Source organism: Neofelis nebulosa, chromosome 8 (assembly GCF_028018385.1).
Source record: "Neofelis nebulosa isolate mNeoNeb1 chromosome 8, mNeoNeb1.pri, whole genome shotgun sequence".
Lineage (NCBI taxonomy): Eukaryota > Metazoa > Chordata > Mammalia > Carnivora > Felidae > Neofelis > Neofelis nebulosa.
Genome location: NC_080789.1, coordinates 91,998,171 through 92,138,170, shown reverse-complemented (window position 1 = coordinate 92,138,170; position 140,000 = coordinate 91,998,171). Strand labels below are relative to the sequence as shown.

The following is a 140,000-nucleotide window of genomic DNA, read 5'->3' as shown; positions in this document are numbered from 1 at the left end:
AAAAGTTGTTTACTGATGATATAATTAGATGTATAGAGGATTCTGCTTATTGGAAACCCTTTGGAATATAGTGACTTGAGTCCATTAACTAACTCATATAGTGAGAAAGCCCTGAAACATGCACGCGCGTGCTCACACACACACACACACACACACACACACATTAAAGAAGCTTCTTTCACTTTTTATTTCCTCATCCAATTCAAATTTTGAATCTGTGAGAAGTATGATCAGAGAATGTAGATGAAGAGGTTAGTTTATATATAAAGATCTTAGCTAACCTTCAGTAAGTGCTTTTTGTTGATTTAGCAAAAGCATTGCTCCTTTGACTTTCTGTTTGGTCTCTTGGGACTAAGCGCTATGGGGATTACTTGAACTCTCAAGTTCAGAGCTCAAGTGGATGTTGCAAGTACATGCAGAATCACATGAAACAATGGGTTCTTGGAGTCTACTGAGGAAGAGCCCAGAGCTCAGAATTAGTTCTTTCCCAACTAGCCTTCTAAATACCAGGCACCTAAATCAACCTCCAAAGAGACCTCCTACAATGGCCAGTAAGACAATGCTGTGACTTATAGTATGGAGGTAATGGTTCACTGTTCAATAGTAAATCATTATAGAAAGATACTAAACAGCACAAAAGCTCTAGGACAGTTTTCTCTGAAGAGATCTGAATGCCATGGTTTATATAATACCATATTCTAAATAATACCTTTCATCTTTTCGACTGAAAATAATGCTTCTTACAAAGATTGTTTTATACGAAAAAATTATTCACACAGTCCATATTGGTGAAAATAAAAAAAATAAACACATTTTATAATTTGGAATTTATCATCTTATTATCCCCTTTTTGTACTTGTTGTTTCACTAATGCACAGAACTGGATCAATGCCAGGCTCAAGGTTGGCACCTAATAAGTAGTGATTGATAGGTGGATTGATTGATTCTGCCAACCAAGAAAAACAATGGCTGATATGGCTTTATGTATGATGTCCTTCAAATAAGACAACCTATGTGTATAATATCAGGTATACCACCAATTAAAAAAAAATATCAAGGTGACTGAAGAGTAAGATTATTTCTGGTTCAAAATAAGTCATAATTTTATAAATAACATGTCATTCCAAAAATTCAAGACAAGTAGAGTGATTTGGTGTGCCCTATTCATTAAGTAACAATCAAGATAAATTCAACATTGGCCCAATAGATAAATTGTTATTTGTTATAAAGTTTTCTTAAAAGAAAATTGAGGTTGAAGTGAAAATTATGTATATAAATAGAGCTTTTTTATTATGACACATATACTTAGTACAAACAGCAAGCATGACCCATACAAATCTTTATCAGAGAACTGTTTTGTTCAGTGTATTCATGAATCATCAGGAATTGGAAGTTAAAATTAAACTTAATAATTTAACAAATAGTATAAAATAAGAAAGTATAACAAGCACAAAGAATGATAGAGAGAAAATGAAAGCAGTATTTCTATGATGAAAAAATACATGCATAAATTGATTGGATCTGCTTGGTCTATTCCAGCTGGTGCCAGCACATTTCATATTATGATGATGTGCTGTAATAATAACTTTGAAATATTTGGAATGTTCATCTAGGGCTCTTTACTCTCCTTCTTTTATATAATTCTTATTTTGACTTGGTCTGCTTCAGTCCCCTGGACTTGATTTTGGTAGATGTATAAACAAAATATTCATTTTGTAGGGGTGAAGATTCACTAAGATTTTAATCTAGTGAAGGATCATGGCAAGATCTGCATTTTAGAATGATTCACCCTGTATTTTGGAGGTGTATTGTAGGGTAACCTAGAAGCATATGGACCAATTAAAAAGTTACCGTAATGCTAGAAATGATAAGGACTTGAACTAAGGCCAATAGAGAAGGAGGGAGAAAATGGAATAAATTCAGAGTTTGTGTGTACAAGTATTTACAAAACTGGGTTACCAACAAGAAATAGGAAGTGGCAAAAGAAAAAAAGGAGGATTCTAAGATGAATCTAGGCAGTTTTGTGTGTCTGTGTATGCGTATGTAACTGTTCTACACACTGAGGTACCTATTCCAAGTTCCTAGAATAGTGCCCGGCACATAGAAATCACTTGATAAATATTTACTGAGAAAACGAATAAATGAATAGATGACTTAGGTAACTAGATGGAGGGTGATGCCACAGGAGATATAAAGGCAGAAACAGCATTGAGGTATAAGGAAAAATGAATGTATATTTTTAGAAATCTTAAGTTTTAGAAAATTTAGAAATAATCAATTTGGAATACTGGGCATCTGGATAAATAGCTTTAACCACATGATGGAGAAAGGCAATTATTAGCATATAGCATTCGTTAATCTGGTGACCATAGTTCAGAGTATCTTGGAAACATATAATGACTAAGAACAGTAAAAGGATAAAGGCAAATCTCCAAAAATGCTAACAGTTAAGGGATGTCTATGGGGGAAGGGAACTGCAAATGACAGTTAAGTGTTCCAAGAAGTAAGAATACCAGTAATGCATGATGTTGCAAAAATCCAAGCTAAAGGGGCTTCAAGAAGGAAAAATTGAACAACATTGTCAAATCCTCGAGATAGGATCAGCAAAATGAATACTATGCATTTGACAGCTATCAGGCTCATTTGCTCATCATTTTTCATCAAAATGAGCTGGCATTTTGGACAGTGTACTAGGTGTTCAGTTAGACAGTTTGCTAGAAACTGGTGTTACAATACTATATAAGACAGACATGGTTTCCACCCCAAAGATTTTACAGTCTAGTGAGAAAGAGATAAAACAAGTGGTAAAATACATTAATGACACTGTTTTATTTATGAAACTTAGTATGCAATAACACATTTTATTAAGACAAAGGTATGACATAGCAGAGCTATGGAAGGGTGGAGAGGTCGTGTATATCAAATAGAGTAATAAAATTTTCTCTAGAAAGGTAGCCTTCAAACTGGGAGCTGAAGCATGAGAAAGAGTCAGCCATATGAAGAGAAGATGGAAGGGTATTCTGGGTTGAGGGAGAAATCAATGCAAAGTCCTTATGACAGGAATGTGCTTGGTGAGTTCTGGAAAATGTCAGATCAGTGTGGCTGGGAACATTGTAGGCAAGGACACAAATGGTGGGACATGAGGTCCAGGACAGGTGGGTGCTCTGCCCTGTAGGAATTTATATGTCAGATTAAAAAAAAATGTGTGTTTATTCTAAGTGCAAGAGGATCCAGGGGTAAAGCATCATTTTTATAATATTTTATTTAAAAATTTTTTTTAACATTTTACTTATTTTTGAGACAGGGAGAGACAGAGCATGAACAGGGGAGGGTCAGAGAGAGGGAGACACAGAATCTGAAACAGGCTCCAGGCTCTGAGCTGTCAGCACAGAGCCTGACGCGGGGCTCGAACTCACGGACCGCGAGATCATGACCTGAGCTGAAGTCGGCCGCCCAACCGACTGAGCCACCCAGGCGCCCCTATGATATTTTAAATGTGATCACTAAGCTGTTAAGAGAAAGTTAAAAAGAGACAAGGTTGGCATGAGGAGATTGGTTAGAAAATGGTGACCATCATCTAGATGAGCTGATGGTGGCTTGAATTAAGGTGATTCTAATGAGGAAAGAGAAATGAATAGACGTAAGCTCTGTTTTGGAGTAGAGCTCATAAGATGGATAAATGTGGACCAAAGGCCAGATTCAGTTACAACTTGCCAGGTTTTTGAAAGCATATTTCTAAATGGCCAATTTATAATATCTTAGAGAAGAAGTAAGCAGAGGCAGAGTGTATGGGCAAGGGTGTTGGTTTGGGCAAGGGTTCAGGATGGAGATCAGGGCAACACAATGCAGGCCATTGGAAGCTAGTGGTTAAGAGGTGAACGTGCTGCTTCTAAGAAGCAGGCTAAACTGAACAAGGGTTACCTTCACAAATGGCTGAAGAGATGACTACCTCCCAGCCACATCTGCCTAGCATATTGCAGCACAAATTAAATACTCTAGAGGGTCTTCCTAGACCTTATATGTGAACACTGAGATCTGTTCCATAATAATATATTCCCCCTAGTTAGCAACACTGCAAATCTATGCTTTGAAAAATTTGCTTGACTTTCTTGGCTGCTCATCAGTGTTTTATTTGACCAGGTCTCTTACTTTCTTCAAAAAGACTATTCTAAAAATTCCCCCTTTTTCCTAATCTCTCTACCCAACTTTCTTTTCTTTTTTTTTTTTTTTTAAATTTTTTTTTCAACGTTTTTTATTTATTTTTGGGACAGAGAGAGACAGAGCATGAATGGGGGAGGGGCAGAGAGAGAGGGAGACACAGAATCGGAAACAGGCTCCAGGCTCCGAGCCATCAGCCCAGAGCCTGACGCGGGGCTCGAACTCACGGACTGTGAGATCGTGACCTGGCTGAAGTCGAACGCTTAACCGACTGCGCCACCCAGGCGCCCCAACCCAACTTTCTTTTCTTTCACTGTTGGTGATCCACATCTGAGGGCTTCAGGAATGATGCTAATCAATTTCTCACCTCACTAACTATAAAATCATCTGTGCTACATCCATTCTATCATCCTTCCCTATAGTCTCAGAGACGGACATCTTCCCCATCCTGTTTAAGACCAGCAACTTGATCTTTGCCCTTAATTCTATCACCTTATCTCCTGTTTTGGATCTTGTTCTAGCTGTCATCTCCTCTCTCTTCTATCTATAAAGGCCATATCCCACCTCGCCCTATTCTTCAAATGATAATCACCTCAAGTCTTTCTCATCAACTATAATAACCTCCCCCCTTAATTCAATTTAACATATTTGTTCCTTCAATATTCATCCCAAATTTCTGAGAGACACATATACTCACATGTTCATATATATTCACCCACAGTCTGGTGCCCATATCTATTTCTTGCATCTGGTGTTCTTACAATCAGTAAGGGTTCCTAATTGCCAAATGTAACAAGTGGGTTTGTAGTCTTCATTTCAACAAGTTTTTTTTTTGCTTCAAATTCTTGACTCTGCAGATCACCACCTTTCTATTTGAAACTATCCTTGTATTCTAGGATACCATTATCAGATTTTTCAGTCTCCTCCTTAGGGACTTCATTTTTAATATGTCCTTTAAATGTTGATGTCCCCAACCTTGGACCATGGCCTTTTTTATTGTACACACTGTTTTTAGATTACTTTATATAATCTCAGAGTTCTGATTATCACCTACATATGCTTGACATCCTATTTATATATAATCTCCTTTCAGCTCCTTTAGGTACTTATTATCTTAGTATATCCTAATAACACATCTGAACTTAATATTTCCAATAAACTTGCTTTGTCCTTTTTATAGATCCTATCTTAACTGATAGCCTGTCCAGTGGCCAACATTTCTTATAGAAAGTAACTCATGATTTCTCCCTCACTCTTAACACTCAGCAATTGCAGGAATTTGAACTACATATGTGTTGGCTTTATTGTCTCTTTACTACCACCATGGCCACAGCTTTACGCCAGGCCTTCATTATCTCTGAACTATAGTAAAGAGTCTCCTAACCATAACTCTTACCTTTGGCCTCTCCCACTTTTCTCCTTTTCCCAGACCATTCATTCCACTGCCAGCCCCCAATACCACTAGAGCATACCTACTCCATGCCCTACACAGCAGGGCATCCAAGGCTCTTTGTGATTTGACTTGGGCTTTCAATTGTACCTTCATTCTTTGCTACTCTCTGCTTTGCTATTTATGCTGCTACAACCTAAATTGCTTATGTTCCTCACAGAAGCCGGCTACAGGTGTTGCTCATGGTTTCTGTGCTTATAAAAGCCACTTCCTATTCTTCATATAGGTCAGGGTGCAGATTTAATCTCCAAGACAATTTTCAGACCCTTCCTATCATATCCCAGGTTTGTTGGTGCTGTTTCAATGTAATTCCTATAATACTCTCTGCAGAACTATATTTCTTTATTCACCATATTCAAATATGCAACACATACACATACACACACCTTTCGCCCATTGGAGTATAAGGATCTTGAGGGTAGGAGTCAGACATTTTCTCCAGAAATGTGCATAGTGCCTAAGACACAAGAGAGGCTCAAAAATAATAAATGAGTAAACACATGAATAAATTAATATATATTTGTGGTTGCTATGGGCAAATAGTCTGTCAAAACTACCAACAAAACTAAAATGTTGTGTGAATACTCTGATCTCTGACCTTTCACAATGAGAGGTTCATTCTTTAAACTTACGCTTTTATTTCACTTTAGGAGACTTGTGGGTGCAGCAAGCACTTGGGGTCAAAAGAAAGAGTAGCTAGGGAAAAAAGAAGCCCATGTGGAAGGCTATGTTCCTAGAGATGTATATCAGCCTAAAAGCAACAGTGAAGGGAGGAAATATTTGTTAAATCCCAGTATATGGGCAAATGGGTTTGGTAGTGTATTTTTCACTGGGTGCATCAAGAGGACTGCAGGACCACATTCACTCCCTTCTAGACCACTGCCTTCCTGACTATTTTATCCAGGCAACATGGTTAAGGATATTATTTGTTTCCTTTTGATCATTAGCCATTGCACATTAAATTTTAAGCAGCCCAAAAGGAATGCGATGCCCTACTTCTTTTGTCACTTTTTGTAGGACTTTCTATAGAATTGTGGATTCAATGATAGGTCAATAAAAAGATGTCTCACAGATGGGTGCAGACTGACTGAGTAACTGACAGCAGGATCAGCTTGTGCAAGTTTGAAGGACAGGGATGAGAAGGTATGAAACTAAGAAAAATAAAAACAGAGCTGAGGACCTGCATGTGAGAAATATATGCATACATATCTAGGATGAAAAAGAGATCCTGAATATAAAAACATTTAGTCTTAAGTGTCTACACAAATCAATAAAAAATGTAGACTCTGGGCTAACTAATGTCTTCACAGAGGCTCCAGTGCCCCTCCTTTCTTGGGTCCCAAACCCCACCATCAATGGCACTAATGTCATGTATTCTGTCTATTAAATTTAGAAAAGAATTGTTCTGTCTACCTGCATGAAAAATTCATTGCTCCCTGTACTGTAAGCGGCTTTGTGTTTAATATAGGTATATCTTACTTGTCAAATTGCTTTTTGGGTTAAGAAATTTTTTTTAATTCCCTGCTTTTATTTATTATCTTATTACATTTTTAACTGTTGATGTTTATTTTTTATTTGACATTCAATGAATTTTCTCTGGGCCTGCCTTTTTAGTACTGGCTGATGTTTTATAACATATTGATTCCCAATATTTTAAACTGACCCACTGTTGATATGAGGATCACACAGGGAAGTAAGATGTTTACATCTCGCTATGAATAGCAGATAAATGAAATAATAAAGGTTGTCAAAAGCTGAGGAATAAAGTAAGCCAGTTCTTGTTTGCTCTCAAGGATATATTGCTATGGAGCTTAGAACCAGCTAACTTCGTAATGCACAAAGAGTGAAGTGGTTCTGGGCAGCAGGATAGTATTTTAGACATTTGATATACTGAAGAAAAATTTTACAAAAAAATACTATTCAAAACAGAGTGCTTAATATTGGTCCATCATAAAATCGTTTCTTGGAAATAAAAACCTTACTATATTGGACTCAGGAGACTTACTGCTTCAGTTTATATCCTCCCTCTGCTTTCTAGTTCTGTGACCTGACCTTGAACAAGTCACTTAGTCTGTCAGTATCTTGGATTTCTCACATATAAAATGCAAATAACACATAATAAATAAATACATAAATAAAATGTAATAACACATCCATGATTGTTACGAGGAACAGTAGAGTTAATGCAAGTAAGCATTTAGAACAATGGCTGGTGCATAATAAGTGTGTAATAAATGTTAGCTATTGTTATACTATTATAATTAGTCACAAGGGAATTACCTTCAGAATTCTCTAGTAGAGGCATAGTCCTTTAAACTTATTTCTGTATTTTTCTTTTGAAATAAGTACCACCTTTAACCCATAGGATATCATTAATTATCTACTTCTACTGATTCAACATGACATATCTATTTCATCAAAGTAGCCTCAATTTTCCAAAGGAGTTCCCTCCTTTGGCCTCTTCAATAATTTAGGTCATATTCTCTTGTGATATTTACCATGATGTACCATAATTTATCTGCTCAAATATCTATTTCTCCAAGTAAAATGTTGATTTCTTTTTTTCTTTCAATTTTTTAAAATATTTATTTATTTTTGAAGAAGAGAGAGACAGAGCATGAGCAGGGGAGGGGCAGAGAGAGAGGGAGACATAGAATCCGAAGCAGGCTCCAGGCTCTGAGCTGTCAGCACAGAGCCTGATGTGGGGCTCGAACCCACGAACCGTGAGATCATGACCTGAGCCGAAGTCGGATGCTCAACTGACTGAGCCATCCAGGTGCCCCAAAATATTGATTTCTTTTTTTTTTTTTTAATTTTTTTTTCAACGTTTTTTATTTATTTTTGGGACAGAGAGAGACAGAGCATGAACGGGGAGGGGCAGAGAGAGAGGGAGACACAGAATCAGAAACAGGCTCCAGGCTCCGAGCCATCAGCCCAGAGCTTGACGCGGGGCTCGAACTCACAGACTGCGAGATCGTGACCTGGCTGAAGTCGAACGCTTAACCGACTGCGCCACCCAGGCGCCCCTCAAAATATTGATTTCTTAAAGGCAAGAGAGAAATACATTATTTTTATTTTTACCTCTAGGATTGAGATGATGGCTTGGCAAATAAATAGTGATGTTCATAATATATTAGCTGAACAAGGTATGATTCTCCCTACTGAAATGAGTTCTAGTATCATGTTTACTTGGACTTCCATTTTTCCTGACCCCTTGGTCTTAGGCATGGGTTTCAAGTGCTCTGTGCTAACAGGTGTTAGGTTTTTAAATTTTGGTTTAACACAATAACAAAGTTTGAGATTAAAAGGATGATTGCATAGGTTTATTCCGTAATTCTCTTAACATACATACTAACTCTGACCCCGATCCCGGCCTGGACTGATTAATCTTATCAAAGATCTTGTATTGTGCTCTTTACAGTAAATCTATTTTTATACCCTTCAAAATAGTACCAAAATAGTTTAAAAATTACTTAAAAATAATTACTTTCACTCAGTAAAAATCCAGGCAGTCTAGTATATGATTACACAATCTTAGGATCTCAGAGTTTGAAAGAATAGTAAAGGTCACATATTCTAACCCCATCTCTACCCTCTTTCTAGGATAATCTCACCACGTAGTTTCTGGTCTCTCCTTGGACATCTCCAGTGACAGAGAAGTCACTCTTCCAAAGCAGCCCATTCTATCTCTGCATGATTTTGACAGTCACTAAGTTCTCTCTTATACTGAGCTGATGTCTTTCTCCATGTAACTTGTTCTCAGTGGCCCAACCTCCATCTCTTGAGGCATACAAAACAAATCTCATCTCTCTTCCACAAAATACTTTAAATACTTGAAGATGAAAACAATCATGTCCTCAAAACTAAGAAAGAATTAAATATAGCCTTTACGTCTCTAAATCTGTATGTGAAGGAGTACTTTTTGTTTCCAAAGATTCCTCTCTTTTTAATATTATGTGACATACACTGACCTAGAATAAATGTCAATGAGAAACTTGTCTGAAATGCAGGCCATTCCTAAGGTATCAAAAATGGTAAGTGAGAGGATGAGGTAAAGCAAGTGAACTTTCTAGAGGGATAGTAATGGGCAATTTCAGCCAGAGACTACTCTATGTTATGATGGACTGGAAAAACTATGACATTGAACATAATCTCATACAAGAATTAGCTGATGTTAACCCTAAGAAATTACAATTTAGATACATTATGTATCAGTTTCTTATGGCAGTAGCTTAAAGCCCAAATATTCTATTTCTATTTTGAAGGTGTTGGTGGCATCATGCTCATATATGGGAGGAAGAAAACATCCATTATAACTTTACCTAAATTCTTTCTTGGAGGTGTCAAAAAAACCAAAACCAAACCAAAACAAAACAAACCAAAACATGTTAAAACTTATTTCATTTCAAAGTGAAATGTCTCAACCTGAAGATACAAAATCTAACAACGACCAAGTTTTAATGAGCTCTCATCTTCGAAAAGAGGCAAGCAATGTTTATTATGTTTAGTTGAATTTAATATGCTATAAAGAAATAATAAGAGTAATTTTGGGGTAATATAGGAAATCCATATGTATACAAATAAAAAGATATCAATACTGATTGTGCCTTGCTTAAGTATATATAGAAGTATATAATACGTACATGTTGATGTATACTTGGCTTTATTCAGTGTTTGTCAAGTGATTTTTTTTTTTTTTTGCATTGTGATTAATTTCATTGTCTACTAGATTTTAGGTTCCTGAACTTAGTCAGAAACCGGGAAGGGAACTAGGAATCCAAACTGTTGAGCAGTCTCTATTGTAGTCTAAGCTACTCAAATTCTATGGTCAGATAAAAACCGTGAAAGAAGAATAAAAATAATGATAGCATTTTTTGCTTTTCAAATGAAACTCCTTACAATAGTGCTGCAGTTTTTGAAACATTTATTTGTTCTGTATTAATATACATTTCCAAGCCCTTAAACTTCTGAGAAAATGAATTAAAAGGGATATGCTCTCTTGATTGGTATGTGAGAAACCCCATGGAATGTGTAATACAAAAAGCTACATAGGCAAAATGTTTTATAAGCATGTTTAAAAGGGGAATCTATCAAGCCATTTCTATATGCTCCTGATTGCTGGCTTGTGTGCTGTGAAGAACAAAACTTCAACTCAAAATGCAAATCATACAGGAATCGTAAAAAGGCACAACCCAACCCTGCTATCACAGTAATTAAGATTTTCAAAGTAAAATTATTTTCTTCTTTTTTTCCTTCTCTCTCTCTCTTAAAAAAAGAAAAAGGCAATTTAATAGGCCTAACAATTTTGGGATGCTTTTAGTAAAGGATGTTGCAGGTAAAATTTATGCCACATTTAAAAAAAAATCCTTTTTGGTACATATTAAGTCCCTCCCTTAATTAAGCCTTCTGGGGTTTCAATGTGTTGATCTCATTTTAGACCAAGCTCAGCACAATTAGACACACTGAGGAGATGGGAGATAAGCAGTGTATACAAAAACATTTCAGACACAAATGTTTCATCCTGCAAGGCCCCAATTTTCTCTTTCCATTTAAAAAAAAAAATCTGGGCTCAAATAAAGAAAAGAAAAATTGATTATTTTCAGCTTGTCATACATCTCATTTGGAGTGGGTCAGACCTCCCCATTCACAATTACCACTAGTTAATCTTATCAAAGAAAAATTCAATTACATTTATCAAGGTTATTCCATAGACTCAAGCTATTGCTTTAAAAAAAAAAGGATTTCAGTGTTAAGGATGTTAGCATTGTATATTCCCTCAACTTTAAAATAAAAATAAAAAATAAATAATTAAATCCTGCTTTTACATCCGTATTATTAATACAGACTTGTAATAAAGTAATATTTGACAGCTTTGTAAAAAGGATTATTAATACATAGATTATGGAAGTTTGGGAGGGAGGCTCATAACTGTTAATAGACTTCAATTCTCAGCCTACACTGACATTTTAAAAAATCTAGTTTCAAATTTGATAACAGATTACCAGCTAGGCTGGAAGCCAACCACCTGATTAAGGCAATTTAAATGCTTGCAAAGTGGTGAGATTAAAATCAAATAAGTGCCGATTTTTTTTCCTGCTTCACTTATCTTTCCCTGGATTCGTTCCTTAACTACCAGGTGGTGGAGGACTCTGGGTAATTTTCCTCTGCGCCAATTACCCCAGGATGGTTTTTAGGGTGAAGCAGAATAATTACTGCACTATCAATCCAAAATGGGCTGCTTAATGTGTTTAAGAGAGATTTTGAGCCTTAGCAGGGAGGCTGCCTGAAGCGTGCTCCGCTCGCGGTGCCAAAGCCCACTCGGCCTACTCGGATAGTTAACCGTTCAGTGAGAAGGCAGCACACACCCAAGGTGAAAGAAAACAAGGAAAACTCCTGGGAAGCTGTGGGAAAGTTAATGAGCTGCTTCCAACGTGTGGCAGGCTGCAGTCGCAGGTGGCTGACAAAGCTAGGCAGGTTAAGAAAATAATATTTATCATCCAGCTGCCAGGACTGTCTTTATCAAAACTCTTTCTAAAATCCATACAAGAAGAAGAAAAACGGGCTTGAAAAAAAATTTGAAGAGAAACAAAAACAAAAAGCCCAAAGCAGCTGTGATTCAAATGCTCTTTGGGTTGCTGATGGGTTAGAAACAAAGCGCGAGAGAGCAATTGAAACTGACAGCAATTTTTAAACATTTTCCTGCAAATAAAATGGAAAACAACAAACAACTAAATCTGATTATTTATTTAAAAATTAAAATTAAGCTGCAACTTTGAAATGACACTACTAAATTCTATTTTGTAGCAACCTCAAATTAAGTAACATCTTCCATCTGTTGAGCACTTTCTGAATTTCCTTAATTATCATTATTTGAATGTAAATTTTGAGTTTTAGCCAGTTTGTCCAAAGAGGCACAATGCTAATTTAAAAGAAAAATAAAGAAATCGTTATCTGTATGGGGGCTGCTGCTGTTTCTTCCATTTAGTTATTTCTTTAAATGATCTGCGCGTTCTCTGTTTTCAGTGTGGTGAGGGTTTTTCGTTTTTTAATTATTTAATCAAAGACTGATTTATGATTTAGCTTAACAGATGGTTCGTGATAATGTGAGTCAAAGCATTTTCAGAGAAATTCCACATTTGAAATTGGTGTGTGTGTGTGTGTGTGTGTGTGTGTATAAATGTTTCTGTTTTTCTGGATCTACATTCCTATCTGTGTCTGTATCTGGAAGTCAGAGCTTCTGTATGCCGACCCCAATAGGGCAGTATTGCATATGAAACTGATTTATCAATGCAACCATTCCTGGTTCCTTACCTTGGTAATCAGTTTCATCTGCAGGGGGAGAAAAAGATAAATGAGGATTGAGGGAAAAGCATGCTGTCCTGTGTTCTAAGTACACATGTTAAACTACGTGTTGGAAAGAATATCATGAACTTCATATTGGTAGGAAATGAACTCCTATCCGTTCTGACAGATGCTCTGGTTTACATGGAAAAGTATTTTGTAAGGCTCACACACAATCCATTTAAGATTATCACATTAAACCATATTTACTTCAGAGGTCTGTAATAATTACATATGCACTTGAAAATCCCCAGGACTTCGGCTGCTGTGTCACAGATTTATACTCAAACATTTTCATTTGATGTGCAAAGTGAGAAGTACTCTTTAGTGGCAAGACAATTATCTGATTCTACTAATAAATGACTGCACTAGTAGTCATTTTTAATTGAACAATTATAGGATATTGCACTGTCAGTTGATTATAGAAGTCATTTCATAAATGTCAAAAATCTCTTTAAATGAATTATGAAGCTCCAAAATAACTCCGGCAATCAGCCAGCAATAACACAATAATCTGTTTACCCTGTTGTCAGCTGAACTCTTACCATTTTGTTGAGGGGGAGATGCTGAGAGGAAAAGCAGAGCATGGTATATAGGGAACCCTTTCTTAAGGATTAAGCTTAACCGGAACTCAAGCAACCACCTAGGCTTTGATTAATATAGATTATGAGTGTTCTTAAGAGCTTGTCTATGTATAAAATGTATTACAAAATTAAGTCATTCTGCAAATGCAGACATTACAAATGTATATGTGTTCCATTGAAATGTATATGTGTGGTCCATTCATGTGTGTTCCTTTGGAAAATATTCAAGATAAGTTGATCCCTGGGCACTTTGTTAGAAATGCTGGGGCTGGCCCAATGCTTACCAGAACCCTGCCCCTCACATTCTTTAACCTTGGTTCCTTCACCCCATGAGTCCTTTCTGCCAATTATACTTGAGTTGAGTCTTCTGAATGCCGCTCTAATATCCATCATCTTTTATTTTAGAGGTGTATCCAGAAGAAGTGTTATTCTTAATATCACGTAACAGAATGCTGCCCTGCTATTTTCAGTTTCTTGTACTTTGTTATTGGCATGGAATGTGTGTGGACGCCTCTCTGAATATAACAATGTCACATTTTCAGCTGGCAAGGATGAAGCCAGAGGAAACTAATTTTCACTTAAAAAAAAAGTGTACTGACAATACAAGTTTCTAATATTTAATGTGCAATGTTATTACTAAATACTTCTATAATACATGGTATGTATTTACTTAAAAAGTATACTCTAACTTTATAAAAATTAGTTATTTAATATATAACTTTGACTTGCCATCCTTTCACATTTATTGCTTTCTACTTAATAGCACTCTGTAATATATTTGCTGTGCCTTTATTTTTCTATGGAATGTCAACAATGTGACTTACAAGCAAAAATGTCAGTGTTTTCAGATAAAGATATCTTTATAAAGTTGTTTGTGGAATACAGTTTTCAAAAAGAAGAAATAAAACCTTGATTTGTTATTCCATAAGTTTGGGATTATTTATCTCAAGCTCTTTTTAACTGAATCCATTTGCAAATTTTACCTTAGAGCCATCTGAATAATCATAATTTTACTGCCCCTCACTTAAAACATGTGGAGGACACAGAATAATGTCTCCTTTGTTCTTTTCAGGTTGGACATTCATCAGTGAATGAAAACACAGCAGACAAATTTCTTGGTTCCTAAAATATTCTCTTGGGTAGTCTTCCCTACTTTCCTTAGCAGTTCTCAAGATTATGCAATATACATTTCCAAATTCCTAATAAAGATCAAAATTATTTTCCCAAAAAGTAAATTATAAGACACTGGGAAAACTCTAAGAACAAAGGAAGGAAAATTACTCACAAGCTTAGGTAAGTGATCTATGGAATGTGTGTATGGATACGATTGGATGACCCTTATTTCTAAAAAGACTAGACCAACTACTTATGGTCCTATAGTTCTCTTACCATGTTTATCACTGGCAGTGTAAGCAGAGAAAACTCAAAGGAGCAAAGAAAAGCCTCTGTAAATCACACATGGTGTCTTGAGAGAACTAAAAGAAAAAGAAAAAGACAAAAACGTGTGGGTGTGTAGCACTTAGGACAGATTCAAAAATAGCTGAATGGCTTTGCTGGTGGCATGGGTCATAACTTTAGATGACATGTTACTCACCTAACCTGTCCCTACATTTTCATCCAATTTTGTATAAACTACTGCCTTAGAAAAATTTTTTTACGTTGGTTGCTTAAATAGTTCTCGCAAGATTTACACAAAATTAGATAAAACCATTACAGCTAAACTTGTATTTACTGACAGTAAAAGATGGATACTCTGTTAACTGTTGCTATACCACATTGTTTTCTCTATTTTTAAAGAATTGAAATATACTAATACAGGATTCTACTGAATTTGACAGCATTATTGTTAGATACACTATTATTTTATGTATCACTAAGGAAAAAAATGCTGTTAATCATGCCAATTGTAACACACATCTTGATATAAATCTTAGAATCTGAAAAAAAGTGTACATTTTAGCTTTTCTAAAAGAAGGTAGCATTATCATAACATACTGTTAATAATTTAAAAGGAATTTCAGTGCTTTAGAATGCGGTAAAACCACCATTATCACCAAAAAATATTATTGGAAAATAGAGTAAAAAACACACTATGTTTTATATTTTGTTTATAAGTTAATACTTTACCAGTAAAAAACTGGATGTTAGTGTAAGTTATGTTTCTAGTCTTAAATTACAAATCTGATTTCCTTTTATTGTTGTTGGACAACTGAACACATACACACACATATATACATACATATACATACTTATATACATACATATATACAGGTCAAACATGTATATACACAAATCTATACGCTTTGTCACATGTTTTTATAAATATTAATGCAATAAATCAGGAGTCAGATTTTAATAAATCTCTACTGATAAATTTTAGAAGTAGGAACAGAAAGTAATTTGCATACAAAGCAATGAGGAGGCAAAATGGGAAAAAAAATGTAATACTCATCTGATATCTCCTTTACAAGATTACTTTTCTTTAGTATTTCCCTCCTTTCACCCCCAATGTAGTAACCTCAAATAAATGTCAAACGTATGCTTATTTTTATCAATATTATATTTTTAGTCATGCCAATGGAAGAAAGCCTTTTAAGGCCTTGAGGGTAGTTAAAAAACCTTTTTGTTGTTGTTGTTGTTGTTGTTTGTTGTTGTTTTTAATGCAGTCACATAAAGTGTTGCCTTACAATTTGAGCATTAAAATATCTGTTGGGGTTTCAGGAAACACAGGCTGATGCAATCAAATAGTCACTATATAAAACTTTCCCTAATCTTTAAGGGTTGAAGAAAATGCATATATAGAAAAGTTATTAAGAAAAAATAGCTAGGATAGATGGGATTTTAAAGCATTTGTAAGAAGCTAAAATGCAATGAATTGTGTATTATAGGCAATATTTGGAGATCCGTCTGTATTATTTAAAGCTACCAAAGAACATTTCCTTTGTAAAAGTCCATCTTTTAAAATTTTTGTCATAAAACTGAAAGAATAATCTAGAACACTGAACTGGTTAGTTTTCAATTTTTGAATGTGTAATTGAAACTCAAGTGTATCAATCATAAGCTATCATTCCAAGGCTTTTTTAAAGGGAGCAATAATTAAAACAAAAACAAAACACAACAACACATGATATGTTCAGAGAACCAGTCCAACTGGGAAATAAGTAGTTGTTGCCCTTCTTTGCTTTCCATTTTCACTTTTCCCTGACTTCCTATTTTTCTGCCCCTTTTCCCTTTCCCTTGACCACACCTAGCCTCTCTGGTGTGCTTCCATACTCATTCATATTGTCTACTAGTGCCTCATGTTTCTGACTTTTTTCTTTATATGTCATGCTCTGTGTCCTTGATCCTGTGTTTTTAAAGGTTTCTCTAAATAACTAAAGTCTATCAGTAAAATAATTCAAGATAACATATTGGTGTGAATCAACATTTGATATTTACACTTACAACAGCTTAGCATTTTGACACAGGATCTGTTAGGAGTATATGCTTTATCTCAAAAAATAAATACTTAAGTTATCTTTTCAGAAACAGGGACAATCTAGTGGTTGTATAAGTTTGTCTTCAAATTTGTTGTCTAATATTTCTCAGGTTGACAGATGACCATGGGGGAAGGGAAGGGGAAAAAAATAATTTCATACAGAGAGGGAGGCAAACCATAAGAGACAAACTGAGACCAATACAGAGAACAAACTGAGGGTTGATGGGGAAGGGGAGAGGGAAAAATGGGTGATGGACATTGAGGAGGGCACTGGTTGGGATGAGCACAGGTATTGCATGTAAGCAAAGAACCACAGGAATCATCTACCTCCAAAACCAAGAGCACACCGTATACACTCTGTTAGCCAACTTGACAATAAATTATATTTTAAAAATTTTTTAATAAAAATAAAAAAACTTAATAAAATATTAAAAAATGTTTCTCAGACTGTAGGTGTGTTTCCTTATTCTTCACTCTAGTATTTTTAATTGTTTCCTGGACATTTTTATAGGTCATCTTGATTGTCTTGTAGGCATTTCAGGTTTAACATAGAACAAAACAAGCTCATTCTCTTGCCCACTGAAATCTTTTCTTCCTTTTGTGGAAGGTGAATTTCTCAGATGATAGGTTAATAGCACCATTCCCTGCTCTGTCAGCTTTGCTAGACCTGACTGATTTGCCCTCTACCCATCTAACTCTTCTTCAGCTCCTACCCATTTTCAGCTCAGTTGACCACAAGTCCTATAGATTCATCTCAGAATTATTTCTTGAATCTGACTCCTTCTATCCGCTCCTACTGACACTGACTTAATTTAAACAAGTAATCCCTCTTAATAGATTACTGCAATGGACTCCTAAATTTTGTCAGTAACAAGGATTTTTCCTTACTGGGTTACATGCTTACCATCTAATCTGTCATTACAAATTGTTTTTATAAATGCCAATCATGTTTCTCTTTTGTTTGAAAATTAGACTTTTTATTATTTTTATATTGAAGTTTAATTACCTACACAGGGAATTAAAAAAACAACAACAACAACTTTGATATCCAGGCTTATGTCCTTTTCAGTCTACATTTTTACACATATCCCATTTAACCCTTGTTCCAACCTTACAGAATGCTTGCCATTTCCCGAAAATATGTTGCTCTTCCTTTAATTTTAGGCTTCTTAGGCTACTTTCTTGCCTAAAATGTATCACACTCACTGACAAATGCTTTCTCATCTTTTAAAATTTATTTCAGATGTCACTTCTTCTGCAAAGGTTTTCTTTACTCTCCAAGGCAGTTGACATCCTAATTTAGGCATTAATGTTATTGTATTTGCTGTGGGATTATGTCCCACCCACCACAGCAAAGTTCCATTCCCCAGTACAGACCCTGGGATTTCCCACATATGAGAAGATAAGTATGTATTAATAATAAGATAAGTAGGGGCGCCTGGGTGGCTCAGTTGGTTGAGCGTCCGACTTCAGCTCAGGTCACGATCTCACGGTCCGTGAGTTCGAGCCCCGCGTCAGGCTCTGGGCTGATGGCTCAGAGCCTGGAGCCTGCTTCCGACTCTGTGTCTCCCTCTCTCTCTGCCCCTACCCCATTCATGCTCTGTCTTTCTCTGTCTCAAAAATAAATAAAATAAACATTAAAAATAATAATAATAATAATAAGATAAGTATTAATCAGAGCTCAGTGATCAGTGTAATGTGAGGTGAAGGAAAGTGCAGTCTAGAATGTCTTCTAGATTTCTCAATAAGAGAAAAAGTAAAGAGGAAGAGATATAAACATCTGGATTAGGTAGTTTCCGTACATCAAAGTGTATATTTCCTTCACATAATTAGATAGACTAAAAATTTCATTTTAAGGGCTAGATCACATACTGGCTGTTTGCTTGTTTGTTTAAGTTTGTAAAGGGACAAACAGTATTTTCAGTTTTGAGGGCCATATGTTCTTGATTGCAACTGTTCAAATCTGCCTTTGTGGCAGGACAGCAGCTATAGGAAATGGCTTTTGTAAAATACTTAAAAAACAGTGGCAAGCCAAATGCAGCCTACAGGATATAGTTTGCTGCCCCCTAGTTTATAACTGAGGTCCTCAGTGTGTAAGGGAAGTGCCATCCAAGTGGATGAGATTACTCAATGAAAGGATGTAGAGGGAGAAGACCAGTGTGTCTCTGTATCAGGAAGCATAGAATCCATGGAGAAACCAGAAATTAAATGGTCAGAAGATGCCAGAAATGTTGGAAAACAAGAACAAGAACTGTTAAGGAAATAAGGTAATGGAGTTTTCAAGATTAACTGTGTTAAGTGTGGTAGAAAACTTTAATAAATATGACCAAAAAGAAAAACAGATCATTGACTTGATTTTGCAATGAAGCAATCATGTGACCTCAGAATAAGAAGTCTCAATAGTGGGGGGGGGGGGGCAGATGTCGCTGTGCAGTAGGAGGTGTAAATGAAAATATAAAAGGAAATCCAATGACTATTCATTACTCTCTCAAGAAGCTGTGTTTTTGGTTTTTTTTGTTTTTTGTTTTTTGTTTTTTTTTGTTAAATGTTTAGTCATCTTTGAGAGAGAGAGACAGAGCACGAGCAGGGGAGGGTCAGACAGGGAGACACAGAATCCTAAGCAGGCTCCAGGTTCTGAGCTGTCAGCACAGAGCCCGACACAGGGCTCAAACCCATAAGCCGTGAGATCATGACCTGAGCTAAAGTCAGACGCTTAACCAACTGAGCCACCCGGGTGCCCCAAGAAGCTTGGTTTAAGTAAAAGACTGGTTCAGAGTACAGTATTTTTGTTTGTCGTAGTTTTACATTGTCCTTTGACCACCTGTATAGATTTTGGCAAGGGATGAGGTATTTATTAATAATTATACATTGTTGCTGCTGGCAAAGTCTTTAAAATCTATAATTAACATCTGTGTTACTTCACATGCTAGCAAATTGAATGTTTTAGAATTGTAAGGGCCTAGATTAAGAATTCTTTATTAAAGCTTGTTCACTGCTCATCTTACTTCTCCTTCCTGGTTGCCCTGAGTCTGTCAGCCTTTCTTCAAGCACACCTGATAGCTTAAAAAAAAAACTCTTATCCTTTGTATTCTTCCAAAATTGATGTGACTCCATCCTTCCATGACATCCTCTGCATGATCTGCTTCTGTTCTCCCTGTATTTTCTTGAGTTATGTTAATGAGGATTCATATAGGTGTTTAGTCTGAGATGCCAGTCTCTTAAACTTTGGTACTTGATAAAAGGACTACACTTATCTATGAGAGTTAGGCCATATGCTCAGAATCAATACAAATGTGACTTTCTATGGAGCAATATTCTCAACAATGTACTAGAACCTTGCAAAGAAAGGTTCAAAATGTTGAAATAATCTGGAAGAAAAGGATTATATATTTAACAGTCAAAATATAGTTACAAAATAAGTATTCCTACTGTCCTATCATTCTTCTCTGTCTAAATATTAAGTGAAGTTCAGAGTTGTATGTTGAAGATAGCAGTATGGTACCAACATGTATTCTGTGCCCATCTCATGGAAAGATAATATATTTATTATCTTTGAATTATTCATTATCTATGAATGGAAGAGATGCAATGAACATTTATTGAGTACTTTATGACAGGCCCTATTCTAAGCTCTTAATAGGTGTTAACTTATATAATCCTCATAATAGACCTAAGAGGTAAGAGCTATTATTATCTCCATTATACAGATGAGAACACTGAGGTCCAGAGAGGTATGTAAGTGGTCCCAGGCTACATGGCTAGAGGGCAGTGTTCCGAGTATTTCAATCCAAAAAGATGGCTCTAGAACCTTACTGCCTGACAACTACAATAATGAGTGTTAACATGTGAATAATGGGGATCAATATTCACTGGAATAGTAATAATTCATTTGAAAGAAAGAATCCAAAGTGACTTTTAAATTCTTTTTATAATGATATAATGTTCCCTATCGGAATAAAGGTCCAAACTTTATTTTATTTTATTTTTTCTTTTCGATTTCCCCCCTGAGTCTCTAAGACACTATCCCTAAAAGCCTAGTCAGTATCTCTTCCTATGTTGTTAAAGTAGCAAGAGGCTTTCAAAATTTCTCAATAACACTTGAATCAGAGTTCTTGTTAGAAAGTACACATTGTAACCCTAGTGGGGATTTTCCGCCTTCTCAAATTATAGGGCAAACAGATTACATTTGAAAATTACAGAGAAAGTGTGACAAAGTGACCTCCCCACAGTCCCTGCTCCTCTAGTGTTTTCCCCATCCTACTTCAATCCTCCCTTTCACATACATTTTGTTGTTGTTTTTAATTGCATCATCTATAGTCCAGAGAGCTGGGAGGAAGTCTAAAGGCACCATGAACCAGCAGGGCTCAAGAAAAAGGGATCGAGTATCAAGATGATTCTGGTGAGATCACCATTGAAGGTGGACAAGAGGTAGAGGCTGTTACCACAGGGCCTGAAAAGTGCATCCGCTAGTCTTCATCTTTCTGCCTTGTTTCCAAAAGCAAATAACACACTAATGACACTTAATATCTCTCTCAAGCCTTTTCTCTTTCTCATCCACAAGTACACATACATATGTCTACTATAAAATGTTCTGTTGAGATTTCCTCCAGGTTGCAATCTTAGTGCTACAATTGATTAATTCACTCAGAAAAAAAATTGTAAGACCTTTGTTGAAGAGTACATCTAAGCTAAGTTATATAATGGCATTCTTGTGTAAATACCCTAAGTCATTTGGAATGCTGCCTTCCTAGGACATGTTTTCTCCCTTGTCATTCAAGAAAATATCTGTTACATTAAACTAACCCCTATATATTTTTTTTATTTTAGAAAGAAATTCAATTAACAGAAAAATCAAAATGACATATAATTAGCATTAAGCAAGTAGGTAGTCAGTGATACTGAGAATTCTTGGGGTCATATCAGTCTTTAAATGTCCATTCACTTCATTTATGTCATTGATAATAGGAAAGATAATCCCCATTACCTTAACAGTGATCTTAGCCATGTTTGTTATTTCGTAGTTTAGACATGCATCACCCGACTTTGTTACTCCACTGAATAAATGACACTAATGTGGGTCTAAGGTGAGGTGTGAGGTATGTAGGTGAATTGCCCAGCTGAGTGTGCAATCTGCTATATGTGTCCAGTCACCTCTATGGCCTCTGCCTACATTTTAAACATGAAGTACATGTTTAATATGAAGAAAGAATATGAAGATCTGCTCATAGACAGATCCCAGTGATGCTGTCTCTATTTTTTCTTCATTAGTATGTAAATACTTTACTTTTGTAAGAGTCTTCATATACTACAGAAAAAAAAAAACAAAACTATATTCTGGGCATCACAGCCCTTCCCCGCAAAGAGACCTAATAAATCATGTTGCATTTGTTATACATTACTTCAAACAGAGTAATACGGGTGTGTAGACTTTATATTCCAATATAAGCTTGAATTCTGGCTGACGATTGCAGGAAACCAGTGGACAAAAACAGAATGACCTGTTTAAAGAGGTGGGAAAGAAGAATCAAAACATTGTTTGGTGAATTAAAGATCAGTAAGAAAGATAAAAGACACCAGAATGTGGTGGTCAGTCAGGTGGCTGTTATAATGAGAATAATGGAAATCAATACGAAATTTATTGTGAATAAAGAGACCAAATCACATTCTCAGTATTAATGGGTGTAAAACCAAAGCAAATGAAAACACTGAGATATTTCTTCTTTGTAATGATGTTAAAACTGAAATGCCAGAGTGAATACTTGGATTTTATAGTGTATAAAATTTAAAACACCAATGAAACTAAATGCTTATATAAGATCTAACTTAAAATGTGTGATATATTACAAAGCCTCAAGGAACAATACAAAGCTATGAGAATATGTGGTAAAGATATACTATCACTGCACTGGAAAGTTTTAGCGAATACTGAACATGCTGCTCCTTTTGCATCAGTCCCTCCCACTGAGTGACGCCTTCAGAGTGATCATGCTGATGTTGGTTAGGTCCAGCTTCAGCCATGTCCAAACCTTGTTGAACATCATTAGTGGAGTGTCCAGGTCCATTGTCTCTGGCTTTGATCTGTGGTAGTTTATATTTCACAACTATCAATCTAGGTAGAGGATGACTCTATTCTCCATCTAATCCCTGGTGTGGTTCCTCCCTTCATCCCTCCGTGCGTCAGGGAATTTTCTCCCCAAATCAGCACTCAGGCTTTAATTGAATGTGAGAAGAGAAGCAAAATGAGGATGAGGAGGATGGTAGTAGGAGGAACTAAAGAGTAACAATGGACTGGGAGTGTATGTGGGGAGGTGTTTTGAAAATGGAGTGGCTGATGTTCAGCAAAGGGGAAGGGTGTAGGGAGGTGAAGCTGAAACAAGAAGGATGAACAAAGCTGTTGCCTGGTGGCTGAACGTCTAGAGTAGCATTGCACATGCATAAACATATTGGTATTTTGATATTTAAAAGTGGCAAGTTGTATCTGAGTATTGAAAGCTAGAAATGCAATCATTAGCCACAAAATATTGGGGCAGAAACCCAAAAATGTCAGATTATCCGAAATTTTAGATTTTAAAGATGGGTGATAATGTAATATTTGATGATCTTCAGCCTAGAGAAGATTTAATGCTTTGGGCCAGCATGCATTTGAGAATTTTTCTTTCAATCAAGGGTTAACTTCAAATAACAGTGAATCTTCCCATGTAATAATGATTTTCAAAACAATTTCTCTGTAACAAAAATTGTTTTGAGAGAGAGAGAGAGAGAGAGAGAGAGAGAGAGGGAGAGAGAGATTGTACAGGAACAGGAGCACATGGTTAATTGGCATTCATATTCCTGAGCAAACTTGTAAATAGTACCATTCTCACAGGAATTAAATCAGTTGCACTGTGGGTAACTTTAGAATTCAAAGGTGCCACAGTTCCTCACTCTGTGTTGATGGAACTGAACGGCATTAACCTTTTCACTTGCACTAACAAAGACAAGTGAAGACAAGATGTGCTATGACTCCTGCACATCTATGTTTTGTTTTTTGCCCAGGGCCCTCTACAATTATCCTACACTTCAGAACTAATTTCTCCACGCGTTTACCTACATTGTTTTTGCACTACTCCTGAAACACCGCAATCTCATTAACTCTTTTCTCTCTCTCTCTCTTTTTTTTTTTTCCAAAAGGAGGATTTATAAGGACATACAAGAAATAATTATTCAGTGATTCATTCATTGTTGAGCAAAACTTTGTAGCTTTTGCAAATATGTTGGCCCTTATCCAAAGTAAATGCTGTTTTTGTTTTGTTTTGTTTTGTTCCCCTTCAGTCTTAGAAATAAGATAACACTCTAGTGCTTCCATCAGTAACTCTGACTATTGTTCTCCTATACTGAATTAAAAATCAGACTTCTTATTTTTAGGTGGGGGCAAGAGGGAAAGAGAAAACCAAATTAAATTTTAGAAGTTAAGTTTTCACTATAGGAATCTCCTTGCTTATTTATTTCTTCACTTCTTTTTTAAAGTACAAAATATACATATGTATACATATATACACAAAAATACATATATCTATGCATATATGTATTTTGTTTTGTTTTACAAGTATAAAGCTGGCGAACAACTGTCACCAAGAATCAGCTGTTTTAGATATAGAAATATGTGCCTGTCTTTTTGCAGTTCATGAATAATTTGATCATGGCAAATGGATAGAAAGTTGTACTTTAAGGCAACTAGAATATAGGATTCTCTTGATTACAATGAGAAAGGAGTACTCACAAAACTTAACTGCAAATAGTTAACTGTGTAAGTTTAGACGGAGAAATCTTGTTTGGCTATAGTTGTAATTTCCTTAACCATAAGTCGACTTGATAGCAGCCAACAATATGCTTCTATAAAAAATAACATGGATCAGATAAGAATTAACAAAATTACTGCCGAAACTTAAGTGGGAAAAGTTGAACAATCATGTTTACTTGTCCAACTGTAGTACACACCTGAAAAGACAGTTGATATAATGAGGGAATCTAATAACTCCTTTATATGTTGTAAATTTGTAAGAATGAGGTTTTCTTACCTAGAAGAAAAGATCTAGTAGGGGACATGTAAAGTGTCTTCAAATATTTGAAGAATTGTTATGTAGAAGAAAGAGCAAACAGAGTGAGGACCAATGAGTCATATGTGGGTTTAATAAATGGAAGAACTTATTAAGAATAGATAGGATTGACATAGAATGTGGTACCATGAAATAGAGCCTTAAAACCAAATCTGGAAGACCATTTGTCAGAGATGCTATTGAAATAATTTTCTGCATGGAAGTTATAAAGGATGGCCTCTAGGTTCACCTCCATCTCTAAATCTTAAGAGTTTGCTTTCTGTTGACTACAGAGCACTTTCCCAGCCACGTTTTGCAGAACATTAGGTCTGGTGGATGTTAACAGGTGCTTTGTGAAAAAAATGACTGTGATCAAATTAATTTGAGGAAAATTGTTTACCATACCCTCTTCTTGGAGAACAAAAATGAACATTTGCATAGCAAAAGTCCTAAGCAGTCTTGTACTAAAAATCCCTTTTAACTCAAAATAACCCACAGTCTCTGAACTTAACTGAATATAGAACAATTTTATGGTACACTTATTTGCAACCTGAAGGAATAGCATTCCTTGGACTATTAGTTTTGGAAACAGCAATTAATAAACAATAAGAGCAATCCTTTCAGTTGACACAAAATACATTTTGAACACATTTACAAATATTCAATATATAAAGGAGAAAATTTACATGTAAAGGTAAGACTCTTCCCTAAAAGATAAAAAGTTATTAGAAAGTTCCCCAAGCACCTGCCTTTTAAATATAAACCAATCATCTACTTCAAATATTTTGTATATGTTTTAAAATGTCCTTATTCCTTATAATTTAATATGCAATTAATGAACCTAATTTTGGAGAGTTTCTAATTGAAGCTAATTGTTCTGTCTGATTTCTATCTGTGTAAATCAATTTTATTAAATTTGTAAGAATTATTCTTTATACTTACATCATTACTTTCAGTTATCCCTTATAAATTCATATTTATGAAAGAATAAAGATAAACTGTATAAATTTTTCAAATAATCACATAAGCACTGTTGTAAAGATGAAAATGGTGACACTATTGACACTAGACTGTTGTCTGGGAGACAGTGCCCCCATGTGATGGCTCAAAATTCCCACTCATTAAAAATATTAAACATCCAAATTTGGTTTATAAAATGTGGTTGAAAGCTATCAAAGCATAATAAGTAAGTCTAAAATGTATCTTTTCACTACTATACCAATAGAACCATATTTTATTAATTACTTTAACTATAAACATATACATTCAAAGCTGATCATATCAGTGTTAGATAATGTAGATTAAGGAATTCATTGCTTCACTTATATTTTCATTCTTTTCATCTGTGGTCTGTCCTCTGGATCCATTCTCAGAGTTTACAAATGTGCTTAGGTCATTTAATCTTAAAAATAAGTAAATAAAACTAAGTCCTTCAATAATTCTCCCATATTCCCATAATTATACAGATGCTCTTTTTCATGATTTTTAAACTCCAAAGGTAATTTTTAAAACTTACCATTCTTTTCAAAATTAAATTGTTTTTTCTATTATGCCCCATCACACTTTCTACACGGTATTATAATTCCAGTAGTTGTGTTGAATCTTGCCTGCTATGTTATGAGAATGTAAACTTCACCGAAATAAGGATCAGGTTTTGTATCTTGTATCTTCCATTTCTAGCACTTAGTAATGTTTTTGAATGAATGAATATATGATTGAAGAAAAAGCCATGTTCTCCACTGAATCCCCAATGCCTAGCTCAGTCCCTGATGCACTGTTGGGCATTCATGTTTTTTTATTAAGTTACTCAAAGTCAGGGTTCATCTATGATTCATTTTATATACCATCCTATGATCCCTAATATTATGCTATGTACTTCATATACATTCATAACATTTGTTGAAAGAATGGAAAAAATAATATTGTAATTTGTATCGGGTGCTTCTACTCTTTGTTATATACTCATTAGGAACCCTGGACCTTGGTTCTCTTCACATCCTATTACAAAAAATTCCTTTTCTAAGAGTCATAATAATCTTGTAGTTCTCAAAACGATTGATATGCAACATATAAAAATGTTGAGTAAACCATTCTTCTTGCTTCTAGGAAACATACCTATCTGGTTCTTCCAACTTTCTAATTACACTGTCTTCTTTGTAGCTAATCTTCCTTATTCTTTTAGGTTTATTTGACATGCTTTCTATGTATCTTTGGAAATTTTATCAAAATCTAGATTTTAATGATGTCTCCTTCATACATCTTTTCATAGTACATTGTTTTTAACAATATAAATTTTCTACTTTGTGTTACTCTTGTGTGTGCATGTATGTGTTTGCACACCTGTGTTATATCTGCCCTAAGATATATAGTATACTCCTTTATCTATTTATACTTTTTTTAGAAGTTGTGGGTTTTTAAAAATATCTACTTATTTATGATTTAATTAAGTATAGTGACACATAATGTTAGTTTTGAGCACACAAAATAGTGATATTTATATCTTACACTCCTTTAGGGAGGTAATAATTTGTCAAAATAAGCCTCAGTCTCTGGCATTGCACTGTATATAACAGGAATTCCATAACTATTTTATTTATTTATTTTTAAAATGTTTATTTATTTATTTATTTATTTATTTGAGAAAGAGAGAGAGAGAGAGAAGCAAAGACAGAGAGAGAGACAGCAAGAGCAAGCGAGCAAGAGAGAGAGTCCCAAGAAGGCTCCATGCTCAACACAGAGCCTGATGCAGGGCTTGATCTCACTACCCCGAGACCATGACCTGAGCTGAAATCAAGAGTCGGACACTTAACTGACTGAACCACCCAGGTGCCCCATCCATAACTGTTTTTAAAATAAATGGATCCCCCCCTTGAGTTGCTTTGATCATGAACGACTTCCTAAAGAAAAGGAGCTTGAAGCAGTATTCTTACTAAATGGAGGAACATAAAATAGTGGGAAAAAATGAGACAGGAATTCTTGATAGAAAGAGTTGCATGATCAGACATGTATTTCCATGAACACAAGAATAATCGGTAGAGGTATTAGACAGTTTGCTTAAACTGTATAGAGACATAAAGCAGGGAGTCTGAGAAATAGAGTTAGTGGTACAGGCCTGAGTTGCTTCAAGGTTCAAAGGATAGGTCAACATAGCTGGATTTGATAAGGATAGTATGAATCCCTTATAGATGGTGGCACAGGGGCATGACCTGATGAAATAGGAATTGAGGAAGATTATGTTTTAATTTGAACATCTTTTAATCTTATATTATGATGACTATCACTTATGACCTAAAGGATAAAACTTCTTGCCTTATTTTATACATAAATTACTACCAGGTACTACATTACTACTATGCAGTGGTAAATATATACAACAAATATATATAATGAATATAGATGAATGATAGATAGTTATGAAATAAATACCCCAAATATTTTACTTTTGTGGTTACTTTTTCCACTACTGAAATACAATCCCTAGCCAGAAGAATGAGAACAGCTGGTTTGTAGAACAGAGCATCTTGATAACACAAAAAGTGATGAAAATTCTATGGAAATCAAATCCTTGTGGGAGATATAGCCCCAAATAAGGACAGTATAGGTAAATGGATTTCCTAATGCTGGATCCTTTTCCCAGAAGTACCTGGCATGCCTTTGAAAGAGTCAAAGTTCATATTTTAAGGATACTGAGTAACTGTGAGGGCAGCAAGCACTTGTCACTCAGCTTCTTTCAAGATTTGAATTGAATCTAAAAGACTCTGAACATTTCTTAATACTTGTCATCTCCCTCCCTCACAGGATCGTAGGCAGGATTAATGAGATGATGTTTTAACAGAGATTGAACTCCTTGGCAGAAAAGAGGCTAAATATAGAAGAGTGTTTTGTTATGATAAACTATGTAAGACTGATCATGAAAAGGTTTTGCAATTTAACCCGTTTTGAAGAAAAATGATCCAGTGGAAATTGATTCTTTTTGGTGAAGTTATATATTGGTGTGAATACCTCAAAAAATCTTGCATTTAATTTCCCTATATTCTGAAATAAAATTTAGTCATACATGGAAATAATTTTAAATCAAGCTATATAGTATCACGTGTTAGAGATTTACACACTGCAGCCTATGGTCCAAGTCTGACCAGTCCTGAAAAATTTGGTCAGTCACTTGTTTTTGTAAATAAAGTTTTATTGAAACATAGGCATACCTATCTTTTTACGTATTATCTTTGGCTGCTTTTACAGTATATTGTGAACAGTTCGTTAGTTGTTGCAGAGACAATGTGGCCTACAAAACCTAAAATAGTTCCTATCTGGTCCTTTACAGAAAAAGTTCCACAGACCCCTGGTTTACAGCAGGGTGTTCTCACATGTGTATTAAGGATTTACATGTTCTTTCAGTAACAACATGACTTTCTGCAAGTTCCTTAGCATTTGTAAAATTCAGTTTCCAGTTTATTCATCTGTAATAGCACCTTCTTGATAAGATTTTGGTAAGGATTACATAATAGGAATCTTGTAAAAACACTTAGCACAGTATCTGACATATAATAAGACTGAAATAAAATAGGTATGATTGCCATTGTTCTATAACACCAATTTAGTAAGTAGATAGAGCTCTAACATTCCTAGACATGTTTTTGAAATACTTTTTCATATGTATTCAGGTAATAGTTTCTTTGAGTTCATTTAGTGGTCCCAATGTTCCTATTAGTCTCCAGCATTCATGTATAAGCCTTGAGAATTTCCTCCCAATGAAGCAAAAAGGATGGCAGACCAGGTTTTCTGTGACCTGTTAGGAATAATGACACTCTCCTGTACATAAGGACGGAGGAGAGTTAAGAAAGGGCTAAAACTGGCAATCAATCAATCAATCATTTGAGTTTAGTGATAGTATCCAGAGATTTTATAGATAAACCATATATCACGGAATCAAGAACTCCCTTCTTATTATGGCAACTTTGAATATGAGAAAACTTTTGATGAAAGTAGCTAATATGAAAAGGTAAGTCAATTCTGAGACATCCTGTAAGCACCTACAAGTGTATATGGACTGCTGTGTTATATATGGAATGCATAAGAGACTGGAGTCTTAATGGTTGAGCATTGGGTATAGCACATGCAGTGAACTACAAAGATGCCAGAGATACAGATTTTGAGTCTACCTACAAGAATTTTGTTAAAAAAAAAGAGTTGGAAGAGTTTCTGAGCTTTAATTAGGCATTAGGAAATGGGATGAATTTTGAAACAACTGTATAAGTCATACTCAAAGGAACATGTGACAGATGCTTAGTGAGTGTCCCTCAAGCATTATGATTTAAAGGAATAATGAACTGAGCTGATGTGGGGCTTTGAGTTGTTAGAATTTTTGTTTTATTTATGAAAGAAATAGTGGCTGTTGCTTAACAAATAAATACTGGTCCTGTTTAATATATTGAATCCATACTGTTTAAAAGGCGGGGGATAGCATCAATGTGCTGGCTTATTTTACACATATTCATATGTAGAGTTCACAGAGTTCAATAGAAGCTCTCACTGTTACATTTCATTTCTCACTACCTGAGCAAAATGTCTGCTTTTATTTTTTCATCTCTATATTCCTAGTGCCTAGCAAATAGGTTATACTCAACAGACATCCATTGGGGCACCTGGGTGGCTTAGTCAGTTCAGCATCCAACTTTGATCTCAGGTCATGATCTTGTGGTTTGTGAGTTGGAGCCCTGCATCGGGCTCTGTGTGGACAGCTCAGAGCCTGGAGCTTGCTTTGGATTCTGTGTCTCCCTCTCTCTGCCCCTCCCCTGCTCACACTCTGTCTGTCTGTCTCTCTCTCAAAAATAAAAATAAACATTAAAAAACTATATGTCCATTGAATGAATGGCTGAATGAATGCATAAAGTGATAGGATATCTCTGAGAACAATCAAGTCTCAGAGATAATATGTAGGGATCTCTTGCCAAGGAAGAAGCCACAATCAAGTGAGCCATTCAAAAGGACCAGAAAAGAAGAAACTCTTTTAGGAGAAGACTTCACAAACCACCTCTAGGTCCATATGACACACAACACCAGTTCTTGTTAGGGGAAGTTAGAAGAAAGTAGTCTGAATTGGGAAGATAAATGACATAATAAGAGAATACATACTACCCAACTGACCATGCATTGTATAGAAGCATTGAGATAGGCCCTCTGTATACATTGAAGGGATGAAGTCAGGAGGATGAAATCTGGTGCTTCCTGGCCAATTAAAGCCCCATAATACACATTTGGCATAGAGCAATGAATTATTTTTATTCCCAGTAGAATTATTTACCAGTAGAAAGAAATCCTATTACGCCCTTAGGTAGAAGTTTTGTTAGACTTATAGTAGATAAAGTTGAGCATGTTCTCGACAGATTTTGTGCAGCTAAAACTGAACAGGGGCAGGAACATGGCACAACTGGAAGCTAAGACTAATATTTTATCTTACATGTTTATCTCAAAGAAAACTTAAAACAGCGTTAACATATTAATAAAAACACAAAAAGGTAGTCATATTGAAACATGAAAAAACTTACAAGTTTGCTTCCATTTCTCTGAAAGAAATAATTGTCCACAATAAATGTGCTAAATACTAATGCTATTTGTAATTATTCAGAAAAAAATATTTATTGAGAACCTCTTTTCTGCTGGCTATGGTTTACTACCAGTGTATAAAAATGAATAAGATCCAGTGATGAGGGGCAATATTCTGAACTAGGTTATTGAATAAACCTTCCTGCTGAGGACATCTACACTGTCTGGATAAAACCTGTTAAAAATAATCTTAAATATTTAATATCAGAAAGCTAACAAATCACTTAGAAAATATCAAACTAATATCTGAAGAGAAAGGAATGAAGGAAGAGAGCTAGCATTTGAAGCCCTTCTTACCAAAGAGGTAGTTAGTTGCCAAATCTAGAATGAATAATTGAAAGACTGAGAAGCTGAGTAGAAATTTTTGAAAGATGCATGAAACTGGGACACCAGCAGTAAGAGTAAGGCTAAACACAATATATATAAGCATTTGCAGAAAGTGAAGTATACTTCAAAGTGACTCAGTTTTGGAAATTGGAATGAAGTGATCTTGGACTGCCAGTCTCTCTAATTGCTCAAGTGGAGAGAATACAGAACCCTTCTGAAAGGAGAAAACAACTGAGGCCTCCAAATGTTATTTGAAATAAATAAATAAATAAATAAATACATACATACATACATATATGATATATAATATTATAATATAAACAGAAGTAAATGAAATATGTATATATATATATATATATATATATATATATATATATACACACACACACACACACACACACATATACACACACATACCAAGCAAATGAAGAAACAAAATTACATGAATGGAATTCCAGTCCCTAGTTCCCCACGTAAACAGTAAACTGTTTGGAAGTTGTCACCCAGTTCTAACACCAAGCCAAAAACTGAATAGACTGAAAAAGCAAACACTTTTGAATCCATTAGAGATGGGAGGATACAGGGCAAACTGCTGCTCCCAAGATTGGAAACACAAGCAAGCACAGGGAGTCATAGCTTAATGCAGCAGAGACTCAGGAGCAGAAACCACCGAGGAAACCAGCACTGTGGTAGGAAAACATGAACTGCAATTAACAAATTACTGGAGGCCCAGTGTGGACAACTCTAACAGTAAAAAAAAATCCAGGGGTACCAAGTCATTGGAGGCTCCCAGAATATTGTGAGATACACCTCTAGAGCTCTATCAGATTCCCACAAATATCAGATAAATCCACCCAGACTATGGACATGGAGAGAGGAAAGGAATCATTCTGAAATATATTAGAGCACTCTGTTCTTCTTCTTTAAAAAAATTTTTTTTTCAACATTTATTTAATTTTGAGAGAGTGAGAGAGACAGAGTATGAGCAGGGGAAGGGGCAGAGAGAGAGGGAGACACAGAATCCAAAGCAGGCTCCAGTCTCTGAGTTATCAGCACAGAGCCCAACATGGGGCTCAATCTCATGAACTGTGAGATCATGACCTGAGCTGAAGTGTGACGTTTAACCTACTGAGCCACCCAGGTGTCCCAAGAGCACTCTGTTCTTCTTAACAAGACCTATATTCAGGGAAACTAGTTTACTACAGCTTAACCTGCTGGGGTATTATCAGTGCCTAACTGAGCTAGAAAGGGGAAATACCTTTCTAGCCATGATGACTTTAGCCATCTTGCTTCACCTCAGAGGAGAGAGGAGTGGGGGAAAAACACATAAGAAACACGAAGTTTACAGTCCAGAGGCAGAGTAAGAGGCTTACTAAAATACTGGGACATAATCATAGAAAACTTCCCTTCTCCTGGTAACTCATAACCACGTTATTAAAGGCCTCTTTATAGCAGCTCCTTTTTATCACTACATCATATTCAGCTATCAAGAAAAAAAATTATAAGGCATACCAAAAAGCAAAAAACACAATTTGAAGAGATGGAACAAGTGTCAGAACCAAACATACAGGAATTATCAGACTGCAAGATGAAAACAATTAGGATTAATATGCTGAGGCTTTAATGGATAAAGAAGATTGCATTCAAGAATAGATAGCAAATGTAAGCAGACATATGGAAATAGTAAGAAATAATAAAAAAGAAAGCTAAAGGTCAAAAACACTGTAAGAGAAATGAAAAATGGTTTTGATGGGCTTATTGATAGGTGGAACATGGCTGAGGGAAGAATATCTGAGCTAAAGGATATAGGAATAGAATCCTCAAAAAACGAAAGGCAAAGATAACAGACACTGAAGAAACCAGAACAAAATATCCAAAAAGAGTGAGCCAACAACAAAAAGGTATATACAGGAAGTATACCTTCCAGTAATACCAGGAAGAGAAAAGAAACAGAAGAAATATTTGATGCAATATAACTGATAATTTCCACAAATTAATTTCAGACATCAAATTGAAAATTCAGGAATCTCAAAGAACGCCAACGAGGATAAATGCCAAAATAACTAAGACATATCATCTTCAAACTACAGAAAAAAAAACAAAATGAAAAAATTCCTAAAAGAAGCCATGGGGGAAAATACCTTACCTGTAGAGGAACTAAGGTAAGAATTATATCAGAGTTCTCAGTAACTATGCAAGCAAGAACAGAGTAAAGTGAAATATTTAAAGTGTTGAGGGAATAAAACAGTAACCTAGAATTCTATACCCTGAAAAATTATACTTCAAAAATGAAGGAAAAATAAATATTTTTTTCCAGACAAAGAAAAATTAAGGGAATTTTCTGCCAGCAAATCTGCTTTGCAAGAAATGTTAAAAAGAAGTTTTAAAGATGAAAAGGAAAATATAGGTCAGAAACCAAGATCTACATAAAGACAGGAAGACCAATGAAGAAGGAATAAGTAAAGGCAAAAAAACCTTTTATTTTTCTTATTCTTTTTCTATAATTATTTTACATTTATTTTTTTTAAATTATATTTATTATATTTACTTTATATTGAAGTATAGTTGGCATACAATGTTTATATTAGTTTCAGGTGTACAACATAGTGACTGGACAAGTCTATACATTACACGGTGCTCACCACAATAAGTGTAGTTACCATCTGTCATCACACAAAGTTATTACAATATTATTGACTATATTCTTTATGCTGTACTTTTCATCCCTGTGACTCATTTATTTTATGAATGCATATTTGTACCTCCTAATCCCCTTCACCTATTTTTATTGGAATATAGTTGACATACAATATTATATTAATTTCAAGTGTATAAAATAGTGATTTCACAGTTATATAGATCATAAAATGCTCATCAGGGGTATCTGGGTGGCTCAGTTGGTTAAGTGTCAGACTTTGGCTCAGGTCATAATCTCGCTATTCATGAGTTCGAGCCTTGCATCTGGCTCTGTGCTGACAGCTCAGAGCCTGGAGCCTGCTTCAGATTCTGTGTCTCCCTCTCTCTCTGCCCCTCCCCTCCCCTCACTCCGTCTCTCTCTCAAAAATAAATAAAACATTTTTAAAAATGCTCATCATAATTAGTACAGTTGCCAATTATCATATAAAGTTATTGCAATATTATTGACGTCAAAACCATCTGTCAACTGAATATAATTGACTTCTAAACTACTTCATGCAACAGAAACAGAATACACATTTTCATACATCACAACCAAATACAATTTATCCTAAAAATACAAAGCTGGTTAACATTTTAAAAGTAATTAATTTAATCCATTATATCAACAAGTTAAAAAAAGAAAAAAAGTACATTATCACATCAATAGATGAAGAAAAGCATTTGACAGAATCCAGCACGCTTTCATGATAAAAACTGTCAATAAACTAAGAATATTGGGGAACTTTACAAATTCATAAAGACTACAAAAAAACTTACAGTTGACATCATACTTAATGGTGAGAAGCTAAAAGCATTTCCACTAAGATCAGGTACAAGACAAGGATATCCCCTCTCACCACCCCTTTTCAACATTGTACTGGAATTTCTCACTGATTCAATAAGGTAAAAGAAGGAATTAAATGCATACAGAATGGGGAGGAGAATATAAAACTCTCTTTGTTCACAGATGATATAATTGTTTATATAGAAAATCTGAAAGACTCAACAAAAAAACTAGAACTAATAAGTGATAAAAGCAAGGTTGCAGGATAAAAGATTAATATACAAAGGTTAATTGTTTTCTAATATATTAACAGTAAACAAGTAGAAACTGAAATTAAAAATATAACATCATAGGGGCGCCTGGGTGGCGCAGTCGGTTAAGCGTCCGACTTCAGCCAGGTCACGATCTCGCGGTCCGTGAGTTCGAGCCCCGCGTCAGGCTCTGGGCTGATGGCTCGGAGCCTGGAGCCTGTTTCCGATTCTGTGTCTCCCTCTCTCTCTGCCCCTCCCCCGTTCATGCTATGTCTCTCTCTGTCCCAAAAATAAATAAAAAACGTTGAAAAAAATATATATATAACATCATATACTACAGCACCTCCAAAACTGAAATAATTAGGTATAAATCTAACTAAGTATGTATAAGATATATATATATGAAGATTACAAAACTTTGATGAATGAAATCAAAGAACTAAATAAATGGAGAGATATTCCATGCTCATGGATAGACAGATTCAATATTGTCAAGATGTCATCTCTTCCCAATTTGATTTATAGATTCAGTGCAATCCCTGTCAAACTCCAGCAAGTTATTTTATGTATATTGACAAACTATTCTAAGGTCTATATGGAATGGTGAAAGATCCAGAATAGCTAACACAATATTGAAGAATAAAGTTGAGGATTGATGCTACTCAATTTCAACATTTATGCTGCAGTAATCAAGGAAATGTGGAATTGGAAAAAGAATAAACAAATAGAACAGTGAAACAGAAAACAGATCCCACATAAATATAGTCAACTGGTCTTTGACAGAGGAGCACAGGCGATATAATGGAGCAAAAATATTATCTTCAACTAATATTGCTGAAACAAATGGACATTCCTATGCAAAATGATAAATTTAATATGGACCTTACACCCTTCACAAAAATTAACTCAAAATGGGTAACAAATAAACATATTAAAAGATGCTCCACATCATCTATTATCAGGGAAATAGAATTAAAACAAAAAAATACCACTACATGCCTATTATAATGGCCAAAATCTGGAACATTGGCAAATCCAAATGCTGATGAGGATAAGGAGCAAGAGAAATTCTAACACATTGCTGGTGAAAATGCAAAATAACCCTTGGAAGGTAGTTTGCCAGTTTTTTACAAAATTAAATACTCTTACCATACGATCCAGCAATCATGCTTTGTATTATTTATTGAAAGAAGTTAGAAATTTATGTCCACACAAAAACCTGTATGTGGATGTTTAAGGCAGCTTTATTCATAATTGCCCAAACTCAGAAGCAACCAAGATGTCTTTCAGTAAGTGAATGGATTAGTAAACTGTAGTAAAACCAGACAATAAAATATTATGCAGCACTAAGAAGAAATGACCTATGAAGCCATGAATGACCTATGAGGCCATGAAAAAACATGGAGGAACATTAAATACATATTACTAACTGGAATAAACCAGTCTTGAAAGGCTATATATTGTATGATTCCAACTGTATAGCATTCTAGAAAAGGCAAAACAATAAAGACACTAAAAAGATCAGCTGTTGCCAGGAAGGTTTGTGGGGAGGAGAGGACATGAACAGGTAGGGCAGAGAGGACTTTTAGGTCAATGAAAATATTCTGTATATTACAATGATGTATAAAAATCACTGTATGTTTGTCCATAGAATGTACAACAGCAAGAGTGAACTACAAGGTAAATTATGGATTTTGTGTGATTATGGTATGTCAAAGTAGGCTCATCATTGGTGAAAGAAAGACAAGAAAAGAGGAAAGGAAAGGAAAGGAAAAGAAAGGGAAGGAAAGGAAAGGAAGAAAAATAAAGGATAGAAAAGGGAAGAAAAGAAAGAAAAGGAAGAAAATAAAAAAGTGCTATTTTGGTGAGTGACATTGGTAATGGGGGAGTTCATATATGTGGGGAGGCAGGAGATATATAGAAAATCTCTGTCCCCCTCTCAATTTTTTTGTAAACCTAAAAGTCCTCTAAAAATAGTCTTTAAAAATAATCACATGAAAAGCTAAAAAAAAATTCAAGGATAGAACAACATTCAAGTAATGTACTTCAGACACATAATTCAAAATAAGTGTCCTTAATATGTTAAAAATATGAGATAATTTTAAATTTTGTCAGAAAACTAGAGAAATTCTGGAGTGTAGACTTCTGATAGGGGAATGGTGGTGTGAGGAACTACTTAGGATTCTCAGTGGAATCATAACTGGTAAAAATTAAAAGATAAAATATCAATCATTTAAAATCTCTGAAAACTTTATGACGGCACACAGCAAATGAAGAAATAATTAAGAAAATTTACATGTCAGTAAGAGCAGTGAAAGTCTATGGCATTTGAACCACAACCTTTTCCCTTCCCACATTCTCAGCTCAGTGTGACAGAAATTCTGATCTGGTGGCCACTGGGGTGGCTCAGTTGGTTAAGCTTCTGACTTTGGCTCGGGTCATATCTCATGGTTTGTGAGTTTGAGCCCTGGGTCAGGCTCTCTACTGTCAGTGTGGAGCCCACTTCAGATCCTCTGTCTCCCTCTCTCTCTGCCCCTCCCTCACTCTCTGTCAAAAATACATAAGTTAAAAACAAAAACAAAAACAAATTCTAATCTCCGAGAGTGCAATCAAGAACACAGGCTCTATGTTCCCTAGCTTTCAGTGTAGTTTTATAGTATCTCCCTAGGAGGGACACCTTGTCAGCATTTATCATCCTACCAAGCTCCATATTGTAGAAGATCTATTCTAGGCAAGAGTTAGTGAGAGCTGTGGAGTCTGGAGGGAGCACTTGGGTGGCTCAGTGAGTTAAGTGTCTGACTCTTGATTTCAGTTCAGATGAAGGTTTCATACCTAAAAACAAAAAAATGAGAAAACCAAAGGGTACTGTCCTTCAGCACCTGGCTCATAAATCAAAGCATGCTTACATGAGAGAGGTGGCCACTGCTCATGCCCACAGCTCTGGAGAAATGATGCAAAGATTTTCCCCAGTGGCTAAAGGGAGGCCATAAGAAGAAAGAGCTCTGTAGCTCTCCCTAAGGTAACTGACTTTATTTGTAAAAGAGTGTCACAAAGTTCAAACCTAATGGTGTTCTTGAAAACAATGGAGGTCTTGATGTCAAGAAATTAAGAAGTATATGGTAGTTTTATGAGGAAAAAAAACAGCTAAACTAGGGGCAGCTGGGTGGCTCAGTCGGTTAAGCGGCCGACTTCGGCTCAGGTCATGATCTCGCGGTCCATGAGTTTGAGCCCCGCATTGGACTCTGTGCTGACAGCTCAGAGCCTGGAGCCTGTTTCTGATTCTGTGTCTCCCTCTCTCTGACCCTCCCCCGTTCAGGTTCTGTTTCTCTCTGTCTCAAAAATAAATAAACGTTAGGGGCGCCTGGGTGGCTCAGTCGGCTGAGCGGCCGACTTCGGCTCAGGTCATGATCTCGCGGTCCGTGAGGGCTGTGAGTTCGAGCCCCGCATCGGGCTCTGTGCTGACAGCTCAGAGCCTGGAGCCTGTTTCAGATTCTGTGTCTCCCTCTCTCTGACCCTCCCCTGTTCATGCTCTGTCTCTCTCTGTCTCAAAAATAAATAAATGTTAAAAAAAATTTTTTTAATAAAAAAAATAAATAAACGTTAAAAAAATTAAAAACAAAAACAAAACAAAAAAAACAGCTAAACTATAGACCAGCTGAATGTTTAAAAAGAAAACTCTGGGGAGGAGAAAACTAAGATGAGCTCTCATGGAATCAGAACAAGTCTCAAAGACTTTCTGAAGGGATGGCCCTTGAAAAGGGGCCTGCATTTAGTTAAAACAAACTCAAGAGCATTTTATGCCCAAGGATATTGTTGAAAATCTTTGAGTAATCAGCTGCCAGTAGTGGGGGCTAACAGCTTAGTATAATACCAACTGAGTAAGACAGCTACATGGAGAGATCACACAAAGAGAGAGTCAAAGAAAACTTTGATAAATGTGCTCTCCCCATCGGAGATTGTGCACAAGCCCAAGGCTGTGCCTTCTGAGATGTGACATTAGAAAAAAAGAACACATTGTATCCAGATATTACTGTAGGTGAAAGAGACGACAGTAGTCTACCCAAATCACTCAATAAATAAACAAACAATAACAAGAAGACCTGGATGGGTAAGGGGGATGGCAAGGAGGGTCAGTGTCCTATGTTGCTACAATATAGTTAACCAAAATATCCAATTTTCAAAAGAAATATGACATGAAAAGAAATAGTAAAGTATAATTCTTACACAGGAAAAACAAAAACAAACAAACAAAAAACAAACAAGAGCAAGCCATAGAACTTCCTTTAATGGAATCCAGATGTGAGACAAAAACTTCAAAGCAGATATAAATACATACAGAGAGGCCTGCCTGGATGGGTTAAGTGTTGACTCAGTTGATTAAGTGTCTGACTCTTGATTTCAGCTCAGGTGATGATCTCATGGCTTATGGGATCAAGCCCACGATAGGCTTCAATCTCATAGCGTGAAGCCTGCCAGGAATCTCTCTCATCCTTTCTCTCTGCTCCTCCCCCACTCATGTGCATGTGCTCTTGCTCTCTCTTTCTCTCTCAAAATTAATAAACTTAAAAATAAATAAATAAACAAATATAATCAAATTATGTTCATGGAATTAAAGGAAATCATACTTAAAGAATTAAAAGAAAGTATTGATGGCAATATCCTATTAAATAAATATTGATAAAGAGATAATCATTATTGAAAAATAACCAATGGAAATTCTGGTGTTGAAAATTTGAATACCTAAAATGCAAAATCCACTAGAGATTCTCAACAGTAGATTTGAACTACAAAAGAAAGAACCAGTAAACTTGAAAATTGATTGATAGAGATTAAGCATTCTTAAAATCAGAAAGGAAAATGAAGAAAATAGAACAAACCTCAACAAAATGTGAGGCATGATTAAGTACACCAACATATAGGTAATGAAGTACCAGAAGGAGAGAAGAGAGAGAAAGGAGCAGAAAATACATTAAAGAAATAATTTGTTGGCTGAAAACTTCCCACATTTAATGAAAAATATTAATCTACACCCCCAAGTAGTGAAAAAGCAATCCATGTAGGATAAGCATATCAATCAACACCTAGACATATAATAGCAAAAATGCTGAAAAACAAAGACAAAGGAAAAATCTCAAGTATGGCAACAAAAGCATAAGTACTATAAAAGAAGAAAAAACAGATAATTTGGACTTCATCAAAATGAAAATCTTTTGTACTTTAGAAAACACCATGGATAAACTGAAAAGACAACACACTGACTGGGAGAAAATACTTGCTAATCATATCTGATAGAAGACGTTTAAACCAGAATATATAAAGAACTCGTAAAACTCCAAATTAGGGAGATAAAAATCTGTTTCAAAAATTGAAAAAAAAGATCTAAACAGACACTCCTAAGAAGACATAACATAATAAGCACATGAAAATAACTACTCATTAGAGAAATGAAATCAAAATCTCAGCGAGGTATCACTTCACACACACTAGAATGGCTGCAATGAAAAATGTCAGATGATAATGAGTGTTCACAATAATGCATAAAAATTGGAACCTCATAAACTGCTGGTAGTATAGTATAGAAAAACGGTCCATCCATATTAGAAAATTATCTGTCAGTTCCTCAAAAAAAATCCAATTTCTGTATGATCCAGCAATTTTACTTCTAACTACATACTCAAAAGAAATTAATACTATGTCCACACAAAAACCTGTACACAAATATTCATAGCAACATTATTCATAATAACCCATAGATGGAACCAATCCAAATATCTATCAAATGATGAATGGATAAGGAAAATATGGTATAGCCACATAACAGAATATTACATAGCAATGAAAAGGAATGAAATACTGATGTGTTACAACATAAGTGAATCTTGAAAACATTATGGTAACTGAATAAGTAGTCACAAAAAACTACCTATCATATGATTCTATTTATATAAGATATTCAGAAAAGAAAAACCTAGAGACATAAAATGGATTAGTGGTTGCATCAGAATGGGTGAAGTTGGGGAAAGTGAAGAGTCAATGCTAATGGGTACCTGAATTCTTTTCGCAGTGATGGAAATGTTCTAATTTTGATTGTGATGTGAGTTGCACAAGTCTATAAATATATTAAAAATCAGGGAGCTATATATTTTAATATTTTTTAATGTTTATTTATTTTTAAGAGAGAGAGCACATGAGTCAGGGAGGGGCAGAGAGTGAGGGAGGCACAGAATCTGAAGCAAGCTCAGGCTGTGATCTTTCAGCACAGAGCCCAATGCAGGCCTTGAACCCACAAACCATGAAATCATGACCTGTGCTGAAGTCGGATGCTTAACTGACTGAGCCACCCAAGCACCCCGGAAAGACTTCTTTTCTTAATGGTTTTAAGTGGCTTCTGGTGTGCGTGAGTGTGTGTGTGTGTGTGTGTGTGTGTGTGTGTAAGATGGATATTAGCAATGGCTGGGAATTATTTTCAAAATACATGTATGTTCTCTACCCTGATCCTCAAAGCAATTCTGATAGTTTTGGGGTATGTATGTTTTGAAAAATTCCTCAAGTGACTCTGATAAAATTATAATTATAATATGCTATCAATCATGTATAATTAATAATTGTTGGTAAATATAATTTTTATTTCAATTAGCATTGAGTATTCACTATGGGCTAGTGCAATAGACATTGTTTGTGCCCCATTCTGATTCCATTTGCCAGGATAGATCCCTCATCACCCAAATGTTATGAGTATTTGCTGCTAACAACTCATATTTACTCTTCTCTCTAGCCAATTATACAATTAGCTCTCAGCCAATAAAAGCTTCCTCACTTTTGGTATTCCTTGAGGTATGACTTACAGATGTGAGGATAAATAGTTGTTCTTTTTTTCCTCAAAGAAGAACAACTCTGTAGTGTGATTTATGCTTCAAGGCATCTTGTGAATCAAGAAAATTTCAGATGTTGCCTAAGACCTAATCCTTGCTTTAAAAAAAAAATCTTTCATTTCTTTATAGGCTGTTTTGAAGAATATTCCTTTAATAAATCATGTGCAAATGAGTGCTTGTCTAATGCTTGCTTCTAGAGAATCCAAACTAAGACAGTACCAGGAAAGTTCCTAAGTAGACACTAAGCATGGAATTCTGGAGTTGGATCTCCCAACAGTGGTTGAGACTTAAGTGCCATCACTAGTGAAAAGTGGCGCCATTACTGAGAATTTCAACTATAGCAAACTTGGTGAGATGCACTGGAAGGAAATACACTGACTTGTGTAATCTGTGGTATTAATAGGCATGAAGGTAATTAGAAAGCATATGAAATTGGGTTGTTGTGGATGAAGAGAAGTAATGTTTGAAGAAAGAAAATAACAGACTCAGAATGATCCATTACAAATTAAAGCAAAAATGAGTCAGATAGTGTACCTGGGAGGCATTTAAAGAGACTTTTATCCCCAACAGCTGAATGGTAAACAGAGTAGAAGTCTGACAGCAGGATAAAGTTAACATAAAAAGCTGAATTATTAGCCTTGGAAAATCTCCATTGCCAAATTCACATTCGTAATATGAAAGGAGTTGGACTCTTAACATATAAAATGGAGATATCTGAATACATATACTGAAGAACTTGAACCCAAGATCTCCTTAACTCTTGAGGCCTGTAGAAGCAACCTATTCCACCTTGTTGGAAGGTTAGCCTTTGAATATAATGTAGAAAAACCAAATATGTCAGGGGCCTGAAAAGATAATGCTTGCTTTCCTCAGAATATGTTTTCAATCCCCCTTTATGGTCATCAGACTCATGAGGGTTAAACCTTAGCATGATTCAAATGCAGCAGTGCTGGTTCTGCTAAAGGAATATAAGGAATATATGCTAAATGAGTTTTAGTAGCTGGCTAATATATACTGTCAAATATAAGGAGAGTATTTCTGGAGGTAGATGCTTAGGGTGCTGGGTCTAGGGGGACGGAATATAAAGTTAGATAAAGAAGCCTTTGTTAATATGGGGGTACTCTTTACTGATCAGTGACAGGGATATGGATCTATATGAATTTTGAGATAATTTTTAGAACTTTTGAAAAATAATGGCCCATATTAAATAAAATAGAAATGCCAAGCTGTCATGTAAAACTGTGGAAAATGGACCTACAGACTCAGAGAAATGGGCATGGTTCAATGGGTCTACTAAATACTAAAGAGATCTACCAACTAACTACATTAAATTCCTGGCTTGGATCCACCTTATAATGAGGTCCACGGAATCCTCCAGGCGGTTATATCCCTAATTCCCAAATGTATTAATGGAAATGGAAATATTAAGCAGTTAGCAGATCCCTCACATTTTTCCTTACTATATGGTGTAAAAGCTATTTTAGTAGGAAAGGCCAAGTGTAATCTCTAGGGACCTGTTCCCCTTTGGAAAAGGAAAGTAAAAATGATATTGTATTCCAAAGGAAATGTTAAAATTATTGCCATCAAAGACATAAATGATGAAAGAGTAAAAGATTCCATCATACAGTCTCATTTACTTTAGCAATCTAGCTTCTGCAAAAACTAGTTAGATCATGGCAGATAACAACAGAATACTGTAAGTTTAACTAAATAGTAGCTCAGAAAGCATTTGCTGTGATGGATATATTTTCTAGAGCAGATTGCCACAGCATCAGGTATGTGATATGTGGCTTTTGATCTGGTATATGTGTTCTTTTCTATATCCATCAGAAGGATCAAAGCAATTTGCATTCACATAGAATATATAAAAATTTGTATTCACAGTCTTGTTCTAGGGCTCTCTGTCACAAGAAAATGAAAAATAAATTGTCATCTTTGTTAGCTTCTCCTTTTTAAGACCTGGAGTCTAATTTGAGTCCTAGTGACAATTTCTTCTCATTTCTTTGCTTCCCAACACTCCCAACAAGGCCAATGGAATTTAGATTGATGCCTCCACATTGATTTTATATACACCCATACATACATGCATTCATTCACATCCTCCACCCACCACCTACAGTATGTGTATGTGTGTGTGTGTGTGTGTGCGCGCACACACACATGCACATGTGTATTTGTTTATTCATTTACTTACATTCTATGGTGTTTTACATTTTTGAAGCAATTGTTTTTCTTTCACCATGGACATCTTTGAAGATTGAAACATTTTTCATCATTGTATATATTTAGAAAATAAAACACAGAGAAAATTGTAATTTGCCAAGGTTTACATATATATAACTATTACTTTTGCATAATTCCTTTGATGCCAAAATCTATGCTCTTTTCATTACATTAGCACTATGTTAGCATAGATCACTAAGGGCCTCTTGTCATCAAAGAAGCTTGTCTTGAAGGTTCCAGATATTTACCTATATCTGAGTAACCTCAAGCCTGTATATAGTCAGACTATAAGAGCAAGTTACAGATTATATTAAAAAAATGGGGAAAATCCACATCAATTCATACATGTATAAAAGAAAAGAAAGTGAAAGCTTTTAACATTTTTGAAAAACAGGAGGTAGCCTAGTTATGGGTATGAATTAAACAGGGGTAGGGAAAAAAAGGAGCCGGTTGTAGAGTTGGAAGCAGTAAATCACATGAAAGCATACCTATTTAAAATATTTGAAAATATTATTTATTAATATTTCTTCCTCCAAGACCACTTTTCTTCAAAGTTTGTATCAAGCTTCCATGAGTAAGTTAGATCTGTTAAGTACTGCTCAAAACCTGGATCTCCATCTAGAATCCCTCCTCCTTTCCCCCATTCATTGAAATTGTTCTTGACAACTCTGATAAATATACTTCTCTAATGAAGAGATTCTTAACTGTAACTATGGACATTTTCATATACTATTATACTCTAGTATTCAGGAAAAAGTGGAATATATCATTTGTTTTCCTCTCACTTATATTCATCTTCCACTTTGGGATAATATTTGATTTTCCTCAACTTTTCAGTTCATTATTTTTCCATCCATATGCCTCTGTTTTTGCATAGTTAGAAAATGAAAGTAGATCCAGTTGTGATTAACCTATTAAAGCAACACCTATGTTGGAGAGGGCTACTTATAGGCAGCTACTTATTTAGTGACTCTGTATATGGGGTTCAATTGTGGAGACTCTCTTCTAGCTAGTTTATGAAAAAAGGCACAAAATACAGCAAAGAAACAGCTCACAGAAAAGAATTGTTGGATGACCTCTAGAAGCAGGCTGTAGATGGAGCTTCCTAGATCACCTCAAAGCTACACATAAACTGCTGTTCCTATCGCAACTGTGAAGTTTCCTGTCTCATTTGAAAACTGTCTCTATAGCTCCCACATTCAGAACCATTCTCCAAGCATGCATAAATGGTGCCTCTCGCCCTTCTGCAGTCTCCTGAGGAATAGTTTTTCTCTCTGTATTGTTATCTTCTCAGCACATGATCAAACCAATGGGCTCTTGCATATATACAAAAAAGATAAGGATTTTCTAACCTACTTTTATATGCATGCCAAAATAGTTTATTGCAGGTATTGTCCAGGAATTGCTGTCAGTGATCTCTTAAAGATAAAGAACTCCTCAATGGGGTATGAAACCCTTCTTTTCAGTCAGTAGCTGAACTTTTTTGCTGTGACCAGATAAGTTTCATCACATAGTTTTAGGCTATTCCATGTGAGTTTGTCAGCAAATGTAACTAGAAAATAAATAATTTGTTCCCTTCCATAAGAGACCTTTGTCAAATAATGTCTTAGGCCCTCTTCAAGAAACAATACATTTTTATCATGCAAGGAAAGAAAAAGTGTTTCCTCAGGTAATGGAAGAATAATAGATGTTTTAGTGTGCTGTAGGGGAGTATGCTATGAATACTCTAACTCCTCTCAGATATTCCCAAATTGTTGGGCTCACTCTGTCCCAATCAATGCACATAAGGCAAATTTGTAAATTCTGTGACTAGAATTCATCAGTCTCAAAAGTCAGGCCCCATTTTCTTTCTCCAGAAATTTGGAAGCTATCAGAAACCTTAAAGTTACTCAAAATAAAATTTCTTAATGTGGAAAACTTCCTGAAGTGCACTCTTTGCTTTGATGTGAAAATTTAGAAATTTGACTGTGATCAATTATTAACACATCTAATGTCATTGATAGCAACAACTCTATCCTGCTTTCTTAGAATTTCTCATACATTGCATATTTTTTGATGGGGGAAATTATCTGAACTCTCTATCCAGATTCTTCTACATAATAGGTACACAAAGTATCATAAACAAGCTTAATTAGAAGTTTTGTCTGTTCATTCCACTCAAAACGACCTTCCCATCCTAAAATGTAAATATGGTTTTCTCTGCTTTCTATCCCATCTTAGCCAGATAACTAATTCCAAATACTCTTACTATGTTTTAGTTTCCTAAAAGACAGTCAATATGAGCTGAAAGGAAAATGCATTGTTAATTTTGAGAGGAGTAAAGAGTCTCTGTTGGGAAGGTATTCTCTCCCCTTCTCAGGAGGGTTTCTACCCAAAGCCATGTAAGGTGAGCATCGGTAGAGCCACTGTTGGAGATTAGTGTTGTCTTTGCAAATGGACATCTCACTATCTGTCAGTTTACCTGATGAGTTGCACAGCTTTTAAGTTTCTCTTGCTTTGCCCCAGCAGGGGCATGGATAGGCATCTTTTATAAGATGGTATGGACAATCTTATAAAAGAATTCTTGGAATCTCAGAATCTCTTTGCCATTTTCAGCTCTCCAACAGTATTTTGGGAAATAGATATGCTTAATATCTATCTTATGTCTCCTTTAGTTTAGAAATACAAGTGAACACAGAGTTTGATGTCCACTTCTGTGCTAAAGATTATGACAGATAATTTAAAGGTATCATGGTTGCATTAACCAGAGTTCCCCAGGGAAACAGAACCAATATGAGATACATACATATATAATTTATTGCCAGATGTTGTCTCACACAATTATGGAAGTCTCACATCTGCTGACTGTAAGCTGAAGACCCAGGAAAATAAGTAGTATATTTTTTAGAACTGGAGGATCAATGGTACAAGTTTCGGGAGAGAAGACTGATGTCTCAGATTAATAATCAGGTAGAGAATGAATTACTCCTTCTGCTTTTTTGTTCGATTCAGACTCTTAATGGGTTAGATGATGGATACCAATATTAAAGAAGTCATACTAATTCAAGGCTAAAAATATATGGGGTGCCTGGGTGGCTCAGTCAGTTAAGCTTCTGACTTTGGCTCAGGTCATGATCTTACAGTTCATGAGTTTGAGCCCCATGTTGGGCTTTGTGCTGACAGCTCAGAGACTGGAGCCTGCTTTGGATTCTTTGTCTCCCTTTCTCTCTGCCCTTATCCCACTTGCGCTCTCTCTCTCTCTCTCTCTCTCTCTCAGAAAGACATAAGTACTAATTTTTTTTAAAAAATGCTAAACATAGACACACCCTTGCAGACACATCTGAAATATTGTTCAATTTGGGTGTCCTATGTCCCAGTCAAGTTTATACATAATATTAACCACCACAATCACAATGCCATGTGCATGGAAAGGAAGAGCTAACTACAATATTTTAGGCATATGGAAGAATTGTACAGTAGTTAAATGGACACAACTGAATGAGTTTAGATGTTAGTGGAGGGTCAGAAGCCATTGGACTGACTGAATGGTTGTTGGGTTAAAAAATATGATACTCAATGCAAAGGAAGTTTTGGGGAAAAGTACCAGTGGTAGGGCCATAAAGGAATAGATGATCTAGAGGGATCCTCAATTTTAGAGGGTGAATCTGGACATTATTTCAAGGAACCCTAGCAACAACTCCATATTGGCTGTCAATATAAATGTCAGACAACACCAGACTGAATAAAAATGAGTTTGTGAAGCACTCAACAAACCAACTACAGTGGAGTAAAGTTAGGAGAACTGTACCTCCCTATGTTCCTCCTCGTTTTTAGCAATAGAAAAGGAGCTAGTTCCTAGAAAAAGAGAGAAAAAGCTGTCATACCACACCTCAGAAAGGAGAGCCACATCACACTTCATGTTATTCATTTCAAACAGCCAAAGCCACAACTCTCACCTGCACTGGAGGAGGGAAGAGAAAATTTTTGAATCATGTTTGAGAGTAAAGTTTTAAAAGAGAATAGAACTGAATATTCAATGCCAAATATAGTCTGATTACAAAAATTTTCTTAAAAGTTATAGAATCTTATTTAGATGCTATTAAGGGACCTACTACCCAAAGTGAAAGGGGGTTAGGCACAATATAGTTGGGGATGGCAGTTATTGTTAAATAATAAAACCATTCCTATTTACTTTCCAGTTAATATAAATTCCACAATAAACTAGCTAAATGAATAATCTATTTGAAGTTTTACTGAACTGATGGAAAGGCAAAAGAATTAGACATAGAAATAAGATAGGGATAAAGAACAGATATAGAATTAGGATAGGATACAAAACCACCACTTTAATGATACTACCACAAAAAATTAATAACTTCCACTTAATGTTTATTTTCTGTGTGCTTCAGTTCAAGATTCAAGTTACTGACAGGAGTCATTTAGTTAAAGTTGGGTCTAAGACCCATACCATACACAAAAATAAATTCAAAATGGATGAAAGACCTAAATATAAGGCAGGAAACCATCAAAATCCTTGAAGGGAACATAGGCAGCAACATCCTTGACATTGGCCATACCAACTTCTTTCTAGACAGGTCTCTAAAGACAAGGGAAACAAAAGCAAAACTGAACTATTGGGGCCTCATCAAGATAAAAAGCTTCTGTACATCAAAGAAAACAGTCAACAAAACTAAGTGACAACCTGTGAAATGGTAGAAGATATTTGCAAATGACATATCTGATAAAGGGTTAGTATCCAAAGTCTATACAGAATTTATCAAACTCAACACCCAAAAAATAAATAATCTGGTTAAGAAATGGGCAGAAGACATGAATAGACACTTTTCCAGAGAAGACATCCAGATGGCTAACAGAACCATGATGAGATAGCATCTCACACTGTCAGAATGGCTAAAATTAACAACACAAGAAACAGAGGATGTTGGAAAGAATGTGGACCAAGGAGAACCCTTTTACCTTGCTGGTGAGAATGCAAACTGGTACAGCCACTGTGGAAAAGAGTATGGAGGTTCCTCAAAGAATTAAAAATAGAACTACCCTACATCCCAGCAATTGCACTACTAGGTATTTACCCAATGTATCCAAAAATACTGACTTGAAAGGGCACAAGCACTCCAATGTTTATACCACCATTATCAACAACAGCCAAATTATGGAAAGAGCCCATAGGTCCATTGACTGATCAATGGATAAAGAAGGGGTAGTATGTATGTACATATATATATATATATATATATATATATATATATATACATACATATAGTATATATATATATATACCATGGAATATTAGTCAGCCATCATAAACAATGAAATTTTGCCATTTGCCACAACATGGATGGAGCTAGAGTTTTATGCTAAGTGAAATAAGTCACTCAGAGAAAGACAAATATCCTATTATTTCACTCATATGTGGAATTTAAGAAACAAAACAGATATATATAGGGGAAGGGGAAAAAAAGAGAGAGAAGCAAACCATAAGTGACTTTTAACTATAGAGAACAAACTGAGGAGGGAAGGTGGGTGGGGGATGGGCTAAATGGGTGATGAGTTTTAAGTTGTGAGTTGTGATGAGCACTGGGTGTTATATGTAAGTGATGAAACACTAAATTTTACTCCTGAAATCAATATTATGCTATATATTAACTAATCAGAATTTAAAAAATTAAAAAATAATAAGATAAAATAAAATACAACAACAAAAAATAAGACCTACCTATTGACCATATGAGAGGTCTCCAATAAATATTAGAATATTTGAGGACTATTTGTTTTTGTAGCAGAAGAACACGGCATTTGAATTTACTGAGCTACGAGCACTGTACCCAATGGCACAGTTTTATAAACTAAATTCAGTTTGCTATCATAAAGGGAGAAGTGTGGGATGCATGGGTGGCTCAGTCAGTTAAGTGTCCGACTCTTGATTTCAGCTCAGGTCATGATCTCACAGTTTGTGAGTTTGAGCCCCACATTGGGCTCTGTGCTGACAGTGCAGAGCCTGCTTGGGATTCTCTCTCCCCTCTCTCTTCCCCTCCGCACTTGCTCTCTCAAAATAAGTAACTTTCAAAAAATTAAAAACGGAAAGGGAGAAGTGAGAAGAATAAAAAAAGGAGGGAAGGGAGGGAAGGGAGGAAGGAAGAAAAGATCCACTATCTAGAATTAGAACCAGGCACAAAAAAGAGATCAGGTCTTAGCAATAAGGCAGAAAATCTTCAATATAAGATAACTTGATCTGAAATAGAAAATACTGAGTCTAGTGACTGTGTTTACCAGGTGGCTTTGATGGAGGATAAACAAGGATGGAGCCATTGTAAAACAGAAAAGGTATGCCAGCAATACTGTGGCCAAATTCAAGGTGAAAATTGATCTGTGTTAATAGTTCAGTTTATTTTTTCATATAATCTAAACTTGTTCTCTAACCTCAGGTTTACATTGAAATTTTTTACTACATATTCACACAATTGTACACTCAAATAAAAAGACATAGTTGGTAGTATGATATTCGCTGTGGGTCAAAATTTATAATGGCATTTGGTTAATGAAGGTTTTTATTCTTTTTGAAAAATTTACCATCTGTATATAGCCCGTGGAATTCTTTTGGAGCTGAAAATCAGAAGTAGTTGTTCATCTAAATACATATGTTCAGAGAATTGAACATATTCTTTTCATGCGTAATTGAAATTTTGCCATATGAGTGGGTAAATACAATTCAAATTAACTCCCATGGGCATTTAATTTAAAAATTTTTTTCATTCATTTTTGACATAGAGAGACAGAGTGTGAGCATGGGAGGAACAGAGACAGACACACAGAATCCAAAGCAGGCTCCAGGCTCCGAGCTGTCAGCACAGAGCCCGACAGGGGGGCCCAACTCAGGAACCATGAGATCATGATCTGAGCTGAAGTCACACGCCCAACCGACTGAGCCACCCAGGCACCTCTTTAATTTTTAGATCGATCAATTAATTCTTTCATTTCATAATTTCCATATCCTGTTTTACAAAGATCAGTTGCAAAGAGATTTTTAATAATGTACTTCACATTGTCTACTAACATTTAGGACATTTCCTGATATAACAACATTATGTCTACATCATACATCGATCTTGTGTGGCAGGCTATGAAGTGAGCATTGAATTAGCTCATGTAAATTTAAGCAAGCAAGTGACAGGGAAAGGCATTTAGTGGGATTTGATAAGATATAGGAAACTATATTAGTCAGGGTTCTCCAGAGAAACAGACCTAATAGGAGTGTGTGTGTGTGTGTGTGTGTGTGTGTGTGTGTGTGTGTGTGTAGAGAATAAAAGGGGAAAATTGAAGGAAGTGGCTACCACACAATTGTGGAGCCTGGCAAGTCTGAACTCTGCCAGGAAGGCTGTCAGATTGTAGACTCAGGGAAGAGTTGATGTTACAGGCAGACTATAGGTAGAATTTTCTCTTCTTTGGGGATGTTAGTTTTTTTTTTCTCTTAAGGCCTTCAACTTATTGGCCCATCCACATTATGAAGGGTGATCTACTTTACTCAAAGTCTACTGGTTGAAATTTTAATCTCATTCAAAAAATACCCTTGCAGCAACATAAAGACAAGTGTTTGGCCAAATATTTGGGTACTATGGCCTAGCCAAGTTGACATATAGAATTAACCATCCCAATAACCCTTTCCCATAAAAAAGACTTTCCCAGGAAGATCTTCTCTGATACCTCTCCAGAACATTAGCACATCAGAACTAGGAAAGAATTCATTCAGAATCCCAACTTAATGTGATGATTCTGGGAGTTTATTTTCTAAGTTTCTGTCTTACCATCTTTAAATTGTATAAAGTATATCCCTTTAGTTTTAAATGTTATGAAAATAACATACAGTACATGTCTTCCTTAAAAACAATACCCACTATGACTTTTTTGAACTTGTTCCTTCCTTCACATTTCAACCATAATAATTTACCTAAGTATACTGGATTTAAAAAAAACAATCAAAATAATTATTCAAGAAAATTTATTTCATATAGTCTCCTTCTGACAACACAAAAATCATTGCTAAAACATTCTGAAGGACATAAAGTATTTATTAAGAATATATTACTTTGCATTCAAGCTCTGTGATAGAAAAGGGCTAAGCAAAGATATTTTTTCCAAGACAAATATATAAACTATACTATTTTGCAAAACTTTTTCTCTTCTTTATACTATATTGCTAAGTAAATATTTTATGAAATGATTAAATTTGTGATATATTCTGAATTTGCTTGAAATATCATCTTTTCTTTCAAAAGAGTACAACATACTGCATTTGTACAGTAACGAGATGTCAATGATATTTAGAAAAAAATTGGTTATCCCTGTGAAATCACTAAAGATCATTTTACCCATTTAAATTATCTTTAAACGCCATATTGAAAGCCTACTAAATGTCGATTATCCATACCTTGCAATCCTTTTTATTCCTTCAACATCTAGTTTCAGTATTGGTCTTTGGTGGGTTTTACACTCCATTCTTGTCAGTCATTGCTTGGGATCCATGATTTTTCAACTTTGAAAATGTGTGAGGTAGGTGTAATTTGACTATTGAAAGACTTGTTGCATTTGACAGAAAACTACAAATCTGCCCCAGGGACTGCTCTAAATCTGAGGAGTAAGTTTGTGATTTCCCAGGAGGTGCTTAGAGATATTTCTTTATAATGTTAGCATTACCTATTCCCAATTGAATAATGTCTTGATGAATGTAAGAGGCAATGCAGCATTGTTAAAAGAACATTCTGGTAAGAACCCAATTTTTGAGTGCCTGTTTGGGCTCCACCACACTGTGAGTTTAATTAAGTAAATATACATTTCTAAATTTTCATTTTATAATCTGTAAAGGAAGTGGGTAGAAGTGATGGTGATGTTTGCAAAGGATCATGTCTAAATGTTCTGTTAAAGGATTTTTTCTATTATAATATTAGCTATTTCCTTTTTTAAAAAAATAATTTTTCATTTATTTTGAGGAGGGGCAAAGAGAGAGAAAAGAATCCCAAACAGTCTTCTTGCTATGAGCTCAGAGCCCAACGTGGGGTGGGAGTAGGGGGAGGGGTGTGTGGGGCCCAATATCACAGACCATGAAATCATGACCTGAGCGGAAATCAAGTCCAATGCTTACCTGACTGAACCACCACACCCCCCAATATTCACCATTTCTAACTTTGCTTGCCATATGGAGGTTTTGACAGTGGTACCCATGCGTGGGAAATCTTACATTTGTGAGAGATATTTTATCAGTATCACTTTAATATAAATATAGCTAAATTGGCATTTGGGGAAACTGTTTTTTCCTCATATGAAATATTAGCATGCTGTATTATTTTAGTATTAAAAATTTTGGTCATAAGTGAAATAAAATTCCCTTTCTGCACCTTCATCTGAACATAGATAATGAACTTGCTTGAATCTGTTGGTTTGGTCCATAAAAGTGCTTTTCCAGCTTTTTCATATGCACAATTGGACAAACATTTATAAAAGTATCCATCCTGGTATGTTTAACTCCAAGTTATGATATTAGAACTACAAATATTTGTTATCTTCTAATTATGAGGCAACTACTGTTGGTTGTTCTTACTGTGTTTATATACTCTCAATTATGCATTCACTGTAACATTCGTTTATTTATATTTTCACTTATTTATCTAGGATTATATATTTTTAGAATTTGTCTTGTCAAATCCTTATCACATCAACATTCTTAAATTAGGTATCAAATTTGGTCTCCTCAAATTTTACTCAAATTATTATTTTATTGACTACATTCCCTGTGCTGTACTTTTCAATCTGCAATATATAACTAGAAGCTTGTTCTTCTTAATTCCTTTCACATATGTTGTCCATTTCCTCACCTCCTCCTCTCTGGCAACCATCAATTTGTTCTCTGTATTTATTGGTCTATTTTGTTTGTTTGTTAATTTGTTTTGTTTTTTAGTTCCACATATAAGTGAAATCATATAGTATTTGTCTTTCTCTGTTTGACTTATTTCACTTAGCATAATGCCCTCTAGGTTCATCCACGTTGTTGCATTAAATGGCAAGATCTCATTCTTTTTTATGGCTGAGTAATATTCCACTGCATATGTCTGCCACGTCTTCTTTACCCATTTATCTACTGATAGATACTGGGGTTGCTTCCACATATTGGCTATTATAGATAATGCCGCAATAAATATAGGGGTACATATATCTTTTAAAATTAGTGATTTTATTTTCTTTGGGTAAATACTCAGTAGTGGATTACTGGGTCTTATGATAGTTCTATTTTTAATTTTTTTGAAGAACCTCCACACTGTTTTCCACATTGGCTGTGCCAACTTACATTCCCACCAACAATGCACAAGAATTTCCTTTTTTTCTACACCCTTGCCAACATTTTTTTTTTTTTTACTTTTTTAAACATTTATTTATTTTTGAGAGACAGAGAGAGACAAAGCATGAGTCAGGCAGGGGGAGAGAGAGAGGGAGACACAGAATGCAAAGCAGGCTCCAGCCTCTGAGCTGTCAGCACAGAACCTGATGGCTCGAACTCCCGAACCATGAGATTATGACCTGAGCTGAAGTTGGTTGCTCAACTGACTGAACCACCCAGACGCCCCCAAAATTTGTAATTTCATGTCTTTTTCATTCTAGTTATTCTGACTGGTATAAGGTGATATCTCATTGTGGTTTTAATTTTCATTTCCCTGATGATTGGTGATGTTCAGCCATCTGTCTGTTGGTCACTTGTAGGTCTTCTTAGAGAAAATGTCTATTCAGGTCCTCTGTCAGTTTTTAAATTAGATTTGTTTAGTGCTAGTTATCAAATTTCTTTATATATGTTGGATATTAACCCCTTCTCAAGTATATAATTTGCAAATATCTTCTCTCATTCAGTAGGTTGTCTTTTCATTTTGTTGGTTTCCTTTGCCATGCAAAAGCTCTTTATTTTGGTGCAGTACCAATAGTTTATTTTTGCTTTTGTTTCCCTAGTCTGAGGAGCTATATCCATAAATATGCTCCTCAAGCGAATGCCCAAGAGATTACTGACCATGTTTGTTTTACAAGTTTTATAATTTCAGGTCTCACCTTTAGGTCATTAGTCTATTTGGAGTTTATTTTTGTGTATGATGTAAGAAAGTGGTCTAGTGTCATTCTTTTGCACCTGATTGCTATCCAATTTCCCAGCACCATTTACAGAAAAGACTGTCTTTTCCCCATTGTATATTATATTCAAATTATTTTTAATAAGCTTTATTGAGGTATATTAACATAACACAAATTTACTTATTTTGCATGTACAAGTCAATATATTTGGACAAATATGCATGGTTGTTTAATCAACAAAATCATGATATGGAATATTACTATCTCCCCAAAGATTCACTCAGGCTCACTTGCAATCGGTGCTGTCCTCCTGACCCTCATCCTTTAAAACCACTGGTATGGTTTTAGTTACTATATTTTTGTTCTTTTCTAGAACTTTATATTAGTAGAATATACACATGGGTTTTATGTGTATTTTTGTCAATTAGCATAATATTTTGAGATTCACCCAGGATTCCATGAATACTGCAGTAATCAGTGACTAATATAGGTTCTCTATATTTCTATATATAAATTATATAATTAGCTTGCCAAATTTTTAAAAAGAGAATTCTGGGAATTAATTGGGTTTGCATTGAATCCATAGGTCAAATTGGAGATAACTGACATCATAAGATTATTTAATCTTCCAATTCATGACTATGGAATTTCTCTTCATTTATTTAAGTTTTCTTTAACATCATCAGAGGTGAATTGTAATCTTCAGTGTCTTGATCTTGTGTTATTATAATTGAATCCCCAAACTTTCATAATTTTTGATTCTACTGGACATGGTATATTTTTATTTCAATTTTCAGTTGTTTGCTGGCATCATATAAAGTGTGGTTTAGTTTTGCATATTGACCTCGTTTACTGTGATATTGCTAAATTCCCTTATAATTTCTCATAGCATTCTTCTGTAGATGTTCAATTAAACGTACTCATGTCCCTTATAATTTTCTCATTAACCACTGTGTTATTCGAATTGTATTGTTTAATTTCTAAATATTTGATTTCTGGATATTGTTTGCTATTTATTCTAGTTCAATTATACTTGGGTCAGAGGATTTACATTGCACTTTTTTTGTCTTTTAAACTTATAACTCCTTTTATTGCTCAGAATACATGTATGTCCCTTTGCATTAGAAAATAATGTGTATTCTTCTGTTGTTTAGTATAATATTCTCTAAATACCAATTCATTTGTTCAAAATATTGCATTATTGAATTATATTATATACTATGGATTTTCTGTCCAATTGCAATTCTCTGAATCAGCCATAAACAAGCATTAAGAAGTGTCCAACTATAATTTTAGATTTGTCTGATTTTCCCTTCAGTTCTACAAGTTTTTGCTTCATGTGTTTTGAAGTTCAGTTACCAGCTACATACACTTTTAGGACAGTTTCTTCTTCTTGATAAATAAGACTTTTATCATTAAAAATTTTCCCTTTTATTCTTCCTCTGAAATCTACTTTGTCTGATATTTATACCACAACTCTAGCTTTCTTATAATTAGGCTTAATAAAGTATGTTTTTCCATCTTTTTATTTTTAATTTACCCATGCCTTATGTTAATGGCTTTACCTTTTGTTGTTGTTAGACAAATGGCTGTGCCTGTCTTTTTTTTTTTTTTGTACAGAATGGCAATATCTGATTTTTAATTAGAAGGTTTCAAGTATTTCCATTTAATGTAATTATCAAAATGGTTATGGTTGCTATGTCACATTGTTATTTTTTTATTTTTCTCTTATGTCATTTACATTTTTATTTTTCTCTTTACCTGTCTTCCTTGGACAGATCAAGGGTATTTATTATTTTATTTATTTTATTTTATTTTATTTTTTCTTTTCTTTTCTTTTATTTATTTTATTTTATTTGAGAGAGAGAGAGAGAGAGAGAGAGAGAGAGAGAGAGAGAGAGAGAGAACCTCCATGCTCAGTGTGGAGCCCAATGCAGGGCTAGATCCCATGACCCTGGGATCATGACCTGAGCTGAAATCAAGAGTCAGACGCTCAACCAACTGAGCCACCCAGGTGCCTCCACTTTTTTATGATTCTATTCTATCTCCATTATTCACTTATTTGCTATCCTCTTATTTAATTTTTCTGGCAGGTGTCCTAGGGCTAACAGTATACACCTTTAACACAGTCTGCTTTTAAATAATAGAAATCAATTCATGCATAATGTAAGAAACTTACAACTGAATGCTTCCATTTCTCTCTCCCCCATCCTTCATGCTACTGTTTTCAGGCATTTTATTTCTACATATTTTATTAATGTTACTGAGTTAGTTTTCTAGTGATGTTATAACAAATTATTACACGTTTGGTGACTTAAAACAACAGAGATTTGTTCTCTTATAGTTCTAGAGGTCAGAAGTTCAAAGTTGGGCTTCCTAGTTTTGTTTTGTCTGGAGTCACCAGGGAGAATTTGTTTCCTTACCTTTCCAGATTCTAGAAGCTGTCTATGCTGTTTGAGTCATAATTTCTTCCTCCGTCTTCAAAGTATCTCTTCTCTCCAACTTTTGTTTCTGTCATCTGATCTTTTTTTAACCTCTGCCTCTCTCTTTTAAGGAGTCCTGTGATTACATCAGCCCTACCCAGATCCAGAATAATCTTCTCATTTCAAGATCATTAACTTAATAAATTAGGAAAAGTCCTTTTGAATGTAAGGTAGCATATGCACAGTTTCCTTTGATTAGGACATAGACATCTTTAAGAATCCATTACTCAGCCTACTACAGTCCACCCTCTGGCCCTTAAAGGGTCACATCCATTCCAAATGCAAAATACATCTACCCTAACCCAAGCTTCTCAAAAGCATCTACCCATTGCATCATCAACTCTCAAATCTGCAATCTCATTTAAGTTACATCAATTCAAAAATCCCAAATCTCATTATCTAATTTGTCTAAATTAGGCATGGATGAGACTTTGATATAATCTATCCTGGGGCAAAATTTCTTTCCGACTATTAACCTGTGAAACTCAAAAATCAAGAAATCAGTTCCCAAAATACAACGTTAGGACAGGCATAGGTTAACAGTTATATTCAGATAGAAAGAGTTTTATTTTTTATTTCAGCACTTAAAAAATGTTGCTCTATTTTCATCTCATCTGAATAATTTCTGACAAGTTTTATATAGTCTATGTCTATGTAATATATCATTTTTTCTGACTGCTTTAAAATTTTTCTCTTTATGACTGCTTTTCAGCAATCTAACTATGATGTGCTTTGGTATTATTTTTACATTTCTACTGTTTGGTTTTAATGAGCTTCTCAGGTCTGTTGTTTTATACTCTCTATAAAATTGGGGGGAGGGGAATAGTCATTTCCTAAAGTATATTATCTGCCACTCTTTCTTCTTAAACTGCTTTTCTTATTTCAAGCTTTTATTTAAATTCTACTTAGTTAACATATAGTGAAACATTAGTTTCAGGAGTAGAATTTAGTCATTCATCACTTACCTATAAGGCCCATAACAAGTGCCCTCCTTGATGCCTATCGTCCATTTAGCCCATCTCCCGCCATCTCCCCTCCAGTAACCTTCTGTTTGTTCTCTATAGTTAAGAGTCTCTTACGGCTTGCCTCTGTCTCTCTCTCTCTTTTTTTCCTCCTTTCCCCATGTTCATTTGTTTTGTTTCTTAAATTCCACATATGAGTGAAATCATATGATATTTGTCTTTCTCTTGAGTGACTTATTAGCATAATACACTCTAGCTCCATCTGTGTCATGGCAAATGGTAAGATATCATTCTTTACAATGGCTAATATTCCATTGTATATATATACTACCTCTTCTTTATCCATTGATCTATCAATGGACCTTTGCACTCTTTCCATAATTTGGCTATTATTGATATTGATAATGCTGCTATAAACATTGGGGTGCATGTGACCCTTCAAGTCAGTGTTTTTGTATCCTTTAGGTAAACACCTAGTAGTGCAATTGCTGAGTCCTAGGGGACTTCTATTTTTCACTTTTTGAGGAACCTCCATAATGTCTCCCATAGTGGCTGCTCTAGTTTGCATTCCTACCAACAGTGTAAAACGGTTCCCCTTTCTCCACATCCTTGCTAACACCTGTTGTTTCCTGTATTGTTAATTTTAGCCATTCTGACAGGTGTGAGGTGGTAACTTGTAGTTTTGATTTGTAGTTCCCTGATGATGAGTGAGACACCTATTGTACATATACTGTCATTAAAGTTTAGTGATATTTTTTGGTTTATTTTTATTTTTTAATGTGTATTTTTTAAATTTTTTTAATGTTTATTTATTCTTGAGAGAGAGACAGACAGAGACAGAGTGTGAGTAAGGGAGGGTCAGAGAGAGAGGGAGACACAGAATCTGAAGCAGGCTCCAGGCTGTGAGCTGTCAGCACAGAGCCTGACACAGGGCTCGAATTCACAAACTGTGAGATCATGACCTGAGCTGAAGTCGGATGCTTAACCGACTGAGCCACCCAGGTGCCCATAATATGTATTTATTTTGAGAGAGAGAGAGAGAGAGAGAGAGAGAGAATGCATGTGAGTGGGGGAAGGGCAGAGAGAGATAATCCCAAGCAGGCTCTACAGCGTCAGTGCAGAGACTGATGTGGGGCTCAATCTCACAAACTGTGAGATCATGACCTGAGCTGAAATCAAGAGTCAGAGGCTTAATTGACTGAGCCACCCAGGCACCCCTATTTTTTTGGTTTATATTCAATTTTTTTCTCCCTGTATGTCCTTTTTATTTAATTTTTTTAAATATTTATTTTTTGAGAGAGAGAGCACAAGCAGGGGAGGTACAAAGAGAGAGGGGGACAGAGGATCCAAAGCAGGCTCTGCTCTGACAGCAGAGAGCATGATGCAGGGCTCGAACTCATGAATCATGAGATCATGACCCAAGCTGAAGTAGGACACTCAACCACCTGAGCCACCCATGTGCCTTATCCCTGTGTGTCAGTTTTAGATAGTTGTTTGTTTGTTTTGCTTTAGTTCTCTTGTTTGATCTTAAATTCACATATTTTTTACTCTGCCAGAATCAGTATGGTAATATGTTGTTAATTATATTAATGTATTTTTTTTTCATGTATTGGATTTTTTAAATCTCTTTTTAAATTTTAAATACTATTTGTATTATTATTATTATTTTACATTTTACATTCCTCAAGTCATTATGGTCCTATATTCCTATAACTTTTTGAAGATATAAACACATGGAAAACAGCTCCTTTAACTACTTTGTCTTATAATTCTATAATCTCTGTCATTTTTTTGTCAGTTTGTATTAATTTATTTATTCCTTGTATGGTTCACATTGTTTCTCTTTCTTTGTATGTTGGGAATTTTCTTAATTGTCTAAGGACAATGTGGTTTTTATACTGTCAAGTGCTGGATTTTGTTGTATTCTTTTAAACAACATTTGACTTGGTTCTGGAATAAAGAATCTATCACATTCTTTTGAGGCTGGCCCAATAATTTATTATAGTAAACTCAACAGCCTTTAATCTAGGACTAATTTAGTTCTACTACTTATGCCTTACCTGATCCTTCTTGTATTATTTCTTTTCTCTCTGGTTGGTAGAAAAACAAATTATTCCTAGCATTTTGTGAACTCTGATTAATTATACAACCTAATGCTTTTGAGTCTTTTTTTCCCCTTAAAATGTCAGGTAAATTCATGATCCTTCCCATAAATCCCCAAAGAAGCACTAAGCCAAAGATTAAAGTGGACTCTTCTGCATATTTTTGGAGCTTTCTTTGTCTCTCCTCCTATATATTATATTAGTTATAATATTATATTCAGTATTATATTCACAAATTACAGCCACCTTGGCTTTCCCAATTCCCAATTTGTCTCTCCAATTTAGAGAGTCCTCTAGGCTCTTTTGGGAATCCCTTTCCTTATATTGCATACAGGAAATTTCCTTTAGACAAGAAGCTAGGACAATTGGAAGGTTCACTTCATTGGTTTCTCTTTTCTCAGGGATTACCAGCTCATGCTGCTTATTTCCAATATTTAAAGATTGTCATTTGATATATTTTGTTTCATTTTTTAGCTGTTGAAGATTGGAAAGTAAATCCAGGTCCTTACTCTATCATATCTTGTGTAGAAGCATAAGTCATCTACAAACTTTCTGAATGTATTTTTATATAATTACATTTTCTTTCTTTTTTTTAAAATTTTTTTTACATTTATTTATTTTTGATAGAGAGAGACAGAGCACAAGTGGGCGAGGGGCAGAGAGAGAAGGAGACACAGAATCCAAAGCAGGCTCCAGGCTCCGAGCTGTCAGCACAGAGCCTGACGCAGGGCTCGAACTCACGAACTGCAAGATCATGACCTGAGCCGAAGCTGGACACTTAACAGACTGAGCCACCCAGGTGCCCCTTATAATTACATTTTCTGCAGGGGTATTTTTCTTGCGCATTATCCACAGTAGTAAGAATAAATGAATGTAACGTTTATTTTAGAAGTTATTTTTAAGTCATATTAAAATGGCCAGATTTATCCAGAGGGTATAAGATTTGTTCAAATAACTACATTTTACATTTTTATTCCAACTTACACTCACAATGTCATTTGGAATATCTTGTGTATTCCATTTTTCTAGTGATTTACAAAAGAAACTTACGGAATCAATAAGTTGGAAAAAGTCTCTTGAAGATTTAATTTAGTAATTTAAAAAATAACTGGTTAGCATGTATTTTCACTGAGTTTAAAAAAATTAGCATAGGTATAGAGATCATATTAAACATTTTTAACTTTGTAATGTCTCAGAAATATGCAGTAGCATGGAAAAAACATATTTAGCACCCAATAGTGATTTTTTTTCTCAAAAATTACTTTTTTAGATAGATTCATTTATATTCACATTTATTCATTCATTCTTCAATCACTATTCTTGTTTTGCCTACTGTGTATTATATATCTCTAGAGAAAATGTAAGAATATAATTTCGAAAATAAACTCAAGATTGATTAAAGATCTAAATGTGAGACCCGAAACCATAAAACTCCTAGAAGAAACATATGAAGTAATTTCTTTGACATCAGCTTTAACAACATTTTTCTAGATAGGTCTCCTCAGGCAAGGGAAACAAAAGGACAAATAAACTATTGGGACTACACTAAAGTAAAAATCCTTTGCACAACAAAGAAACAATCAACAAAAGGAAAAGGCTAACTATTGAATGAGGAAGATATTTGCAAATGATATATCTGATATATAATGATATATAATGAACTTATACAATACTAAAAAACCCACAAATAATCCAATTGAAAATGGGCAGAGTACCTGAATGGCATTTTTCCAAAGAAGACAAACAGAAGGCCAAAAGACCCATGAAAAAATGGTGAACACTAGTAATCATAAGGGAATACTAATCAAAACCACAATAAGGTATCATTTCATACCAATCAGAATGGCTAGAAACAAAAAGACAAAAAATAACAATTTGGCATGGGTTTAGAAAAAAGGGAATTCTTATGCATTGGTGGGAATGCAAATTGGTGCAGCCACTGTGAAAAACAATGTGGGGGTTCCTCAAAAATTAAAAATGGAAATACCATATGATCCAATAATTCTACTACTGGGTATTTACCCAAAGAAAATCAAGTACTAATTTGAAAAGATATATTCACCCCTATGTTTATTGTAGCATTATCTAGAAGAGCTAAGATATGGAAGCAACTCCAGTGTCTATTAATGGATGAGTGGATTAAGACAATGTGGTATATATGCATACACACACACACACACACACACACACACACACAATATATTACTCAGTCATAAAAAAGAATGAAATCTTGTCATTTACAACAACATGAATGAAACTAGAGGATATTATGCTAAGTGAAAGAAGTCAGACAAAGAGATATATGTGATTTCAATTATATGTGAAATCTAAAAAACAAAACAAACAAAAACAGCAGAAACAGACCCATAAGTGCAGAGAACAACCAGAGATGGTTCCTAGAGGGGAGGGGGTGGGGGAATGGCCAAAATGGGTGAAGGGTAGAAGGAGGTACAGGCTTTCACTTATAAAATGAATAATTCAAGGGGGTGAAGGGTACAACATAGGGAATACAGTCAATATTGTATTGTAATAGTATTGTAAAAAATATATAATTTTTAAAATTTAATTATATCACATCTTTCCCTTTTCATTTTAAATCTGTTGGTATTATCAATGATCTTGTTAGCCCCAAGGGACTTGAAAGTAGTGAAAACAAATGGAGAAGTTTCACTCTCCTCTCCTCTCCACATGGCTGAATCTGCTATCTGACTACATCAGCTTCACAACGTGTTGCAAAATTTGGGGATCTTATGACCTTCCAGTTACACTATTTACTTTAAACTTCGTTAACTTCTATCTGTGGACTTAACCAGTAATGGTCAGAGGTAGTGCCAGATTAAGTGTTGCCCTCAGAAATGTGAATAAACTCCATTAATGCTACCAACTCAGTGGGTAGTTCCCTCATAATGGAATACTGATACTTTTTGAGAGAAGTATTTTCAATGTGTGATATTCTGGTTCTGCCAGGAAGCCAGTCTGAACAGTAGATAGATGGAAGGGGCCATCCCAAGTGAATCCTTCAACTGCCATTTCCTGATCCAAGGAAAGAGGATGCAGAGATTGATTTGCTATTTGCCTCTCGTTAGAATTTCATAGCTTTTAATGGTTCTCCAAAGTTATTTTTTAATCTATAAGAGGATCTTTTCTCAGAAATCAATGCTGCCTCTGTCCTCAGCACCTCCTTCTCTAGTCTCTGACATTCTCCCAGATCACAACTCTTAATCTCCCTTCCCCTGTTCTTTGTTAATAGAGAAATTTCTTGATGTGGATTTCATCTGGAATCTTGCTCTACTTTACATCATATTGTATATCGTTTTGTCTACTTGAGGCTCCAGTACACTAACAGGATAATAGCTATTTTCATCCAGTCTATGGACAACATATGTGCTTACTAGCCATGTAAGTATGTCGATTTATGTGATAATTTCCTATTAAAAGAAACGTCATTTCTGACTTTTTTAAATTACAGCTTTTGTTCTGCTATTGCTTAAAGATACTAAAATTTAATACTTTTGTTATGTGCCTATTTTTGTCAGGTGATGTTCTCAGTGCTTGGGTATATAGTAGTGAACAAACTACACACAGGCACACAGGAAAAAGTGCATTTAACAGATATTGAACTAAAAATAAATAAGTGAATGCAGAGTTTAGAAGATTGGTTTGGAAAATTGGCATCAGTGTCATTTGTCAGAAAATCTAGTTTCAGGTATTCTGGTCCACATAAGCACACTTTAAGCAATAGCACTTAGAAGAATAACATATATAGTATCTAAATTTGAAAATAAAGTCACCCTAAGGAGCCCCTACAATTTAACTGATATGGAGTATTTATGAGAACCAAACTTTTTTTTTCCTATAATAATACCTTTATCAACATAAGGTTAGTAAAATTTCAGAATTAAAAAAAAGAACAACTTCAAGCATCTGATAAATTTGGTATTATAAAAAAGATTACTGCCACTGGCTTACGAAGATCAATGATGTGGTTGAAGAAGTACCTTGCTATACCTCCAGTTAAGTATAATACTGTAAAGTTCCCTGGAACAAAATTGATATATCTGAGATGTTATCCAGGATGTACTCTTATGCTATTTTTGCAAGCTGCTTTCATCATACTCAGAAGGATTTGTCAAGTTGCTTACCTGTTGTGAAATTCAACATGATTTCTTGAGGGTGCAATCTAAGGCTGACTTATACCATCTCCTCTAAGCACTGCTATATCAATGTCTATTTGATTGTAATTCTTTCTGGGCCCCTCTTATTCAGTGGTTGCCGAACAAAATGTGGGACAAAACGAATGTATGTCATGCTCTAACACTACTATTGTATGTCATACATACTTACCAAGAGTTAAAAAATGTACAGAATGCATCTTTACATATAAAGTCCTTTACCTTAAACCTTAAATAAAATTTTCATATTTGGCTGGTTAACATGAAATTGGGGCAAACAGATTAAATAGATTGACTCTGTCTATTATTTTTCACACATACTGAGCTGATTTATCTTTTGGTTTTGTTTTTATTTAAATTCCAGGTAGTTAATATACAGTATAATATTAGTTTCAGGTGCACTATATAGTAATTAAACACTCCATACAACACCTGGTACTCATCACAGCAAGTGCACTTCTTAATCCCCATCACCTACTTTACCCATCACCCCTCTGGTCACCATCAGTTTGTTCACTTCTTGGTTAGCCTCTCTCTATATATCCTTGGCATGTTTTTTTTTGTTTCTTAAATCCTACATATGAGTGAAATCATATGGTATTTGTCCTTCTCTTATTTTCTAGCTCCATTCGTGTTGTTGCAAATGACAAAATTTCGTTATTTTTGATGGCTTACTAATATTCCATTGCATACATACACCACCTCTTTATCAATTCATCAGTCAACAGACACTTAGTCTGTTTCCATAATTTGACTATTGTATATAATTTTGCTACAAACATCAGGGTGTATGCGGAATTACTGTTTTTGTATTTTGGGGGGTAAATACCTAGTAGTTCAATTGACGAGTTGTAGGGTAGTTATATTTTTAACTTTTTTGAGGAAACTCCATACTGCTTTACACAGTGGCTGCTCCAGTTTGCATTCCCATCAACAGTGCAAGAGGGTTCCCCTTTCTCCACATTCTCGCCAATACCTGTTGTTTCTTGTGTTGTTGATTTTAGCCATCCTGACAGGTGTGAGGTAATATCTCATTGTAGCTTTGATTTGTATTTCCTGATGATAAGTGATGTTGAGCATCTTTTCACGTTGGCCATCTGTACATCTTCTTTGGAGAAATGTCTATTAATATCTTCTGCCCATTTTTTTAAGTTGGATTATTCTTTTTTTTTTTTTTTTTTTGGGTGTTGAGCTTTATAAGTTCTTTATAGATTTTGGATACTAACCTTTTATCAGGTATATCATTTGCAAATATCTTCTCCCATTCCATAGGTTGTCTTTTAGTTTTAGTGTTTTTTATATTCTTTTAAGTATGTCTGCAGTGCCAAGGAAGAAATGTTAATTTTTATATAATATATAAAATTTATATATAGTTGACCATCCAATATATACAAGTATACACATGTATTGGTTCAGGTAAAGAGGAATGGCATTTAAAACATTACCTAGCTATTATGGAGGTATCAAAATTTTGCCTCTCTTGCCATTTTGTGGAATAGTTCTATGTTAATCAGGAAGTCAAATGGAAAATTCTTACTCCAGGCTTATTTGGATTATACTATGAGCAACTCCTCTAAATACTTGAGAATTCTGGTTGCTTATTTTCAAAAAGTTCTGCATTTCTAAAAGTAACTTTCCTTTAATAATCTATTTTATTTCTAAGAAGGCCATGAGAGAACTGTGATATGCCAGCACTTATAAATAATAAGTGAGTGCATATAATTTGATATTATGTTATAACTATGTGCATTTCCATCTCATTGATAGAATATACAACACTTTATGATTGTGTTGTTTTCTGCATGTAAGCAAGTAGTGACTAGTATTAACTCACTGATATGTGAGTTTAAGAATAAAGTTCTCATATTTCCCTATTTGAAATCAGGTGGTATCTAAAAAAAATAAAGACATAGGTAATTTAAAACATTAAATACATTCTCCCGCCCCAACTTTACTTTCATCAAACATATTTTGCTCCTTTCTTTATTCTTCCATTCCCCATCTCCACTGTCTGTCTTTGTTTCTTTCTCTTAACCTTATCTCCCTTCCTATTTCCCTCTGCATTGAAGCACACCACTTTGAAACATACCTTTTTTCTTATCTTATCTTTTATCTTTTTCTTTCTCACAGTTCTTTTCTATTACATTTTGACTAAGTTTCATGGGAATCTTTATTTGTTGCAGCATTCTAAATATACCTGGCCATGGTATACAGTCTCTCAGCCTAAGTATACAAAATGTAGGAAATATGAATGGCCAGTCCCAGGGAGTGCAGAGTGGGGTTGGTGAGAAGTGACTGTATTGGCTGGGAATTTTGTAAGCTAGCAGATACAAGGTTTATTCACAATGAGCTTTCTTCCTTGTAGAATAGACCTACTGCAATGGTTTTCTTTTGCCTATTGCGAACCATTTAAAGTACACACCTCAATATGGCCTGACTGCCTCTATTCCACTGCTTACCTTTACGTAAGCATGGCTACATACTTTCTCATTCAGCTGTGCATGGGGTCAGTGACCCAGATATTCTTCTTCTCCCTTCTCGCTATGTATGCTTTTTCAGGTATGCTGTTATCGGTTTTATTCCTTTATTGTTTTTCTATCTCCATTGTTGACAGAGTGTTTTATAAGAATGACTACATTAATCATACTTCTAAAAATTTAATATTCTGTACTGTGGTCCAAACATACTAATTTGGCCTCTGTATTCACTCTTGACTTCCATATGGAACACTGACATTAGGAACTCAGTGTGGAATCCACAATGTTAAAGTATAAAACTATTAACTTTTTGGAATCAACCATCTCATTATTTATTGCCATTTATTTTGTAATTATTGCTTCAGAAAAAAAAAATCTATCATTGCTCCATGCCAGCTTTAACTGCTGCAGCGGATTTAAAGAAGAATTCAGACTTCAGCCTTCCCCTGAGGCTGATGGACTTCTCCTTTCAAAGTAGGACACTTCTATCTGATGGCATTAACCATAAAATCCCCCATTTCAAGTCTATGATATCCTGAAGGACAACGGCTCATTTCATTTCTTATCAAGAAATCGAGCAGATCAGTCATATTTCCTGAATCAAATGACATTTCAGAAAATTCATTTGAACCAAAAATGAGGTTTCCTCTCTGCAGACTCCAATTAGTTTAAAAGTGGTTTCTGATGACAATTTTGAAAATAACTAAGTGGTATATAAAAAATCCATATTTATATGTATATGACTATATCAACTCATAGCTCGCACACACATATACAAGCACCAATACGCATACATACATACACCTACTCATACCTATTCACGTACGCATACACACACACATACACAGACACACAGGCCTCCCAGGAGCTACAGCTAGCCACGTTATCAAGCAGTATAAATCTTTAATTTCAGTGATCAGCATTAATAGTAAAGTACTTAAGATCCTTCCTCCCCCTTTTTTTTTTTTCATCCCATTACGGTAGGTATTCCAGTGGGAGTGTGCTCACTCGTTTGCTCCCTAAGTACACAAAATTAGCTGCTTATCGGTTGATCTTCTTACATGATCCTTTAAAAATCCTTTGTGTGTGTGCACAGGCACTTATGCAGCGTCCAAGGCCGCTTTTGCCTTTAGAGGAAGCCCAGACAAGCCACCCCCAGCCTTTTTCTTACCCACTCACAGGGGGCTCGGGCCTAATTAAATTGCTCTCAAAGACAAGAAGGGATGAATTTTCTTCTTTCCATCTCCCTTGTCACCCATTTAACTCAGCTGACATTCACTGACTCCTTTTTACTTATGTTCAAAAAAAAAAAAAAGAAAGAAAGAAAGAAAGAAAAAGAAAAAAACCCACACACACACACACACACACACACACACACACACACAAAAGCCCTGTAAAGACAGGGTTTACAGAGTCAGAGCTGGGAGAAGTAGGGAGGGGCAGTGTTCGTGGATAAACTCTTAATCTGGTTACTCCCTGTGATTTATAATTTCAGAAACAAACAATGGAAACAAGATAGAGAGACAGTGCCAGAGGAGAGGTTTGATTTCTCTTGCTTCGATTTTATTCCATTAAACTAACACTGAAGAAGCCTGAAATCACACACACACACACACAGACACACACACACACACTTATCAGTGCTTCTGGTCAATCCTGTACCCCATCTTGTTTTTTTTTTTTTTTTCCTGGGCTCAGATTAATGAGGGAGGTTGGGGAAACAAGGATGAGCATAGCCTGTTAATGTAGCTCTGCCCAAGAGGGGCAGAGGAAAGCTGCAGCCACTTTGGCCGGCCTGCTATTGATTGGACCTGAGGTGACATGGGAGCGGCTGCCAGTGCTGCATTTCTGAAGCCGGGGTTCAGGGCGCGGCTGGAGAGCTTTGGCTAGACCAGACAACGGGAGCCCTGTGCAAGTCAAGCTCCAGTAAGGGCCTAGGAAGAGCCAGGCAATTAGCCTTTGAAGGTCATGGAAAGTTCCCTCCCCCTCTTCTCTGTTTTCACCACAGTATCCAGCCTTCTTTCCCTCCTCCCCCTTTCTTCATCACCCATACTCCAAACACATCTAAGGAATCCATTCAATTAAATCTCTCTCGGCTCCAGCTGGCTCCTGAGTGAAAGGTCAGTGGAGTTCAGGAAGGAGAAAAAGACACAAGAAGGAGCTGGAGCTTGTGGCTGCCCCTGACCCTGCTTTTAGTCGGCAGCCCCCTCCCCCACACCTTGCCTACACTCTCCACTTCCTTTCTACCTACCATCTTTAATGATACCCGATGGTCAATCACTCCCCAGCAGCGAGAGAGATGCCCTGAAGCATCATTGTGGTAGGGAGGGATCGATCAGATTAAAAAAAAAAAAAAAAAAAAGGATGATAATGATAACCTGTGGACATAATGTCGGTTTGTTTGCTGTGCTTCTTGGAGGCCTATCACGGCTGGCCTGGGCCAGCCCAGCCGCTTGGAGGGCTGTGCAAGTCCCCAGTATTCTTCCCTGCCTGCAGTTTGTCTTACCTTAAAGAGACAGAATTAGACTGAGGGATACTCTGTTGGCTTGCCTTTTTGCTGGCCTGTTTGGCCCCAGAAATAGATGAGCAAAAGTAAAGATGATTGATCCTATTTTTGCAAAGCATACGCTTTAGATTTATCAAGACAGTATATCCAAATATCTAAGGTAATATAAGAAAATACTTTAGAAGATTTTTGAAGGATTCAGCTAGGCATATAGAGGTTTTAAAAATTTTGACTATACAGTTTAAATGATATTAACAAAATAAGTTAGTGAAAGACGTCATTGGACAAAAGTAGTTCAGAAAGAGAAAGTTTGCAAAAATTATATGTGCATACATATGTACACATACACACTCATGTACACACAAGATAAAATATTTTTTTCTAATTGCTAAATACTTATTTAAAATAATGTGGGCAATAATATGAACATGGGATTACAAAAGGTGATAATCATTAATACCAATTTGAACAATCACGGTCTTTTCCTCATACAATTTAGAATCTGTCACATTGAATATTTAAGACATTAAATATGTTATGATGCTGCCATTGTATTTTGTTTTAACTTTGTGTCCATTTACTTCCATTCTGTTTATATTCTCATGGCTCTGAACTTTCCTCTTCTCCTAAAGTATAAGGATACAGATTCTAGTACAACTAATATATTATTTCCAATCAGATTTTTTGTTGTCATATTATTTTCTGCATCATTTGATGAACCAAACTACATTTTCCTATATTCCTATTAAACTATTTGATGATGCTTTTTATTTTCTTGTATAATTGGGTGAGCAATCATGTGATAAACATAACTTCGGTATGAAATCAAAGAAGAAATGTTAAACACAATGAATATATTCTCAGAAAAGTTTCTAAGATGTTAAATCTGTTTGAAAGGATTGTAGAAAAAGTATTACTTCTTTGTAGATTTTATGACTACAAAGTAAAACTCTGAAAGACTTGATGTATGATAGTTTTATTTTATAACCTAACATTATGCTTTCTGAAATGTGTATAAGAGGTGGAAAGTTATGTGTTCAGCTAAAATAAAAACGAGTATGGGAATCAAAAGGTGGAAAGAAAGACTATACAGATACCTCAAAAAAAAACTGCAAGCCAACCAGAGAAGGTTTAAAAAAAAACAAACAGTAAATATACCAGGGACAGTGAAGGATTTTCCCAAGCAATAGGTTCTCATATAAAATTATCACAAACAGATTTTATAATTCAACTCAGAAAAACATTGTTTTTCAGGAGCCAAGAAGATAAAGTCTAGAATCATGATTCATCTTAAACCAAGTATGACACCTAAGGATACACTGATGTGTGTCTCTGTGTGTGTGCATGTGTTCCCATCAGAATATAGGAAGTATTATGAGCAAGTTATGACATCCATTTGCCTCCTAAAACATGTAAAAAAAATGAAATGATTTCTTACATTCAAAGGCCCAATTAAAAAAAAAAAATAGTACCTGGCACTTTGGAAGTGCTGAACAAATTTTAACAATAGTGATGACACTATTAGTGTTATTAGTATTCTTTATTAGTTATTAGTATTAGTATTAGTATTAGTTATTAGTTATTAGTATTCTTTAGAGGGTTTAGCTTGAGACTTAAAAGTCCTTTTTGATCATTCTGTCTAGAGCCTGGGACACACATGGGATGGGCAAGAGTGGGTGCAAATTGACAGGAGCTAGTTGGGGAAAACTGAATTAGGGTGATGAGATGGTTGAAATGGAAAGAAGTGGATGGACTTGAGACATACTACAGAGGTAAATCAACAAAGCCTAATGATCAATTCTATATGGGGGGGGGGGGTGGTGATGTGCCAAGGATGACAAAGTCAGAAGCCTTACTATGACACGCTAATACAGCATGAAATAAATCCTCATTTTGCTTTTCTGCTCTCCCTGACACCCCCTCCCCTATTTTTTCCCACTGTGATAACTCTTTCCTTTCTTCTCATAATAAAGAAATATGAGAATAACGAAAATGGGACCAAGAGGAGGCACCAGGTATAAGAACATGAACTATTTGGCAACATGTAGCAAAAACAGGAGACTTCTTTTACCCGAATTTTGGCTTTTTGGTGCCAGTATGTAAAGAAGCCATCATAAGTGGGTGAGGGAGAGAGGTGTAAGACAAGGGAAGAAGAAAATTAAATAGAATTAAAATGCCTGGAATGCTTAAAAAAAATAAGTGAACAGCATAAGCAAATGGTGAAGATGGGGGTGGGGCAGCATAGGCAGCAGGTAGAGGAGCCAGGACCACTGCGGCTGTGCTCAGTACAGGCTGGGGCTTGGGGTCAGGCCCTGAGTAACGTGTGAGAGGAAAATTTTCTGGAGATGGAGTCAGCAGATACGATTTCTAGCACCAGCTTTGCCACCAATGATCATTGGACCATGGCACCTACATGCAAGGATTCAATGAGATAGCGCTTGTGCTCATGGGTTCTGTAAAGTTGCAGGGAGCTGTAAGAACAAAAACAACAAGAACAAGAGTATGATCTGAATTGGGGTTTTGTTGCTTTTAGTTGGGGAAAGATTTTAGAAGACACATGGGAAGTGACATATGTAATCACAGACTTTTAAGTGCTTCAAATTTAGTGTTATCTTTTTAAAATTACACAAGACAATACTTAGCGCCATTTGGTATTTTATAAACAATCTGTCTAGAATTCTTCCATTTATATGTACATAAAATAGTATGTGGCATATCTTATGAATGTAGATATTTGTTTACATGTGTATACATGCCCCCACCTGTACAGAATTACTTTATCCTGCCAACTAAGGAATGTAATTATCTATCTTGGTTGTGCCAACCCAACTTAGGTATCTCTCAGGAAAACTTACAATGGTTAAAGGAATGCTTAACTTATTCATTCAACAAATATTTATAAAGCACCTATTTTGTGTCAGGCATTATGCCAGGTGCTGAACCTACAGAAATGAAAAATGAAGAAAAGAAAACACATATATCTCCTGCCCCGACGGACTCAGAATCTAGCAAGGAAGGAAAGCATTGCACAAATATTTATGAGTGTACTACGTCAATAGAGAAATTTGGGGTATTATAGAAGCATAAAACAGGCCAACCTAATCTAGTCAGAATATCTTATTTCTGCATCATCAGTCATTGGCTGAATGGCTAAATTACTACTAGGACACTCTGGATTTCTGCACATGGGCAAAATGGGTTTAGTAGCTCAAGGAAGGTTGTCTTAAGAGATAAAGGTGTGGGCCATTGGACACAGGAGCACAGGGAGTCTGGAAAAGGACACAACGAAACTAAATCACAAAAGCAGGGATTTGAGGGGATCTGAGCAGAGTGCTGGTAGTGTTTGCTATAGGCATCAAACAGGATTTTGCAGTTTGTATCTTTTTATATGAGTTTTATAAATGTGGTCATTTCATTTGCTGATGTTGGGAAAACTAGGAGAAGAAACATGTTGCACAAAAAAAATAGGGATGAGATGATGAATTAAGTTTTAGACTGATTAAGTTTGAACAATTTGTGATTCACTATTTAAAAATGTTCAGGAAGCAGTTGAATATGTAAGTCTAACATTTGAAAGAGAAAAAGAGAAGTCTGATGTAGAGATACAAATTTCAGAGTTGTTGTATAAAGACAGTAATTGAAACCTGGGAGTAAAATTGTATAGGGAAGATGAATCAGATGAAATAAGTAGGCCTGGAAAAGTCTCTAAGTAATCCCAATATTTAATAATGAGGTAAGACTAAAAGAAAGTGCAAAGGAGATTGAGAAGGAGTAGCAGAGAGTACAACCAGAGGAGTCTGGACTCAGAAAGTTAGGAAAAAGAATCTTAATTATTCTGTATTCCAAAAAAATAAGGACTTAGGAAGATGGCAGCATAGCAGGACACTGGGCTCACCTCATCCTGTTAATTGCTTAGATTCCACCCAAATCTGCCTAAATAACCCAGAAAACTGCCAGAAGACTAGCAGAACGGACTCTCCAGGGCCAAGTGTAGACAAGAGGTCCACAGAGGAGGGTAGGAAGGGTGGAGAGGTGGTGTGCGCTACATGGACTGGCAAGAGGGAGGCTGGGAAGTCGAGGGGCAGCCTGCCAGGCAAGAAAGAGCCCCTGGAGTCTGGCTTGAAAAAGCAGAGGGGCCGGACTGCGTGAGTTCTGACAGCCAGGGGGACTTAACATCTGGAATGTTAAAAGTCAACAGCTCTGCTGGGAGAGTGGGAGGGCGAGAGGACACCGGGAAGAAGACTTGTTGAGCCCTGGAAGACAGGGCTCAGTTTGGCTGGGGAACAAAGACTCTGGCAAGCGCCATTTCCCTCTCCCATCCCCCAGCCGAAATTCCAAAGGGAACCAGTTCCCATCACCAAACTTGCTTGCACCACGCAAATGCCCAATGCTATGCTTCTGTGGATCCATCCCTCTGATTGGCCTGCCTCCCTCCCTCCCTGTGCTGCAGGGCCCCTCCCACAGGGGACCAGGAGGGCAAAGCTAGCTAAGCCTGCCCCTCCCACCCCTGTGCACCTTGTGGATCCACCCAGTCTAATACACCCTTGGCCAGATCCCACCAAAGCAGCTCCACAAGCCTGGCAGTGTGCAAGTATCCCAGACAGGGGCCACACCACTCCACAGTGAGTCCTGCCCCTGGGAGAGGGGAAGATAAGGTACACACCAGTCTGATTGTGGCCTCAGTAGTGGGCTGAGGGCAGACATTGGGTCTGACTGTGGCCCTGCCCACCAATACAAGTTACTTCAGAGAGCACAGGGGAAGTGCCCTGCAGTTTGGAGCTACCGCAGGGACTACCCAAAATGACGAAACAGAAGAATTCTCCTCAAAAGAAACTCCAGGAAGCAGTGACAGCTAACGAATTGATCAAAATGGTTTACACAATATAATGGAACAAGAATTTATAATAACAGTCATAAAATTAATCACTGGGCTTGGAAAAAGCATAGAGGACAGCAGAGAATCTATTGCTACAGAGATCAAGGGACTAAGAAATAACATGAGGAGCTAAAATATGCTATAAATGAGGTGCAAAACAAAATGGACACAGCCATAGCAAGGATTGAAGAGGCAGAGGAGAGAATAGGTGAATTAGAAGATAAAATTATGGAAAAAGAGGAAGCTGAGAAAAAGAAAGATAAAAAAATCCAGGAGTATGAGGGGAGAATTAGAGAACTAAGTGATGCAATCAAATGGACAATATCCGTATCATAGGAATTCCAGAAGAAGAAGAGAGAGAGAAAGGGGCTGAAGGTGTACTTGAACAAATCATAGCTGAGAACTTCCCTGATCAGGGAAGGAAACGGGCATTAAATCCAAGAGGCACAGAAAACTGCCTTCAGATGTAACTTGAATCAATCTTCTGCACAACTTATCATAGTGAAACTGGCAAAATACAAGGATAAAGAGAAAATTCTGAAAGCAGCTAGGGATAAACAGGCTCTAACTTAGAAAGGTAGACACATAAGAGTAGTGGCAGAACTATCTACTGAAACTTGGCTGGCCAGAAAGGAATGGCAGGAAATCTTCAATGTGATGAACAGAAAAAAAATATGCAGCCGAGAATCCTTTATCCAGCAAGTCTGTCATTCAGAATAGAAGGAGAGAAAAAGATTTTCCCAAACAAACAAAAACTGAAGGAATTCATCACCACTAAACCAGCCCTACAAGAGATCCTAAGGGGGAGTCTGTGAGTGAAATGGTGCAAGGACCACAAAGTACCAGAGACATCACTACAAGCATGAAACCTACAGACAACACAATGACTCTAAACCCATACCTTTCAATAATAACACTGAATGTAAATGGAATAAATGCTCCAATCAAAAGACATAGGGTATGAGAATGGATTTAAAAAAACAGGACCCATCTATTTGCCATCTACAAGAGACTCATTTGAGACCTGAGGACACCTTCAGATTGAAAGTGAGGGGATGGAGAACTATCTATCCTGCTACTGGTAGTCAAAAGAAAGCTGTAGTAGCCATACTTATATCGGACAAACTAGACTTCAAATTAAAGGCTGTAACAAGAGATGAAGAAGGGCATTATATAATAATTACAGGGCCTATCCATCAGGAAGAGCTAACAATTATAAATGTCTATGTGCCAAATACAGGATCCACCAAATATATAAAACAATTAATCACAAACATAAGCAACCTTGTTAATAAGAATGTGGTAATTGCAGGGGACTTTAATACCCCACTTACAACAATGGGATAGATCATCTAGACACAGGATCAATAAGGAAACAAGGGCCTGAATGATACATTGGATCAGATGAACTTGACAGATATATTTAGAACTCTGCATCCCAAAGCAACAGAATATACTTTCTTCTCAAGTGCACATGGAACATTCTCCAGGATAGATCACATACTGGATCACAAAACAGCCCTTCATAAGGATACAAGAACTGAGATCATACCATGCACACTTCCAGATCACAATGCTATGAAACTTGGTATCAACCACAGGAAAAAGTCTGGAAAACCTCCAACAGCATGGAGGTTAAAGAACACCCTACTAAAGAATGAATGGGTCAACCAGGCAATTAGAGAAGAAATTAAAAAATATATGGAAACAAATGAAAATGAAAATACAACAATCCAAACGCTTTGGGATGCAGCGAAGGCAGTCCTGAGAGGAAAATACATTGCAATCCAGGCCTATCTCAAGAAACAAGAAAAATCCCAAATACAAAATCTAATAGCACACCTAAAGGAAATAGAAGCAGAACAGCAAAGACACCCCAAACCCAGCAGAAGAAGAGAAATAATAAAGATCAGAGCAGAAGTAAATAATATAGAATCTAAAAAACTGTAGGGCAGATCAATGAAAACAAGAGTTGGTTTTTTGAAAAAACAAACAAAACTGATAAACCTCTAGCCAGGCTTCTCAAAAAGAAAAGGGAGATGACCCAAATAGATAAAATTATGAATGAAAATGGAATTATTACAACCAATCCCTCAGAAATACAAGCAATTATCAGGGAATACTATGAAAAATTATATGCCAACAAACTGGACAACCTGGAAGAAATGGACAAATTCCTAAACACCCACACACTTCCAAAACTCAAACAGGAAGAAGTAGAAAATTTGAACAGACCCATAACCAGTAAAGACATTGAATCAGTTATCAAAAATCTCCCAACAAATAAGAGTCCAGGACCAGATAGATGGCTTCCCTGGGGAATTCTACCAGACATTTAAAGCAGAGATAATACCTATCCTTCTCAAGCTGTTCCAAAAAATAGAAAGGGAAGGAAAACTTCCAGACTCATTTTATGAATCCAGCTTTACTTTGATTCCTGAACCAGACAGAGACCCAGCAAAAAAAGAGAACTACAGGCCAATATCCTTGATGAATATGGATGCAAAAAATCTCAATAAGATACTATCAAATCAAATTCAACAGTATATAAAAAGAATTATACACCATGATCAAGTGAGATTCATTCCTGGGCTACAGGGCTGGTTCAACATTTTCAAATCAATCAGTGTGATACATCACATTAATAAAAGAAAAGATAAGAAGCATATGATTCTGTCAATTGATGCAGAAAAAGCATCCTTTCTTAATAAAAACCTTGGAGAAAGTCAGGATAGAAGGAACATACTTAAACATCATAAAAGTCATTTATGAAAAGCCCACAGCTAATATCATCCTCAATGGGGAAAATCTGAGAGCTTTCCCCCTGAGATCAGGAACACGACAGAGAGGTCCCCTCTCACTGCTGTTGTTTAATACAGTGTTGGAAGTTCTAGCATCAGCAATCAGAAAACAAAAGGAAATCAAAGGCATCAAAATTGGCAAAGATGAAGTCAAGCTTTCACTTTTTGCAGATGACATGATATTATACATGGAAAATCTGATAGACTCCACCAAAAGTCTGCTAGAACTGATACATGAATTCAGCAAAGTCTCAGGATACAAAATTAATGTACAGAAATCAGCTGCATTCTTATACACTAATAATGAAGCAACAGAAAGACAAATAAATTGATCCCATTCACAATTACACAAAGAATCATAAAATACTTAGGAATCAACCTAACCAAAGATGTAAAAGATCTGTATGCTGAAAACTATGGAATGCTTATGAAGGAAATTGAAGAAGATATAAAGAAATGGAAAAACATTCCATGCTCATGGATTGGAAGAATAAATATTGCTAAAATGTCAATACTACCCAAAGCAATCTACACATTCAATGCAGTCCCAATCAAAATTGCACCAGCATTCTTCTCAAAGCTAGAACAAGCAATCCTAAATTCTGTATGGAACCACAAAAGACCCCGAATAGCCAAAGTAATACTGAAGAAGAAGAACCAAGCGGGAGGCATCACAATCCCAGACTTTAGCCTCTACTACAAAGCTGTAATCATCAAGACAGCATGATATTGGCACAAAAACAGACACATAGACCAATGCAATAGAATAGAGACTCCAGATTTAGACCCACGTAAGAATGGCCAACTCATCTTTGACAAAGCAGGAAAGAATATCCAATGGAAAAAAGACAGTCTCTTTAACAAATGGTGCTGGAAGAACTGGACAGCAACATGCAGAAGAATGAAACTAGACCATTTTCTTACACCATTCACAAAAATCAACTCAACATGGTTAAAGGACCTGAATGTGAGACAGGAAACCATCAAAACCCTAGAGGAGAAAGCAGGAAAAAAACCTCTCTGACCTCAGCCGCAGCAATTTCTTACTTGACACATCCCCAAAGGCAAGGGAATTAAAAGCAAAAATGAACTATTGGGACCTCATGAAGATATAAAGCTTCTGCACTGTAAAGGAAACAACAAAACTAAAAGGCAACCAACAGAATGGGAAAAAAAATATTTGCAAATGACATATTGGACAAAGGGCTAGTATCCAAAATCTATAAAGATCTCACCAAACTCCACACTCGAAAAACAAATAATCCAGTGAGGAAATGGGCAGAAGACATGAATAGACACTTTTCTAAAGAAGACATCCAGATGGCCAACAGGCACATGAAAAGATGCTCAACGTTGCTCCTCATCTGGGAAATACAAAGCAAAACCACACTCAGATACCACCTCACGCCAGTCAGAGTGGCCAAAATGAACAAATCAGTAGACTATCGATTAGGGTGAGGATGTGGAGAAACAAGAACCCTCTTGCACTGTTGGTGGGTATACAAACTGGTGCAGCCACTCTGGAAAACAGTGTGGAGGTTCCTCAAAAAATTAAAAATAGATCTACCCTATGACCCAGTAACAGCACTGCTAGGAATTTACCCAAGGGATACAGGAGTGCTGATGCATAGGGGCAGTTGTGCCCCAAAGTTTTTAGCAGCACTTTCAACAATAGCCAAATTATGGAAAGAGCCTATATGTCCATCAACTGATGAACGGATAAAGAAATTGTGGTTTATATACACAATGGAGTCCTACGTGGCAATGAGAGAGAATGAAATCTGGCCTTTTGTAGCAACGTGGATGGAACTGGAGAGTGTGATGCTAAGTGAAATAAGTCATACAGAGAAAGACAGATACCATATGTTTTCATTCTTATGTGGATCCTGAGAAACTTAAGGATGGGCCATGGGGGAGGGGAAGGAAAAAAGATAGAGAGGGAGGGAGGCAAACCATAAGAGACTCTTAAAAACTGAAAATAAACTGAGGGTTGATGGGGGTTGGGAGGGAAGGGAAAGTGGGTGATGGGCAGTGAGGAGGGCACCTGTTGGGATGAACACTGGGTGTTGTATGGAAACCAAATTGACAATAAATTTCATATAAAAAAATAAGGACTTGAAATTATCCATCAGATTGAGGGATAGTGTATTATTTTTGACCCTATCAAGCATAGGTTGGTGGAGAGGTGATGATGTTTATAGGAAGTTGATAAGTAAGAGAAGAGAATATCAATAATTAGAGTGGATTGAGAAATGAGAGATAAGAAAATGAAAAATGAAACCCATATTCTGATATAAATCATACACATTAAAAATATATACTTTAGGACAAATAATTGCATCGAGTGGAATTTTAACCTAGGCATAACTAAGGTCAAGTTACTGAACTCGTTCTGGTCTTGGCTCAGATAATACCTTCCTTTTGTTGTTCCTATATCTAAAAACATAGCTTATGCTTCTGCCTTCCACGCTAGCCCACACTCTGGAAGAATGTTAATCATACAAATTACTTGTTTTTCCAATTGCAGTTTTTAGCACTTTACCAGTAGACTTTCTTGCTTTTACCTAATTGCATTGTTAACATATACTTTTCTCTTGTTCTTCTTATGTCTATTTATGTTCCTAATTACTATTGCACAAATCCCAGAAAATGAGAACTGAAAATGGAAGCTGTTCCTTCTTATATGGATTATTTTAAGCACAAACACTCTCTTCTACATGGCGAAAGAAGGTTCCACAAGGTGGGGAAAGATGCTATAGTTCTGTAAACTTAGGTGAGGAAAATAAAAACAACAAGTTCTGTATGGAGTACAACCTGAAAAACTTATTTCTGCTAAACCCAAATGCCCTTTTTTATGGCACTTCTATGAATCACACCCACAAATATTTTCCCTGCAAGGAGTAATCTCTATTTAAGAATATGAAATTTTTCTGAAAACTTTGAATCCTTGCTTTTGTTTTGTTTTAGCTATGGAGAGCAATTACTTTAATATTTAAAGTTAACTTCTTTTTTTTAATGATTTATAAGTGGATATGCATCATATTCATTTCAGGTATACAATATAATGATTTGATATATTTGTATATATTGCAAAAATGTTCACCAGAATAAGTTAACATTCATCACCACACATAGTTAAAAATTATTTTTTTCTTGTTATGAGAATTTTGAAGATCTACACTTTAAGCAACTTTTAAATACACAATGCATGCTATTAACTATAGTCACCATGCTGTACATTATATCCCCATGACTTATCTACTTTATAACTGGAAGACTGTACCTTTTGACACCCTCTACCCATTTAGCCCTTGCTTTTTAACTATATAATGTCCTTAAAAGATTACATTTATGAGTTTAAATATATTTCTGTTGAGTGGTGGGCTGGCCATCTTGTGGCTAGCATTTAGGACAAAGTGGGAAAGAAACACTATTAGCAGGAAGCAAGTCTCACATGCAATGGTTCAATTCAAAACCAGCACTGAGCTTACAAAAGTTGAGATAGAAAGATAGAGTCAGAGGGAATCTCAGTAATTACCATCAATATCCACTATCCCCAAAACAACAAATAGAAATAAAAGGGAATTTTATTAATATAAGAGCTTTTTAAGCCATTCTTTTACACATAAGAAATGACACTGATGAGGGATTCTTTAGTTACAAAAAGATGACATTTTTTAAGCCGACATATTTTTGTGGGGAGGGGGCCTCCACCCTTATCCTCTGTAGTATATAGTTTAGTAGCATCCCCCTCCTTTTTTTTTCTTCTTTTTCTCTCTGCTTTCTTCAGTCCCTCCCTCACCCCTCTTTCTCTCTTTCTCCCTTTATTTTTTTTCAACATTATCTTCTTCATTATTGAGATCAACTAATTTCTTAGTATCTTTATATTATTTAAGGTCCCTAACCTGAGCTTCTTTATATACAATCATGGCAATTCCTATGGACCTACCAGTCATTGCCTAGCTGAGTAAAGTTGTGGTTTTTTTTTTCCTAAAAACAATGTACTGGCAATAGTGATAAAATCATAATATAGTAATAATATAAAGATAGTGTTTTTTATGCTTTCATGAGAAATTGAAACAACGTTACAAGTACCATTATAGTCCTGACTTTTCCGACTATTGGGTAGGTAGTAATGTTGATGGAGATCAAAAGCTATTTGGCTATTATCTATTGCTTCATGTAGGAGATAAAGATAAATTTCCCTTTGGTGAAACATATTAAGTATTTTGGGCCAGTACATTGAGAATTTTTTGTTAGTTTATTTTCTTCTTTCTAGAAACAAAATTTGTTACATGATAACAATAATAAAGATTAACATAGTCTACAATTATTAAGCATTTTCTATGTGTCAATGATTATTCTAAAAGTTTTTCTTTTTAAAAAAAAATTGTGACATTTATTTATTTTTGAGACACAAACACAAAGGGGGAAGAGGCAGAGAGGGAGACACAGAATCTGAAGCAGGCTCCAGGTTCTGAGTTTTCAGCACAAAGCCCAATGCGGGGCTTGAACTGTGAGATCATGACCTGAGCCAAAGCCAGCCACCTAAGCAACTGAGCCACCAAGGTGCCCCTAAAAGTTTTTTCTTTTTTTAATGTTTATTTATTTTCAGAGAGAGAGAGAGAGAGACAGAGAGAGAGAGAGAGAGAGAGAGAGCACAAATAGGGGAGGAGCAGAAAGAGAGGGAGAGAGAAAATTCCAAGCAGGTTCCACACCGTCAGCCCAGAACCTGACTTGGGGCTCAATCTCACAAACTGTGAGCTCATGACCTGAGCCGAAATCAAGAGTGAGATGTCTAACTGACTGAGTCACCAGGTGCCTTATTTTTTCATAAATGTTCTTATCAAGTATAAAAACTTCCCACAAATGCTAATTCAAAGATATAGTTTTTCTTAAAATTGTAAGTATATATTAAAATTTATTCTAAGTAGAAAATGGGTATGTTTACAGATTTTTAGTATCTATAATCATTATCCAAGAGAGCCTTAAGAGAAAATAAAATTCCTTGATCAGGTTCAAGGCCTTGTTTTTCTATTTTAAAAGGCCCATTATAACTCTACTTAGGTTCCATTGTGGCAGGCTACAGGACTAATTTAAGGATCAGCTGTTTGTGTACTCACTCATTTGATACAACAGAGGAAAGATGACCTTTTATATTGATAGTAGGGACTGATCCATTAACTCTATTCTTGTATTTAACTCTGGAACTATATGTAACCCAAGTTAATCTGATGTGGTCATCTTTAGGACAGAAATATTTCTAGGAATGAGTTTCACAGAACACTGTTAGGAAGTAACACAAAGATTGCTTAAATAGTAATATGAAAGTTAAGGATTTCAACCATGTTTTGGTTGGACTACATGTTACTATGAGATTATTTATCTCTGGCATATGAAAGTATAAGTCTTCTAAAAGAATGAAATGAAATAAAATAAACTTTGGTTTTCTTAGTGCTTTAGCATAAAATATTCCCATTTCTTGTGTACTGTATTTTAAAGTATTTTAAAATAATAATTATTTTATTATATTTAAATTATTGTCTTAAAAAGACTGAATGAATAGTTATTTTCAAGGAACAGTTACCAGTGACCACTATACCAACATTAAAATTAAGCTTTAGAAACATAGAGATTCTTTCAAAGATCACCGAGGTAAAAGCAGATTTTGACATCTTCAGGTAGAAAACATTAGTCTGAGTATCTACTACCTGCTGATCTGGTTTCTTGTACCTCTTGTTCTAATACCAGAACCAAAGTTTTCTTTTGGGAAACCATTTTTCTCTACTCTGTAGAGAAATGTATTTTGGAGAGGATTTACTTATTTATTCACTCATTGAAAAATTATTGAGCGACATATATGAGCCAGGCACTATTCTACAATCACAAAATATGGAAATAAACATCAGACCAAAAAAAAAAAAAAAAAAAGCCAATCCCTTAACCTACGGATGATAAAAGTGACAAAGTAAAAAGGTACTGCTTATCGGGATTTATGAGTTAAGAGAAACTCTTCATTGAATTTGAAACTATGAAGATGTGGACTCTGGATCTTGTAGCAGCCATCTCCCCACCATGTAGGAGGTCAGCTTAGTAATAAAGCCAACACAGAAGAAGACAGAGCTAAACATTCAGATGAAAACAGAGAAACAAACAAAAAATGTTATGGCATTTTTGAGATTTGGGATTAACCCATACTTGAAGTTAAAACTATGCCTGAAGTAATGTGAGCCAGTAAATTTCACTTTTAGAACATTATAAATTAGGTTTTCTAATAGTTGCAATGGAAAGAATCTTAACTGATGCACTGAAATTTTCAAAATTCTAAGATAAAGATGAAAATATTGGTCACTATTTCCTGATTAATGTCTAAGAGTTCCTGATGAAAACCGATCCACATTAACATTATTTACATTAGCGTCATTGATAATTTTAAAAATTTTATGCCCATAACAATGACCTATTCAAAAGTCTACTATATTTCCTTTCCATTTTTCACATATCAAATTGTGTGAAAAGCATTCTTCTTGACTCTTTATAAGCAACAGGAATAGTTAGTAAAACTAGAACTTAATCTCTCAAAATTATAATAGACTTGTGTGTTTAAAGTCCTACTGGACTGCACAATTTCTGAGTTTTTATTATAAATCTGTGGTTTGGTCTGGCAAAATATAAAACTCTTAGAACTTTAAAAATCATCAATCTTTCCAGGTCTTTATACCTAGAATAGAACTAGATTCAAAGTACACCTCTTATATTGATGTCTAAATTGTTCTCAATAAATGTGAATTTGTTAAACCCTTAATTTAATGTTAATTTCTACAATTCTCTGGATTGTCTATAGTTTAAAGCTCCCTTACACTTTAGTACCTCATCAAATCCTATTCAGATTCAAACCAAATTTACCAAATATTCAAGAGTATAGTCTGTCTGATATACCTAATAAGTTGACTATGACCTACTTAAAATTAAACATTGTACAATCTCTTCAAGCTCTAGCTTTCACTATTTCTTTCCTGCTAAAATGGAATCATGTATTACTTTATATTTAAAACTCTGCTGACCTTCGTGTCTCTAATTGAAAATTGTAGATTTTGGAAACTGAATTACACATAAAATGGGACCAGTGGTGAAATCGTGGTTACGAAATTTTCTGACATACTGTTGTTTCCATTTACAACATAAGGTTCATTGAATAAACGTTCTGAATGCTTACCATAATATTTGCATCTTGCTTATAACAAATTGCTAACCGGTAAGTTTATGGGGTAACATATGGGTCTCAGTTCTTTAGTTGGCGGCAGTTAAACAAATCCTACATTTTTGCACACAAATAAATGCTTGAGAAAGAAACTACCCATTTTATGTAATCATATGTCCATTTGGATGTAGGTCAGGAAGGACTTGCTAGTATGCTAGCAGCCATAAAAAACCTGCCCCATGCTAATTACTATTTAGTTGCAGGGGTTGGTTCAGCTAGCTATGCATATGTTATGGCCCATATGTACAAACCTTTCCATTTGTAGAGAGGCCAGATGGGCCCTCCCTAAGTATGAACCTTCCCTGCTACATGGATTAACTATGAAAGGTTTAAATTGCTTGCTTTTGTTTTTTATGAAATGATTCACTCTAGTGTCCATATTTTTTACAGTTATTAGGGATTTTTTAATTCAGAAAGAGTAGCACACCCTATTGGTTCGTGCATATTTCTGCAAATGGCCCATCACTTTCATTTTGAAGTATACATGAAACCATCATTCTTATTATTTCACAGATTTTTTTTCTTTTTCACGTGGGTTGTAGTTCAGTTTGTTCAAACTGGGTACCGCATAAGGGTGTCATATATACTGATTATTTGTATTTACTGAATCAAACATAATATGTGCATATAGGGGTCTGTCCCCTTCAAAACACAGTAATTTGTAATTGAAGTTAATTTCTGTGGAAGAGCAAAATATCAAAATTTCTATAAAAACAAAATTTATAAACTGTTGTTGGAGGTGACTTATGTGGGAAAACATTTCAGATACTCAAATAATTTTTCTTTGTTTTTTGAAACAATAATTATGTTCACTATAAATTATTCTGTGGCAAATAAATATGAGGAATATAACTGCTTGACTTAATCCTTGCCATTATATTTGAATATAATAACTTTTATATAAAATATTCTGATTTAATGTTTTCAAAAATTTGTATCAAACTCTATTATTTTTAATTAGTGTTTAATGAATGCTAAATTTAATATTGTTCTTATAGTCATTTGGCTTATTATTGACAATATCTGAAAGCCTATACTTAAATTTCAAGGGTGTGCTATACTATGTAATTATTGGAATGTCAGTGTCCTTGGAATCTTTCACATTGTATACCCAAGTTTAGTAGAAACTTGATATAATTTAAAACATTTCTATAGGGAGTTAAGCAAGTCAACTATCTTATCCAAAGTATTTCACCAAGCTAAAGAAATACAGCCCTAAATGTAAAACTCTAGTTACAATTTGTATGTTTACCAAAATTCTGTCAGCAGGTTTCTGAATTGTTAGATATGATACCTCACTATTACTTACTATATATTTTCATATTTGGTTCAAAACATGCAAATCAAAATTCATTAATTTTTATTGTTACAGAAACTTACTGAATATAAGATATATAGATACATGCAGAACAAGAATATAAAATTTATAGATTTTCAAAAAACATGTGAAAATAGGGACACTAGAGAAATTTAAAATGAAAAAGGAGAGGGAGCTACAAAATTAACGAGATAAATTTAGAAACTTTAATAATTGTGTAGCAATTTGTTATGAGAGTGGAAGTGCCTTGTCTTTAATGAACCATTTAACTTTTTGACATTAGTTTCTATCCTTTAGCCAGTAAGGTTAGTATTTGTATTCTTTTAATTGTTATTTTAGAGGATAGGTTAGTGAAATAACCACAAACTTCTGTAACTAAATAAGTTGTGCTGTAAGAAGGGGGAGAAAAAAGCAACAAGTGGTTCATCAATCAGTTATAGAAAATTCTGAGTGTTTAAAAGAACACCTCCTTTTCCTAATATTATGAATGTTCCCTTCTTGGGAATTATATCTATAAATTAGCTAAGCATGATTATAAAATTGTCATTGTAAATTCTATACTTATATATTCTTTTGATGAATAAAATTTTCAGTTTCTTACATAATACATAATAGTTTTAATTGAATAAGTTTAATTCAAAAAAATCTTTTTTTAACGTTTATTTATTTTTGAGACAGAGAGAGACAGAGCATGAACAGGGGAGGGGCAGAGAGAGAGGGAGACACAGAATCTGAAACGGGCTCCAGGCTCTGAGCTGTTAGCACAGAGCCCGACGCGAGGCTCGAACTCACGGACCGCCAGATCACGACCTGAGCCGAAGTCGGACGCTTAACCGACTGAGCCACCCAGGCGCCCCTGAATAAGTTTAATTTTATCAATAGTTTAATACCTCCTTATTAAAACTTGAAAAATAATTTAGTTTTCCAATAATTTTATTACCCCATATGAACAAGGAGGGGCATTTTACACAAATAATTTTTGAATCATCATATTATATTATCTTGGAGTTAATAATCACCAGAATTCATCTAACAGAATGCTTCTCAACCTCAGTACTGTTCACATTTGTTAATCTGTTGTTGTAGGGGGCTGTCCTGCACATTACAGGATGTTTAGTAGTATCCTGGTCTCTAACCACTAGATGCCAGTAGCACTTCCCCAGTTATCACACCTAAACTATCTCCACACATTGCCAAATATCCTCTGGAGAGCAAAATCATTCCCGGTTAAGGACCACTGACCTACCAATACCTATTGATAAACAAAATTTTGTCTGTTTTATGTTAAAAGAGAGAAGTCAGTAATAGCAACAAAATCTTTAAAAGTTTTCATTTTTTATAAAATATAAATATCCAGTATGCCTTTTATTTTTATAATTACACAGAAAGTAATGTGAGAATTTCTGTTTATAATACTTTCTCAAGTATACAAAGTTCTAAAATCATCAAAAAAGTAAGAATAAGTCGCATTCATCAGACTGTACTTACTAAAACAAAAAAAGAGAAAATTTTAAAAAAGCACAAATTGACAGTGACAGAAATTGAAATTGATGCAGATAATATTCAAATTATAATATATGGGCTCTTTTACCTTAATATTTTACTGTGATTTAAATTACATAAGCTTATCCTATAAAATAAGTAATGGGATGAAGACAGTGAAAATGAAACAAGTAAGAAAACATAAAATCTCTCACTTTTTTTTTTTTTTAAGTTTTTGATTCCAAGCCAGTTTTACTTGGTTGCAGAAATTAGAAAATATGATTACCAAAGAAGTTTTTCCCAAGATCTGGTGCAAGTGCACCCTACCACTGGTAAAAAAGTACAACCTAACTAGAAAAAATATTTACATAAAGTATATGTATCATTCCTATTTACCACCAAGTTTATTTCAAATGATACTATAGCAGTATTTGATTTGCAAGCTGTGATTTGGAATATAAAACAAGAGGTAGAGATATTTTCTAATTTTTAAGACTGTTTTGATCCCTCTCGACTTCTCTATTAATTTCTAGAAAACTCCCCGTAATAAATTTACAGTACCTTCAAGACAGATACCAAAGGTCAATATAACTTTTACTATTTTGTGTCTTTGGATTGGTGGCCATAGGTTGATAATGTAAAAACCAAATAAATAATTTTATATTAACATTTCCATATTAGAAACTTTTCATATTTTGACTTTTGATTTTCATTATCTAGACAAATATTTTCTTTCAAAACCTCCCTCCTGATTTCCATTTAAAGTAATAACAGAAGTCATTATCAGATGACTAACCTGCAGAGAACTGTGAAATTAGAATATAATATAAAAGCAACTACCAGAAATACTGGAATTAAGTTAGAAATCAATAACAATAAGTATAAAACCCAAATATTTTGAAACTGAACAGCATACTTGTAAATAATCCCACAGTCAAGAAAGAATTAATATGAGGATTTAAAAATATGTGAACACAATAATAATAAAAATACAATGCACAAGAATTTGGGACATGGCTAAAGGAGTGCCAGGAGGGCAAAACATGGCCTTATATTGGGGCAGGTGAGAGGGAGATTTAAATTATTAAGACTTCTAAAGAAATCAGAAAAAGTCCAAATTATGCAGAAGAAAATAATAAAGAACAAAACTCAATTAATATAGAAGATTAAAACAAAATAAAGAGGAAATCAGTGAATCCAAAAATAGGTTCTTTGGAAAAAAAATCAAGAAAATTCGTAAGTTTCTAGGTAGATTAGTCAAGAGTAAAAGAGAAAAAAAACAACAAATTACCAACATCAGGAGAAAAAGAATGACCATCACTACAGATTCTACTAATATATGTATATATATTATACAGCACAGAGCCCAATGTGGGGCTTGATCCCATGAACTGTGAGATCATGACCTGAGCTAAAACCAAGAGCTGGACACTTAACCAGCTGAACCACCCAGGCATCCGCAGACTCTACTAATATTAAAATCAAAACAAGGAAATATTAAGACCAACTTTAGTTCAATAAATTCAACAGCTAGGATGAAAGGGACAAACTCCCTTAACGACACAAATTACCAAAAGTGACCAAAGAAAAATTTTAAAAACTTTAAAAACCCTTTCCAATTAAAAAAAAATGAAATTATAAATATTTTCCTACAAAGAAAATTCTAGATGGATTAACTGGTGAATTCCCTCAAACATTTAAGAAAGAATTATTACCAACTCAATGCCAACACTTCCAGAAAAACAGAAGAGGAAGAAACCCTTTTCAACTACTTTTTCTGTAAGGCCAGTATTATCCTCATAACAAAATTAGACAGATACTTTATAAGAAAAATATATAAGAATCCCTCACAACCATACATGCAAAAATTATATTAAAAATTAGCAAATTTAAACAAATTTAACATATTGCTTAAATGATATATATATATATATATATATATATATATACATATATATATACACACACACATACATATATATATATATGAAGAGAATATGTAATATCTACTCTGGTAATGCAAGTTTGCTTTAGTCCAAGAAATCAATGTGATGCATCATATTAATACAAAAAAAAAAAAAAACAAAAAACAACAACTGTAAGAACATTTTTCAAATGCAAACAAAAGCACTTAACAACCTTCTCTACCCATTCTTGGTTAGTAATACAAAGAAAAAGAAGAAGAAGAAAAAAACTCCCAGTGAATAAGGAATATAGGAACAGAAAGAAAACACCTTAATCTGATTAAGAATGTTTATGGAAAAACTCTACCTCCCTTACCTTTTACTGGTTCAGGTATTTTAGCAATGCAGTTGGGTCACTGAATGTGGATGTTTCCAAAAATGGATCATCTCCAAGCAGTTGCTTGCTGTGTAAAAATCAAGACAAAATAGAAAGTTTTATGTATTTAGTTTTAGAAGTAGGAATTCTACTCTGATCTGTGCTGGAAATGATGCAGCTTTCTTTCCAGGCCAGCCTAGTTAGTATATGTTCCAAAAGGGAGTGTGGGGGGTTCAAATATAATTCTGGTTCAGCTAAGTTGGTTCTCTTATTGTATTGACAGAATCCTAAATTATAAGGATAATGACCATGTGGTTGAGAACTGCTTACTGGGTCCCACAGTGGCTCTTGTGGGCTGAAGTCAGCGATGTAATGGGTCTCTGCAAGTTTTATAAAAATGCTCTTCTCATTCGTGCATCAGATCTTTTCGGAAGAAAATTCTGGGTGTAAGTAGGAGATGATTAGGAAAACACAACACTAAATAACAAGCATATCTTGGAGATATTGTTGGTTCAATTCCAGACTACCACAATAAAGTGAAGAATACAATAAAGCGAGTCAATTTTTCAGTTTCCCAGGGTAAAATTTACGTTTACAGTGTATTGTAGTCTATTAAGTGTGCCAAACATTGTCTAAAAAAAAAAAAAAAAACAAAAACCCAGTGTACATACCTTAATTAAAAAGCATGTTATTGATAAAAAAATGCTATCATCTGAGCTTTCAGTCAATCATAATCACTGATCACCATAACGAATATCATAATGAAAAAGTTTAAAATATTCCAAGAATTACGAAATGTGACACAGAGACATGAAGTGAGCAAATGCCGTTGGAAAAATGGTGCCAACTGACTTGCTTAATGCAGGATTGCCACAAACTTAATTTATAAAATATTGGGGTGTCTGTGAAGCGCAATAAACAAGCTCACTAATATTAGGTATGCCTGTATGCAAATGGGATTCACCAGAAGCTTGCAAGGACCTCGACCAGGGCAAATGTCTGAAGAGGCTGGGTCATAGGAGAGGGCCTTTGCGGGTCCAGCCTAAAGTTGCAGTGCCTACATGCCTTTGCGGAACATTCCTGACGAATGCAGAGCTGGAGGGTTTTCAACTCTCTTGTGAGGAGGGGCCAGGGTGGCAGGACCGGGTATCCCTGCATTAAGAGACATCTGGGAATTCTGGGTCTTTGTGAAGCCCAGGACCCCAGGAGGCAACTAATCTATGGGGTCTGAATACTGCCCATATCACCTTACTTCACATATTACCTTAGAAGGGGAGCTCCCTTCACGCTGGAAACTCTGCAGGTGGTTGGGGTCTGACACATATTCCACTGGCTTGGAGGGCGGAGTCTGCCGCGAGCCAGTTTACGAGAGCGCGCTGTGCAAGCGCACTGTGCACGCAGCGCAGATCAGGGTAACCGAGGACATGAAAAGCGGAGCCTGTGGAGAAGCCGCGTCTGAGGAGCAGGCTCCTGGAGTTAAAAGGCATCTGCCCGATTCCAAACCCTAACCTACAAGTTTGCACACATTTCTCCTGAAGTCTGGGCTGCCTTGCCAGGTCTGGATTATGTGGACTGGCTGCCGCATCTTCAAGTAAGAGACACCTGGTAGTCTTGATTGCTGCAGAAGCCTGGGACCCCGAAAGACAGTAAGTTCATGTGGGCACTCTCACCCATTTCAGCAAAGCGTCACGGTGGTGTCCAGGGGGTGGGCTGCCTCCATCCTGGAGGCTACGCTGGTGGATGGATGGGCTGTTGCTCCGCCGGCAGGAAGGACCTGGCTGCCCGAGGGTGGCTTATGAATGCAAAGTGCGCATGCCCCGGTTGTCAGTTTAGTGTCGATAGGGACCTGGGACAGGCCAAGCATGGCTAGAGCCTGAATCACAAGAGCAGGTTATTGGAAGTACCTGGTGTCTGCCTAATTCCTTTTTTTTTTTTTTTTTTAATTTATTTTTGAGAGGGGGGCGTACAGGGCAGAGAGGGAGGGAGACACGGAATCTGCAGCAGGGTTCAGGCGCCGAGCTGCAGCACAGAACAGGTGTGCAAGAGGGCTCGAACTCACAGGCCCAGAGATCATGCCCTGAGCTGAAGTTGGACTCTCAACCTACTGAACCACCCAGGTGTCCGGTGTCTGCCTAATTCTAAACCTTAACCTACCTTACCTGCTGAAGGCAGAGCTGGAGGAATCTTGACTGCCTTTCCATAGGCAGGTCATATGATTGACCTGGGTATCATTCAGGACCTCAAGACTGGGACCATTCCAAATAGAGACTGCCCACAGTTTGAAGGTGCCACCTCACAAAGATTTTCTGGTGGTGGGCTGTATTCAAGTGGTTGGGTTCCCACCTGTGCTCCAGAAGTCTGGAGGGCCCCGAAGCCAAAAGCTGGCTACAGACAGCAGACTATGCATGTGCAGGCAGTTCAGGTCAGGATAACCATGACCAGCGACTTGGAGCATGACAATGTGGAAAGAGGCACTGGGGCTATGGGGTACCTGGCATCCGCTTGACTCCAAACCTTAATCTACATAAGTGCACATATTTCCCCTGAAGGCAGAGCTGGAGGAATCTGGACCACCTTACCAGGGCTAGATTGGGTGGACTGGCCATGGTATCTTCCAGTAAGAGACACCTGGGAGCCTTTATCGCAGCAGAAAAATAAAGAAAGAAAAGAAAATAAGAAAAGAAAAAGATTTTGTAGAGATGTGCCAACCAGGCACCTAGTGAAGTGAGACTGGTATTTCTGAACTTAGTCATTTAGAATCATCCTGCAGCCTTACTCATGAAGGAAAATCACCTTGTGTAGCACCCCAGCTGTGACAAGCTTAAATTTAACTGATTTATTGGGTTGCTATTCATCACCAGAAAGCTTTGACTAAAACCAGATCAACATTCCCGTTAAACTTACTGAGGAATCTGCTGGAAACAAGAGAAATGGTCTCACTCCCACAACTTCCCTAAATTGTAGGAAAATACCAATACATATTTATGGGTATTTTCCTTGTCTACACTCAAGTCTCTTTTTGAGGAGATAAAAGCTACCTGGCTGGTGGTATAGATAAACAGGATGGATTAGACTGACTTCCTCTCTGTCCAGCCTTCAAAGACTATGACCAGACAATTATTTGAACTAAATTGATAATTTTAAGACTTACCAGCCAGCCAGCAGGCCATATCAGAAGTAGGGTCAATCTGTGCCCTCCAACTCTTATGAGTCTCACTTTGAAGGGCCCCAATAATATTTTCTTACGTCCCTGGGATTAATGTCTCTTACTTAGTATCTAGGCATGAACTTGCTTTCATGTGAAAACACAGTAATTAACCCCAGGAATGGTTATAAAATAGCTTCAGGTGTTTAAGAAATCACCACTAGTAAATCATACAGCTTTCAGATGACTATGGAGCTCTCTCCAAAACTGGGTCAGCCTTATTTACTTGAGATAGGATTGAGGTTGGGAGGAGTTTCTCAGACGATAACAACAAAGGCTTTATTTATGAATATCTTCTGGGGAGTTTTCCCTACCACTAACAGGAGGCATAGAATTAGAATAGATGGCAGTGCCTGGGTGACTCAGTCGGTTAAGCATCCGACTTTGGTTCAGGTCATGATCTCTCAATCCATGTGTTCGAGCCCTACATTGGGCTCTGTGCTAACAGCCCAGAGCCTGGAGACTGCTTCAGATTCTGTGTCTCCCTCTCTTTCTCCACCTCCCCTGTTCACACTCCCGTCTCTCTCTCAAAAAATAAACATTAAAAAAAAAAGATGGTATAAAATTTGTCTCTGATTTTAGTTGAAGTGATTGATGATAGCACCTTGATTGTGGAAGGCATGTAGATCATACTTACTAGCAAGAGTTGTAGACTACAGAATGTTCCTAGGTCTCCTGCTTTCAGGCCAAGGCGAAATCTATGCAATCCCTCATACATCGTACTAAACTTGGATTAATGCCTTAAACCGAGTGGAAAGGTCAATAAAGAAACATAGTAGAAAGCCATCTACCTTTCCAAGGTAGACACTGAAATTTTATGGAATAAAAGGTTGGGTTCAGGATCCTAGGATTGTACTGCACTATTCATCCTCATCCCATTGCTTGTAGTCTGTTTGAAGTAGCCTTAATTAGATGAAACAAATACACTAAGTAGCTTTGGCCCATCTGCTGGGGAAATTTTTCAGAAGCTAAGATAATATAGAATTGATGGCTGAATATGATTGGTAAACAATTCTCCACACATCTCTCATGTTTCTGTACCTTTTGTGCATAGAGGCACTGATAGCCTTCGTTCTTTTCAACGATGCCTGTATAGTGAATGGTCGCGAAAGATAGTATCTCCCTCCAGAGCAGAGCAGAGCAGAGCAGAGCAGATATGCTTACTTCAGTGGGAAATACAAGAGAGATATCCAGTAGAGTAGAGATAATCTCTCTTTGGAGCAACTGTTTGTCAGGTTGGTTATAGCTTCTTGTAAAATATTAGAAATCTTAATCTTGGGGTTCGTTAGCTATGATGCAAATCCATTGTATATGCAACATTCACCTTTACTACTCCTGCATTTGGTTGCATGGGATTGGGGGGTCATGGGGAATTGATGTGAATAGGAAACTCATGATGCTTGTTCTGCTTTGAGAACTAAAGTTCTTTGTCTCTGATCCAGGAGTCTCATGATTTCTGCCTTCATTCATAAAATTCTGAAAGCTTGTTAGCTTTCAAGTAGGGTAAAATCTCAGACCCTTCAGTTTTTGACATTGAGTTGGATATAAATGCTTCAAGTGAACATTTTTTCTTTGTTACTCATCTTAGGGGAAAAGCATTGGTATTTCACCATAAAGTATGATGTTAGCTGTAGTTTTTTTTTTTTTCCTTAAATGACCTTTTAAAAATTTCCTTTTTATTCTGAATTTGTTGAGTTTTTATGAGGCATGTCTGCTGGATTTTGCCAAATGCTTTTGCTATGTTTATCAAGATGATCACATAATTATAATTTTTTAGTCTTTTAATATGGTGAATTATATTCATTTTTGAATGTTATACAACTATGCATTTATAATTCTTCACTTGTAGTATCCTTTTTATACATTGAGTTTAATTTGTTAAAAGTTGGTTAAGCATTATTTTGCAGCTAGGTTTATGAGGGATATTGCTATGCATTTTGTTTTTGTTTTATTATAGTATTGTCTGATTTTGGTGTCAGGGTAATCATGGCCTTATAGAATTAATTGGGAAATATTTTTTTCTGTCTGAAAGAGTTTGTGTAGAACTGGTATTATTTATTCTTTAAATATTTGGTAGAGGGGCGCCTGGGTGGCTCAGTCAGTTAAGCTTCCGACTTTGGCTTAGGTCACAATCTCAGGTTTGTGAGTTTGAGCCCCACGTCATACTCTGTGCTGACAGCTCTGAGCCTGGAGCCTGCTTCAGATTCTGTCTGTCAGTCTGTCTCTCTCTCTCTCTCTCTCTGCCCCTCCCCTGCTTGTGCTCTGTCTCTCTTTCTCTTTATCAAAAATAAATATTTTAAAAAAAGAATATTAAATATTTGGTAGAAAATTCATTGATTTTTTTAAAGCTTTTTAAGTTCTCTCACATACCAAATCAAAGCCATGAATTTCTCCTAATCTTGCTTTAGCCACATCCTATGTCTAAAGTTGTGTCTATGTTTTCTTTATAATTTAATACAAAATATTTTTTACTTTCCCTTGTGATTTCTTCTTTCACCATGGATTATTTAGATTGTGTATATTGTGAAATGTCCATAAATTTGTTATTTTCTACACATATTCTTATTGTTTTCTCATTTAACTCTATTGTGGTCAGTAAATACACCCTAGAGTGAAGTTGTTTGAGACTTGTTTTACGGCCTATTGTATACTCTGTTTTAGTGAATATATCCTGTGCGTTTGAAAAAAATGTGTATTCAACTCCTTATACATGTATTCTTTTTTAAAATTTTAGATTTTTTTTAAAGTTTATTTATTTTGAGAGAGAGAGAAAGTGTGCACTCACGAGTGGGGGGAGGGACAGAGAGAATGCCAAGCAGGCTCCACACTCAGCACAGAGCCCTACTCAGGACTCAATTTCATGAACCATGAGATCATGACCTGAGTGAGAATCAAAAACTGGAGGATTAACCTATTGATCCACCCAGGTGCCCTTGTAGTATTCTTTATGTATCTATTAGATTCTGTGATAGTGTTGTTCAGGGTTTCTACAACCTTACTGATTTTCTTTCTACTCTCTTATATTAATTCCTAAGAGAGAAATGTTTCAAATCTCCCACTCAAATTGTGGATTTCTCTATTTCTCCTTTCATTTCTGTGTTTGTTCTTTCTGTTTTTGTTTTTGTTTTTGTTTTTATTTTAAAGCTCACCTGTTGGGTGTATATATGTTTAGAACTGTTCTATCTTTTAAAGCATTGATGTTTTATCATTACAAAATGTTTTTCTTATCCCTTACAGTATCCCTTTCCTTCAAGTATATTTTGATATTAATATAATCATTTCTGCTTTCTTAAGAGTAAGAGTTACATAGTAGAAGATTTTCCATTCTTTTAACCTACTCATATCCTTAATATGCAAAGTTTCTTGTAGACAGTATATTAGATCTTTATTCAGTCCAGTATTTGTCCTTTAATTTACATATTTAGACCTTTATTTAATGTAATTATCAATACTTTCATTTCAGTATATCATCTTATTAACTATTCATCTTATCTATTTTTTGTACCCTTTTTTTGCTTTTTTATTACTTCCTGTAGATTTTTATTATTTTTAAGTATATCTTTTGTCTCTATTGACTAATTTGCTGTATCTCTGTTGTCTTTTTGTTTACCTTATAAACAATAAATACATATTTAATTATCTTACAAATACTTTTTAAGTGAATTAAAATATGCTATATTTATCCCATCTTTAACATTTCTAATATTCATTTTTTTTGGTAGAGATTAAAGTTTTTACTAGTATTATTTTCCTGGTGCTTTCTACTCCACCATCCTCCCAGAATCTTTTCTCATTCTCATTTTCAACTGGATATTGTATATCATGAATGTTATGTTCAGATTTTATTGTCTTCCTTTCAAGAATATTGAAGTTTGCTTTAGAAAAGAGTTAAGTTACTTTCTTGGCCAGCTTCCCCCTTTAGATATTTGTTTTTAAGCAGTATTAGCTTATGTTTATAATAGTATTTACTCTAGTTCTGCCACTAAGACATGGCTCTTCATGGAGCTCTCCGAATTTTCCTGTTAACTCAAAGACATTTCTTCACTTGGCTGTCAGATAAAGGACATGGAAGACATAATTTTACCAATATATTTTCATAAGGATTACTGGAGACATTGTGGTAAAGATACTCTTGAAAAAAATTGTTTTACACAACAGTGAAAGTGTATTACACTAAAAGGAAACAAAATCTTAACAGTTAATTTCCTATCTTTTAGCAACTTCTTTTCATGTTGTCTATGTCTTATCCTCTTGTGATGTACTGTTGATGACTTATTCAGATTTATCTTTTAAGTCATAAATCCTTTGAATATGTTTGTTTTTAATTTTAAGAACTGTTATCAACTGAAGGGCGTCTGGGTGGCTCAGCTGGTTAAGTGTCTGACTTCAGCTCAGGTCATGATCTCACAGCTTGTGGGTTCAAACCCTGCATCAGGCTCTGTGCTGAAGGCTCAGAGCCTGGAGCCTGCCTGGATTCTGCTCCCTCTCTCTGCCCCTCCCCTCCTCATGCTCTGTCTCTCTCTCTCTCTCTCTCTCTCTGTCAAAAATAAACAAACATTGGGGTGCCTGGGTGGCTCAGTCGGTTAAGCGTCCGACTTCAGCCAGGTCACGATCTCGCGGTCCGTGAGTTCGAGCCCCGCTTCGGGCTCTGGGCGGATGGCTCGGAGCCTGGAGCCTGCTTCCGATTCTGTGTCTCCCTCTCTCCCTGCTCCTCCCCCGTTCATGCTCTGTCTCTCTCTGTCTCAAAAATAAACGTTAAAAAATAAATAAATAAACATTAAAAAAAAAACTGTTATGAACTGAATAGTGTTTCTCCAAAATTCGTACACTGAAGCCTTAACCTCCAATGTCACTATATTTGGAGATATGGCCTTTAAGGAGGTAATTAAGGTTAAATGAGGTGATGAGGGTGGAGCCTTTGTCTGATGTGACTTGTGTCCTTTTAAGAAGAGCAAGAGAAACCAAAGCACCTATCTTCATGTGTACACACAGAGAAAAGGCCATGTGAGAACATAGTAACAAGTCTCTGTTAGGAATTTGGGGAGAGAAATTTCACGAGAAATCAACCCTACTGACACCTTAATCTTTGACTTCCAACTTCTAGAGCTGTGAGAAAACATTTTTTTGATGCTTAAGCCTCCTAGTCTGTGGAATTTTGTTATGATAGCCCACGGAGACTAATAAAATATGTCTTTAGATTTTTACAGAAAAAAAATTTGCTACTTTTTCAAACCATTGTATTCTGATTTGACATTGTCCTATCTTTCACTCATAATTTACAATTTTAAAAAATTTCTATGAATATACTAATCATTGTCTTAGCTCAGGCCATTATGACAAAAACCGTAGACTGGGTAGCCTAATAACCAATACTTATTTCTCACAGTTTTGGAGGCTGGAAAGTCCAAGATGAGGGCTCTGGGTGAAAGCCCACTTCCTGGCTTTCAGACAACCACCTTCCTTTTGTGTTCTCATGTGGGAGGGGAGAGGACACCCTGGTCTTTCTTCTCTTACAAGGACACTAATCCCTTCATGGGTTCTCATCCTTATGACCTCATTTAAACTTAATTACCTCCCCAAGGTCCCATTTCCAAATATCATAATATTGAAAGTTAGGGCTTCAACACATGAATTTTTAAGTGATACAAACATTCAGTCCATAATAACCACCCTCATTTTTATGGCCATTAGGATTTTTCCATTATTTCTGTTTCTTGATGTGAGATATGGTTCCTTTATCATCTTTCTCTGATAATGTTTCATTTCTTTGTGTAGTTTTTTATGAGTTAAACCTGTGAAAGTTCAGGGGTTTTTTTTGGGGGGGGGGTTGGTTAGGGAAGTTGTGTCTTGGGTTAGGAAGCTCTGTCCTGGGAGGTTTCACATTTTGTTTTGTTTTGTGTCTGGGCAGTATATGTCTATTGTGAATTTGGATCCCACAGAAGGATATATAGACAAACCATGAGGATTCTCTATTTTTTCTCATGTCTGTTTATATTCTTATGGAGACAAGAAGTTGAAAGGTATTTTTGTTTTTAATTGTTCTAGTTTTTGTTTCATGGATATGGTAGTTTTTCGTAACTACCTGCTTGATATAACTAAATTGAAGCTCCTATAGTTTATTAGACATTTAGAATAAGCCTCTCAGGTCTATATCTGGCTCTAGTACTCCATTGAACCATTTTGACTTCAGCTCTGAGTCACTACATTATTAAGATTTTGAGTTCAGTTTCTGAAAATTTGGGATTTACCTTTCTTTTGTGGTTGGTTACTTATTTAAATAGCTTTTGCTCTATTTTTTCCAATATTTCTAAGTGTTTATTGGAGAGAATAGCCTTCCGTGTTAGCTCAGTCTCTGGCTCATAAATCTATTTAACCTCTTTAGGTCTATGTTTCTAGATCTGTAAAATGGAGATAATTACTCTTAACTTACTGGGTGTTTGTGAAAACAAATTAAATTAATGCATGTTAATGAGTTAGCATATTGCCTAGTAAATCATAAATATTCAGTATATATACTTCATTAGTATTATAATTCTAAGCAACATGCATTTAAATTATGACATAAGAAGGTACCAAAACTCAGCATTTGAAGCAATTTGAAACTGCTCATTTCTTAAATTTTTCTAGTGAAAGATTGCTTAAGTAATTTTGCTTCATATACAAAATGTAGAGAAAATTATGAGATAGATTAGTCTCTGTATTATTTATTTTTGATGAATTTCCTAATATATGTTAAATTTCCTACAAGTGCTATTATGTTTTGGGGTTACTGTTTGAGCTTTGCAATTTTGTACAAAGATTTCGTGCATGAAAGACTTTGGTATTCTGTATTCTGCTAGAAGACTTTTTGAGCAGATGTATTTTTCATTCTCTTTATACAACATTGATGTCTAATGAATGGATTTTAAAATCTTATAATTGTAAAAGAGAGGTTGTTAGGACTGAGGGCAGAGGATTTGTAATTCAGAACTTCTGATATTTTTTAATGATCCAGTTTAATGGTTCTAAAAATCTATATATACATATTATATTTCTTTTATTGATTAAAACAGTTCCAAATCATTTGAAGGATGAACACGGAAGCTCTGTGGAATCTTTATCCTTAGGGAAGTGTGGTCGGGTGCGAGAAGGTGAATGTATTGAGTTAAATTAGTAAATAATTAAGAGCGGTTAAAACAACAATGTTCACACATTTTTAATTTAAACCCTGTTCAATCCTTTTAAAATGTATTTGAATCTGCAATTATTTAAGCGGTGAGGTATGCACTGAAGAGAAAGTAAAACTATAGATTTTAAGAATGTAGCTGGAGGTAATATCTAAATCCAATTGATCAGTCTGGCAGAGAATTGATGCCACAATTTGTACCCACTGGCATTTTCTCTCTCTTACTCAACTGGCTTGAGAACATTATCAGAAAGTCAATATAATACGCCAATATAGTGATATACTTTCAGTCATAAGTCCCTTGTTCAGATTAAAACTTAGTTGCTCACATTGTGGATAATAATGGACAGAGAGCCTGACTCCATCTCACTATGTGTCATCTAGAAAGGACTTGACTCAACTTCACTACAAGTTTCCATGTAGTTATCAATGATCTTAAGAAGCAGCCAAACCAGTAACAGAGGATGTCTGTCTCTTCAGAACAAAAAAAAAAAAAAAAAAAAAAAAAAAGAAGACAGAGAGAGGAAGATCTTATGTACCCAGCACTGAAGTCTGGCTTCAGACCTCTCTCAAGCAGCCTCCTGTCTCCGACTGCCTTTCCTGATCTGATTAAGTTACCTTTAAAATTCACTCTTGATTTCAATGCTTGATTCTTTTTCTCTTTTAATTTATTAATGTGTTTACCACCTCAGCATTATCTTTACAGCTCATTCCTTTCCAAGCTTGCTCATTCCTGAAAAACTATTAGGAGACTTTTACTTTCTTTCATTTGTTGTAGAAGAATTTAATTTTGAAAGTTTTTATGTCACATAGCTTTCTATTCTCTAACAGCACAAAACTATGAGAAGGCCTCTACAGCATATTTTTTGTCCTCAGTAAATGTGTTCGAGTTATTGGAAGCTTTAACAGAGTAAGCATATGTTGATCATTATATCATCAGAACTTTTGATTCCATATATTGTTGTACAGCACATTCCATACATGTCCCATCTAAGCTTGGCTAAGACAATATCCTACAATCTGTACTGCTTACCATATCTGCCTAACGTGAGGATGACGATCATTTCTGCAATAGACTGTTACTGTTGAGGCACAACTAGTCCAGATATTTATCAGTAATCATTCTTACAAGATTTCTTTAATTTGGGGCATGAGAAAGGCAAGACAGCTTAATTATAGAATGGAAATTCTATACTGCATATTTTGTAGTTAAGTCATTTGCGTAGTCATTCATTCATTTGTACACTTCATTTGAAAATATGTGCTGAATGTCTACTATGGACCTAGGTACTACACTAGGTGCTGGCATATAGTTGGGGGATGGATACAAAGTTGGTATTCCAACATGATATCTATATCCTAGCATGGAATACAATCAATTAGCAAGCATACATCAGTATATGTCAGATGAAGGTGAATGCTGGGGAGAATAAGATGGTAAGGGGGAAAGATCTTGTATGTTCTGAGAAGGGCCGAGGATATGGGATGGACATGAAAGACTTCCCTAATTAGGTGATATTTGAGCAAAGACCTGAAGGAAGTAAAAAAGCAAACTGTGTTAACATGTGGGAAAACAGCATTAACGGCAGAAAGAAAAGCAGCTACAAGTCTCTGACACTGAGGCATGCTGGCAAGAAGCATGGACATTAGCATGCCTGGAGCAGAGTGAACAAAGGGAAAGGTCTTAGGTTGCATTCCTCCGAGCTGCAGATTGATGTGCCAGTGATTTGTAAGGAAATTGATGAGGGAGGGGAAAGTAAAAAAGCTAAATATGAATGCAATCTCAAGTGAAATCCTCACCTCAACAAATTCCTCTGGGTGTTCTGGAGTATAAGTTAACTTCACAGAATTGTACCACCTTGAGGTAAGAGAACTGGGCTTTTATGTGTCTACACTAGTCAGTTTTTGGCTGTGGGCAGCCCTCGCAGACTTATCAGTGCCTCTGGGCAAGACAGGTTCTACTGCTCAAGATAGTCTCCTGAAAAAGGCTGCAGGTGCCAGGCATGCAGAAGTTATGGGAATGGGTACATAGAACCAGAAATACTATCCCAGGACATCAAAGAGAACATGGGATCAGAACACTTACCAATATTCAGCCTCCCCTGCATTGTGATATAGCCCTGTAACTGAAATGTAGCAAATGAAATACAGAACTCGAGTCCTTAAATGACCGTGGGAAGAATTCAACCTATATATTTTGAAAACCAGTTTGCATTGTGACATTAATGATAAATAACATAATATTTATATATTTATAATATATAATTATAATTTATAATAATATTTATAAATAATTCTTTATAAAACTTTTATTATTTTGGACGTTATACCTATTGGCAAGGGTTAGTCTGCCATATCAGCTAGCAAGTTTTTCTTTAAGATATTTATGTTTTAAATAGATTTTTCTGCCTGTGATGAAAATAAAAGACCTTAGGGGGATAAGTGATAAATCAGTGACACCAGTTAGGAGGGTACTGCAATGGTTTTGGAAAGCCAGCAGGCCTTGCTTAGTATGGATTTCAAAATTCTCTATTTTTGTTCCTCTCTTTGTCTCTCTCCCTCTTCCTCTCTCTCTCTCTCCCTTTCTCTCCCTTCCCTGAGTGCCTCTTCTCATCTTTGTTAATCCTCTTATGAAACATAAATATTCAAATTAGGTAATTTTTTATTATCTGTCTACATCTTAATGTCCATATCTTATATGAGTATTTATTAACTGTTGAAAGACATTGTTTCTGGTTACTGTGCCTTTTTTCCCCTCATCTCTCCCCTTGTTAATATTTTCCACATATGCCAAGATGGTGGGATACATTTTGGGTTGCTCCTTTTTGGGGAAAATTGACTTCTGTCTTTGGTCCAAGCAAAAGATCTTTTTTTTTAATTTATTGATTTATTTTGAGAGAGATGGAGAGAGAGATGGAGAGGGAGAGATGGGGAGAGAGAGAGAGACAGAGAGAGAGAGACAGAGAGAAAGAGAGAAAGAGAGAAAGAAGGAGAGAATGAGAATCTCAAGTAGTTTCTGCACTGTCAGTGCAGTGGCTGATGTGGGGCTTGAACTCACAAACCACGAGATTATGACCTGAGCCAAAATCAAGAGGTGAATGCTTAACTGACTGAGCCACCCGGGTGCCCCCAAAAGATGTCTTCCTTAGCAGCACATGTTCACTACAGTCCAAAATAAAAAAGTACTGACTTGGATAAACAAGAAAAACATGTACCCATACACATCAATATAAACATAGAATAAATAGAAAAAATATGTTTAGAAAATATTTATTTTGCCTGTCTATATCAAGAATAAAAAATCAAGATAACTTTTATCATTATGATTTCTGCTGATTCCTTACTGAAGCAATGTACTTTATCTTTTTTTACTACCTTTGTGTAAATTATCTTACTGAAAGAGTAGAAGACAAACATTCCTTTTTTATTTTGGTTTTCCATTTTTTTCTTCTCTGATTTTCTATTGGAAAATAAATGTAAGAGTAAAATACATGTATGCCTCTGAGTATATATGTGAGATGTTTAGCCATTAAATCTGTAGCAAATGGTGTGTAACCTCTAGCGGTGAATATGCTGTGTGTAATTGTCAGTGTATCAGATTTATTCCTTATGGAATAAGCAAAATTCATACTTTGCCTTTATAAATTTTAAGGAAGAAAAAATAGATTTTGTGTAAAAATCCAAGAGTATAAACTGAACATACATCTGCAGGTTTGTACATAAGTATTTAAATATTTGTATTTGTAAGTATTTGTACATAGGGTTTTGTACGTAAGTTTGTACATAAGTATTTAATAAGGATCTTTCTAGATATTCCTGTTGAAACCCAGTCTCTCTGCACAAAGAGATAGGCTACATTATTAGAGATGTATATTCCTGTTTACTTTATTGGGTTTTGAGTGACATGATGTATGCAGAGTTGACTCAATACCTTATACATGGAAAAGGAAAATAGTTATAAAGAGCTGCCAATATTTCAGTGGGTTGTAGTGATACGTACAATATTTTTCAAAAAGTGAACACATGTGTAAGAAAGCATCAATGAGAGAGAACATACTTCTAGGTCACAAGAAAATTAATTCTGCCAGTGTTTGTATAGAAAAGCAAATGGATTACCACTAAAAATATTTTGTACCTTTCTACAGTTATATTATATCTCAGTTCTGCTTCTGGGATCATTTTAGTTTCCAGAGTAAACGATTGGGTAAATTTTACTAGATTTATATTATAGTTACCACTATGAGAATTGTTGCTTTGTGTTTGACGTTAAGAAAGGGGCATTGCCCTCAGAAAGGGGCACCTGGGTGGCTCAGTCGGTTGAGTGTCTGACTCTTGATTTCAGCTGAGGTCATGATCTCACGGTTCATGAGTTTGAGCCCCAAGTCAGGCTCTGTGCTGACAGTGTGGAGTCTCCTTGGGATTTTCTGTCTCTCCCTCTCTCCCTCTGCCCCTCACCTGCTCATAAGCACACACTCTCTCAAAATAAAGAAATCAACTTAAAAAAAAAAGTAACTCTAAACATACACTATGACTGTACCAGTGGTTCAGTTTTCTCTCCCATTGTCCTACCACTTTATCTAGATTCTATCCTACACAAAGAACATTTCTAGGACCAGGACTCAGAGTTGGAAAACTTGAATGGGGAGAGTAGTCAGAAAAGCTCTGAAAGATGAGTATATCTTTAATAGGGCACATTGAGATGGCTGCATGTATGGAGGAATGGGCAGACTGAGGACAGTCTAATGTCAGCTAAAGTCTATGTAGTTAGTGAAAAAGAGAAATGGAGCACAGTAATAAAATGAGTGTTTTTTTTTTATGCCCCTGTTGGAGAGGGAGTATACAAAAAGAAATTTTGTTATAGAGAAACCTGGTTTAGCAAATACCTGTGTAATGATTTGATTGTGTTTTAGCTTAAGTTCTCTGTAAGCAGAGTATGATTTATTTCCACGTAGTATTTGGAAGGTAATTACAAACAACAGGGTAGATGTAAGAAGAGAGAAAGGGAAGAAAAGATGGGCCATTGAGACCTTGCTAAGAAGATTATAGAATATCTTTTAGAATTGTCCATCCAAAAGCCAGAATGGAGAGATGATTATTAATCAACTTAAGTTTGCCATTCTTTTAAGAGTCATCTTTTAATTCTCCTTCCACTTCTAAGCTACTCATGTGTAGATAAAGAGACTTGGATGCAGAAAGCTAAGATGCCAACAGTTGAGGCAAAACATTGTCAGTGAAAAGTGAATTGAAAACTGCACAGGAATGTCCAGGCTTAGCTGGAATCAGAGGTGAAACCAAGATGTGGGCCAGAGCACTAGATACATCTAATACAGATGCTGACAGTGACTTATTGGGGATGGGTGCCTAGGGTTCAAGAAACTTGAGGCTGTTATTCAACTTCTCAGAACCTGTGGCAAATTTCTTATATATCTTCTGGGACTTTACACAAGGTAACTCTTTGGTGGCAGATGAATGAATCTGACCACGAATTTGCTTCTGTATAAATTCTATCAGGGGTTAGAAATAGGCAAATGATTGCTTTGTGAAAATGACTCACTTAATGTTTTCTTTCAAGTTAATCTTGAAGGGAAGTTTGTTTATTTTTGAAGGATGTTTTCTTAAATACTCCTATCTCAAGTTTCCTAAGTTTAAGCCCTGTGAATAAAGCTGCTGACATTTTGTGAGAATGAAATGAATGACTTCTGAACATTTTATAAAGCAACTATTTTCACCATCTTTTTGATATATTGCTATTTAACTATAAGATTGAAAATCTCAGAATAATCTCACGCCTGGGAGATTCCCATAAGAAGTTACATATTCGCTATGTTTTCAGTAGGCTACCTTGACCTTTCATGTTTCAAACTGCAGCCCTTTTCTATCATTAGATTTTACAGTTTTCAAAAATCTAGAGAGAAGGGGTTTCCTTTCTCATCCTCCCTTATGTTGCCTCTGGGCTGAGGAAGAAAGTAGGTAAAACAAAAGATTTTTGTCTGCCTTGAATCCAAAAGAAGTTCAAATGAAAGCCTCAAGTGCAATGACCTTAATGACTGTTGCTCTTTTAAAATAACTGTATGTTTAATAGTTCATAGAATATTTAGTTCACTTGGGAAAATTGGAAACTTCAGACAGAAGACCTATGTCTGTAGGGAAGCAGCATTCCAGAGGGGATCACTCTTTTGTGCCTAAGGTTTAAGTAGATAGCAAGGGTGAAATGTAGTGTTCAACAATAAAGTCTACTTCCTCTAACTTGTCCATGTCAACCTGAAGAAAACGAATAACTGACAATGAATAGTTTTCTCATGAATTAGTATGTCCAAGTTATTGCAAACATAGTTAGGAAATATATTAAAACTAATAAAAGATGGTTATTTATACAACATTTTAGACAAAATGAGACAATGAATATTGACCATGTTATTATATTAGCACAATGTTGTGTGTGTGTGTTTGTGTGTATACACATATAGGAGTCAACTAATGCCAGCTCCAAAAGCCTATGGGTAAATTCTCAGGAATTTTGTGAACTGATTGTTAAGCACAGTCATAATTAAAAATTAAATTATATCAGGTTATAATTAAATGAATTATATTAAAAACAGAGGTGATTACAAATATTAAAAACTCATGCCTCCTAATTATTTTTCTACATTTACTATCATCTATGCTCTGAAAGTTATTTTATTTTATCTGTAGGTGGGGAAAACTGTGTACATAATGGTATCTCCCCTCCTAATTCCACTGTCAGTAATGTCAAGTTGGTAGCTTAAACTGTACATGGTGAGTGTACCTTTACATGAAAATGGACAAATGTTGCAAATCAAAGCTTGTTTCTGTTTTATTGATGGATTAATCTGAAGAAAGTGTCAGGGAAAATGTTAATAATGCAGATTAAACTTAAAAATGTTTTGTGTCATTGTCAACAACACAAAAATTTGAGGAAGTAATCTTCCAGCAGTTGAAACTATTATTTGATTTAACAAACAAGTTGCTCCAACCATTGACAAAAAGTTGAGTTCTCCTTGTGTCTTTGTTGTTTCATTTTTGTCTTGTTCACTATTGTAAATGATGAAATCAACCAACATTCATCAATCCAACTATAGGTTAGTTGGGGATACAGAAATTTTAAAAAAATTGATGAAAGCATTCTGTGAGGATCAATTGGCTGTATGGAATTTAATATAAAATATTGTATATTTTATTGCTATTTATAATTGCTTAATACCAGTAAAATTTATAATAAACACACCACATATATGTACATATAGATATATAGGGATAGATACAGGTAGGTATATAGATGTAAATGCATTTATTTTTTTCTGGAAAGTTGGTTGTTAAACATTCACCAGAACAGTTTTGTATAAATGTATGGTTTTAATAACCAAATACATTTTACATAATTCTTAAAAATAACCAGTTTCTTCAGAACCTTGGGAAAAATTTTTTTCTTTATACATTAAAACTAGGACATAAAAAAAGTTTACAAAGATTTATTGAGATGAAGCTCATAATTTGAACAGTGACAGAATAATACTATGTGCAAGATTTGTAGGCCCATACCAGGATAGCTACATAGATCTTTACCTGAAAAGATCTCCTTTTATTAAATTTATAGATAATATGGGATTGATGTTTATTTTCTTTCTTTTTAAGTATTGTAATGTTACAAAGTGTTACAATATAAAGGAAAAAAAATGCCACAAACAGAATATAAAGTTATAAATGAATAACTACATAGTAATTCATAGTACCAAAGAAGAGTATATTTTCATACTGAGATATGCTAATTACATATAAGCAAGTTCTTTAATTTATTCTACAATATACAGAATAACAAATACTTTTCAATATTAGTTTCCTTGGCAATAGGATTTGAACTGTTTAAAATTTTCTAGTAAAGAGGAAAATAGAGTTGACCGCTGAATGGCACGTGGGTAAGGGGTGCCAACTTCCCCACATAGTCAAAAATCCACCTGTAGCTTTTGATTCCCCCTGAACTTAACTACTCATAGGCTACTGTTGACCAGAAGCCTTACCAATAACACAAAAAGTCAATTAACGCATATATATACTGTATTCTTACAATTAAATACGCATCAGAAAAAAAGTTATTGAGCATATTATAAGAGATGAACAGATAAAGAATATGTGGTATATATACAAAACAGAATATTATTCAGACATAAAAAGGAATGAAATCTTGCGATTTGCAACAACATGGATGGAGCTAGAGAACATAATACTAAGCAAAATAAGTCAGTCAGAGAAAGTCAAATTCCATATGATTTCATTCATGTGGAGTTTAAGAAACAAAACAAATGACCAAAGGGAAAAAAAGACAGAAAGGGAGGTAACTCAAGAAACAGACTCTTGATTATAGAGCATAAACAGATAGTTACCAGAAGGGAGGCGGATGGGGTGATGCGTGGAATAAGTGAAGGAAATTAAGGGTATATTTATCATGATGAGCACTAAGTAATCTATAAATAACGGTTGAATCACTCACTATATTGTATACCTGAAACTAATATAATACCATATTAAAATAAAAAGACTTAATAAAAAAGGAAATACTTAAAGAATATCATAAGAGAAAATGCATAAACAGTACTGTTCTGTATTTATATAAAAAAAAATCTATGTGTAATTGGACCCATGCAGTTCAAACCTGTGTTGTTCAAGGGTCAACTATATCTGAATATTTTCTAAGTTACATTTTCTGGCACATTTTATTTATCAATACTTACAAATTATAATAAAATTAAGGCCCTATTTATAATGAGTGTCAGTTCATTTATAATCACTTTTCCAAGCTAGACATTTTGACTAGAATATTCACTGGACACTCATTTCTTTCCACACCAACTTCAGTTTTCTCACTTCTTTAAAAGCTAGAGAAAAGCCTATGCTTTCCTTGCTCTTTCCTGGATGATCCTGAACCACTCTCCAGGCCTCCAATATAAATCCTCATCCTTTGAAGACTTGTGGGTTATTAAATATACTTCCACATGTATCTATTATTTATTGTACCATTGATTTCACACTCTTAGTATTTGAACATGGTGAAGACAGGGTTTACATATAATACTTTTAAGCTAATGATATACTTCAAAAGTGTAGAAAATACTACATTCATTTTTGTGTCTACAACACAAATCCTTTTCTTTCACTTCGTTTTTCTCGCCCATTGTCCTTTTTCCACCTTACCAAACGAAACACAATAGGTAAGATTAAACCATATATTTATCCCCACCCCATCCTATTTTCCAATACTTCTTTTTTCTCCCTCTTTTGAGTAGAAGCCACTACCTTAGTTTCATATTGTTACCACCTGTGTTTTAAAATTATGTAAATAGTACATAGTTCTGCATCTGATTTTTTACTCATCATTTTGTCTTCAAAATTCATCTTGTTAACTAAAGTATACCTAATTCATTCATTTTTTGCTGAATACATTGTACTCAATCATATGATATAGTATTCCTCTATGTTTCTACATTGTCAGTTTTATTTTTTCACTCTTAAAAACAGTGAATATTCTTACACATGATAAGATTTTTTAATAGACTACATATCTAGCAATGTGCTTTCTGAGGTTTAGGTTTTTTATATGTTCTTAACTTTAATAAATATCACAATAAAAAGATCTCCAGGATATATCAACTCACTTTAGTAAGAGGTTTCCAGTTTTCTCTCATCTCTACAGTCACTTGATAACAAGAAACTTTTAAATTTGCCAATCAAATGTATGTTTAGTCTTTATTGTTTCAATTTGCATTTTCTTGATAAATAGTAAATTTGCCAATATCTTCATATTTTTATGAACCACTCATTTTCACCCACAATAACGAATCGCCACACCAAACCTATTGATCATGAGGCAATTCTGTACTTTTTCCTTTCTTACTAGTTCATACTGGGTACTAGTCTTTTGCGAATTATGTGCTTTATAAATACATCCAGGGTGTGGTTATATACTGTGGTTCACAGTATCTTTTGTTATATGGAAATTTTAAATTTTATATATTGACTCTTCCCTTTGTAAATTAACCAACAAAAACAGAGGATGAGCAATCCCAATGCCAAAAATATATTTTTCTTTAAAATTTTTTCTGTTCTTTGTTTTGCATTCCACGTTCAGATCTCTAATATATTTGCAATTTATTTTTCAATTGCTTGAATTAGGAAATCTAATTTATTTGCTTATTTTTCATAGAGACAGCAATTTGTTCAAGAGTCTTTTTCTCTCTCTTTCTTGATAGCACCCTCTAAATCACATCAGTTTCTATATATTTATGTGACTATCTTTAAGGACTCTCTGTTAGTTTTCATGAGTCTGTCTATTCTTTCCCCTTATTCTGGTCATTATTTTAAATTTCTTTAGAATTATAATAACTTTTGATATCAACTAAAGTTATTTTTCACTTCTTTTTCTTATTTTTCAAGATGCTCTTTACTGTTCACTCAGGTGAATTTCATAAGTTTTCATGTGTTATGGAAATCCTTGCTGGAATTTTGACTGTATTTTTATTTGAGTTTAAAGATAAATTTTGTGAGAATTGATATTTTCTGATATCAAACCCTCTTTATACATTATACTGTAGTGTAGTATAACTCCTCATTTATTTAGCTATTTTTGTTATAATAGAGTCTATAATATTGAATAACATTTGTGTTTTTCTTCATACAATTCTTGAACTTCATTTGTCATATTTATTCCTTTTTTTTTAAATTTTTTTTTTAACGTTTATTTATTTTTGAGACAGAGAGAGGCAGAGCATGAACAGGGGAGGGGCAGAGAGAGAGGGAGACACAGAATCTGAAACAGGCTCCAGGCTCTGAGCTGTCAGCACAGAGCCCGATGCGGGGCTCAAACTCACGGACTGTGAGATCATGACCTGAGCTGAAGTCGGACGCTTAACCGACCAAGCCACCCAGGCACCCCACAGATTTATTCTTTGATAACATTTAAATTCTTTGGATGGGACCGTTTTTTAAATTATGATTGCATTCACTACTTTATCAATGCTTTCTGTGTAATGGTGTTATTGATTCATTCATTTCCATTTCACATCTTGCAGTCTTGCTGAACTCTCTTACTAGTTCTAATTATGTCTTTAACTTTTCTTTAATTTTCTACAGAAACAACTTTATTTTCTCTGACAAATAACTATTTTTCTTCCTTTTCAAGTCTTATGCCTCATTTTATTTTCTTGTCTTATGGCATTGAATAAATCTTCCATTGAACATCAGAAGTAAAGGTCTTTCATTTTTTTCATATATTCTTCACATTTCATACATCACTGAATACAAAATTAACTTTTTCCATGTACAAGGGCTATGGGTATGTCATAACAGCTTTGAAAGGAAGCAGGTATGAAAAACTTTTCTTTCTCTGCAATCTTTCTACAAAGGAAAGCATTTAGTATATTTAGATTAGATTGTTTAAAACTGTAAATTATTGATTCATGTCTTGATTTTACATCATTCTGAGTTTTCTGGTAGAAGGAATTTTAAAACTTTTCTTTGTTATATACTTTCTGGGCAATCCCACTGTAGTAGTTGACTTCCTTTCATGTATCATGTATGTTTGAATAGCCATAACCTGATCATCAAGTTCGTGCTGTCCCTCCAAAGGTACTTAATAGGAAATACCACTCTTTGTGGTAACTGCACTGTAACATAGGCATTGGTGAAAGTAGCAACTATTACTTCTGCCAACTTATTTCTTTTGTTGTATTTAGTGATGGGTTTAATTGAACCTACTCAGTGACCTATGTCTGCAATGCCCACTACATGCAGTTTATTAACAAATCATGGAATTATAATAAAATGATGTTATTTTTACTTAGCATGTTTTCATTTTAATCTGGAATTAATTTAATTCAAGTAAGACTAAGTATATTTAAATAATGTAGAGATATTATCTAGAGTTACAGAAATAGCCCATAGATTTTTGCAGTTTACCTGAAATATTAGATAAAAAAACAAAGATCACATGCTTTTATTATATTAATAGAGATTTGAAGATACACAATTTGACCTGGTTTGAGATTGGGGTTATTTCAGAAGAAAGGAAAACCATTATTCCATTTCTTTGTGTGGTGATGTAGACTTCTCTAAAGTACTTTTTCCTTCTTCTTCATCCTCACTTCTTCTGCTTTTGTTGTCTGAAAAACAATTCTCTTTTGGACTCTCCTTGATAGAGTATAAGTTTGAATATAGTAGCTGAGTACAGGAGCCCACAAAGGTAAAAGTGCCTAGAGTCCACAAGTTGTATTGTGGCCCTAGTTATGGATGAGTACATTGCTATGGGTGAGATATTTTCATTTCTGCTACTAAGCACACTAAATTTGGTGCTGCTGATTAGGAAAAACTGATTAAGCTGCAGACATTTCATAGAATCTGTTTCTCAAGATCAATCGACTCCTTCCTCTTAAGTTTTTTTAATTGAAATGAATGTACTCCTGACATCAGGTGCATAGTAACAGTATTTAATACCTCTGAATCAGGATTTGGCAAACTATGGTCTGTAGGCCAAATCTGTTTTTTATTTGTTTGATTGTTTTTATTAAAGTATAATTAACGTACAGTGTTATATTAGTTTTCAGCTGTATAACATTGATTCAACAATTCCACGCATTACCCAGTACTCACCATGATAAGTGTAATCACCATCTGTCATATGTTACTGCAGTATTATTAACTATATTCCCTATGCTGTACTTTTCATCTCCATGACTTGTCTATTTTATAACTGGAAGTTTGTACCTTTTAACCTCCTTCACCTATTTAACTATCTCCCCACCACCACCTCTCTGGCAACTACTAATTTGTTCTCTGTATTTAAGAGTCTATTTTCTGTTTGGTTGTTTTGTGTTTTAGATTCCACATATGAGTGATATTACATGGTATTTGTCTTTCTCAGTGTGACTTATTTCACCTAGCATGATGCCTTCTAAGTCCATCTGTGTTGTTGCAAATGGTAAGATCTTATGCTTTTTTATGGCAGAGTAATATTCTCGTGTGTGTGTGTGTGTGTGTGTGTGTGTGTGTGTGTGTGTATACACATGCCGCATCTTTTTCAAAAAAAAAAAGTTTATTTATTTTGAGAGAGGGAGAGAGGAACAGAGTGCAGGCACATGAGCAGGGAAGGGGCAGAGAAACGGGGAGAGAGAGAATCCAAAACACACTCTGCACTGTCAGCATGAAGCCTAATGGGGGCTCAAGGTCATGAACCGTGAGATCATGACCTGAGCCCAAATCAAGAGTTGGCTGCTTAACTGACTGAGCCACCCAGGTGCCCCAATATCACATCCTTTGTTATCCATCCATCATTGGAACTTGGGTTGCTTCCATGGCTTGACTATTGTAAATAACACTGCAATAAACATAGGGGCACATATATCTTTTCAACTTAAGTGTTTTTATTTTCTTTGGGTAAATACCCACCAGTGGAATTATTGGATCATATGGTGTTTCTATTTTTAATTTTTTGACGATCCACCATACTATAGAAAACAGTGACTGTACCAATTTGCATTCCCATCAAGATTGTACAAGTATTTCTTTTTCTCTACATCCTTGCCAACACTTGTTATTTCTTGTGTTTTTGATTGTAGGCATTCTAGCAGCTGTTAGGTGATATCTCATTGTGGTTTTGATTTTTATTTCCCTGATGATTAGTGAGGTTGAGCATCTTTTCAGGTGTCTGTTGGCCATTTATATGTCTTCTTTGGAAAAATGCCTATTCAGGTCCTCTGGCCATATTTTAATTAGATCTTTTTTTGGGTGTTGAGCTGTATAAGTTCTTTATATATTTTGAATACAAGCCCCTTATTGCATGTATCATTTACAGTATCTTCCTTTATTCTGTAGGTTGCTTTGTCATTTTGTTGATGGATTCCTTCACTGTGCAAAAGCTTTTTTTTTTTTTTTTTTGGTTTAGTCCCAGTAGTTTATTTTTGCTTTTATTTCCCTTGCCTCAGGAGACATCTAGAAAAAATGGTGCTGTGGCTGATGTCACAGAAATTATTGCCTATGCTATCTTCTAGAATGTTTATGGTTTCAGGTCTCACATTAGGTCTTTAATCCATTTTGAGTTTATTTACATGTATATTGTATGAAAATGGCCAAATTTCATTCTTTTGCATGTTCCTGTCTAGTTTTCCCAGCCACATTTATTGAAAAGATTGTCTCTTCTCCATTATATAATCTTATATCCTTATTGTATCTTAATTGACCATATACATCAATACATGTCATATATGGCTTTATTTCTAGACTTGCTGTTCTGTTCTTTTGATCTTTATGTCTGTTTTTTTGTGACAGTACCATACTGTTTTGATTACTACAGCTTTGTAGTGTATCTTGAAATCTGGGATTGTAATACCATCACCTTTGTTTTTCTTTCTCAAGATTACTTTGGCTATATGGGATCTTTTGTGGTTTCTTACAGATTGTGGTATTATTTGTTCTATTTCTGTTAAAAATGCTATGGGTATTTTGATAGGGATTATATTAAATCCATGGATAGCTTTAGGTGGTATGGACATTTGAACAATATAATTTTTTCAAATTTATGAGCATGGAATATACATTTATTTATGGTTTCTTAATTTTCTTTCATCGTGTTTATAGTTTTCAGAGTACTGGTCTTTTCACTTCCCTTGGTTAAATTTATTCCTATATATTTTATTCTTTTTGCAATTATAAGTAGATTTATTTTAAATTTATCTTTCTGCTTTGTTGTTAATGTATAGAAATGCAATAGATTGCTACATGTTAATTTTGAATCCTTCAACTTCACTGAATTCATTTATTAGTTCCAACAGGTTTTTCATGGAGTCTATGGTGTTCTGTATATAGTATCATGTCATTTGCAAGTAGTGGTAGTTTTACTTCTTCCTTACCAACTTAGGTGCCTTTTATTTCTTTTTGTTATCTAATTGCTGAAGCTAGGACTTCCAGTACTATGTTGAATAAAAGTGGTGAGAGTAGAAATCCTTGTCTTCTTCTTGATCTTAGAAGAAAAACTCTCATTTTTTTCCCCATTGAGTATGATGTTAGCTGTGGGTTTTTCATATATGGCCTTCATTATGTTGACGTATGTTCCTTCTAAACCCACTATGGTGAGAGTTTTTACCATGAATGGATGTTGTTATCTTGTCAAATGCTTTTTCTGCATCTATTGAGATGATCATATGGTTTTTATTCTTTCTCTTGTTAATGTGATGTGTCCAAATCTGTTTTAGTAAATGAGTTTTATTGGAATAGAGTGGCAATTACCCTTTTATATGTTGTCTATGGCCGCTTTGGAGCTACAACAGCCAAGCTGAGTAGATGAAACAGAGATCTTATGGTCTACAATGCCCAAAATACCTACTGTCTGACTCTTTAGAGAAATCGTTTACTGACAGCTGGTCCAAAGCAGGGATGACAAGCTAACAAAAAAATCAATTGACTATCTCTAATACAGTGATTAATTATTAATGTCTGTGATGGGTGAAACACTAGGAAGTAGGTACATTTATACAGATATTTGTCACGTTTAGCCTAAAAAAACAAACAAAAAAACCAAAAAAACAAACAACAAAAAAATAGCCTTTTCTTAATAATCATTAATGGAATCAATGAGGCTAAATTATTTTTCATTTCTTTAAATCTTTTTATTTATTTATTTTTTTTAAATTTTTTTTCAACGTTTTTTATTTATTTTGGGACAGAGAGAGACAGAGCATGAACGGGGGAGGGGCAGAGAGAGAGGGAGACACAGAATCTGAAACAGGCTCCAGGCTCCGAGCCATCAGCCCAGAGCCTGACGCGGGGCTCGAACTCACGGACCGCGAGATCGTGACCTGGCTGAGGTCGGACGCTTAACCGACTGCGCCACCCAGGCGCCCTTTAAATCTTTTTAAATAACGAGGCATAATCACAAATTTTAAAATAATATGATCAAAACGAAAATTGTCACCATAAGCAGATTCAATTTGTTGCCTTTCTCATGATTTTCAACTATAATGAGGCATAGAATTTTTCTTTTTTATTCTTCTAAACTTTAAGGAAAACATCTTTCTAGTTAATCTCTATAAAGATAGGGCTTTATGAGTTAAAAAGTGAAATGTTTCTGTCCCTATTGTGTCTGTCATCTATCTTAATCTCTTTACCTCCTCCTCCCATCCCAGAGGTAGACCTCAGTAGAAAAGCGACAAACATGAAACAGTGAGATCTATAATACATTTAAACATCTTACTTTGACTCTTTAAAAGCAGCTAGCACACCCAGATAATCCTGTACTCAGAATGTACACAAAAACCTGGCAGCATTAGACCAGAACAGAAACCCTCATTCCTCTGTTAAAGATCTCCTCTCCTGATAGTTTCTTTCAACTTTTTTTTTTTTCCCTCCATGTCATTGGTTCTGTAGCTCTCCTTTAGCATTTCTTACCTATTGACTTATGGGAGGTAGGTACCCTATCTTAGTACAGTTTTGATACTTGCTTTCTAGTCCCCTAAAGGTAGACTACAGTTGAAAGGCACTTCTGTTCCTTTTCTAACCCAATAAACTAACCTGGACAGATTTCCATTTGTTCTTCCCATCTGTAAACTGTTCATAAACAGACTGGCAGTCAGGAAACCTGGATTTGAGAACAGGCTGTAGCTGTATTATTAATTCTTCATGTGATCCTGACAGTTCTCTGAAATTAAGTTTTCTTTCTTTAACAATGAGATTGGCTTAGGTAATGCAATTCTTTTAGCCCTAAGTCTACCCTTGCTTTGAATAATTCTCTTTAGACCTCTGTTTTTATAAACAAGCAGTTCTTGATGGAGATGCCAACCCACAGAAGTGTGTGCTGTTGCCAAAGGCACACACTTCATGTCTTTAGGGCTCACCGCCCCTGTCAACCTTGGTTTTCACTTTAACCTCACTTCCATCTCCCTCCCTCCCTTCCTTCTTTTTTCCCTTTCTTGCTTATGTCCTTCTTCCTATGAAACACACTTTCCATCAGATGTTACTTGAGAGCTGCATCTCACTGGATACTTTATTAATCACTTCTAGCTCAGATTCGTAAACCTTGCATTTTAAGGGGTTTAGATTATAGAACTGACCAGCTATATAAGGACATAACTTTTGACAATACTCTTAAAAGAATAAAAAATGTTTTTGAATAAAATTGAAACATTTGTTAGATTACTTATTCATTATAAAAAGCATTATATTGCCAGATATGTCTGCATAAATGGAAGCTTTGTATTTTTAGAGACACTCTGTTTTTTTCTATTTACTGGTCAGTTATTAGAGTAGGGTTAGTACATGGGTTTAGGTGTGATTCCACACCGCTTTGCAGCCTATCAGGAAAGGCTTTGTGGTACATTGGAAATATGTTCAAGGAATGTCATCTCAACACTTCAAGGGGTTTTTCTTTAATAAAAAGGGCAATAGGGATCAAACCAATCCACTGAATTTGCATGTTTTCCCCTCACACTGCTGAAAACATCTTTTCAAACCAGCTTCAAACTAGAGCAATTAGGTGGGTAATTGCCCTAGTGTGAACTTAGCCTTAAAAGCTTATTCTATGAAACTAGAGTAATTAGACTTACTTCTTCAGTCTTTTTTTTCTTCACCTCATTGTTCTCATGCATTAGGCTAATGTTGCTGTGCTTGGGTTCACTTCAATGCAAAGGAATGGAGGCTGGGGATGGAGAAATAGAAAAGCTTAAATGGATAGGAAACCCAGCAAACAAAACCAAAACCCAGCCTGTGACAGCAATCATGAAAAACGTTTGCATTCTAATAAGGCTTGTTAAACAGCATTTTAATTAATCTGAAATTTGCAACATACCTGCTTGTCACTATCCTTTGTAATGACTAGTTTATGTTCCTAAAATAGATATACAAAATACCTCCTGTTTTGCCAGATTATTTAGCAATGCTTTGCTATATCAAATTAATCTTAGTTGCTAACAGGATAACAGTTTTAGTTGTTTTTTCTTCGCTTTATCATGTTACAATCATTATCCAAAGGGAACATACCAGGTCAAGTGTTAACAATATGTGCATTGCAAAAATAAAAGTTAAGATTTGCCATCTGTTCAAAACTGATACTGTTACATTAGATATACTTTTTAAAAAGTCCCTTTAATCCTAATACATTTTGATTTGTTTCAATTTTTAAAAGCTACAGATACATTTTTGTGAAACAAAAGTAAAATACACAATTAAGTGGTGATCAGAATTAAAATATTGTAGGGCAGTACAGTGTACCTTTATGTCAGTATTTGAAATACGTACATTTAAGTGTAATTTCTTTTGATGTGTTTCATGGATGCAAATTTAGAATTGTGGTTTGCATGTGTAATGTAACTAAATATTTGTTTAGTTCAGTAGATTGTAAGATTAAATCCTGCAATATTGTTTTCACGTTTATATTCAAAGTGTTGATTAGAAGTGCAGATTGGGCCCCAAGTCTCAGGCAATTACCCCATAGCCTTCCACCCTCCTCCATATTCTAGGTGACATGTAGTGACTTCTTGAGATTTTGTGATTTGCTGCCCCAATTGCCTAACGTATGGGTAAATGTAACTAGGTCATCTACATATATAACTGGGCTCACCTTTTCTGCTCAGGTCTACGCATTGCCCTTTGGTTGTCCACTCCTTTTGCAGTGTTGCCTTTGTTGTTCACCTGCATAAATTTTCCCCTTAGCAACTGTAGTGATCATGTCGCGTGGGTTATTTCAGGTTCTACTCCTTCAAACAATGACCATGACATGCAAACAAAATGCCAAACAAATATAACATTAACCTCTATTTTCAGAGGTGACTTTTTAGCTTCTTAAAAATTGGTAAGGAGGGGCGCCTGGGTGGCGCAGTCGGTTAAGCGTCCGACTTCAGCCAGGTCACGATCTCGCGGTCCGTGAGTTCGAGCCCCGCGTCAGGCTCTGGGCTGATGGCTCGGAGCCTGGAGCCTGTTTCCGATTCTGTGTCTCCCTCTCTCTCTGCCCCTCCCCCGTTCATGCTCTGTCTCTCTCTGTCCCAAAAATAAATAAAAAATGTTGAAAAAAAAAAAATTGGTAAGGAAAGTTTTGAGAGGAGACCATACTCAATTTATAATTAGAGTGAAAGAGAATGTTTCAGTTCCTTTACTTTCAGCTCTATGTCCTGAACTAAACCACGGCTATACTGTCAGGGGAGACCACTCCCATGCCTGCATGTGCAAGGTTAGCATTCACAGGATGAACATATGCATTATCTGTAACAAAATTTTCCTTTAATTTAATAAGTAAATTTAATAAGTAAATATTTTTAATAAGTAAAGCTTATTAATAAGTAAAGCTAGGAGGTAGATACATACTAAATTTTAGACCTCTTTTTTACCAGTCCCCAATGGGAGATGGCATGGGAAAGAGAAAGAGTTTGAACTATGAGGTACGACAGATTCAAAATTTCCTCTACCACTTATTGGCTAAACAGGTTTAAATCTCATTTTTCTCATTTACATAATGTGGTCAATAATTCCTGTTCCATAAGATTGCAGTGGAGATTAAATGAGATGTTATACAAAGCCTGATATATAGCATCATCATAAAGGGAGGTAAGTAATCACCCCCTCCCCACAATATACTAAGACCCATCTCTAGTTGTGAAATCTCTGAAGGCAGGGACACAGCAGTTCAAAATTTTGGGGGCTCACCACTGTGCCTGGAATACAGCAAGAGCTCATACATTTTACTGAGAAAATGCACAAATGGATGAGAAAATGGTTGCATGAATATGTGCTTAGAAAGCAGAAGTATGTAGAAACAGTACTGTAGAGCAGTAAGTATATAAACAGTTTACAGTCTTCAATGTCCATTATCTACCTGATGTTTGGTAAGATAGCTGTCATATGGAGGAAGAGTACAAGTCAAAGATTCTTGGAACAGAACCCAAGAAACCTGACTCTGTACCTCTAACTAGCTGAGAGAACTTGAAACAAATCCAAGTCGGTCTAGGATTTAAATACCTCATCTATAAAATGAGTACTTTGCATGAAATGATATCTAGCATGCCACCTACCCTTTCTCTCTAGAGTTTCATGAAGTCCATCCCTTGCAAAGTGTCAAAGTTTTCAGTGAGGGAAGGGTATCAGGGACTTCGGGGGGAAATTAGTCCTGATTCTCCTCCTTCTGACTCTTGGATCTCCAGTCTCAACCTCTCTCATGAACAGATTTCAGCAAACAGGTTCACAAGATAAATAAACAAACATGTAGGAAGATAGAGACATTTTGCATATGGATTCAGTTTTAAAAGAAACTAGAAAAAATATAGTGGAATACTCTTAATTAGCACAGATCCTGAAAAAAAAATAAATGTGTTAATTAATCTCTCATCTTGATTATCAAAAGATTATACCCACATATACAACAACATGTAAACCAGAAATTAGAAAGAGATATTTTGCCACCTAGCTCCTCTTCTGAAAAACTATTCCAAGTTTCTAATATAATTTGAAGATGTATCCACTGGGATATAAGTGCCCTGGTGTTCTTTCCTTATTAGAAGCCTGAGAATTACTATGATATTGTTGTGTTTTGAGCTTTTTAAAAAAAGATGTCGACTGCATTTCATTTCTCTCTTTCAGCATTTTAATTACTCAATTACTCTTTCCCAAAATACTTACTTTTTGCTTTTATTATTGGTGTATTGCTCATGCAAACATGTTACTGAGGAATCGGAGCTTCAAGGACTTTAACTTTCTCATCTGAAGTAAGATAACCTAATTTAGCAGCTGTGGTAGAACAGGAAAGCAGCATGATGCCAAAAAAAGGTTACACAGTGGGAAGTTCGTGCTGGCAAATACCAATTCACACCTGTTTTAGGCCTACAGACAACATCAGGGGTGCTATTTAAATGGACTCTGTGTGCAATTTATCCATTGTTTGGAGTCATTGAAATGAACTACATTGATTCTTCTCCTTGGCAATTATTCCAATTAAGTGGATGCACCATTTATCAGGGTGCTGATTAAGTGCGTTTTGTAGCAGGCACCAAAGAAAGACTGTGAGGAAATCTATGAAAGTGATATTCACACTTCGTAAGGTTCCCCTCATACTCACAAATGTCTTACATTATATGGTTAGCAATACAAAACATTATGCAGAAAAATGCTACTGAAACCAGGGTTAAGGAGATGATTATGTTCCACATGAGTACAGAGATTTCAAATGCCAACATGAAGAGAAAGAATTTTAGGTTGAAACTACCTGCTGTCTTTGGTACTGGATATATAAATTTGTAATTTTTTTTCATTTAAAAATTTTTTTTAACGTTTATTTATTTTTGAGACAGAGAGAGACAGAGCATGAACAGGGGAGGGGCAGAGAGAGAGGGAGACACAGAATCTGAAACAGGCTCCAGGCTCTGAGCTGTCAGCACAGAGCCCGACACGGGGCTCGAACTCACAGACCGTGAGATCATGACCTGAGCCGAAGTCGGACGCTTAACTGACCAAGCCACCCAGGCACCCCTGTAATTTTTTTTTTTAAATTCTAACAAGCTTTTTCTTTGAGAAGGGGTCAACTTTTCTCTAGACAACTAAATTTATTTAGAAAGTGCATAAAGACAGCCTACCACAGATCAATTAACATCATATGTTAATGATTTAAAGAAAGACAACGCGTTCGTTGCTACCCAATCTGACATTCTAGATTATTAGACTATCTATTTGATTCTGTTCCATGTTATTTTTAGTTTAAAATAATGAAAATTCAATTTGTATTACAAATTATATTTTATAGGCTAATAATATTCCATTGTATATCTGATTTCCCAGGACATTTCTATTGAAAATTGGGTGTGTAATGACACAGTTTTATAAATAAACCAATGAATATTTAAAAACAACTGAGAAAAAACTAGTGAATTCAAATACATGGAAATTGAACTGAATTGTGAAATATAAAATGATGAGAATATTTTCAGATAAGGAGTTTTTTTTTACTATTGAAAAGGAGTTTAATTTTTGTACTAAATATTTAAAAGGAGTTTTAATTTATTTTTTACTAAATAATGATTTATAATACTGATTTTGACAAAAATTCTGAATTTTTATTGCCTTCTACTGGACATGAGATATAGTCTTCGGTAAACGGATTAAAAAAAAACTAACAAAAATTTAGTAAAATAAAACATATTGAAGGAACATTTTTTAAAAAGAAATTAGGCTTACTCGCAAAATTTACCTCTAAAATAGTAAACAAAAAGAGGATTGAAGTACAAATAACAGAATGTTAAAAAATGAATCGCTTTTATGTCAACCTTTAGACCAAGTAAGTTGAAATAAGTTGTGTAGGTTCAGAGAGATCTAAACCTAAGCAATCCTATAAAAAGATTTTAAGCTTATCCCTTTTCCAAACTGCTTCCACTGTCAAGTGCCCACTGCTATTTTCTAGAATTATTTTAGTAGTGGTTTTTCTGTTTACTGTCTATAGCTGTCAAGTGACAAGTGTTTATCCTACTTACAAAGTAGCATGTTCGACTGCCACGGTTTCATGGATGTTGGCATTCTTGAGTCAGTCAGAGGACTGCTTACTATTTGTAGTAATAACAATAGCCAGATGACCATATTTTCATTCTGGTTCTCTGAGTTTTAATTCCTACAGGGGAACATGAAGAGGGCCAGGTAATACATGCAGTCACCAATGAGGTTCCAGAGAGAGGGACCCTGTTTTTATACTAGACAGAAAACATGCTTATCTGTTGCTCCTGAGGGAGATGCTGTTTCAGTCTTCCATGGCTGTTCACTATACAGGTATACCTGAAAGATAGTCAAGAACAAAAGGCAATCAGTGTCCACTCATAACATGTGCAGAAACCTAAGAAACTCAAAGAACTGTCTCTCAACATTCACTGGTGCAAATGAAAGCAAATGACTCCGTTACAGGCATAATATTTAAACTTCTATAATATGTTACTTTTAAAAAAAAACATAGACAGTTTCTAGGATTCTCATTGTCTGCATTATTTGTTGTATATCTTAGAATAAATGCTCACATAGAGTGTGTCAGAGTCTAAGGATCTGAAATTGCTGTCTTGGGACATGTGCACCTTTTTTTAAGTGAACTGTTTTGTATGCAAAGTTGACTCCCATACCTGGAGATTGAAGTAAATTGTAACACATAAGAATCCTTAAGCTTGATACCATATTTAGATAGCAATCATTTCCTTTTTAACAAGAATTGATTTCATTAGTTTTATCACAACTGCCTATCAGTTCCAACCACTAGCCAATTAGGTAGCAACCAGTATACCCAAATCAAAAGAAAATAATGATCAACTTGATTTGACTAACTTGATTTTATTCTCTTCACTTTCATTGAAAATGTTTTGGGTATCATAATTAGCAAGTAACTAACTTCATCATATTTCCATCTATGGAAATGTTTAGGGGCCACTGTAAAAGGGTGATGAACTAAAAAGAACATGAAATTTTAGAGAGAGACAGATCTGAATTTCATTCCCAGCTTAACAAGTACTTGTATGATATTTGATACTATATTGTGGACTTTTATGAAATTAATTTTCCTCAATGACTGCTTGAAAGTGCTATAAAAATATGTAATTAAAATAATATTTGCAAAGTGCCCAATACAGTAGTTAACAGCTAAGATTCTCTATTTTCTACTTCTTTTTTTTTTTTTTGTCTATGAGATGTTCTCCTATACTATTAGCTGACATGCGATCTTTCTGTTTTCTAGCTAATTTTTTAAGTATCCAGTGTGTTTAGTTTTATTTTTAACTTTCTGTAAAGCTGGCTAATGCTACTTTGGTATTTCATATGCATAGAACCAATTTGCTTCTTAATAATCTTTAAGTGTATGTGTCATACAACAAGCATGGGACTGTGAATAAATGTAATTGATGACCGGAAAAGTCAAGAAGGAAAAGGAAAAAGATCTTTGGAGCCAGGGAATAGAACTAGAATTACATAGGGAGGAACAAAGAAAGAGCGAAAAGGTGAGAATAGAAATTAGAACAATGAGGGGTGCCGGAGTGGTTCAGTTAGTTAAGCACCTGACTCTTGATCTCAGCTCAGATCTTAATCTGAGGGTCATGAGTTCAAGCCCTGCATTGGGTTCCACACTGGGTGTGAAGCCTACTTTAAAAAAAAAAATAGAAAAGGAAAAAGTACGAAAGGGGTGAATCTCCTCAAAGAACAGAGTACATCCAGCATATAGAGGAAATGACACTTAACTAAAATTACATCTTGGATTCTCGTTATTCCCCAGATGACCTTGCAAGGAGTTTCATCATCCAAAAGAAAAAAAGAGAGGGTGAGATTAGAGGACCTCCTAAAATAATTGTCAGAACTAAACAATTGCATTATTTTTAAAAGTGTGTACAACCACTAGAATCTGTAATACTTACAGCACAATTTGAAACGTAATGGAAGGAAAGGTTTACACCTTTTGAGCACCCATAAACTATATCATTGCTGGAATCAGTTTATTTTTTTTTTCAACGTTTTTTATTTATTATTTTTGGGACAGAGAGAGACAGAGCATGAACGGGGGAGGGGCAGAGAGAGAGGGAGACACAGAATCGGAAACAGGCTCCAGGCTCCGAGCTGTCAGCCTAGAGCCCGACGCGGGGCTCGAACTCACGGACTGCGAGATCGTGACCTGGCTGAAGTCGGCCGCTTAACCGACTGCACCACCCAGGCGCCCCTGGAATCAGTAGTTTAATTAAGAAGTTTGTCAGTGATGATGCTAATAAGTCTGGCGTATTTTCAATTTAAAGTGACACTACTGAAAGCATATCTAATCAGCTATGATATGAATCATCAGAGCACCTATGAGAACTTAGCAGATAGCTAGAGCAAACTTCATGTCAAGTACTTGGTAGAATACATGTGCAAGTCCATTGCAGCCGTTGCAGAAGTTCTTATATTAAAGCATAGCTAAATGGAGATTTATGTTGGATAATTAGTTGAGAAAGGGATATATGTGATTTTTCAGTAGGTTTACATATATGACTACATACAGAAAAGAAACTTCAAACCCTTTGGAAATGAGGTGGAGAATAAAGAGATCAGTAAGTAAAATCACGTGGTAAAGATCATATACAGTATAAGTTTCTTGTCTGAAGGCTAACAGTTATAGAATTAAAATCAGATCAAGAAATGCTACCTCACTCTTGTAGATTTGCATTTTTCTGACAAATTTCAACAAATAGGGGATTTAATATTTATTACACTAAAAGCGAGATTTAATTTTTTAATTTTTAAAATGCAAATCTGAGTGCTTAGATATATTACCATTACTGGAATACTGAGAAACAGATTTGTGTCTGTTTAACTCTATATTACTAGAATATAATACATGCTACATTCTCAGTGCCTGGAATTATATTAAAATTTGCTAAATGAGTATCTTTATAAAAACCTTATAAAATGTATATCATTACCCTTTTTTATAATAGAGGAAATTGAGAAAATAGAAAGCTTAAGTAATTCATTGAAGATTATAATGTAAATAATTGAAAATTGGAATTTGGATTTAGCTTTTTCTTGCTCCAAAATATTTTATCTTTCTACTTTATACATGAGAATTTTAATTTAATGTTCATTTATTTATTTTGAGAGACAGAGAAAGCTAGACCAAGTAGGGAAGGGGCAGACAGCGAAGGAGAGAGAGAATCCCAAGCAGGCTCTGCCCTGTCAGCACAGAGCCCAATACAGTGCTCCATCTTCTGAACTGCGATATCATGACTTGAGCTGAAATCAAGAGTTGGATGTTTAACCAACTGAGCCACCCAGGCACCCCTACATGGGAATCTTTGCTTGTGAAACTTAGCTTGTGAAAGTACTGACAGCAAAAATAAAATTCACATTATTTATTAAATATCTTTTATGCACTGGGTATAACGTTAAATACTTTGTACAGATTATTAAATATGAGATATAATGTGAGATTATATGTCTTAGTGAGATATAATGTGAGATATAATGTGAGATATAATGTCTTAGTCAAGAATTCAGGATCTGAAAACTATAAAACACTAGTGAAAGAAATTGAAGATGACACAAAGATATGGAAAAGCATTCCATGCTCATGGATTGAAGAACAAATATTGTTAAAATGTCTATATTTCCCAATGCAATCTGCACATTTAATGCAATCCCTATTAAAATACCGCCAGCATTTCTCATAGAGCTAGAACAAACAACCCTAAAATTTGTATGGAAACACAAAAGACCGAAAATAGTCAAAGAAACCTTGAAAAAGAAAAGCAAAACTGGAAGCATCGCAATTCTGGACTTCATGTTATTACAGAACTGTAGTGATCATGGCAGTATAGTACTGGCACAAAAATAGACCCATAGATCAGTGAAACAAAATGCAAAACCCAGAAATGAGCCCACAATTATATGGTCAATTAATCTTCCACAAAGCAGGAAAGAATATCCAATGGGAAAAAGACAGTCTCTTCAACAAATGGTGCTGGGGAAACTGCACAGCAACATGCAAAAGAATGAAACTGGGCCACTTTCTTACACCATACACAAAAGTAAATTCAAAATTGATGAAAGACCTAAATGTGAGACAGGAAACCATTGAAATCCTAGAGGAGAACACAAGAAGTAACTTCTTTGACATCCACCATAGCAATTTCTGAGGCAAGGGAAACAAAAGTAAAAATAGAGCTTCATCAAGATTAAAAGCTTCTGCACAGTGAAGGAAGCAATCAACAAAACTAAAAGGCAACCTATGGAATGGGAGAATATGGGAGAAGATATTTGAAAGTGACATATTGACAAAGGGTAAATATACAAAATCTATAAGGAACTTATCAAACTTAACACCCAGAAAAAAAAAATAATCTGGTTTAGAAATGGGCAGAAGACATAAATAGATATTTTTTCCAAAAAAGACCCACAGATGGCCGACACACCCATGAAAAGATGCTGAACATTACTCATCATCAGAGAAATAGAAATAAAACTACAATGAGATATCACGTCACACCAGTTAGAATGGCTAAAATTAACAACACAGGAAGAAACGGGTGTTGGTGAGGATATGGAGAAAGGAGAAGCTGTTGGTGGGAATGTAAACTGGTGCAGCCACTATGGAAAAGACTACGGAGGTTCCTCAGAAAGTTAAAAACAGAAATACCCTACAATCCAGCAATTGCACTACTAAGTATTTGCCCAAAGGAGACAAAAATACTCTTTGTAAAGGGATGCATGCTCCACTATGTTTATAGCAGCGCTATCAACAATAGAAAGTATAGAAAGAGCCCATATGTCCATTGACAGATGAATGGATAAAGAAGTGGAATATGTGTATATGCACACATACACTGGAATATTACACGACCATAAACAAGAATGAAATCTTGCCATTTGCAACAATGTGGATGGAGCTAGAGAATATTATGCTAAGTGAAATAAGTCAGACAGAGGAAGACAAATTCCATATTATTTCACTGAGAAGTGGAATTGAAGAAACAAAACAAATAATCATATTGGGGGGAAAAGAGAGGCAAACCAGAAACAGACTCTTAATTATAGAGAACAAACTGATGCAGAGGGGAGGTTGATGGGAGGGAATGGATTAAATAGGTGATGGGGATTAAGGAGTGCACTTGTTACAATGAACACTGGACTTTGGATATAAATGTTGAATCGCTAAACTGTATACCTGAAACTAATATTACACTGTATGTTAACTAACTAGAATTTAAATGAAAACTTAAAAATAATTCAGGATCTGGATCCACAGCCTAGATTCAAATACCAGCTTTTCTCCCTACTTGCATGTGACTTTTGGTAAGTTACTTAAATTCTTCATGCTTTAGTTACCTAATAGTGATGCAATGAAGGATTGTATTAGTCAAAATATGTTGAAAACATGATACAGTACCTGATACTTGGTAATAATTTTAGTTTATGCATAAGGATATTGAGGTACAGATGAACTACTTACCCTTGGTTAAAGTTTTGGGATATAGCTAATAAAGACCCAATGAATAATGTTTTTCTCTGCTGAAATTTGGATATAATTGAGAAATAACATTAAAGAGTATGGAGTAATTTGGTGGATTTAGATACAAATTAGTATTAAGATTCATGCCAATTTCAAAGTGATGTTATCAAGATAGCTGTATAAGTTGTTCCCAACTTCAGTTTCCCTCACAAGAAGACCAGCTAGCATCCATTCATAGACAAGACACCATTGTGGAAATCCCAGAACGAAGGGGTGAGGCTGAAGCCCCTCTCTGGACCACAGAGACTGAGAATGACCTCATAGAAGGAAATGCTGTTACACTCTAACTACATGGCTCTTGTTTCCTATGCTGGCACAGTGCCTGCACCGAGAAGACCCTCCTGAGCCTGTGGTTCTTCATCTGGGGAAAGAAAAGAGCTCAAGATGGACATCCAGCTCCCCCAGCTTTGTAGGATGTTTCCCAGGAGACCCACTGGCATCACGCCTCACGAAGATCATTGTGGAAATCTGCTAGTCGTGACCACTGAGAATCAAATAGAAACAGAGAAAGCAGGCAGGACTTATAGTAACCAGTGCTTGGGTCTTGGTGGACTGTATTCCTCCTCATAGCTGCATACCAGTGGAGATCCCAGCCAGAAGTTCTGCCCATCAGCTGGTGGCCTTGTCTAGCCAGGGAGCTCAGTGGGCAGTTCTGCCTGACATTGGTTCCTCAGCCAAAGAGCTTTAATGACTGAGGAGCCTGATCTACAGCCCTGCCCTGGCATAGAAATAAATTTACAGCCCTGCCCATCTGCTGAGGATAGCGGGCAGACTCGCCCATTCAGGAGGACTGATCTGCCAGTCTGGCAGCCACATATCCCATCTTTTAGCTGCACTTGTGCAGAGAACCAAGCCACAGTCCCATCTGTTTGGTATAACCTCTGACCCTGCATTGCTAGGGAGGCTTACGAGTGACCCTAGACAATCTCAGAACCCAGCATATAGTGATTTCCCACAACAGAACCCAGCCTATGGTCTTGCCTGATTGCTGAGCCCAGTGTCTAGTCTTGTCTAGCAGAGACCAGCCAGTGACCCCATCCAATAATATAGCACAGCCTATGGTCCTGTTCCATGAGGGAGACCAGATAATGACCCCACCCAATTGGGGAGCACAGTCTGCAGTCCCACCCAACTGCAAGAAATAGAGGTCTTTTATCACTAAAGAGCCCAGCCAATGACTTTGCCCAACAGTGGAGCCATTCCAGTGGTGTACCTGATAGCAAAGCCCAGCCTGAAGTTGCATCCCTGTTAAGACCACAGAGTCACCACAATTGATACCACAGAAATGCAAGGGGTCAGAAGAGAGTACTATACACAAATATACAGCAACAAATTGGATAAACTAGAAGACATAGGTAAATATCTAGAAACATATATCTTACAGTAAATCTAAACAGACCAATAATGAATAAAGAGATTTTATCAGTTATCAAAAGCCTTCAAAAACAGAAAAGCCAAGAATTAGATGTGTTCACTAGTGAATCCTATAAAATATTTAAAGAAGAATTAAAACCAATCCTTCTCAAACTCTTCTAAAAATCTGAAGAGAGACCACTCCCAAATGCATTTTATGAGACCATCATAATCTTCATATCAAAGCTTGATCAGGACAATACAAGAAAACTGTATCCCAATATTGCTAATGAATATAGATGCAAAAATTCTCAAAAAAATACAAAACGAACTCAACAGCACATTAAAAGCACATATACCATGATCAAATAGGATTTGTCCCTGGGATGCAAGTATAGTTCAACATACACAGAGCAATAAATGTGATACATCACATCAACAGAATGAAGGATAAAAATTATGTGATTTTCTCAATAAATTCAGAAAAAAGCATTTGAAAAATTGAGCATCATTTTATGATAAAACTCTCAACAAATTGGATATAGAAGTATACCTAAACATAGTAAAGGCCATGTATAAGAAGCCCACAGCTAACATCATAGTCAATGGTGAAAGGTTGAATGCTTTCCTCCTAAGGTCAGGAACAAGACAGGGGTGCCCAGTCTTACTGTCTTATTCAACATAACACTAAATGCCCTAGCCAGGGCAGTCAAGCAAGAAAAAGAAAAGGGATCTTAACAAAGAAACATGTAAAATTATCTCTGTTTGCAGATGACATGCTCATATATAGAAAATTCTAAGGATGCTTTCCAAAAACTGTTAGAACTAAAAAATGAATTCAGTAAACTTGTAGGATACAAGATCAACACACAAAAATAAGTTATGTTTCTTTTTTTTTTAATTACTTTTTTCTCTTTTATTTAAATCCAGGTTAGTTAACATAAGGTGTAATAATGGTTTCAGGAGTAGAATTTAGTGATTCATCATTTACATAGAATGCCCAGTGCTCATCAAAACAAGTGCCCTCCTTAACTGCCCATCATCCATTTCGTCCATCCCCCCACCCACCTCGCATCCAGCAACCCTCCGTTTGTTCTCTTCATTTAAGAGTCTCTTATGGTTTGCCTCCTTCTCTATTTTTATCTTATTTTTCCTTCATTCCCATATATTCATGTCTTTTGTTTCTTAAATTCCACATATGAGTGAAATCATATATTTGTCTTCCTCTGACTGACTTATTTTGCTTAGCAAATATATTCTAGTTCCATCCATATTATTGCCAATGGAAAAATTTCATTCTTTTTGAATTATGAGCAATATTCCATTGCATGTATATATACCACCTTTTCTTCATCCATTCATCAGTTGATTGGCATTTGGACTCCTTTCATAATTTGTTTTTTTTTTTTTTTTTTGGTTATTGTTGATAGTGCTGCTATAAACATTGGGGTGCATTCACCCCTTCAAATCAGCATTTTTTTATCCTTTGCATGAATATCTAGTAGTACAATTCTTGGGTCATAGGGTAGCTCTATTTTTAGTTTTTTTGAGGAACCTCCATTGTGTTTTCCAGAGTGGCTGAACCAGTTTGCATTCCCACTTAACATTGCAAAAGTGTTCCTCTTTCTCCACATTCTCATAAACATCCGTTGTTTCCTGAGTTGTTTATTTTAGCCACTCTGGCAGGTATGAGGTAGTATCTCAGTGTGGTTTTGATTTGTATCTCCCTGATGCTGAGTGATGTTGAGCATCTTTTCTTGTGTCTGTTAGCCATCTGAATGTCTTCTTTGGAAAAGTGCCTGTTCATGTCTTTTGCCGATTTCTTCACTGGATTATTTGCTCTTTGGGTGTTGAGTTTTAGAAAATCTTTATAGATTTTGGATACTAACCCTTTATCTGATATGTCATTTGTGAATATCTTCTCCCATTCTGTCAGTTGCCTTTTAGTTTTATTGATTGTTTCCTTCATTGTGCAGAAGCTTTATGTATTTATTTTTTGAAAGACAGAGCATAAGTGGGGGAGGGGCAGAGAGATAGGGAGTCACAGAATCCAAAGCAGCCTCCAGGTTTGAGCTGTCTGCACAGAGCCTGACACAGGGCTCAAACTCACGAGCCTTGAGATCATGACCTGAGCTGAAGTTGGATGCTTAACTGACTGAACCACCCAGGCACCCCATGAATATATTTAATATTACTGAACTGTATATTTAAAAATGGTTACAATAGTAATTTCATGTATATTTTACCACAATAAAAAAATGAGAAAAAATGAAAGAAGGAAATGTTGATTTTTCTAGAAATAACAAACAAGTGGTGCAATGAATAATAATTCTTGACAAAATGGCACAATAGATTATTTTTTAAAGTTTATTTGAGAGGGAGAGTGCAAGAATGGAAGGGGCAGAGAGGGAGAGAGAGAGAGGAAGAGAGAATCTCAGGTAGGCTCTGTGCTGTCAGAGCATAGAACCTGATGTGGGGCTTGGGCTTCAGCTCATAAACCATGAGATCAAGACCTGAACTGAGACCAAGAGTCAGATGCTCAACCCACTGAGCCAGTCAGGTGCCCCAGTACAGCAGGTTATTAGCTGGTTATATGTGAATTCTTGAGAAGGAGAGAAGTGACCACTTGCAGCCATTTTGGGTTTCATGAGAACAAATTTTTCACAATCTCCTCTGTGAGCAATATGAAAAATCGTGGTAATTTCCCTTAATCATTCTCATTACTGTCAACACAGTTATCTCCTACTCAGTAGTACCTCTCTCTCATTCACTGAGAACTTTTTCTCTTGATTCTCAAGATTTTTTCTCAACTCCCATGTAGTGTGTGACTGTGGCAGCCATGAAAAAGTATCATGTAGGTCTCCTGATGGGGGAAGAAGAGTGGACTGCAAGCCCCAGATCCTGCCTCTTCGATCCACCACTGCTTTTACTCTACAGCCATGCTTTCTTCTGTCTACTCACAAGCAGAGTTAATATGTCCAAGTATTAATGAAGGCCCTGTATCTGTGAGGGGTCAGACCTATCCGGGCAACTTTGACTCGAAAACTTCCCATTAGTATTTCCATGACTTTTTTTTTTTTAAATGTTTATTCATTTTTGACAGAGAGAGAGAGAGAGAGAGAGAGAGAGAGAGAGAGAGAATGAATGGGGGTGGGGGAGAGAGAAGGGGAGACACAGAATCTTAAGCAGACTCTAGGCTCTGAGCTGTCAGCACAGAGCCTGACATGGAGCTTGAACCCACAAAATGTGAGGTCATGACCTGAGCTGAAGTCAGAAGCTGAACTGACTGAACTACCCAGGCACCCCTCCATGACTTGCTTAAAACTACAGTGTAATCTGAGATTCTTTGATTCAGTGCTACTTCATTTTTCCTCTCCTGCCAAAGGATCAGACCTACACTGTGGTGTGAACATTCTTCTTGCTTGCCCCTGCTTACTTCCTTTTCCCTTGCACAAGAATTTCCTCCAATCCTTCCATGTCTAACATATTGATCTTGACAGCATAAGGGTTACACATATGTAATAGAGTGAATCATTATTTGAACATTTAAAAAATACTTTCCCTAGTAAAATGATACACTCATGCCCTTTTTCTTTTGTCTTTGCAAACTTTCCAATGAAGATAGGATATATTTCTTTATTTCATTAATATTAGAATTTTGTGGGGTGCCTGGGTAGCTCAGTTGGTTGAATGTCTGACTTCGGCTCAGGTCATGATCTCACAGTTCGTGGCTTCGAGCCCTGCATTGGGCTCTGTGCTGACAGCTTAGAGCCTGGAGCCTATTTCAGATTCTGTGTCTCCCTCTCTTTCTGCTCCTTCCCCCACACCCCACTCATGTTCTGTCTCTCTCTCTTCAAAAATAAATAAAAACATTAAAAATTTTTTTTTTAAATATTAGAATTTTGTGTCACTTACTTGGACCAGTGGATTATGGGCAGAACTGATAATGTGCTAGCTTGGGGCAGGATTCATAAAGCATTGAGATTTTCAGCTTGCTCTATTGTGTTGTCATTCTCCATAAGAATATGCCTTGGAGAGCTATTGGACCAATGAGAACAAAAAGACACATCAGGCACTCCTGATTAAAAATCACAATCTTCAGCCAAATGCAGCCAATGCGCAGTCCAAAGCAGAACCTCATAAATGACCTACAAAGATATGAAAGAGAAAAATAAATGCTTATTGTGCAAGCAACTGAATTTTAGGGTAACTTTTTCTTTATGCAGCATTATCTAATATATCAAATACCCTAGTCAATGAAGTCTCAAATATTACTGCAATTATAAGCATTTATTTCCATTTAATTTTATCAATTCAGTTTCCTGGCCAAACATTGAATGTTGCCATTACCTTGAATTATACCACTTCTGAGATCTTAAATTTCAGTATATTTAAATACGAATTTTCAATAACAAGCTCTTATTGCTCTGGCTTGTGCCCATATTCTGGAGCTTCAGCTCCAGAAACAAATATCCGCTCTGTTTGGCCTCAATGAGTCCTCCAAGACTGCCTCCTGTCACTTTTTGTCCTAGTCTTTCATCCAGTCTGACTTCAAAACTTCACTTGTTTCCCTACTCAACCTTAATTCAAGTCTCTATCCTTTCAATCCCTATCAGCACACTGACCATCCTAGACCTCCTTAATTTCCAAAAAATATGCTCTTAAAACTCTCAAATTTAGATCAATCTAATTATAAGTATTTTTTCCTTTCACAAAGCTTGATTACTAAGCAAAACAAGTACATAAACTTCAACATTGGAGTATTGTAAACTTGCTGTCTCCACTATCATGCAGTCATAAAGTGTTGTTAGTTTTCGAGTTATTTCTTTCATTCTCCTCAATCACTATTATATATGAAGGCACTTAGTAATCTGTATTAAACACATTTGAAACATTGTTGATACTACTGTCATTATTATTCTCCTTTGATAATTGATTTACAATTGCCTTTGAAAATGCTTAGCTCAGTTGCTATAGAGCAGAAAGAACCCAACTTAATTTTAGGTCACGTATTCTCTATCTTGGCATTATTGAAATTTTAGGCCAGATCATTCCTTATTGAGGGTGGAAGGTGGGGTAGTGTCTGTCCTGTGCATTGAAGGAAGTTTAGCTGCCTTCTTAGCCTCTATTCAATAGATGCCAATAGCAGTTCAAAATGTCATCATCTCCAAAGAGTGGCAAATTTCTCCTGGACAGAAAGGAAAAATCACTCACAGTTGAGAACCACTATTTTAGGCTGTATCCATTGCTAGATATGTTTGTTAATGTTTTATGAAATTACGTAGGGAGTTATTAAAACTTTGTTTTCCTAGTTCTGTGGAGACTCTTACAATAACATTTACCTGAGGAAGAGGGAATAAAAAAGTCAAATCTGATTCAATAATGATGTCTTAATAGTAAGCATACCTAAAAAAAACAATAGCACATTATTCCCTGGTTGTTTACTCTGTGAGTGAATACCTATGGGTATTAGAAAGAAAGCTCCTTTTATTAAAGAGATGATAGTGTCTGAGACAGCATCTCTCTACCAAAGTATAACTCAGAAAAGAATGAGACAAATTCTTCTGCATCTTGTTACATGTCTCCTTAAGAGTTCTGGTACATCAGTGTTTGCTCTTAGTGGTAGCAGCAATGCTACCTAGGAGATGCGATGGTCCCATCTAGAGGGTAACATTCCTGTAGCCCCAGTAGTAGTCATCCTCAAAGGACATAGTAGTACCCCGAAGAGTGAGGGCCATGGGTAGGAATGAAGGTGGAGAGAAAAGAAAACAAAAGAAGAAAAAACTACTATATTTGGCTCTATGGAGTAGCATTTATCAGACTAATTCTCTTGTCAAAACCCACTTCAAATCTGGATTTAAAAAAAGCAGTGGAAAAAATTTAGGGCATTCAGGGTTCAAAAAGCCAACATTCTAATGGAAAACAAAATACATTAAGGCCAGTCAAGTATTTGTCCTTCATTTATCCTCTCTGGATATTTGCTGATTCACAATATGGAGAACAGAGGCCTAACAGAAATGAGTGGACTAGAATTTGTATAGTCTCGTTAGTCTGGGTAGGCAAACTGAAATTTAGGATCCTCAAGATACATAGGATTTGAGACACCGAGATCCCAGAGAGAAAACAGAGAATACATAACAATTTTCAAGGAGCAACAGTATGACAGCAGATGTTTCAAGAGAAATAGAATACAATAAAATTAGAATTTTAAAATTCTGGTAAAATAACTGCTAACAAAAGCCTACCTTTGGGCTTTTATCTTCAAAAGAGAAAGGTGAAAAATGTTCTTGTACAAATAAAAACTGGGGAGCACCTGGGTGGTTCAGTTGGTTAAGCTGTCCAACTTTTGGTTTCAGCTTAGGTCATGATCTTGTGGTTTCATGGGTTCAAGCCCCGCATCTAGCTCTGTGCTGGAAACATGGAGCCTGCTAGGGATTCTCCCTCTTTCCCTCTATTTGCCCATCCCTCACTCATATTGTCTCTGTCTCAAAATAAATAAATAAACTTTGAAAAAAATAATAATAAATAAAAACTGGTTGCCAGCAGGTCCGGAGTAAAAGAAATTCTAAAAAAAAAAAAAAAAAAAAAAAAAAAAAAGATTCAGGGAAAATGAAAATGCTGGATGGATACATAGAAGTCCAAGAAGGAATGAAGACTACTAGAATCCAAAATCTATTAACTAAACCTTTAAGATCTTGTGGTTTTTACAACATATGTAGATTCAAAATACAACAGTAACACAAAAGAGTTTTAAGGACATTATCTAGAAGGTGATACAAGTTCTAGTCTAAGGTAAACACAAATATGTGTTGTGAGGTAGCTATTAAAAGAAAATACTAGAGAAATAGATTTTAACAAATGAAATAATAAAAGGCAGGAGAAGTAAAAAGGAAATTAAGCAAATAGAAAGAAAATAGTAAAACATGAGATTTAAAAACACATATATCAGTAGACAGATTAAATGGAAATAAACTTAATCCAAAGAAACTGAATTATCCAAATAGACATTTGTCAGACAAAACAAAACAAAACAAAATCCCAAAACCACAATATTTGCTGTTTAAAAAAGATAAAAGCATTGATATAAAGACACAAAGGTTGAACTACATAATGGGGGAAAAACTAATCAAAAGTATGTATGAATTGTCTCTCTTCAACTAGACATGAATTTAGAGAGTATATAAAATATTTCAAAAACATATTAAAATTTCCCTCATGGGCATATACTCAACAAGTTCAGAAATGCTATGAAAAATGTCTAAATAACTTTCAAAGAACTGAAATAATATATAGCATATTTTCTAATCACAATTGTATTTATTTAGAAATAATTAGCAGAAAAAATATATGGATATGTTTCAAATATTTCAAGAAATCATTTACAAAAGAATTCAAAAGAAACAAAATTATAAAATATTTTAAACTGAGTGAAAAAACACAATATATTAAAATGTACCTAAATTGCACTGAGAGGTGAAGTTAATTACATTAATGTTTCTACTAGAAAAAAATAATATAAAATCAATTATTTCAATTTCTACCTAAAGAATATAGAAGACAAAGTACAAATTAAGCCTAAAGTAAGTTAAAGAAAAATAAAGTAGAAATTGAAGAAACATAAGTTAATACATTTAAAATTTGGTCCTTTGAAGAGATTAATAAAATTGATAAACTGCTAGTAAAACTGAGCAAGAAGAGACTGATGATATAAAATGATAATAAAATGGTAGAGAAGACACTACTACAGATCCTATAGATACCACAAGAATAAATGGATACTATGAATAAAATTAGGTCAATACTTTTGATAAATTAGAAAACATAGGTTCTTTTAAAAACACAATTAGCCAAACTAACACCAGAAGAAGTACAAATTTAAAAATATAATTAGTCCTTTATCTATTTATAAAGTTGAAACCATATTAAGAAACCTCAACAAATAGAACTCCAGGCCCAATCACTTTCTTGATGACTTCTATCAGTAAGAAGAAAAAATACTTTCAGAATAAAGAATAAAAGAGAAAAGAAATTAGATCAAATAGGTGACCAGCATCATCCCCATACTAAACTGTCATAAGTATGACAAGAAAATATTTTATATCAATATTATTTATGAACATAGATAAAAATATCCCTACTAAAATATAGCCTATCCTCATTATTCGTAGTTCCCATATTTGTAAATGTACCTACTGACTAAAACTTATTTGTAGCTCCAAATCAATATGCAAGGTGTTTTCTAGGTCATTTGTAGGTATGCATACATACAGAGCAACCAAAAATTTGAGTCACTGGATTTGTGTGTTCCCAACTGATGAAAAAGGTGGCACTGTGATTTCTTGTTTCAGCCTTCATTCTGTAAACAAGTATCTTTTCATATTTCATTAAGTGTCACATTTTTCATATTTCTGTGATTTTTGTTGGTAACTTTGCCATTTAAAATGGCTCCCAAGCATAGTGTCAGTTGTCTAGTCTTTTCAACATATAAGCAGGCTGTGATGTGCCCTCAGGAGAAAAATCAAGTGTTAGATAAGTTTTGTTCAAGCATGAGTTATAGTACTGTTAGCCATGATTTCTGTGTTAATGAATCAATAATATATACTAAATAAGGTATCTTTGAACAGAAAAATAAACAAAACAAGGTTAAATATTGTTTGGTTGAGGAAAACATTGTAAATAGAGGCTTGCAAGAACCTAACTCTGTACTTCTCTAAATGTAATGGTTTTATATTCAGTAATTGTGTATTTGTGGTGACTTTGTAGAACATAAATATCACAAATAATGAGAATGAGCTGTATTAACAAATCAAAGCCAAAAATGTAGTAAAAAGATAGTATGACATGAATAGGAAGAGTTTTTACCAGGAAAGCAAAGTTTGTTTAATGCTGGAAAAATCAGTGTGATTTATGACATTAACAGATTGAGAAAAAAAATCTATGATCCTCTAAATAAGAATAAGCATTTGAAAAATTTGAAATATAATTAAAACTCAGCAAACTAGGAATATAAAATATATTTAAAAATAAATACAACAGGGATGTCTGGGTGGCTTAGTCGGCTGAGCATCCGACTCTTTATTTTAGCTCAGATCATGATCCCAGGGTCATGGGATCAAGCCCTACATCCGACTCCATGCTGAGTGTGGGGCCTGTATGGGATTATCTCTTTGTATCCTTCTGCCCCTCTCCTCCACTCCTGTGCGCTCTCTCTCTCTCTCTCTCTCTCTCTCTCTCTCAAATTAAAAAAAAAAAAAAAATTAAAGAGAAAAAATATGAGAAACATTTAGAAAAATCAATTTCCTGAAAACTACAAAGCATTTCTGAAGGCAAGTAAAGAAAGTTTATATAGAGCTATACCATGATGATTAACTGACAAGCAATATTCTTCCCATATAGAAATTTAACAACATACCAAACAAAATCCTGACAGGCTCTTTTGTTTGTTTTGTTTGTTTTTTGTAGAAATTCACAAGTTGATTCTAAAATGTATATGGAAATATAAGGAATCTAGATTAGGCATAGAATTTTTGAAAAAGAACAAGATTGGAAAATGTGCACTGTATTATTTCAAGTATTTCAAGAGTTGATATTAAGGCATGGTG

The 140,000-nt window shown here is 35.4% G+C and overlaps 1 long non-coding RNA gene across 1 annotated transcript; it reads right to left on the bottom strand.

Moving 5' to 3' along the window:
- Nucleotides 1–20,479: 20,479 nt before the first annotated feature.
- Nucleotides 20,480–91,998, bottom strand: LOC131519926 (uncharacterized). The gene is made up of 4 exons (XR_009265879.1): nucleotides 91,910–91,998; nucleotides 90,646–90,733; nucleotides 22,411–22,509; nucleotides 20,480–20,579 (listed from the first exon to the last, which is right to left on the bottom strand). It is a non-coding gene; the product is annotated as an uncharacterized LOC131519926 (long non-coding RNA).
- Nucleotides 91,999–140,000: the final 48,002 nt, after the last annotated feature.